Source organism: Artemia sp. Qi Xiang Cuo, chromosome 1, assembly GCF_049724085.1.
Source record: "Artemia sp. Qi Xiang Cuo chromosome 1, ASM4972408v1, whole genome shotgun sequence".
Taxonomy (NCBI): Eukaryota; Metazoa; Arthropoda; class Branchiopoda; order Anostraca; family Artemiidae; genus Artemia; species Artemia sp. Qi Xiang Cuo.
In genome coordinates this window covers 76,775,021-76,919,199 of record NC_142794.1, presented here as the reverse complement: position 1 = coordinate 76,919,199, position 144,179 = coordinate 76,775,021, and the positions used below count along the sequence as shown (strand labels likewise).

General features: G+C 36.0%; 1 protein-coding gene across 2 annotated transcripts; it reads right to left on the bottom strand.

Annotated features, from left to right (window-relative positions):
* Positions 1–57,411: 57,411 nt before the first annotated feature.
* Strip (striatin interacting protein) lies at positions 57,412–141,499 on the bottom strand. 2 transcript variants are annotated; one of them, XM_089087091.1, is made up of 16 exons: positions 141,373–141,499; positions 131,297–131,413; positions 128,108–128,269; positions 124,991–125,112; positions 122,987–123,153; positions 120,775–120,939; positions 117,758–117,909; positions 110,417–110,603; positions 86,141–86,295; positions 83,967–84,083; positions 80,523–80,650; positions 75,319–75,546; positions 71,403–71,574; positions 67,036–67,240; positions 58,446–58,549; positions 57,412–57,666 (listed from the first exon to the last, which is right to left on the bottom strand). In XM_089087091.1, exons 1-16 carry the CDS (start codon positions 141,448–141,450, stop codon positions 57,505–57,507), a joined length of 2,421 nt encoding a protein of 806 aa, XP_088943217.1. In that variant the 5' UTR covers positions 141,451–141,499; the 3' UTR covers positions 57,412–57,504. The 2 variants fall into 2 exon arrangements, with proteins under 2 accessions (XP_088943217.1, XP_088943225.1); XM_089087099.1 differs by having other exon boundaries at positions 110,417–110,588.
* Positions 141,500–144,179: the final 2,680 nt, after the last annotated feature.

Below are 144,179 nucleotides of genomic sequence, written 5' to 3'. Positions count from 1 at the left end.
CAGCCCAAAGAGACACAAACAGCCCAAAGAGACAAACACACGCCAAAAATACTCAAACAGCTCAAAGATACACAACCAGATAAAAAAAAACTCAAACAGCCCAAAGAGACACACAGCCCAAAGAGACACACACACAGCCCAAAGACACACACACAGCCCAAAGAGACACAATCAGCCCAAAGAGACAAACACAGACCAAAAAGACTCAAACAGCCCAAAGAGACACACAAACAGTCCAAAAAGACTCAAACAGCCCAAAGAGACACACAGCCCAAAGAAACAAACACATCCCCAAGAGACACAAACAGCCCAAAAAGACACAGAGAGCCCAAAGAGAAACACAACCCAAAGAGACAAACACAGACCTTAAAGACTCAATCAGCCCAAAGAGACACATACGGACCAAAAAGACTCAGACACCCCAAAAAGACACACAGTCCAACGAGACACACACAGCCTAAAGAGACACACACATCACAAAGAGACACCCACAGCCCAAAGAGACATATACAGCTCAAAGAGACGCACACGGCCCAAAGAGACGCACACATCCCAAAGAGACACAAACAGCCCAAAACGACACAAACAGCCAAAATAGAAACACACAGACCAAAAAGATTCAAACCGTCCAAAAAGAGACACACAGCCTAAACAGACACACACAGCCCAAAGACACACACTCAGGCTAAAGAGACACACACACAGCCCGAAGACACACACAAAGCCCAAAGAGACAAAAAACGTCCATACAGACACAAACAGACCAAAAAAATTCAAACACCCCAAAGAGACACACATAGCCCAAAGAGATACACACGGCCCCTAAGAGACACAATCAACCAAAAGAAACACACACAGACCAAAATGACTCAAACAGCCCAAGAGACACATACAGCTCAAAGAGACGCACACGGCCCAAAGAGACGCACACATAAAACAGAGACACAAAAAGCCCAAAACGAAACAAACATCCCAAATAGACACACACAGACCAAAGAGATTCAAACTTTCCAAAGAGACACACAGACAGAAGAGACACACAAAGCCCAAAGAGACACACACAGCTCAAAGAGACAAAAAACACCCATACAGACACATACAGACCAAAATGATTCAAACATCCAAAAGAGACACAACTATCCCAAAGAGACACACACGGCCCCCTAAGAGACACAAACAGCCAAAAGAAACACACACAGACCAAAATGACTCAAACAGCCCAAAGAGACACACATAGCCCAAAGAAACACAAACAGCCCAAAGAGACACAAACACCCCAAAGAGACAAACACAGATCAAAAAGACTCAAACAGCCCAAAGAGACATAAACAGATCAAAAAGACTCAAACGTCCCAAAAAGACACACAGTCAAACAAGGCACACACAGCCTAAAGAGACACACACATCACAAAGAAACAACCACAGCCCAAAGAGACACATAGAGCTCAAAGAGACCCACACGGCCCAAAGAGACGCACACATCCAACATAGACACAAAAAGCCCAAAACGACACAAACAGCCAAAAGAGACACACACAGACAAAAAAGATTCAAACTGCCAAAAGAGACACACAGCCTAAAGAGACACACACAGCCCAAAGAGACACACACAGCTCAAAGAGACAAAAAACACCCATACAGACACATACAGACCAAAATGATTCAAACATCCAAAAGAGACACAACAATCCCAAAGAGACACACACGGCCCCTAAGAGACACAAACAGCCAAAAGAAACACACACAGACCAAAATGACTCGAACAGCCCAAAGGACACACATAGCCCAAAGAAACACAAACAGCCCAAAGAGACACAAACACCCCAAAGAGACAAACACAGACCAAAAAGACTCAAACAGCCCAAAGAGACATAAACAGATCAAAAAGACTCAAACGTCCCAAAAAGACACACAGTCAAACGAGACACACACGGCCTAAAGAGACACACACATCACAAAGAGACACCCACAGCCAAAAGAGATACATACAGCTCAAAGAGACGCACAGGGCCCAAACAAACGCACACATCCAACAGAGACACACAAAGCCCAAAACGACACACACAGCCAAAAGAGAAACAAACAGACCAAAAAGATTCAAACTGCCCAAAGAGACACACAGCCTAAAGATACACACACATCCCAAAGTGAAACACACAGGCTAAAGAGACACACACAAAGCCCGAAGAGACACACAAAGCCCAAAGAGACACACACAACCCAAATAGACAAAAAACGCCCATACAGACACATGCAGACAAAAAAAAATTCAAACACCCCAAAGAGACACACATAGTCCAAAGAGACACGCATGGCCTCTAAGAGACACAAACAGCCAAAAGAAACACAAACAGACCAAAATGACTCAAACAGCCCAAGAGACACATACAGCTCAAAGAGACGCACTCATCCAACATAGACACACAAAGCCCAAAACGACACAAACAGCCAGAAGAGACACAAACAGACCAAAAAGATTCAAACTGCCCAAAGAGACACACAGCCTAAAGAGACATACACAGCCCAAAGAGACACACACAGGCTAAAGAGACACAGACAGTCCGAAGAGACACACAAAGCCCAAAGAGACACACATAGCCCAAAGAGACACACACAGTCAAAAGAAACACACGCAGACCAAAATGACTCAGACGGCCCAAAGAAACACACATAGCCCAAAGAAACACAAACAGCCCAAAGAGACACAAACAGCCCCAAAGATAAAAACACATACCAAAAATATTCAAACAGCCTAAAGAGACACAAACAGATCAAAAGGACTCAAACAGCCCGAAGAGACACACAGCCCAAAGAGAAACACACAGCCCAAAGAGACACACACAGCCCAAAGAGACACAAACAGCCCGAAGAGACAAACACAGACCAAAAAGACTCAAACAGCCCAAAGAGACACACAATAAGACCAAAAAGACTCAAACAGCCCAAAGAGACACACAGCACAAACAGACACACACAGCTTCTCAGAGACACAAACAGCCCAAAGAGACACAGACAGCCCAAAGAGAAACACAACCCAAAGAGACAAACACAGACCTTAAAGACTCAAACAGCCCAAAGAGACACATAAAGACGAAAAAGGCTCAGACACCCCAAAAAAGACACACAGTCCAACGAGACACACACAGCCTAAAGAGACACACATCACAAAGAGACACCCACAGCCCAAAGAGACAAACACAGGCTAAAGAGACATACACACAGTCTGAAGAGACATACACCCCCCAAATATACATAAACAGCCCAAAGAGAAAAAAACGCCCATACAGACATATACAGACAAAAAAGATACAAAAATCCCAAAGAGACACACAAACCCCAAAGAGACACACACGGCTCCTAAGAGAGAAAAATAGTCAAAATAAACACACACAGACCAAAATGACTCAAACAGCCCAAGAGACACATAAAGCTCAAAGAGACGCACACTGCCAAAAGAGACGTACACATCCAACAGAGACACACAAAGTCCAAAACGACACAAACAGCCAAAAGAGACACACACAGACCAAAGAGATTCAAACTGCCCAAAGAGACACACAGCCTAAAGAGACACACAAAGCCCAAAGAGACACACACAGGCTAAAGAGACATACAAAGCCCTAATATACAAAAAAACCAAAAACAGACAAAAACCCCACAATGAGAAAAAACACGCCAATACAGAAACAAAAACACCAAAAACATTCAAACACCCCAAAGAGACACACATAGCCCAAAGAGACACACACGGCCCCTAAGAGACGCAAACAGCCAAAAGAAACACACACAGACCAAAATGACTCAAACAGCCCGAAGAGCCACACAAAGCCAAATGACACACAAACATCTCAAAGAGGAATAAACACCCCAAAGAGATAAACACAGACCAACAAGAATCAAACATAACAAAGAGACATAAACAGACCAAAAAGACTTAAACAGCCTTAAGACACACACAGCCCAAAGAGACGCACACAGCCCAAAGAAACACAAACATCCCAAAGAGACATAAACAGCCCAATGAGACGAACACAGTGTTCTTGCCATATACATCCCTCTTAGTATCAACTTCTTCCTAAAGCATAACGTTAAACTATTTTAAAATTGACAACATTGTTCAAGCACCATTTGCGTACTATACAGAACCCGTCGGAGAGGTAGAGCTATCCATTATTAAAATTCTTTTCTTGCCATCTACATCTCTCTTAGTATCAACTTTCTAGTATACTATAACGTTAGACTCTATATTAAACTGACAACACTGTTCAAACGCCATTGAGGTTACCTTAACTGCTAATCACTTTAACCCTTTTTCTCCATCGTCAAGTTCATGCTGTGGCAAGGTACCAAGGAACGTAAGGCAATTCAGGAACCAGTGGGGGAATCCCCGCTCGTAATTGCTAATCACTTTAACCCTTTTTCTCCATCGTCAAGTACATGCTCCAAAAATATTTTAGTCAGAAATTTCATGTTAAAAAATTATCCAATCACTAATTACCCCTTTTTTGCAAATGTCAATCAATGAATTCCAATTGTAAAAGCGTGTTTAATTACGTTGCTTGGAAAGGTATCCATAAGTACATGCTCTGAAAAGGTGCCAAGAAACGTAATCTCCCCAAACACGTCAAACTGTTTCCATGTGCAATTGATATCAATAGCAATAACCAGTCTGGTAATCTGTCTTGGAAAAGTGTCAAGGAACGTAATCTCCCCAAATAGCACAGGAAGGAACATAGTCTGCTAGAATCCATAGGTACATGCTCTGGAAATGTTTTCCTGTAGCTTCAAGCAAATAGCATGGTAATTCCTATAGCTTCAAGCAAAGTATAACTTAGCACTCTACTTACGTGGCCTGCTCTATTACGTGGGCTTATATAAAGGGGGCTGCCCTCTCCTCAACACCTTGCTCCTTATGCTAAAGTTGGAATTGTGTCCCAATTCTTTAATAACAACTCCTGAAACACAAGGGCCGTTTAGTTAGAAAAATAAGACAATTTTTTAAAAGTACTAAAAAACTTTAGCGTAAAGAGCGAGGTATTGAGGAAGAGACAACCCCCATCATATACGTAATAATTTTTGTTCGTTAATACCTCACTCTTTGCGCTAAAGTTCAAATTTTGTCCCAATTCTTTAATAATGGCTCCTGAAACACAAGATCCGTTTAATTAGAACAATAAGACGATTTTTTAAAAGTACTAAAAAAATTTAGCGTAAAGAGCGAGGTGTTGAGGAGGAGGTGTTGAGAGGATATGATCCGACAGAGACGTATTCTCCAATCAAGACCGTATCCATAGTTTTTTATGGGGGGGGGGGGGATCACAACTCAAATAATCAAAAAGAATGGGTGTACCTCCCATGGACTTTGTCCAATGGTCTCAAATAATTTTTTTTACCTGCATTTTTCAAGCAATGTACGAGTTGGAGAAATAATTTTTAATTTTGTTGGAGAAAGGTTTGTTTTTATATGTGTTTTTAACACCAGTTTAATAGTCGATTAAATACTTTGGGGAGGGATCAAACTTTAGAAGCATGGGCAGATTCAACATCTTTTCTTCTTCCTGAACAGAAAAGAATAACTGAAAAGACAGCTCGACCTGGAACAAGAATTCGGCCTAAAAAAGAAAAATTTTTCAACCCCTTTTGCCGTTACAAAACCAGAAGAGGCGATAGAAGGAGTAAAAGCCAATGACTTTACTCCAGATCCAGCAACAAAAGAAAACATACCAGACAACTGGGAGGAGCTTCTGGACGAAGAGAAAATAACCATACCGGAATAAAATTATGACAATAACACATCTACATTGCGCTGTGAATTCAAATACAATGGTGTGGCTGAATATCTTTTAGAAAAAGGAGCAGACCTCCACCTGGAAAATTGTAGCAAAGTAACACCTGTAGATACAGCTGCTAAACAAAGCTCACTGCCTATTAATCTACTGCTGAATGCCATCAAAGAATGGTAAAACTAAAAGATCATAATAGTGATTCTATGGAGACTTTGGACTAAGTCAACTATTCTGATTACCAATACCTTGGAAATATAAGCGTCAAACTTCTACTTGATGGTTCTGTGAAACCTGGCTCGTTGGTTCAAATCAAAGTTGGCCGGTTGAGGAGAGAGTAATCGGAAGTTTTTGTGAAGGAAAGTTTCGGTATAATGTCTAAAAATTATTTAGTTTATGTGTGATTCTGTTTGTATGTTTTTTATAGAATAAAAGAAACTGAAAATTATTCTTATTTACTTTAGGATTATTGCTTCAATTTACTTTCTCTCTTTTTTTCTTTTTTTTTTACTGGGATCTAATATCAAAAATAGAATAATGAAATTGGTTTGAATACAAGTTTATTTATGACCTATGATTATTTTCTTATTCAACGCATCTTAAGCACTGTGAAGGTCAGAATTAACAGGAAAACATTCCAGGGAACATTTTTTTTTGCACGAAATCATTATAGCCCTTTAAATTACTCAAATAGCTCAAGTGGATATCTTGTTAAAATTTGGAAAGCAGAGATTTAATTTAAATTTTTGGGATTAGTGACAGGCCTGTGTGTGCTTTCAAAGAGCACACAATTCCAAGTTGTTGTATTTTTCTTGTTTGCTATTAAAACAATAATGAGAACCCACTCACATTTTAATAATTATGAGTAGAGTTTCTTATTCGTTTACAAGACGAAGGTAGTCTGTCAAATTTTGTCGGGGAGCTGGCGTTTCCCCAACCCCAGAAGATTCCCACACCTCGCAGAAATTTCTCCCATAAACAAAATTGAGGAGCCACGAAGATAATGCAAAATAAGGTATTTCAATATGTCGATCAAATGTCCTCTAGGGTAACAAAAGGGCCAGATAGCAAAAACTGTTTTAGGATAGGGGCTGGTTGGTCTCCCATCACTTTCGACTTATAAAAAAAGGATTAGAACTCTCAATTTCCGATGGAATGAGCATCCTCCGAAGTTTCTACGAACATTAGAGGGATGTTGGGGGTGAGCAAGGGGTAGCCCTCTCCTATACGCAATAGTTCTGCTCATTTTGGGGTTTAATATTACTCTTTACTTTCATAATAACAGCGTAGACCTGAAATATTCCCCAAAAGCAATAATGATTAAATATAAATTCCTACATCCTCCCCTCAACCAACTCCTTCCTTAGAACTACTCTGTGCTTGCCTGAAGACTTAAAGAGAGTTAAGATGTTTTGGCATTAAAATGCACCCTTTGAGGCACCTGCCCCCTCCCTAACAGCAAAACAATCAGATGACACTCCTGTCAAGGCTTAAACGTCTCATCTACAAATGTTTAGAATGTAGTATTTTTTACCAAAGAAAGATCACGGATGTGTGATATGTTTTTAGATGAAAAAGTTCGAAGTAAAAGAGCGACTCAGCTCAATAGTAGTTGAAACTCTAAAAAACAGAATTATAATATCAATAGATACATAAAAAGAATTGGCTTACCATGCTGATTCCAAATATGTAAGATTCATTAAGTTTAGTATTACCCATTAAAAGTTGAGACTTTGAGAAAATTTGCCTTATTTTTGAAAAGGGAGGAAACATCCCCTAAAAGTCAAGAAATCTTATTGAAAATCGTACCATCAGATTTAGCGTAACAGTGAGCTCTACTGTAGAGGTCTCAAGCTCCTACCGGCAAATTCAGAATTCTGTATTGTTTTGCCACGAGGAAGATTACGGATGTGTTTATACATTCCCAGGGGTGACCATACCGAACCAATGGTCCTAAAAGATTGGAAGATGAATAATTTGAACGGAAATTTAAAGTTCTAGTGCCCTTTTCAAGTGATAAAAAAATGGAGGACAACTAGCCCCCTCCCATGCCCCTTTTTCCCAAGTCGTCCAATCAAAATTTTGAGATAGTTATTTTGTCAAGTATAGTTGAAAGATCCAATAACAAGACCCTCTACAACCCCTGAGGAAAGGTCTGTAAATTATGAAATTTGCCCATTGTTTACTTATGTTTGTTATCGGGATGTATACATACATTTTTTTTTGGGCGGGGGGGGGGGGAGATGAATTTTGGGCTGGGGGGATTTTTCAAATAGAGAATTTTCCGTGAGTAGGTGAGTGGGGAGGTGAAGTTTCCAGGGGAAATATACACTGGGTGAACTTACCAGAATTCCTATACATTTTTTTCTATTTGCCATACTTTCTCTTTACCGACTCAATTTTACATGAGGAGATGTTAAGGGGAATTATCCAGGGGAAATTTTCGTTCCTTCTGGAATTGTCTAGAGGATCTTTCTATGGGGGGGGGGGTGTTTCACAAAGAAATTGCCAGGTGGAATTTTGCACGGGAGAAATTCTCCATGGAGGAGTTTTCTGCGGAGCAACTTTTCACTTAATTCTCCATGGTGATTACCAGAAAAGAATTTCTCTTAGAGGGGGAGATTTCCGGCATGATCTGAAGAACAATCAGAAATTAATTTTTTGTTTAAATGAAAGTATGCTAAGAAAAGTTTTTCAGGTGGAATCGTCTGCAAAAGTTTTCAGGGGGGGGCGTTTTCAGTGAGAATGGAAATGACTGGGGGGAGGTTACATGGGAGGAACTTTCCATGGAGGTATTTTCCATGGAGGAGGAGCCGGTTTTCTCGGTATTATTTAAAAAATGATCAGAAATTAAATTTAAACATAAGTTTTTTTCCACTGAAAGTGACGAGCAACATTAAAATTCAAAATGATATTCATATGTAAAGGATATTGATATTAATATGAAGGATATTGATATGTATTTAAGGGGGAATGCCTCTTCCTTAATACCTTGCTCTTTACGCCAAAGTTTTACTTTTTGCTCCTAGTCTTTAAGAGCGACTCATGAAACACAAGGGCAGTTTAATCAGAAACTTTTTCAAAAGAACTAAAAGATTATATGGTTCGTTCTTTATTAGTTGTAGCTATCGCTGCAACCATGATTTCATTAGCTAAGAAAAAGCCGAAGGCTTTTCCTTGTATGTGATGTATACACTAAACACCATTTAATAGGGGTCAAAAGTTATTCCAGGTTTCGCTATACAGTTAGAGGTTATAAAATACTAGCTCCAAACACAAAGTATTTTTCGTTGAGTGCGATTGACAATGTGGCATTTAAAAAATTTAGGGGGCATAGCCTACTACTCCTGTTTAGTGATACTAAGAAAAGAGGAGCAAACACAGAATCGAAAGTACGAGCGAAAACAAGACAAGCCATATGTGAATAAGGACGATGCAATACAAGACGGAAGGAGGGAGTCATAGCATTATCTCCAAGACTTTTATTTTATTTTTTTTTTTTGTGGTGATTAATCTTAAGAATATCCATCTCAAGCTTGGCAAAAATCATAATGAAGGAAAGGCTGAGGTAGCTGGGGAACATATTAAGGATGAGAGTTTACCAAAGATTGTTCTTTTTGGTCATTAATTGAAAGAAACCACATATCCAGGTTATCAAAATGGCATATATGTAAAATCTCAAGAATGGTTTGTTGGGATCGAGCTAAGAATATCGGAGGACTGCATGAGATGAGGCAAATTGACTTCAAGTTTTGCATTTAGAAATGGGATATAAGGGCCAACAAATATGTCTCCATCTGGATCCATCTAAAACTTATGGCACTCTTAGCCCTACTGGAACTTTGGATCTATTCAAGTTGAAGCAGAAAGGTAAGTCAAAAGACGGCCTTTCACAACTTGCATGCACATAGTGTGGTAGATTTAGTTCATTCCAACATTCTTTGAAAGTTTCGTTTTGATAAAAGTAGCCTTTGAAGTAATAGTAACAGTAGTTGTAGCAGTAATAGGACGAGTAGCGATAGTAGTAGTAGTAGTATGCATATAATGCCGTTTGGTTAGTTCAACATCCCGCTCAACATGCCCTGAAAGTTTCAGTTTATAACACTACACCGTTCCTAGAATATTTTTGACACGCCTTTTTGACAATATGCATACAAATAGTGTGTATCTCATTAATAAACTTAGCCTCAGTAGTCGTAATAGTAGCATTTTGCTCATAGTGTGCACTTTCATCAGTTTAACATCCCCTGAAAGTCTCAAATTTATACTCCACGCCGATTTCATCTCAACGCCCTCTCCCATAGAGGATCAGTAATATTAGCATGCATATAATGTCCTTTTGTTAGTTCAATACCTCACTCGTAAAGGCCTTGAAGCTTTAAGTTAATACTCTAATCCGTTACTGAGATATTCCTGATGTCTTTTTGACAACATGGATGTGCGTGGTGTATTAAAATTTAGTTCAACACCCCCTTTTGTCTTGACGCACTTAGTCCTTAAATAGTAACAGTGGTAATCGTAGTAGCAGTACAAGTGTAGTGGTATGCACAAAACACTTTTTGGTTAGCCCCTCAACATGCCCTGAAAGTCTTAATTTAATACCCTAAGCAGTTCCAGGGATATTGCTGATACACGCTTCTGACACCCTGCATGTACAGAATATTTTGATAATATTAACAGTTAAACATTCCTTCAACATCCCCTGAGATTTTTACCTTAATACCCTCAGGCTTAGTTGTAATAGAAGTAGCAGGTGGACAGTTTCACTTAACTAGGTAGTTTTAGGTAGTTTCACTTACCTAGGTATTATTGGTAAAGACGGTGGGCGCAGTGAAGATGTTAAAAGTAGAATAATCAAGGCCCAGGGTGTTTTTTCACAGTGAAAACAAAATTTGGAAGAATAGGTAGATAAGTCTGCGAACCAAGATTATAGTACTAGAAGCTACAATTGCGACATTTGTCAACTATGGTTCTGAAGCGTGGGCACTCTGAAAGACGGAGAAGGATTTGTTAGATGTTCTCCATAGAAATTGTCCACGGATTGTTTTGGGTACCTATCTGACTGACCGTATTTAAAAGGTTGGCTGTCCAAATAATGTTGTTCAATCCTGCTTTCTAGGGCTATAATGAGAGAAATTTTGAGATGGCTAGGGCACGTTTTTGGGCATGAAGGATTACAGGTTGCCGAAGTAGTTTCCCGTATAGGCAAAGTAAGTGGAGCTTTCAATAGGATGAAGAGAATCTGGCGATCAAACATCTTCTCATTTTATTCCAAACTTAGACTCTTCAATAGAAATGTTCTGTCGATTCTGACGTGCGCAGACATATTAATGGGAAGCAAAAACATCAGATCTTGGCCTCTGAAAATATATATCTCCATTGAATCTTGAACATACGCTAGAAAAATTAAGTCTCAAATGCTAAGGCCCGAAAAATATTGATATCATTCGCCAACGCCGACGGTAATATCTAAGCCATGCCTTGAGAATGGGATAACTGCCTTGGGAACTCTCAGGACAGCTTTCCAGTGACAATAAACATGATCGAGGAGGAAGCATCATCCCAACAACATCCTATGCCTCACATTCCAGTCATAGCTCCATCTTTGACCTCATAATACGTTTCTGCCACCCAAGTGAAAAGATGTGCCGGCGGCAACAGGATAACATATAACAACTGGAGAGTCCTTAACACTGGCTAAAGTATTTCTGGAGACATATGAGGGGTTAAGGTAATGTCTAACTTAATGCTGAAAATTTGGTGGTAAGGGTCGGTGTTGGGGGGACCACATGACCACTTTGTGCATCTAGTTATACAGGTTAAAATCTTTGACCGATACTGGTTAAAAAAGATGTGCAGAATGCACATATTTCAACAAAAATTTGAAAATGAGTTGAAGGGTAGTCAAGTGTGGGAATCAAACCCATGACCCAATATGGGGACCAGATATTGAGTCTGACGCCTTAACCACTTGGCTAGACTAGTTGGAACTTGGAGGGGTAAGGATGTTAAAAGCTCCACTCGTCACTTTGGTCCTTAATCATACGCACTGAAAACCGTCCCATGATTCCACTTCAAAAGGTGCCATACACCTTTCTTGGTTCTAGAAATCTCTGTAAAGGAGGGGGGGGTTATGGGTTTAATTTGATTCTCCAATTATACAGATTTGTAGTCTTTGCATCATCTCAGTTCAAAAAAGATGCAATTCGTCTAGCTTTCTTTTCAAAACTGGTTGTGGGGTGGGTGTTTGAGAAGTCATTAGTCCAATTTGGTTGCGTGATTCGAGTTCCAACAGGTACAACAAATCCACCTTTTTGATGTCCGTTGATTAAGACGTTAACAGCTTGGTTACGATGCATTTGACAATATAAAATAGTTTCAAGTTGTATTTAAGAAAGCACCAAGAGAATATTTTAGCTTCAGGTCTCTGATTCTCCAGGAGTGACACGTACTGTTGCTTTTTGATTGAATGTTAATCGGTGCTCAGGGCATTTTAAGGGGACTGGAATACCCTAGCATATGCGGCTTTAAAGATTCATGTTTGAAACTGCTTCATCAGTATTTACAAAGAATCTTCCTTCTCGTTTTAATGAAAAATCTACATAAACAACTTACCCAACAGCGTCATCAGCCCAGCCAGACGTATAAAAGGATTTAGCTCCTTTATCTTCAAGAGTTTTCTTCAAATCTTTTGGAAATCCAAGGAATTTTGTATAGTTACTATCCCCTAATCCTGAAATTATAATTTCGTTCCATTAGTTAATAGAAACATTACAAACAATGGTAGTCAAATTACAGACAAACATGCCTATACAATTACCTATATTGGTAAATCTGAGCCAATATCTAATCAACAGCTCTGAAAACAGTCACGTGATGTTACGTAACGGATATTAAAAACCTGAAGACAAACGAGTACTGCACTTTACAGAATCGGTAGTTGTTTTTGTACGGATGGGGGGAGGTGAAAGGGGGAAGGGAACCTAGAACTTTGTGCAGACTGGAAGGGTAACAACAATTTCTAATCCTCACGGAAGAGTATACGCTTCTTTTTTTGGACAAAGTTTCTGGACATGGAGTTCTGTATTGTACCTCGAGTTATCTGCACCGTTGATGAATCGTCCCACACTTCTCGTATTTTTTCACCAGATTTCCTTAGGTACCCTTTGGAGGTTAATCTAAACTGGCTGCGCTTACAGAGTAATACCGCTGACCCTGTCTAAAAAAATACAATCATCGACACCAGAACTCGAACACCTGAGCCAAAGGATATAGAGTTGCTAGTCCACCGTGCCAGAAATTTGGCTAGGATGGCTTGAACAAAAAGCAAAACTTCACCTGAAATAGCTTGAAATTCTAAGCTAGTAAATAGAATGATAATTCCCAATCACGAGATCTTTACAAGTACTTCCTATGGTTCTCTGTTAGTATTTTGGGAATATCTTGACTTAAAGTGTTTAAAAATGTCAGAAAAAAAGTAAATAAACAAGCAGTTATTACTTGAAAGCACAAGACCATACCCAGGGGGGTAGAAGGGTTTGATCCTCCGCCCCAAAATGTTTGTCAGCCTTGTAAAAACGTAACAAAAATGGATATAAAATTTTTTATGCATTTTCTTAGGTTTTTTGTGTACCCCCCCAAAAAAAAATCTTTGAGTATACCCCCCCCCCCCCAAAAAAAAAAATAATCCTGGGTATGGCCTTTTGAAAGGATACAATTAATGGTAAGGTATGTGGGGTTATATTTATTTATTATGGTATGCCTATCTGTTCGAGTAAAAAAGAACAAGAAAAAATTACCTGGTAAAGCAAATCGAATCTGGGATAGGGACGAGACATCCCGCATCTGTTTATAGAATTCAACAGCGTTGTCTGGTGCATCTCCATCTCCAGTTGATGACGTAACGAAAATCACAGTTTTCATTTGATTTAATAAATCCTGGAAAGCAAATTGTCAATAAAAATTATTTGTAAACGTCACAATGCCATAAAAGTTAAGTTCAATTCGTTGAAGACAGCAGAAACTGACGAAACATACGAAGGTATGTTTTTACGGGAAAATAAACGGGTTAAATATACGGGAAATGTACGGGTTTTTACGGGAAACCTTAAAAATAAACAGATTTTAGAGCCCCTTCTATAAGGAGGCAATGAACTGATATATTGAATGACGCACATGATAGAAAAATGGCAGAAATGATAGAATAAATGACAGAATTAAAAATAAACATATTTTAGAGTGCGTTCTATAAGCAGGGAATGAATTGATATAATGAATTACATACATGATAGAAAAAATGGCAGAAATGATAGAATAAATGACAGAATTAAAATTATTGTGCTCTGCTGTGCCACTTGATTTTTTCTGATGAATGCTGATCGCACATATTCAATATTAAAAAAAAACAGCAAGCACATATAATTTTATATTTTTATAATTTAAACACAATTTAGAAAAATAGTCCGCAAAATAAAAGACATTGGAGCAAACATTGCGGAGATCTCAAAATTCCGGGGACCACACGGCTGAGTAAAAAAAACAATTATTAGAGATATTGTGCCTTTTGTTCACACGCAAAACAAAAATGTAAAGATAAGAAATGTAAAAATAGCACGAAATAGAGCTTGAAAAATATTCATTTTTTTTAATTTTCACTTGTGACATTTTATCGACACATAAATGTTTAAGACTTTATCAAATTTTAAAATTAAATATTTTCATCAATATAATATTCTTTATTTTCTTTCATAATTAGGTAATTAACACCAGGTTTATGCTGGGGGAGTTAGAGCTTTAGAAATGTATTTACAAGCACTCTCAAAGTGTTTATAATTCTCTGATGTGTTTCATATATTTTTACTGTTCTGAATTTCCAAATTTGTCACCGTCACCTAAATTAAAAAGTATTGCTTATCTGCTTGTCTGCAGGCTAAGGCTCTCGGGGTTGAAGGACATTTTAAGGTATTTTTAATAAATAGACTAATATCAGTTGGACTGATGATTCCTTTTTTTCAGTAAGGCATTTTTCTTACTCTTTTTCTTTCGTTGAGTTTTGTTTAGATTATCGAGTGGACGTTAACATTATTTTTCGTCTATTATTTCACAGGTTCATTGTTGTGCACAAGCAGTAGAATAACATATATTTAAAATATAAGATTCTTTCCTTCTAAAGATGATTCGGGCAGAAATCAAACGTCCCCTAATTGAGTTCAAATACCGCTTCCAAGAGTCTAAATTCTTAATCAGCAAAAAGAGAAATTGCATTTCTAGCTTCAGTCAGACAATGACGCTAGTCGTTCGAATGTCGCTAACATAATTAGTAGCAAGAAAAATGCTAAGTACGATATTTCTAAGGAAGTTTAAATGGCAAAAAAATCATGTGAACGCCTGAATCATCTGAAAAATCTTAAAGAATTCATTGGACGAAAGATTTACATCCTTGGTCCTCTTGGGCCAATGGTGGACAGTCCTTACAGCGCAGGACAAAAGAACTGCGTTTGGGAGTGGGGTAAATGTGCCTTTTTAATTTTAATCTCAAGTCAGATCTGAAAAGATTAGTACATCAAACCTAGAGAGATTCAGACGAAATTATTGTATTTTGGTCACCGTTATTGTCATTGAAGTGACCCGTTCCTGTGCAACTAAGTATGTAAGTTCAATAAATCTATTGTGTTTTTATCTGTGTTTATTTCATTTATATGTCTGCGTCTAGTCCAATAATAGGTAACTAATTCGTAAGTCTCCAAGGTAAATACTCCCAAAGGAATCTGATCTCCAGATAGCTCAAGAAAGAAGAGGCCACATTTATATGTCTACAAATTCAATTTTCTCTCATTAATTGAGAGCGGCGCTAGCCTAGTTGACACAATCTCCAGCGCTATAAGCGGCGTTATTGGAGAAATCTCTATCGCCACAAATAATAAGTTTTTCCATTACTACAAAAATAATTCTTCTATCGCTACAAATGGCGGGAGTCGTATATTGGAGGAAAACTACGAACTAATTAGGCTATTTAAACTTTGTAACTCAAATTTGATTATTTGAGGGACACAGACGTGTAAATAAATTAATTAGGCGTATAACCGCTAGGCTACGACAGTAAACCCCTTTTATCTCATAGGAGATAATAGCCTACCCCAAAATAGGTTAAGTAAAATTTTAAGTTGATATAAACGCAAAAAAAATATGGACGAACTAAAAGAATTATTAATAGTGCAAAAGTTAGTCGCAAAAAATATAGAGATTGCAAAATCTATCCCGGAATACAATGGTCAGTCAGATATTGACGAATTTAATATCCAATTGACCCAGTTTGTACAATTAACAAAAACAGACGTTGGAGCGTTAAAAGACATGCTGCTTCTACGATTAAGAGGCCAGGCCTTAACCTTTCTAAAACAGGTCGAACATACCATAGGCAATAACGCCAACTTGCCAATAAATACGATTGATGACTTGTTAAAAGCATTCAAAGAGAGATTTAAAGAAACCAGTTGTATAAATAAATTAAAACACGGAGTAGTAAGCTTTGATTTTTCACAAAATATAAGGGAATATCTTGATAATAGACGCATTACCGTAGAAGCAAAATACTGAAGTGGTTCGGGGCAACTGTATAAAAAAGTAATACTAAAGACCTGTTTCCAAGGGGTACCCCCAAAAATATATATAGTAGTAATATCCTAGAATATTCAGACTTTAGATCTTGCAGTCCAGGTATTAGAACGACTAACTGATGTTTATAAATTGTCTGTTAATAATTTTAGGGAGAAAATATATAGCATAAACGCCTCAAACACGAGCCTAATCTTCAAGGGCGATCAAGCAACCCGCAATTTCCTTTAAAGGGATAATTCCCCAGCAGCACAAAGAAACAAAATTCCAGAAACCGCTAGGCAGAAAACAGTACGTTTTCAGCCCATTAACCCTATAATAATAAGGTGCTATAACTGCAGTCGTGTTGGCCACATAGCGAGAGAGTGCCACTATGTCCCCAATCCCATACCAAGAAAGGCTGTCGGTAATACGGAAAATTACGGTAGCCATTTGTTCAGAAGAACAAATTTCAGCACCGGTCGTGCAGTAGGCTAAAGCCAGGGGGATCGTGCCAATCGGTACCTTATAATGCGTACCAACCAAATTTGTATAACCCTCTCCCCAACAGGCAAATTAATTACCGGTTTGAAAACCCAAATATTCGCCAAGGCCAATATGATGCGAGAATGCAATATAGAAATCATGAAAATTTGCCGAAGAGAAACGAAAATTTTGCAAGCCAACGGCACTGGTAGTCAACACCAGCAAACAGCACTGACACGAGACATCCACGTTACCATAATAATAAATGGAGGAGACAGGCAGACGTAAATCAATTAAATATGCCTACGGAACCTAATACGCTTGAATATCTATAACAGACACCGACAAATGAAATAAATTCTCAGGGAAACGTGTCAGGCCCCTCAGAAACATAAGTTGGACCCAGAGGGTGCCAGGAATATTTAATAGGTCCAAAACAATACTAATGCCTTCTTGTAGTGATATTAATAACAATTTATCCATATTTGATGATTTTTATGTAGAAAACGTATACTTTAGGGCCTTAGCTGACAGCGGAGCTACTGTAAATATCATAAATTCATGCGCATTTAATATCTTGCCTCCGCACATAAAACGACAGAGGAACCCCAATAATCCCAATTTAACAAGCATGACAGGTCATGAATTAAATGCAAAAGGGTCAATTTGCCTAAACGTAAAAAGAGACAATAGAACGTTCATGACAAATTTTATTATATGTGATGATCTCCGATATGAAGCTACTATAGGGGCAAATTTTCTAAGGTCTAATAGAATACTATTAGACGTAGCCAACGAGAAGCTTGTATACCCAGCTAAGGTAGGAGAAGAAATTTCTACCTTAAGAAATCGTAACAGAGGTTACGAACATAACATAACAGTAAACAAAATTTCTAATGGTAGAATGGCGAAGTCTTTTGAACCTAATGTCTTACAAAGACAGAGCAAAGCTAAAAATTTACTCAATTACCCAGAGGTATGCTGCAGAAATTAATTCTATTTAAGTACTAACATCTATAAAGATGCGAAAATAAATATAGGAGCTATGCAACACTACTAATCAAAAGAAATTAAGAAAATAGTGTGATTGTGGATAAACAAAATGAAACCCTAAGTGAAACAACAAGTTACCTCGATAGCACATAAACGTGACACCATGACGATAATAAACAAGGATAATAATGAGAAAGATGGCTGATGTGCGATAAGGGAAACACACTTCTCAACCAAAACAAAGCAAAAAATCACAATACTACAGATTATCGAGACAAAAATTAGAAAATCAGAAATATGGTTTGCGACACCGTCTGAAATACCTGAAAATCTGTTATGCGAGGAACAGATTATATCTTATGACAAAGGGGAAGGTTATATTGGGGTAACCAATAACCATGAAAATGATACAATTACAACTAAAAAGGGGACATGTTTAGTCCAAATCCATGTTTTAACGGAAAATGATTTAAATAGATGCGAAAATTCTAAAAGAAGCCTAGTAAACGGCATTAAAACTTCAAATAACTAATATCCTTTGACTAAGTCGCAATTTTTAAACTAATTTAAAATGTATCATATTACGGATATGGAAATTAAGAAAGAATTATGCTAATTATTATGTAAATTAATGTATTTATTTTCTGAATCTTAATATGATATCGGGTTAATTCAATTTTACTAGCTTTAATTTTTAACGACTGGTAATCCCGTAGCAAAACAGCCATATCGTGTGCCATATAAGCACAAAGAGTTGTTAAAAAATAAAGTCAACAGATTGGAAAGAAACGAAATTATTATCTCAAATTTAAGTCCATACAGTGCACCAATGATCCTGGTACCCAAAAAGAATGGAGATCTTAAACTCGTAGTAGATTATAAGGCCCTCAACAAACAAGCAGTTAGTGATAAATTTCCTCTACCAAGAAGAGACGAAATTCTTGACTCAATTTCAAGCAAAATCAAAATTTTTACCTCTTTGGACCTTACCTAAGGCTACCACCAAGTGAAAATAGCCGAAAAGGATGTCCATAAAACTGCATTTTCAGCATCCGAATATGGATCTTATGAATACTTAAGGGTACCATTTGGGCTTAAAACAAGTTCAAGCGCGTTATGTAGACCCCCATTGCACCTGTTAAGAGGATTAAAGAATATAACTCATTTTGTTGATGATATTATATGCGTGGAAGAAAACACTGAGCAACACTTAGCAACTTTAGCTTAGGTGTTTGAGAAGTTCAGGCAAGGAGATTTAAAATGCCGACCCAAGAAAGTGAATTTATTTCAATCTAAAATTAAATTTTTAGGAGTAGTAATAGCACAGGGAGAGATATCCCCAGACCCTGATAAAATAAAATGTGTTGAAAACCTCAGACCCCCCAGAACTATGAAAGAATTAGGGGGAATTTTAGGACTTACTGGCTACTTTAGAAAATTCGTACGCAATTATGCCCAAATTGCGAAACCCCTCACGGAATTAACCAAAGGAAACTCCCATAGTGTTACCTGGTCCCAGGAAGCTCAAACTTCCCTAGACCGTCTCAAAAAGGCACTCACTTCTGAACCAATTTTATCACTCCCTGATTTTAAAAACGGAAAATTCATCGTTACCACTGATGCTAGCTCAAAGGGCATAGGCGCTATCCTTTCGCAAATAATCCCGGTAGAAAACCCTAACCATCTCCAGGGAACACCCCAACAAATTGAAAAAGTTATATGCTATTCAAGTAAAACTTTATCAAAACGCGAAAGTAGTTATTCCACCACAAACTTAGAATTGCCGTCTATTATCTACCACTTGGACAAATTTAGGCATTATTTAATTGGTAGAAAATTTATGCTACGATCAGATCATAAAAGCTTGCAGTACCTGCGCACATTTAAAAACCCCACGGGCATTCTAGCTAGATGGATTATGAAAATCCAAGACCTAGACTATGAATTTGAACATTTAAAAGGAAAACAAAATGTAGCTTGCGACCTTTTGAGTAGATACCCAGAAAATAGTCCGTCGGAAACTGAAGAAAAGGAAGTTAATGCTATTAATGCTAAAAGCAAACATGGATGTAAGAAAAACAAAGTCAAAAACGCAGTAAAAGAAAATAATATTAACTATTGTCCCTTGTCTTTGGAAAATATAAAAAGAAAGCAAAAAAAGGACGAAATGTATGTAGCACTAATTGATTATTTTGTGAATGATGAGGCGTTACCGGATAAATTCAAAACTAATAGAAAAGAGATAGATAATTTTTACTACGACCTTGATGAAGAAATACTCTTTAGAATCGTGACTGCTGAGACAAGTAGAAACCAAACCTCGATAATACCTGTGTTACCACAAAACATGGAAGGGCCAGTGTTTGAATATTTTCATTCGGACACAGGTGGACATTTAGGAGTTATGAAAACGTTCCATAAGTTAAAACAATACTTTTACATACAATCGGCACTGAAAAAACTTAAAGAATTTGTAAGTACATGCGAATCATGTAATTTGAGAACAATTACCCCAGTTTTTCCAAATCCTCCAATGGGAAGGGTCCCGAAAGTAAAATACCCCTTCGATATTATCTCATTTGACCTATACGGGAAAAGTGGGGGCTTACCTGTTTCTAGCAGAGGTAATACTTGTATTCTTTCGGTTATAGATCATTTTTCCTGATTTACTTTTACAAAAGCTTTAAAAATCAAGGTGCTTATGCCACAAGTAAGGCATTAGCAAAATTATTTTTACAATTTTGGATCCCCAATAAAATTTTTAGCAACGACGGGAGCAATTTTGTTGCAAAAGTAACAAAATATTTAATGAGTTTCATTAATATAGATAAAATGGTTACAGCGCCTTACCATCCACAAGCTATTGGCAAAATAGAAAACAGACATAAAATATTTTCGAACTTTCTAAGTATTTATACGAAAGACAATAGGAGCGACTGGGATAAATTCTTACCTTATTTAACTAACGTAATCAACACTGCTTATTCCGAAACAACCAGAGACAATCCATTTTATTTACTTTTTGGTCGAGATTTAGAATCCCGTATGATGAGATTATTGAATCTCGGCAGCGTTATAAAGCTCAGAAGATTACAAACGGGAATCCATAGATATGATGAGAAAAACTTATAAAATAGTTAGGCAAGAGCTGTAAAAAAGTAAAATAATCCAAGAACTTTGACGCCAACCAAAATTTAAAGGAAATATAAATTACAAAGTAGGAGACTTCGTTTACCTAAAGAACGAGGCAAAAACAGAAGGAAAAAATCTTTCCAACAAATATTCTGGGCCGTACAGAATAGTCAAAAAGTATGATAATGAATATACCTTTAAAATGGAAAACTCCGATAGTGGAAGAACTTACAAGGCGCATGTTAGCCGAATAAAAAGAGCCAAATTTCCAGAGAGATGGGTATCCCATCCCTCTTCCACTGATTCGTCAGATTCAGAAAATGAGCCCCCTAGGTCAAGACTGGCAGAGCTAAAACCTTTAAATTTTAAACAAAATTATTTTGAAAATGAAAGTGATGAACAAAACTTTGAAGAATTTTTAGCAATGAAAAATCTAGTTATTCCAAAGAAAAAATCCCTAATACCAGTAAAAATAAGAACGCCAAAAACTCCAAAAATTTATTCGTCAGCGAGCGCAGGAGATTTAGATTATACAATATTTCTAAAAACTCAGTTCTTCCTCGATAGAATTTCGACACCTTGTCCCCCCAAAGATGTCATGACGATATGGTTTCCCTTGCAACCCCGATAGAAATGTCACTGTCGGTATAGGAAGAATTGAACAAAGCTGTAGAAACTCCCGGTATTACCGTAAAGAATACTCCCCCCAAAGATTTAACTAAAACGAACCTGCGAGAAGCTATAGATTTAATAAATTTCCCCATAAAAACGAGTCAGAGTACATTGCCCAGGAATAAAACTCCAACGGATAACCAGCGAGGTCAATATCATGATATAACTGTGTCCAAGGCCAAACCTAAACAGTGGACTTCATGGAGGGAAACCCTAGTGCAAAAAATGCCCCATCCCCCTGAGGACATGGCATTCAAACAATGGAGGAACCCCACAAAAACTATTGATTCCTCCCAAAATTCTCAAGAATCTTTCAAATCTCCTCAGTTGAAAACTCAAAACGAGGACTTAGGGAATAAACCTTCTACTTCCAGGGGAGTAGAAATTTACGAAGGAATGGCAGGTGACACCTCAAAAAGTGCCACCTCTAAAAGTTCTAATCCGGATTCGTCGGAAAGTAGTTCCGAAGAGTCTGATGGTGAATCAGGCCAAATAGTAGCTAAAGAAATAGGGAAATCAAGGCCGACCTCAGCAGCCGCACACGGGAAACAAACTAAATTAAAAGGGCAAGAATTTTTGAAAAAACAATACAAAAAGTTTCACCTTATTTCGCTAGACAAACCTAAAAAAAAAGAAACCGAGGAAAAAATAACGACACAGTCAGGTAGAAGGGTTAAAAAACCTGACAGATGGAAATATCCCTAATTAACGTAACGACAAATTTCAAAGATAATAAATTTAACACCATAGTAAATTTTACAGCATGCAAGTAAAGTTAACCAAGTCAATATTAATGAAAAAAAATAATACAAGTGATCTCAAAACATTGGTGATCAGAGAGAAAGGTGGGAACAGAATATAACCAAAGGTAGGAAGCCCGTGGTCTACTGAGAACGACAAATGGTGTTGGGCCACGTCTTGTGGGAAGCCTGGGGAGGAACTCAAGGCCCATGATTGTTTTTTGTAATTTTTTTTTACGATCGTAGGAAGGGATATTTTTCAGTCATTCAAGTGTAAGAAATTAGTATTTTTATGCCAATCAGGGCCAGTAGAAACAATACTTAAAGGTTGAATAGAAATTTCAGTGAGCTAAGTTTTTGTTTTTTGGATCTGAATGCTTTGAAAGAGAAACAGAGAGATTACTTTCTTATAGCACTGAGGCGAAAAAAAAAGAAAAAAAAAGAAAAGCTTTTTAATTTCATTATATAATATCTATGACGTATGCTGTCCTACAGCTGTGTTAAACATTACTTTCAAAGAGAAACAAAGGCATTAATGTCTTTAGCTCCTTGGCGAAAAATTTAATTTCATTAGTTTATATCTATGACGTATACAATAACAGAGAGATCACTGTTCTATAGTTCTGTGACAAAAATGCTCTTTAATTTCATTGGTTTATCTATTACATATATTGTGCTCTAATTTTTGTGATATATTTTTGCAAGTCATTCACGTTATATCTTACCTATACTGACTCAAGTCCCCTCGAATTTTCTATAAAAAAAAAAAAAATAAATAAATTCGACCCGTGCCCTAACTAAGATAGATAGTATCCAAAACAAGATATTATCAGTACAGAAGCATCTAATTATATGAAATATTTTGTGTTAGTGCAGATTATAATTATTTTAGGCCTACACATAAGAAATAGGATACCAGAGTAATCACGTGCTGCACGCTCGCTTATTCGTGTATTTCTTACTCGAGTAATATATGTACCAATAGCCAACTATTGGTAACTATAACCAAACAACCTATTGGTACGTTTATATGTAGAATTTCACGGCAGATGTGAAATTATATCTCAATAATAATACGTAAAATTTTAAAACCATTTGATCGGTTAAGATACATAGATTGAAACCCTGTGTATGTCCAATGGTGACTAAGTAAAATTCACAAGGAATTCCCTTTTAATGTGAAGGTCTTTCTCGCTTAACGGATTCTAATAAGACTTTAATATAATATTTATTTATTTAGTGCTGAAGGGTTTGCTCAAACAATAGCCTTCTATAAAGATATTGATGCCAGTTCTTCATTACGCTTTTGTTCTTTGCCAAGCATCAACTGGAATCTACGCGGACAAGCTTGGAATCCTGCATCTAATGACCTTATTCGAAAGGCGAATAAGAGGCACCAATGTTGACTTGTAATTACGGAAAATCCAAGGGAAGAACACGGGAAAACAAAGAAGAACACCTCTGCATTTCAGCCTTTAAACCCGGAACCCCAGGAGAACGTCTAAGCCTAGAAATAGGGAAGACATTAGAAGACGAGTGGGTAGAGAGGTCTGATTTCGTCCTTGTTATGTCTCGTTCCCTCATTGTAGTGTCGTTTGCGTAAAACCATGTGGTTTTGACGCTGCACATGCGTTTCTTAAACAGCACGGACATGCGTGAACAATGCAGGCATGAAAAATATTGTAAAAGTAGACCTCAAACTTAATAATGTAGGGTAAATTATGTTTATTTAATATCGATATTTCCGTCCTCAAAACAGATTTGAAGACATTTCTGTTTTAAATTTTCATTGTGAGTACTAATATTAGTGTATTTATTTAATTCTGTCTCATAACTTAGAAAATGATATACCCAATTAATGCGTGAATTATTGTATTTGTATTTACTTCAAAGAACATGTGATTCTGCCACGTTATTTTTATTACAGGAAGTAAACGACAAATTGATTATTGAGCATTACAATGAGGTGCCCAGTACAGATACCTCCCAGTAGCATCTATTTCCATCATATCTCAGCCAACGAAGAGTACTCACCATAACTCCAGGCAACTTTCTTCCCAACTTAGTCTACGAGAATAACAGTTACCCTCGATCATCATTTCTTTGACTATGAACCATACTACGTATCAGGTAACACTATATTTGAACATCAGTATCAAGTACTTTAACGAACTATATAATCACAGAAACCCATCGGTCAGTACAAGATATAAATGCGTAGATATCGCCTTTGATACTCACTGTGGACCCCAGAATAATTTGACATTGTAGTGATGATATTTGAAGCTAAACGATATTTAACGATATTTGAAGTTAAATGAATTTTAAATTTGAAGATATTTGAAGCCGAAATTAAAGACAATTTGAAGTTCAATTCTGAGAACCCCATCGATCAGCACACGATAAACGATATTTGAAGTTAAATGACATTTAAAGACATTTGAAGATTTGAAGCCGATATTAAACACAATTTGAAATTTAATTCTGAGAACACCATCGATAAATACAATATAAACGATATTTAACAACATTTGAAGTTGAATGATATTTGAAGATGTTTGAAGTTGAACTTAAATACAATATATTAAAAGAGTCACCATAGTATGACGACAACCCGTTCCAAAAGGCACAAATGAACAATTTTACGCGAGAATATATTCTCTATGTGTCCCAAAAAATCCTAAAAATGATATGCTGAGAAAAAAAAACACCAGCACCTAAAGTGGGAAGCATCATTTCCCAGTTGACTATTAGAAGGACATTTAAAGGTCATTTCCCAGTTGAGTATTAGGGAAAACATACCATGTAAAGACAACTAGACTCGAACGGTTCCATGAAAAAACCATAACGTAAGTGCTTCGAAATTTTTCCCAGGACAAAAGGAGTGAAGGACAATAATTTACAACAGAAGGGTGTAGTAAACTAAGGACACGAAAGGTGATGAATAGATGTGAAGTTACATGTGTTACTTCCTAATAACTTTGACAATTCAAAAATCCCAATAGTGAAAGTGTTTTAATGTCATCAGTGAATATGATGAACCAAATATTATATGTTATAAATCATTCATTTATGCACCACAAGTAGAATTGGATGTAACATTATCATATTATTCATTTAACGTAATGTAGACATTATGCATTTCGTCATATAGACAGCAAAATAAAAAAAAAACTAATGTAAAATTAGAATACTCCCAACCTTTTGGGAAATGTAAAAGTAATCAGTGTTATATATAGAAAAAAAAATCTTTAGTATAGTAGCTAACCTAGAACCAAAAATAATATTAGTCCGTTAGATGAATTTTAGATTGGGATGTCGAACAAAATAAGAAATATAATTGAAAAAATTTTAAGCACTCCTAATGAGCAGTTACTAATGACGGGACGTCATTACTTGATGGGAAGGGTGATGTGCACCAGCAGTAGAATACCATATATTTAAAATATATGATTCTTTTCTTTCTAAAGATGATTCGGGCAGAAATCAAACGTCCCCTAATTGAGTTCAAATACCGCTTCCAAGAGTCTAAATTCTTAATCAGCAAAAAGAGAAATTGCATTTCTAGCTTCAGGCAGACAATGACGCTAGTCGTTTGAATGTCGCTAACATAATTAGTAGCAAGAAAAATGCTAAGTACGATATTTCTAAGGAAGTTTAAATGGCAAAAAAATCGTGTGAACGCCTGAATCATCCGAAAAATCTTAAAGAATTCATTGGACGAAAGATTTACATCCTTGGTCCTCTTGGGCCAATGGAGGACAGTCCTTACAGTGTAGGACGAAAGAACTGCATTTGGGAGTGGGGTAAATGTTCCTTTTTAATTTTAATCTCAAGTGAGATCTGAAACAATCAATACATCAGATCTAGAGAGATTCAGGCGAAATTATTGTATTTTGGTCACCGTTATGGTCATAGAAGTGACCCGTTCCTGTGCGACTAAGTATGTAAGTTCAATAAATCTATTGTCTTTTTATCTGTGTTTATTTCATTTATATGTCTGCGTCTAGTCCAATAATAGGTAACTAGTTCGTAAGTCTCCAAGGTAAATACTCCCAAAGGAATCTGATCTCCAGATAGCTCAAGAAAGAAGAGGCCACATTTATGTGTCTACATATTCAATTTTCTCTCATTAATTGAGAGCGGCGCCTGCTTAGTTGAAACAATCTCCAGCGCTATAAGCGGCGTTATCGGAGAAATCTCTATCGCCACAAATAATAAGTATTTCCATTACTACAAATAATGCTTCTATCGCTACAGTTAGTTTCGAAAACTATGTTTTATGTGTCTTTTTGCGATAGATTTGTATTTCTCATCTCTCCCTAACCCAAAATTTTTACACAAGAGGCCTTTAATGACGGTGACGCTTAAAAAAACACAACATATCTAAAAAAAAGCAAGAAAAAAGTGTGATTTTCTGGCAGTTGAAAAAAAGCAGAAGCGGAGAGACAAAAGAGATTTTTCGGCAAGGACCTCCGCCAAGCCGTCCTCAGTGCTCAACACAGAGAGACAAAACAAAACGAAAAACACTACACTTTTGTAACGAACATAGAACACAAAGAACACAGAGGAAACACAATAGCCGGCGTTTCTTCTGTTTTTCCATAGTTCACTTCAAAAGGATAGAGTTTTTTCGTGTGTTGAGCACTCAGAACAGTTTGGCAGAGGTCTTTGCCAAAATAACTCATTCGTCTTTCCACTTTTACTTTTTTCAACTACCAGGAAATCACACTCGTTTCTTGCCTTTTAAATCATTTTCAAACTTTTCTTCAAACCTCACGTATAGTCAGTGTGGTCTTAAAACATATTTAATGGGGGGGGAGAGTGATTAATGCTTTGTATATTGTTTTACTCGCATTTTTTTTTTGCACAAGTCTTAAATAGATCTAATTCTTTTTATTTCAACTGTTCTTCATAATTACGAGTAGATTCAAGTTAGGCACGCATTTATATTTTAGAGTTCTAACCAACAACCCTCAAAGATATACCTGGAGTAAGCCTCTGTTCTGCCAAATGCTTCTGATCGCTAGCCTCCCCAACAGCACAAAATAGTGCCAATTACAGCAAAAACGTTTTGACTTTAGCAGGAGAAGGGTCCGAAGATAAACGGGCAGAAATGGTTCATACTGTAAAAACAAGACCTGTAGTTTTTATTTAAGTGGCGTTAAGCAAGTATAAATGACGGAACAAAAACGGCACCGTGTAAACCTTTGGATGAAAAAATACAATTTATTTTTGTGGGAACCTTGTCAACCACATTTTTTTTTTTTACCGATTGCCCTATAAATACTTGATCTGTAAATCGTATTAGTTTAACGAAAATGCGAATAAATAGAATTTTTCCTTTCCGAAGAAGAGCTGTGTTAAAAAGAAAGACTGATTCTTTTTCACGTTACTCTTGTATTAGAGATTTTCCGTTTGTCACGAATGCTTTCTTTGAATAAAATGTAAAAATTGTATTGATCACGAAAATGTAAACCAAATGTAAAAATGTAACCCAAATGTAAACCAAACATAGAAGCAGACTTTGAACTCAAGGTGATTTATGCCTGATCAATATTTATGTTTTATCTTAAACCTTTAAATAGTATCTTGTTTTAAGTTTTTTATTTTGCAATTTGAAAAAATTGCAAACAGTGAACGCGAAAACAGTGAACAACCAGGCTGCACAATCTATTCAAATGTTTCAGCTCAACAGCCGTCATCAGCAAAAAACAATAGAAAACAAATGCAAAGAAAATAAACTTACTCAAAATATCACATCGATAATACACATTTTTTAAATATAACATAAAAATAAGCAATTGAAATAAACGAAACTTAAATAATAATACATCCCAAAATAGAGACTTGGGCGAGTACATATAGGCTACTGACCCTATGTACACAAATTAAATTATGGAAAACAGTTCAATACACGATAGAATAAAATTAGGAGCCAATCAAAATAATCCCAGTCTCAAAAGTAATACAAGATTAGCAGAACAAAGAGCAAATATGAAAAGTTATTGGTTAGGAACTGTAAGCAAGGAGCGACCCGGCTCAATGGTAACCGAAACTTTAAAAAAGAGAATTTGACAACAGTAGACATTTCAAAAGAATTGGCTTATGTTCCTGATTTCAAATATATATGTTTCATTAAGTTTAGTCTTACCGTCAAAGGCTATGACCCTGAGAAAATTTGCCTGATTTTCAATGAAATGGGGTAACACCCCCAAAAAATCATAGAATCTTAATGAAAATGACACCATCAAATTCAGCGTATCAGAGAACCGTACTGTAGAGGTTTCAAGCTCCTATACAAAAACGTGGATTTTTGTTTCAGAAGAAAGACAACGGATGCGTGTTTTTTTTTCAGGTATGATCGTCTCAACCCAGTGGTCCTTAAATATCGGGAAAGGGTCATAAGAACGGAAATTAAGAGTTTTCTAGAACCTTTTTTGAGTGACCAAAAAGACTGGACCCCCTCCCACGTCCCTTTTTCTCAAAATCGTTCGTTCAAAATTGTCATCTAGCCACTTTGTTCGGCATAGTTGTACGGCCGAATAACTATGCCTTTGGAGATATCATGGCCCCCACAGCGCCTGGGGAAAGGTCTTTAAGCTGTAAAATTCGCCCATTGCTTACCTATAGTATTTGTTATTGGGAAGCATGTACACATTTTTCAAGGGGGGGGGGGTGGCAAATTTTCAGCTGAGAGGATTTTCCCCAGGGAGAATTGTCCATGGAGAGAGAAGCTTCCAGGGGGTGAATTTTTAAAGGAAATTTTACGCTGGAAAAATTTTCCAGAATTCTCTTTGCCGACTCAAATTTACGTGTGGAGATCTTTATCTATTTTCACCAAATAAATTTTTGAGTTTCACCTAGGTAAATTGTCATCAGAATTGAATTGTCTAGAGAATATATCGGTGGGGAGGAGGGATATTTCTGTGAAGGTGGAGCCAGATTTCCTGGCGTTATTTAGAAAAACGATCAGAAATTAAATAGCAAAAAGTTTTTTCAACTGGAACTAAGGAGCAACATTAAAACTTAAAAATGAATGGAGGAGTTGCTCCTCCTCAACATCTACACTTTACGCAAAAGATTGAATTTTATCCCAGTTCTTTAAGAACGACTCTTGAAACATAAGATTCGTTTAATTAGAACAATAAGAAGTTTTTTTTTAAAGAACTAAAAAACTTTAGCATAAAGAGCAAGGTGTTGCGGAAGAGCAATCCCCCTCATATATGTTATAATTTCCGTTCGTTTTAAGTTTTAATGCTGATCCTTACTTCCTGTCGAAAAACTTTTTTTTATTTAATTGCAACAAAGAATTGTACCACTTTTGAATCAATCCAGGTAGCTTGAAGGAATAATTCTTCTGTTTTGTTAGTCATGACTGAAGATATGTAAAGTAAGGAGGCCTTAACTTTCTTGAATAATTTTATTTTGTGTTTTTAGTTAAAAAATTGTTTTATTGGTGTTTTTTTGCAAGTTTTTTTGCTTTTTATTTGTTATTCACTGTATTCACAAATTCATCACCTCCTTTTTTGTATGAATTTGAAAAAAATTTTCCCAAATACAGTCATTTCTTTGATTTTCTTGTGAACTTTTCAACTGCACTTTCTTCAATGATCGGAAGCGTAGACAAAGTATTTTCAAGAGTCTTGTTAGAAGACGCGTGTTTATAATTGAAGGTAAATCTAACTCTAATGGCACCTAGTTGACTTTCGAATTTTGATTTCTACCTTTTCTTTAGGTCTTTTGGTGTATTTCCTCTTTTGGCGCGGCTCTTCGGGCTTACTTTTCAAGTCATCCATTCCATGGCAATGTTTTAGCATATTTAGTCTTCTACGTCTACTTAATTCGCTCTTATTCAACCGTTTAATACCTGTTCGATTAAGCCCTCCCCTTCTTCCTTTAATGTATACGTCTTTTCGTTCGTTTTCCAGACTTTCTTTGGCTGTTTCCAGTGATGCAGGTGGTGCTTCTTTGTTCATCCGATTTGGCCAAAAAAGCAGTGACTGAAGTCGACTAGTAAGAAGATACTGAGAATACTCTGGTGTCAGCCTTGGAATTTCATTTTTGACTTGCAGTTCCAAGCTACTCTGGCATGGGTCCTGCTTCTGAGATGCCATTTTTTTTAGGGAATCCATATGATGAATTAGAGACCTTAACAATAGCAAAGTTGGTACATTTGGAGGGTGGTAACATGTCTCTTGTAATTTTTTGCTTAGTTCTTGCACACTATGTTTCACCAGATTTTGATTTTGTATCATAGAATCTTCATTTTGCTCTAAAAGCCTTATATCATTCTCAGTTGGATTATCACTTACAGTCTTTGTAGCTGTTATGTCGGTTTCATCTCTAGTTTGCTCCGCGTGACTGCCGGCTTCCTCAATTCGACATTCTCCTTGTAGAACTGAATTGTTTTGAACTTGGCCCTGATTTTTAATTTTTTCCATTAATCTTCTTTTTTTCAATGATGGTTCTTCATAAGGGTCTCTTTCTTCAAACTCCCCTTCCCTCAATATTTTAACAAGGTGTTCTACCATAGCGTGGGGAACATATGTATCCAGCTTAGGATAATTACAAAAAAAATCATAAACATTACCATCTTTTTTATCGTAAGCTACAAAAAAGTTACGAGAATCCACTCCAAAGAATTTAAGATATCTCGCGAGTAAGACTGCTCCACATCGAGATTCTTTAGAGAACAATGAACAAGACGGGTTTCTATATTCCGATTTAGCCCTTCCAACACGGACAAAATAGGGCTTACAGTACTCCTTTAAACTTGCTCGCAGCGCAGTTCTCTCTTCTGTCTTGACAAGGTAATTAATGCCTTGAAGAATTGTCCTGAAACTTTTAATATTAAAACATCCAACTTGATTTATAACATCATCATTTAGACTGTTATTCTGATTGAACTTCTCCGTTTCTTTATGTTCGGCCTCCCTTTGATAGGCTATGAAACGACATCGACGTCCAATTTGTTCAACTGACTTTTTTGGAAATATAGATTTTAGTCTAGTTTCTGCAGAAACATCATATCTTTCGACTGCTTTAGAAGATCTCTTCAAATTATAAAGAATACGTTTGTCATCTTCAAGACTCCAATCATTATTCTGATATTCATCAACATAACCATCCGATTTGAGTTGTTGGTACCTCCTCTTAGTGGACTCCAAAGTCCTGTTGATACAGGGGGAGGATTCTAGATAAGCTTTATTTTCTTTGTTTGGTTTGTTCTCAAGCTCAGTTTCAAGTGTTTCCATTTCTTGAAAATAAATGATAATAATTGCATCTTCTATTCTGGTGAAAGCTTTTACGTTTTTCGGAATCCTTTCTTGAATTATGCTATGAATTTTTCTAATATGGTGATAGGAATATCCTTTAAAACGCCTATAAAGTTCACTTTCGACATATCTGAACGGCAGGACAGCATTTATATCACTGACTGAATAAATTATGCCCGGTTTTGAAGCTATTTCCATTTCCGCAGTCAATCGCTCTATCTGTTTCTCCAGCCATTTTTTATTCCATCCTTTTTTAGGATATTTGCCACTTAGTTCTTCAACCAGTTGACTAACCTTTGACTCCGAATTTCTCATCAGCTTCTGCAGGATCTCTTCATCAGATTTAGTTATTGAAACATGAAGCAATCTGGGTTGAGCGTGCCTGATCCAAAAGTTTTGCCACCAATCAATGTCATATTCCTGTGATAGTTTGAAATTTATCTCTTTCACGACTTTATGCCAATCAATATCATCTGTAGCAATGGCAGCGAGTTCTTCTGACCTCCTGTCATTAATATTTTTTTTTATCACATACAAATTAGATAATTCAGCCAAAATCCTATCCTTATCCTCCTTAGAAAGATACTTATGTGTCTTTTGAAACTTTGAGCTTAATTCAGAATGTCTTGACAATATATTTTTTTCCATCTGATTGGCTATCTCATTCTCAAGCACAGTCGAATACAAAGCACGATTTCTTCTCGCTAAATCTTCAACACAATTTAATTTTTCTTCTTTAATTCTGCATTGGTTACTTATCTCATTGTCAGGAGATAATGCCGAGCTCCCATAATAAAGAATTGTTTTCTCAAAATATGAACACATTTCTAAGTCTTCTTCTCTTCCGAATTCACTTCTATTATCGTAACTGTAATTTCTGTACTCAAAACTGTTCATCATTGTATTCCCCATTTTATCTAGGTCTTGGTGGTTCAAGTCTTTAACTGATGGTATCTTACACAGGAATATAGGCTCACTGATTTTACTAAATGCAAGAAAAACTTTGGGTTTTTAGTTTTCATACATTATCAGAGCATGACAAAAGATTTGCATTTGATAAAAAATTATTTTTCAACTAAAGTAAATTAAAAATTTGATCAGGGATATACTCGAACTCACTTACAAAAATGACGTATATGCCTTCAATCTTTAAACGAGTAACAATTGAGTATATATGCATTCAATATGCATATTTAATTTTTTTTCGAAAACGACTCAATATTTATTTCTGAAAATTGGTATACTACTATTTTCTGGCCGGAAAAAAAATCTAAACAGATCCAAATTTTGGGATAATTTTTTTTCTCAGGGGTGATCGTTTCGAACTTATGGTCCTCTTAATGACGTCACGGTGTGCCAACTCCACTATTTCGAAATTAATCTATTGATGATTCCACAGATGGATTCGGAACTTAAAATCGTGCTTCCCCTTAGCTTGATGCGATGTAAGCGATCATCAAACATCAATAGTCGTAATATCAAACAGTTCGTGGTAACGAACTGTAAGTAAAGAGCGATTATTATGCTGAGTTCAAACATATAAATTTCGTTATTTAGTTTTACCATCAAAAATTACGAGCCTGAAAAAATTTGTCTGATTTTCGAAAAAGGGGTGAAACACCCCCTACAAGTCGTAAAATCTAAATAAAATTCACATCATCAGGATCAGCGTATCAGAGAACTATACTGTAGAGGTTTGAAGCTACTATCTGCAAAAAATGCTGAATTTTTATTTTGTTTTTATTGCCAGAAGAAAGATGACAGATGCGTGTTTATTTTTTCTTTCCGTGGTGATCGTATCGACCCATTGGACCTAGAACATCGTGAGAGGGATCATTCGAGCGGAAATTAAAGGTTCTAGCTCCCTTTTTAAATGACCATAAAAAGATTGGAGGGCAACTAGGCCCCCTCTCCTACTCTTTTTCTCCCAAAATCGTCCGATCAAAATTTTGAGATAACCATTTTGTTCATTATAGTTGAAAGACCCAATAACTATGCCTTTGGATATAACATGACCTCTTCCTCCCATAGCCCCAGCCCCCAGGGGAAAGGTCTTTAAGTTATTAAATAAAAAAAAACAAGTTTTTTTTTAACTAAAAGTAAGGAGCGACATTAAGACTTAAAACGAACAGAAATCCTTCCGTATATGAAAGGGACTGTCCCCTTCTCAAAGCCTAACTCTTTACGCTAAAGTTTTTTATTGTTTTAAAAGTAAAGTTGTGAGACAGAGTCAAAGTTTTGCGTAAAGAGCGAGGCATTGAGGAGGGGACAGCCCCTTTCATATACGGAATAGTTTCTGTTTGTTTTAAGTTTTAATGCTGCTCCTTACTTTCAGTAAAAAAAACTTGTGTTTTTAATTTAATTTCTACACGTTTTTTAATTAGTGCAGCTTTGATTTTGGCTCACCGTAAATGAATAATTAAAACAAAATTTGAATGTTAATTTTGCTTGGTTTTTGGCTAAATGGCTTCCTCGAAATTTTGTTCCGACGTAACTTACGTAACGAACTTCTATATTCGTATATTTTTATTACGTATATTAGGGGGTTCGCCCCCTAGTCAATACCTCGCTCTTTACGATAAAGTTCAAATTTTGTTCTAATTCTTTAAGAATGACCCCTTAATCACAAAGACCGTTAATTAGAATAAATAGCTACGATTAAAGTACAAAAAAAAACTTAGCGCAAAGAGCGAGGTAGGGGGCGAAGATTAGGGGCGAACCCAGTCATATACACAATAATTTATGTTCGCTTTAAGTTTTGATGTTGCTACTTACTTCCAATCGAAAAAATTGTTCTTTTTTGTTTAATTAATTAAAAAAACTTTTTCCACAAAATAAGTTTTTCAAAGAAAAGTAAAGAACTCCATTAAACGAAAAATGAGCAAAAATAAAATAAAATAATATACCAGGCGTGAAACTACCACAAATCAGCATCGATTAATAAATGAAACCCAAAACGAACAGAAATTACAATAAATAACTGAGTCAAACTCAAAATGAGCAGAAATTAACACAAGTTTGGCGCAAAACCCCTATGCCTTCCCAAGGCCAGAACGAAATTTGCACTTTACTGAAAAAAATATCAATGCTTTTACTTTTATAACTTTAATAAATCAAATAAGATTAACATTTTGATTGCTTAATATCAGTATATGTATATTAAACTGAAAATGCACTTTCATTTGTATTTTTTTCAGTAAAGTGCAAATTTTGTTCTGGCCTTGGGAAGGCAAAGGGGTTTTGCACCCAACTCCTGTTAGTTTCTGTTTGTTTTGAAGTTTACTCGGTTAACTATTTTAATTTCTGTTCGTTTCGGGTTTCATTTATTGATCCACGCTGATTTGTGGTAGTTTCACGCTTGGTAGATTATTTTATTTTATTTTTGCTAATTTTTTGTTTAATGGAATTCTTTACTTTTCTTTGAAACACTAATTTCATAGAGAAAGTTCCTTTTAATTAATTTCTGTTTGTTTTATATTGACATTATTCTTTCAAGAACATAGAAAATAATTGTTTAGGTCTTTTTGTTTTTTAAGACTATAGTTCGTCCTGCTATTTTTATGCCGAAGAAACTTTTCCAGCTATTCTTATCAGTATAAACCGTTTTAAAAATCTGGACACAAATAGTACTATTTAATTTTGTTTCATACTTCCTCTAGTTGACCTGAAATGGAAAACTTGATACCATTCGCAAAAAATCTGTTTACTTTCTTTGATAGCTTGGATAAACTTACACTATTTTGATTTGGTTACATTTTAAGAGCAGAAGTAGCCCCGAAACTTTGAACATAATATCCTCAGTCGTTTTTGGGATACTGCTGAGATGCCTTATTGGGAATTAGCAATATCACAGTGTATTTTGATCTAATCTTAAGGTAACATTTAGTTTTTAAACATAATGGGCGAATGGGAGGGTGGGTATGGGAGGGCGGGAGTGGCAGGGGGATTAGTTGCCCTCCAATTACTTTCGACTATTAAAAAGGGCATCAGCCCTTTCTATTTTCAATCGAATGAGCCCTTTTCGAAGTTCCCACGACAACTCCTTCGATACGAAGTGATACGAATATACTAATCGATACGAAGATACTAATCACTTTCGTCCATTAAAAAGGGTACTAGCCCTTTGAATTTACAATCGATTGAGTCCTTTTTCAAGCTTCCTCTATATATATTTAAATAAAAACTATACATGCCCCCAGGTGATAGCATTAAAACTTTGCCCTGAAGACTGTGGGGGAAGTGTCCTACTCAAAGGTATAATTTCCTAAACTTTAAAAGCCATGGAACAAAATGGCTATCTCAAAATCTTTTTGGATGTGTTTGGGAAAATGGTGGGCGTGAGAGGGGCGTTAGTCGCTCTCCAATCACTTTCAACTATTGAAAACAGGCACTGGCCCTTTCAATTTCCAATTGAATGAGCCCTTTTGAAGTTTCTACGCTTTCAATAAAAACCTTATAAGCCCCCAAGTCATAATTTACAACCCTTGCCCTGAGGGCTGTGTAGGGGTGGGGTTGTCATCCTCAAAGACCTAATTTCCAGATTTTAAAAACTAAGTTGAATAAAATGGCTATCTCAAAGTTTTGATTAGATGTGTTTGGGGAAAAGGTGGGCATGAGAGGCGGGTTAGTTGCCCTTTAATCACTTTCGACTATTAAAAAGGGAACTAGCCCTTTGAATTTTCCAATCGAATGAGAATTTTTTAAAGTTTCTACGACAACGCCTTCTATAAAAACCCTTATATGCCGCAGGGAATAACTTACAACCCTTGCCCTAAGGGCTGTGGGGACTGTCCTCAAGAACCTAATTTCTACCTGGAAATCAACTACGCTGAACAAAATGGCTATCTCAAAATTTTATTTGATGTGTTTCGGGAAAAGGTGGATGCAGATAGGGTGTTAGTCGCCTTCCAATCACTTTCGAATATTAAAAATGGCAAAAGCCACTCCAATTTCCAATTGAATGAGCGCTTTTCAAAGCTTCTGCGACAACTTCTTCGACACGAAGTGCCCTGCTCTAAAAGAAAAAATTAATAAATAATACATTGTGCCAACATAGTTCTTACATGCCCCCAGGGCATAAATTAAAGCCATTGCCCTGAGGGTTGTGGGGAAGTGTCCTCTTCTTTACTTAGTCCCCGTTTCTTGTCTCGTTCTCGAGTGTCCCCGTTCTTTACTTAGGCAGCGCTGTCGCGCTGCCTGTGATTTATGCAACAACTTTCTATATAAACCTTACATGCCCCCAGGGCATAACTTACAACCCTTGCACTGAGGGCTCTGAGGGGGTTATATTCCTAAAAGACCGAATTTCCAGAACTTTCAACTACGCTAAACAAAATGGATATCTCAAAATTTTGATTGGATGTGTTTTGGAAAAAGGTGGGCGTAAGAGGGGCGTTAGTCGCAATCTAATCACTTTCAACTGTTAAAAAAGGCAATAGCCCTTTCAACTTCCAATTGAATGAGTCCTTATGAAGTTTCTACGACAAAACTTTCAATAAAAGCTTTATAGGCCCCAGGGCATAACACAACCCTTGCACTGAGGGCTCTGAGGGGGTTATCATCCTAAAATACAAAATTTCCCGAACTTTCAACTACGTTGAACCAAATGGATATTTCAAAATTTTAATTCGATGTGTTTGGGAAAATGGTGGGCATGACAGGGGCGTTAGTCGCTATCCAATCACTTTCAACTATTAAAAAAGGCAATAGCCCTTTCAATTTCCGATTGAATGAGCCCTTTTGACGTTTCTACGATAACCCTTTCAATAAAAACTTTATATGCCCCCAGGGCATAACTTATAACCCTCGCCGTGAGGGCTGTGGGGGGAAGGGTTGTCATCCATAAAGACCTACTTTCCAAGACCTTCAACTACGTTGAATAAAATGGCTCTATAAAAATTTTGATTGGATGTGGTTGGGGGAATGATGGGCGTGGGGGGGCTAGTTGCCCTTCAATCACTTTCGACTATTAAAAAGGGCACTAGGCCTTTGAATTTCCAATCAAATGAGCCTTTTTGGAAGTTTCTACGACAACACCTTCTATAAAAACTTATATGCCCCCAGGGCATAACTTAAAACCCTTGCCTTGAGGGTTCTGGTGGAGTGTATTCCTCAAAAACATATTTTTTATGTGGAAATCAACTACGCTGAACAAAATGGCTATCTCAAAATTTTGATTGGATGTGTTTAGGGAAATGATGGGCGTGGGCTATTAAAAAATCACTTTTGACTATTAAAAAGTTAAAAAGGGCACTAGCCCTTGGAATTTCCAATCGAATGAGCCTTTTTTGAAATTTCTACGACAACACCTTCTAGAAAAACATTATATGCCCCCAGGTCATAACTTAAAACCCTTGCCCTGAGGGTTGTGGGGGAGTATCCTCCTCGAAAACATATTATCTATGTGGAAATCAACTATGCTGAACAAAATGGCTATCTCAAAATTTTGATTAGATATGTTTGGGGGAATGATGGGCGTGGAGGGGGGGGGGCTAAATGCTCTCCAATCACTTTCGACTATTAAAAAGAGTACTAGCGCTTCAAATTTCAAATCAAATGAGCCTGTTTTGAAGTTTCTGCGACAACCCCTTCTATAAAAACCTTATATGCCCCCAGGGCATAACTTAAAACCCTTGCCCTAAGGGCTGTGTGGGAATGTCCTCGTCAAAAACATATTTTCTAAGCTGAATCAACTACGCTGAACAAAATGGCTATCTCAAAATTTTGATTGGATGTGTTTGGGGGAATGAGGGGCGTGGGGGGCGATTTGCCCTTTAATCACTTTCAACTATTAAAAAGGGCACTAGAGCTCTCAATTTCCAATCGAATGAGCCCCTTTTGAAGTTTCTACGACGACACCTTCCATATGAAGCGCCCTGCTCTAAAGGAAAGAATAATAGATGGTACATTGTGCCAACATCATTCTTATATACCCTCAGGGCATAACTTAAAATCCTTGATCCAAGGGTTGTGGGGGAGTGTCCTCCTCAAAAACATATTTTCTATCTGGAAATCAACTACGCTGAACAAAATGGCTATCTCAAAATTTTTATTGGATGTATTTGGGGGAATGATGTGCGTGGGGGGGGGGGGGCACGGCCCATCATTAAAAAAACACATTGTACCCACATCGTTCTTTACTTAGGCAGCGCTAGCGCGCTGCCTATGATTTCTAATCGTTATTTAAATAATGCTTGGAAATTCGGTGCCCCTTTCATAGCAATATTCTTTCCCCCATGAAAAGATCCTCCCACGTAACCCCGATCCACCCCCCCCCCCAACTACTAGAAAAAATCCCCCCTAAAAACTTCTGTTTACCTCCCAATAACCAATACTATATGTAAACATTGGATAAAGTTCATAAATTGTAGACCTTCTTCCAGAGACTGTGGGGGATTAAGTCATCCTCAAAGACATAGTTATTGTATTTTTCGACTATACTGAACAAAATAGCTATCTCTAAATTTTGATCGGATTACTTTGGGGAAAAAATGAGCGTGGGAGGGGGCCTAGTTGCCCTTTATTTTTTTGCTCACTTAAAAAGAGCACTAGAGCTTTTGTTTTCGATTCGAATGAGCCCTCCCGCGACATTCTAGGACCACTGGATCGATACAATCACCCCTGGGAAAAACAAAAACAAAAAAACTAACAAATAAAAACGCATCCGTGACCTTTCTTCTGGCAAAAAATACAAAATTAGACATTTTTGCAGGTAGGAGCCTGAAACTTCTATGGCAGGGTTCTCTGATACGCTGAATCTGATGGTGTGATTTTCGTTGAATTTCCATGACTTTTAGGAGGTGTTTCCCCCTTTTTTGGAAAATATGGCAAATTTTCTCAGGCGCGTAACTTTTCATAAGTAATACTAAACTTGATGAAACTTATATGTTTGAAATCAGCATAAAAATTTGACTCTTTTGATGCATGTATTGTTATCAAAATTCGGTTACTATTGAGCCGGGTCGCTCCTTACTTACAGTTCATTACCACGAACTGTTTGATAAAGTTTGCCCTTTGTTTACGCATAGTATTTGATATTGGGGAGTATGCATACATTTTCGGGTGGGGGTGGGTGGGGACGAATTTTCTGCAGGGGATTTTTCCACGGGCGAATTTTCCATGGGTAGGGAAGTTTCCAGGGGGTGAACTTGTCAGGGGAGATTATACACCGAGGAAATTTGCCAGAATTCCTATACAAAATTCTTTTTATTTGTCTTGCTTTCTCTTTTCCGTCTCAATTTTATACGTGGAGTTATTAAGAGCAACTGGCCAGTGTAAATTTTCGCCGAGATTGAATCATCTAGAGGATATTTCCGTGGGGACGGGGATTTTTCTGTGGGGATAGGGCTGGATTTTCTTACATTACTTAAAAAAATGATCAGAAATTAAATAAAAAAAAATAAGGTTTTTCGAAACGTTAAAACTTAAAACGAACAGAAATTATTATGTGTATAAAGGGGGTTGCCGTCTAAAACACCTCATTCCTTACGCTAAAGTTTGAATTTTGTCCAAATTCTTTAAGAGTGACTCCTGAAACACAGCGTTGTTTAAGTAGAACAATAAAAAGCTTTCTGAAAGTACTAAAAAAAACTTTAGCGTAAAGAGCGAGGTGTTGAGAAGGGGACAACCCCCTTCATTTACGTAATAACTTTTTTTTGTTTTGAGTTTTAATGTCGCTCCTTACTTTCAGTTGAAAAAACCTGTCCCTCACAATTTTTTTAAAAGGGGACATATGTACCGACACCATCATGTTTGTCCTATTTTACATCATCTGATCAAGCAGCCTCCTTTTCTATGAAAAATGATCATGAATCATGAGGAAATCTTGAGTTGCTGCTCTTTTGAGACAACTCAAAAGCCAAATTCACAATTGACTGGGGCAGCTGATCCACTGACAGAACCTGAGATTAAAACCTTCTCTTCAGCCTTAGATTGTTACGTTTGTATTTTTAAAGGAGGATTCACTGGAGAAATATTATTCCAGGCAAATTCCCGTATCATATAGCACCAGTACTTACTGGGCCAGGACAAAAACTGTAGCTAAATAGGATCTTATTGAAATAAACAGATTTACATAAAAACAGCCTAATAGTACAATAGTAATATAATCTTTTACACGGCTATGAAAATGATTAAAATAGTTTGGGAGTAAAAGTCCATCTTACAGCCTAATCACATGCATAGTCCAAAATTATTAATCCGGCTGAAGAGATACTAGAATCTTGGTTCTCTCTCCACATTGAAGGAAGAACAAGAAGAACAAGAACAAGAGCCTCTCACAAGAACTTGTCCCTAAATTTACACCTTTAAATTTCTGGCACCTCTTCCCCAAAGAAAGGCTGATCCACGGCCTTTTCCAACTTTCCTAATACTTGCGTGCAATAATGGAATAGCAGATAACCGTCCCTCTATTTCGTGTGGACTTTGCAACCATATGTTTAGACGCAAATATGGCATCATGAGGCAATGTGACTTCTAAACTAGGACGATATTCATATAGCTTTTCAGAAGATAAGACTTATTCTTCATTGGATACACATACAACATTATATGTAATTATTCCCCCAAAGGCTCATTGGCCTGTAAAGAAGGGGGAAGACAAATGAGTTGCTTACTCAGAGATGAAAAGCAAAAGAAAATTTAAAATGATCACTTACTCACATTCGAAGGAGAAACAAAGAAAATATAGATAAAATGAAAACTATAGAAAAAATAAAATAAATACACTAAATTAATTAATTAAAATAAATAGACTAAAAAAAATAAAAAAATAAAAATAACTTCTACGAAGCCAAAGAATTTTAATTTTTTTTTTTTTTTTAATGAACCGAATGAGTGGCACCCTCGAGCAGATTCAGGCAACTTATTCCAAACAATATGACACGCCAAGGAGTAAATGGAACTTGAAAATGACTTGTCATATTGCGAAGATTATAATTATTCTGATCAGAGGTAAAAGATGGCGGAACACTTAGGGGCCAGGGGAGGTCACCATGAAGCTGAGAAAAAGTAAAACGTGTACATCAAAGAATGTACATGAAATGGTTTTAACAGTGAAGGAAAGGTTGACATCCACACAATTGGACAGTAAGAAACGTAAGATTGGATCAAGCAGTGAAAAAGGATTTTTAAAATTGATCCAGGAAAAGTATGTCTAATTTTGGAAGTATGTCTAAGTTTCCTTAAAATACCGAGACTCCTGCATATCTTCATTTTAACAAAATCAATGTGACGTTTGTAAGATAGGTTTTCATCAACAAGAATGCCCAAAACACGAACATATAGGTCTTGGCTGTTGAATTTCTGAAAACAGGAGATAAACCTGAGAAACACGCGAAAAAATAAAAACACTGGACTTAGAAAAATTTAGGATAAGATAATTATTATCAAGCCACAAAATCACCCTCTCAAACAAATTTTCCAAATTTATTCCAAGCTCGGATTCGCAGTTTCCCAAAGTGCCAAGTGTGCTGTCATCAGCAAAACAAACAATGACAGGCGAACAGAAGAAGAAGAAGGCGAACTATAGTTGCCACTACGGGCAAGGGAAGGCTTAGGATGGCAAAGTCTACAGCAATTAATAAGTTTTTCCTATTTTACAACATAATAAAGATCATTTACATAAATCAAAAATAGCACAGGCCCTAAAACTTATCCCTGGGGGACACCAAAATTCACTTGCGAGGGTGATCGGAAAACTGGATCAACAGAAATTAACCTATTCTTCAAATAAGACCGAAACCTAAAAAAAATACATTTCCCCTTATGCCATAATGAGACATCTTCGATAGAAGAATTTCATAGGTTAAGGAATCGAAAGTCTTACGAATATCCAGGAATATAGCAGCCGGAATCAATCCTGAATCTAACGCAAATTGAATAAAATTCAAAAGAGTCATACAGGCATGTTCAGTGGTGCTTCATTCGAAAGCCAAATTGAAAATCTTGAAGAAAATTTTCGGATTTTAAGAAAGTAAGGAGACGAGAAAGCATAGCCCTTTGAAATGTTTTACTAAATACTGATAAAATTGAAATTGGTCGATAATTTGCCGGACCATTTCTTGGTCCACCCTTACACAAAACAATAATCCGAGCACGCTTGAGAGCATCCGGGAAAACTCCACATTCAAATGAAAGATTAACAAGTTTTGCTAGAGGCAATACTATTGAAGGAAGAATAGATTTAAAAACCTTAGTAGGGATAGAATCTGGCCCAGATGAGGACGAGTTTTTCAAGCCATTAACAATTTTAGTAATTTCACTTACTGTTACTGTCTCTAGAAACATAGACTTAACACAAGACGGCCCGAGGTAAGATCTAAAGTCCAGGTTAGGCCGAGACAAAGTAACTGTAGAAGTAATATTCTTATCAATATTAGCGAAGAAGGAAGTGAATGCCTCTTGAACATTAAGCTCACCCTCCACAGCTCCATCGCCAATGACCAGACTCATAGGTATAGAGCTAGATTGAGAACTGGGTTTAAGTACAGAATTTATTACCTTCCAAGTTTTACGAATATCATCACCACACGCAGCAAAATTATTTAGATTATACAGAGATTTGGCTTTCCTACACAAGGAATTATATATATTCCGGTAGATCTTGAATTGACAAAGACGAATAGCGTATGCTGAAAGTGTAGCGCATTTCTAAGCTCTCCAGAGATTATTCTTCCTTCTCCAGCTATTGAGAAGTCCGGATGTCATCCAATTAGCTATCCCAAGCCAATTAGCTATCTCCTAATTTCCCCCCAAAACTCGGGTCAAAAATGATATTTACCTTTTTAGAATTAGCTTAACTGAAATATTCTTCTGATAGAATTATTGTCGTCAGAAGTTCATCCCTAAGAGTTTTATTGGAACAAGTAATACGTTTGTAGTATTCTCTTTGCTGCCAGAATTTCAAAATGTTAAATATGTTAAATTTAATAAAACTTGTGAAGAAGGACATTTGTTCAGGGAAAGGGGATTTAAACTCATTGGGATCCTGCTTAAAAACAGTTAACTTGCCTACGCTGTGATCACTTAAGCCTTGTCTTAGTGTTTATCGCATTGTCATTACTACTACTACTACTAGTAACTACTCACCGCAGCACCAAGCCACCTGAGGCCAACACAGCTACGCACGCCCCTCCTCCACCCGAATCTATTCAAAGCCTCCCTTTTTACACCCACCCACGAAGTTCCCATTTCCTTTAAATCTTTCTTTATGAAGTCCTCCCACCCCAGACGGGGACGACCTACTTTCCGTTTAGCCCTAGATGGTTGGCCGAAAAGGACAATCTTCGGCAATCTGTCATCCTTCATCCGCACAACCAGCCCTAGCCACCTCAATCTTTCTTTCATTATTGCCCTAGAGAGCGGTATTAAACCATATTTTTCGTATAGCCTATTGTTTGAAATACGGTCAGTCAGCCGGGTACCCAGAACAATCCTTAAGCAATTTCTCTGGAAAACATCTCGCAAATCTTCATCCGCTTTTCGGAGCGTCCATGCTTCAGAGCCATATTTGATCACTGTCATCACTGTAGGTTCCAAAATTATAATCTTGGTTTGCAGTCTTATCTTCCCATTCTTCCAAACTTTTTTTATCTGTGAAAAAACACCCTGAGCCTTGGCTATTCTATATTTAACATCTTCACTGCTCCCACCATCTTTACTTATAATACTACCAAGGTAAGTGAAGCTGCCCACCTGATCAATCTTTTCATTACCCAACGTCGCCTTTTCATCTTCACTTATTCCTAGACTTAGTGACTTAGTCTTCCTAACATTAACTTTTAAACCAATTCTAGCACCCTGAACTTGCAAAACCTCTAAAACTTCATTCATTTTGGTCACACTTTCATCTAGGATGCTTAAATAATCAGCATAATCCAAGTCCAGGAGACTTTTTCCTCCCCATTTGATTCCGTGGTCTCCCATTGCCTTTCCTGTGCTCCTTAAGACAAAGTACATCAAAATGATCCATATAAAGGGAGATAGAACACAACCCTGCTTAACTTCTGATTTAATACGAAACCAGCCGATAACCTCATTTCTTACCTTAACCACATCAATGTTACTTTTGTATATAACATTAATCGCTTTATTGTATTTGTCTGGTACGCAATACAAGGACAAGACCTTTACTAAAGCTCCTCTGTCAACAGAATCGAGCGCTTGCTCATAATCTATAAAACTGAGGACCAAAGGTGTTTGAAAACTTAGGCACTTCTCAATTATTAGCATAAGAGTGAAAATTTGGTCGACACATCCTCTACCTTTTCTAAAACTGCACTGTTCTTCTCTTATAACTTTGTCTACAGCATCTCTCAGTCTAAAAAGTATTATATTACTGAGTAATGATAATTACCACACTCACTTTTATCACCTTTCTTATAAAGTGGCTTAATTAAGGTTTTCCTAAAATCGTTAGGTACTTCCCCTTTTTCAAAATTCATATTCATAATCTTCAGTAACTTATTTCTAACCTCAGAGCCACTATATTTAAGAAACTCATTTACCACCCTATCAGCACCTGGATCCGTATTATTCTTTAATCCTTTTAGTACTGTTGCTAATTCCTCCTCACAAAACAAATCTTCCTTCACATCTAAGGTATCACATACTTTTTCATTTTCCTCAATATTTTTTCCTGCAACTCTATCTCGGTTAAGCAAATTCTCATAATGTTCGGCCCATCTCTCTTCAGTTTTTTCCTTATCGCTAATTGTGACCCCATTCCTATCTTTAACTGGGCCAAGTCCGGATTGACTACTCCCTCTCAATTTGTTAACATGCCAGTACAATATTTTACTATTATCCCATCTAGCTGTATCTTCCAGATCCTTGGCAATTTTATCCATGGCCTCCACTTCACACCTCCTTAGTTCATATTTTAATACTTTCTCCACTTTCTTTACATTTCTTTTGTTTTCATACGATCTATCATTCAGATAATTCTTGTACAAGTCCTTTCTCCTTTCTATTAAACATAAAGCTTTTTCACTAATATTCTTAGCTGCAGTTCTAGCTTTCTTTCCTAATACGCCTTCAGCAACTTCACAAATTATTTTTCTAAAATCATTCCAACCATCTTCCACACTATCAAATTTTAAACTCTCAAGTTTAGTATTCAACTGTTCCTGGAAAGTTTTTCTCAAATTCTCATCCTGGAGTCTACCAACATCATAAATTCCCGGGAGGTGGTTACCCTTCCAATATTTCAGCTTTAAATCAACCCTTGACACTACTTGATGTTGATCTTTACTTTTAACATCAATAACATCACTCCTATATACCCTAGTATCTTGTATTGATCCTGCCAGTCTTTGGTTTACCATAACATAATCAATAAGGTTAGCTGTCTTACCATCACATTAATATCATGTTAACTTATGAACCATTTTATGACCAAACATCGTGTTGGTTATGACTAGATTGTTCTACCTACAAAATTGCAAAAGTCTGTATCCATTACTGTTTTCTTTTCCTACACCAAATTTACCTACGCTGGGATACCTTCTATCCCTGTTTCTACCAACCTGGGCGTTAAAATCTCCCAGTAATAACATCATATTTCTATCTGGGACCCTGTCTATTTGCTCCTGTAACTGTAAGTAAAATTCATCTGAGTCAAAGTCGATTCTAAAGGGGCGTATGCTGCTATAACTGATACCCTGAGCTTTCTAGTCATAAAATGAGCAATTAGTATTCTATCATTAATACCTTCCCAGCATAAACAAGACTTAGCAGCTTCCTTATTCATCATCAGCCCTACTCCTTGTCTATGTAGCCCATCCTTCCTTCCTGAGTAAGCAAATTCTATATAACCTAATTTCATGCTTCCTTTCCCTGGGATATGAGTTTCTGAAATTCCTAATAAATCCAGTTCGAATCGTCTGAATTCGTCAGTCAAAATGTCGATACGATGGTCATTTTTTAACGTCGTAACATTCCAAGTTCTAATTTTCATGTTCTTTAAATCATTGAAATTATTTTCGCCTCAGGAAAAGCAATGATCCCGGATACCAGTGCAGGACGGGGATCACATATCTTCTCAAGTCTACACCAAAGTGCTTAAGCCGGCTTAGAACCAGACAGCAAGAATACCCTGGTACCTCCAGTATCATTACTGGAGCAGTAATGATAATGAAAACATATATTAGGTATTATAGTCACAGAGTTCCAGCATTAATCTTACAGAATCTTCGGCTGATCTTCATCCAGGGCTAATAAGCCATGGACATAAGTTTAGTAATTTTATTTTGTTGAAAGTGTTATATTTAGAATCTCGCGGCGGTATTATCTTGTTTGCTATCTTTTTTCTTATTTTCACCGCTGTTGCTTTTTATTACCACTACTGTGGATTGCCAGAGCAGTAATGATAGTGAAAACATACATTCGGTATTATAATCACAGAGTTCCAGCATTAATCAGCAGTAGCTCTTGACAGTTTCTGAAAACTACAGCCTACTCTGCTAATCGTAAAAAAAAAAAAAAAAAAAAAAAACTGTTTGCTTTTTATTACCACTACTGTGGATATAATACTCGTTTTAATCGTAAAGCTTGAAGGTCTGAATTAAGATCTTCTATATTTTCTGTAGACTACACAATTTATTATAATATGGTAGAAAATTTGTAGGGATTATGTCTTGCTATTTACCTTCGGTAATTTTTATGTGTTTTAATTACGTATTTCTGTATTTACTTCACTAGAAATCGGCTGTTTTATTAACTCTTTAACTATTATTAACTTTCATAAGGTCTGATTATAAAATCTGGCAGCTAGTTTTCGATGCTCGAAGAAATATAAATTGTACTTGTCTTGAACAACTTTTGGAGAGCTCCGAAATTGAGATATTGGTAATTCTTACTTCTTTTAATTGGAGCTCTGAAATGCTAAAAGGTCGTTTAGCACAATTTTGAGCCATCCTAACCGAGTGGTTAGCACGCTAGACTTGAATTGTTTGCCCATGAGAACAGGGTAATCCCGAGGAAACCCGGTGTAACTAGTTATTTGGTTTGGAACACGTCGGGTCAGTGGCATGATTCTGCATGCTTTGCCACAGTTGACCCAGCTCTAAATGGGTACCTCAAGCAATCTGAGGAAGGTAAACAGGAAGAGTGTGCTAAAGCAAAGGATGGCCTGCCCCTAGCCCCCCATAGCACTTCCTGGCAACAAAGATCAGCACTGCCAATAGGAACTATAAAATATAATGCCGTTTTCTTTACATTTACCTTTAGTTGTCGTTGCAATGCCATTGAAGGAAAAACAATGGTAAAGAGACCATAAACATTTTTTTTTTCTGGAAGTTGTAATAAAGGGAAGAGACCTCATGGACTTGCAAAAAAGATATAGGGTAGTTAAAGTAGTGGAATACATATTGCAAGTCCAGGAAATCCAAACAGATGGAGTAAGACGCACATATCAGATTCCCTTGAGGTTTCCTGTACCAGATATGGCGTAACTAAATCTATTTTAATTTAAGCTTTATATTTTACAGCTGCTACTACTACTACCTACTAACAACTCACCACAACACCAGGCCACCTGAGGACAATACAGCAACGCACGTTCCTCGTCCATCCCAAACTATTTAAAGCCTCCCTCTTTACATCCTCCCAGGATGTTCACATTTCCTTTAGACCTTTCTTTATGACATCCTCCCATCCCAGACGAGGACGACCTGCTTTCCGTTTAGGCCTAGACGGTTGGCCGAAAAGGACGATCTTCGGCAAGCTATCATCCTTTGTCTGCAGTACGTGCCCTAGCCATATCAACCTTTCTTTCTGTTAGGAAATGTATTTTGAGGAAAGTGTATTAGGAAATGTAATAGTAAACAACGCAACTGAATGATCACCTCAACTTTTCAGGACAAACGAGCTAACAGTTGATATGACATCATACTACTGTCAAAACCTGCTGAAACTAATAGAAGAGAAACAAACACAGGATCAAACAAAGGAACAAAAAATGTTTGAAAACTTCGGTACACATAGCGTCTTTGATATATTCAGGCACCTGTGCCATTTCCAGATAATACCCTTGTGAAACTCTAGTAATCTAGGCCTAAAAACGATACTTAGAAGCAGTTTTACTAAAACTAATCACTGAATAAAGACTTATAGAATTTTTCTGCACAATTACAATTATGTTTTCGCAGGGGTGATCGGATCATTTCTGGTATCTATGACGTCATGTAAAATTACGCAAGATGACAAATGAATCTGAACAGCCAAAGCAGCAGGCATTAAAAAAACTGCATGGAGATTTTGCAGGCACGGAAACAACTCCATGAAACAAAGGCATGGAGGTAATGATGAACGAAAATGAAGCAAAACGAAATATACGGTTAGAAGATATGCAACAACGAGCATCACAAGAAATTACAAATTAAATATCAAACGAAGACGATGCACAACGAATTAGCTGTTAAAAGACAAGCAATAGCAAGAATCACCACGAAAATGGTTAACCACAAACTCTGCAGTTGGAAGACATGTGACAATGGGTATCATCAATTGAACGAAAAGGGTATTTTAGGTAAAAACTACAGATTTGAGATTTTGTGTTTTGAGAAGCTATTGGGCTAAGCTTCCAGGAATAAATCTAGGTCTTGGAATGATAGGCCATTTGAAGGTTCTAATGATGGAGGTATGATCTTAGTGTAAGATTTTGGTAAATTTTTTACCAAATTGGTAAAATTCTACGAAACCATATTATTGAGTTAGGACAAAAGTGAATACACCATTCAATGCCTTTTTTTATGCTGATTATGAGTATAATAAGCATTTCTATTGGAAATGAATTTCAGGAATTGCCCTCCAATCACTTTCGACTATTAAAGAGGGCACTAGCTCTTTTGAATTTCCAATCGTATGAGCATTTTTTGAAGTTTCTACAACAACATCTTCTAAAAAAAACCTTATATGCCCCCAGGGCATAACTTAAAACCCTTGCCCTGAGGTTTGTGGGGGAGTGTCCTCCTCAAAATATATTTTATATCTGGAAATCAACTACGCTGAACAAAATTGTTATCTCAAAATTTTATTAGATGTGTTTGGGGGAATGATGGGCGTCGGGGGGGGGGGGGAGGCTAGTTGCCCTCCAATCACTTTCGACTAAAAAGGGCACTAGCCGCTCCAATTTCCAATTGAATGAGCCCTGATCGAAGTTTCTATGACAACTCCTTCGATACGAAGTGCCCAGGTATGGAGAAAAAAAAAACACATTGTGCCCACATCGTTCTTTACTTAGGCAGCGCTAGCGCGCTGCCTATGATATTGATTTGATGTGTTTGGAGAATAGATGCGCACGAGAGGGGTTTTAGTTGCCTTCAATTCACTTTTGACTATTAAAAAGGGCACTAACTCTTTGAATTCCCAATCGAATGAGCCTGTTTTGAAGTTTCTACGACAAAGTCTTCTATAAAAACCTTATATGCCCCCAGGGCATAACTTAAAACCCTTGCCCTGAGGGTTTTGGGGGAGTGTCCTCCTCAAAAACATATTTTCTATTTGGAAATCAACTACGCTGAACAAAATGGCTATCCAAAATATTGATTGGATGTGTTTGGGGAAACGGTGGGCGTGAGAGGTGGGTTAGTTGCCTTCAAATCACTTTTGACTATTAGAAAAAGCACTAGCCCTTTGAATTTCCAATCGAATAAGCCCTTTTTCAATTTTTTACGACAAAGATTTTAACAAGAACCTTATATAACCCCAGGGCATAACTTATAACCCTTGCCCCGAAGACTGTTGGAGTAGTGTCCCCACAGGTATAATTTCCTGAACTTTGAACTGCGTGGAACAAAATGGCACTCTCATAATCTTTATTGGATGTGTTTTTGGAAATGGTGGGCATGGAAGGGGTGTTAGTTGCTTTCCAATCACTTTCGACTATTAAAAAGGACACTAGCCATTTCAATTTCCAATCGAATGAGCCCTTTTTGGAGTTTCTACGACAACGCCTTATATAAAAATCTTATATGCCCCCAGGGCATAACTTACAACCCTTACCCTGAGGGCTCTGGGGGGGGGGGGTTGTCCTCCTTAAAGACCTAATTTCCAGAACTTAAAACTAAATTGAATAAAATGGCTATCTCAAAGTTTTGATCAGATGTGTTTGGGGAAAAGGTGGGCATGAGAGGCGGGTTAGTTGTCCTCTAATCACTTTCGACTATTTAAAAGGGCACTAGCCCTTTCAGTTTCCAGTCGAATAAACCTTTTTGAAAGTTTCTAGGACAAAGCCTTCTATAAGAAACCTTATATGCCCCCAGGGCATAACTTACAATTCTTGCCCTAAGGGCTTGCCCTACGGCGGACTGTCCTCAAAAACATAATTTCTATCTGGAAATCAACTACACTGAACAAAGTGGCTATCTCAAAATTTTGATTGAATGTGTTTTGGGAAATGGCGGGCGTGGAAGGGGTATTAGTCAACTTCCAATCACTTTCGACAATCGAAAAGAGCACAAGCCACTCCAGTTTTCAATTGGATCAGCGCTTTTCGTAGTTTCTACGACAACTTCTTCGATACGAAGTGTCCTGTTCTAAAGGAAGAAATTAATAAATAATACATAGTACCAACATCGTTCTTATATGCCTCCAGGGCATAACTTAAAACCCTTGCCCTGAGGACTGTGGTGGAGTGTCCTCTTCCCTTAGTCTCCGTTTCTTGTCTCGTTCTCGAGTGTCCCCATTCTTTACTTAGGCAGCGCGATCGCGCTGCATATGATTTATGCAACAACTTTCTATATAAACCTTATATGCCCCCAAGGCATAACTTACAACCCTTGCACTGAGGGCTCTGAGGGTGTTATCATCCTAAAAGACCTAATTTCCAGAACTTTTAACTACGTTGAACAAAATGGATATCTCAAAATTTTGATTGGATGTGTTTTGGAAAATGGTGGGCGTGAGAGGGGCGTTAGTCGCTATCCAGTCACTTTCAACTATTAAAAAAAGGAACTAGTCCTTTCAATTTCCAATTGAATGATCTCTTTTGAACTTTCTCGACAACGTTTTCAATAAAACTTTATATGCTCCAGGGCATAACTAACAACCCTTGCACTGAGGACTCTGAGAGGGTTATTATCCTAAAATACCGAATTTCCAGAACTTTTAACGACGTTGAACAAAATTGATATTTTATAATTTTTATTGGATGTGTTTGGAAAAACTATGGGAATAAGAGGGCTGTTGGTCGCTATCCAATCATTTTCAACTATTAAAAAAGGCACTATCCCTTTCAATTTCCAATTGAATGAGACCTTTTGAAGTTTCTACGACGAGGCTTTCAATAAAAACTTTAAATGCCTTCAGGGCATGACTTACAACCCTTGCCCTGAGGGCTGTGGGGGGAGGGGTTTTCATCCTTACAGACCTAATTTCCCAAACGGGTGGGGAAAAGGTCGGCGTGAGAGGGGGGTTAGTTGCCCTCAAATCACTTTCAACTATTAAAAATGGTACTAGCCCTTTGAAATTCAAATTGAATGAGCCTTTTTTCAAGTTTCTACGACAAAGATTTCAATAAAAACCTTATATGCCCCCAGGGCATAACTTATAATCGTTGCCCTGAGGGTTGTGGGGGAGTGTCCTCCTCAAAAACCTATTTTCTATCTGGAAATCAACTATGCTAAACAAAATGGCTATCTCAAAATTTTTATTGGATGTGTTTGGAAAAATGATGGGTGTAGGAGGGGGGGGGCTAGGTGCCCTCCAATCACTTTCGACTATTAAAAAGGGCAATAGCCCTTTGAATTTCCAATCGAATGAGTTTTTTTTTAAGTTTCTACGACAACTTCTTCTTTAAAAAACTTATATGCCCCCAGGGCATATCTTAAAACCCTTGCCCTGAGGGCTGTGGGGGAGTGTCCTCCTCAAAAAATATATTTTCTATCTGGAAATTAACTACGCTGAACAAAATTGCTGTCTCAAAATTTTGATTGGATGTGTTTGGAGGAATGATGGGCGTTGGGGTGGGCTAGTTGCCCTCCAATGACTTTCGACTATTAAAAAGAGTACTAGCCCTTTGAATTTCTAATCGAATGAGCCTCTTTTGAAGTTTCTACGACAACACATTCTATAAAAACCTTATATGCCCCCAGGGCATAACTTAAATCCTTGCCCTGATGGTTGCGGGGGAGTGTCCTCCTCAAAAACATATTTTCGATTTGGAAATCAGCTACGCTAAACAAAATGGCTATCTCAAAATTTTGATTCGATGTGTTTGGGGGAATGATGGGCGTGGGGGTGGGGGCTAGTTGCCCTCCAATGACTTTCGACTGTTAAAAAGGGCACTAGCCACCCCAATTTCCACTCTGATGAGCCCTTTTTGGAGTTTCTTCGACAACTCCTTCGATACGAAGTGCCCGGGTATGGAGAACAAAAAAAAACCACATTGAGCCCACATCGCTCTTTACTTAGGCAGCGCTAGCGCGCTGCCTATGATTCACATCTCTTTGCTAAGAAAACCGGAACACGTTTCGTAATCCAGGGCTTCTTCGGCGTATCATAATAACTCTTTCTCTTCGTAATTTGACTGCACTCGACTATTCATATCATTATGATCTAAAAAGTCAAAATTTGGTATCTCCTAGCTTATTATTTAACTTCGATATATTAATATGCCTCAGAACCTCCTTTAAAACTTCAGAACGGTCAAAACAAGGCTTAGTCAGAATTGGTAACTTATTCAGTTGGTCATCTAAAAGTAGGCCAAACTCATCGATATTACAACATGGGGGCCTATAAACAACAACTATAAAACTTTTGAAATTTTGATATTGTGATTCTAACACCATACTTTCTAATATCATTTCATAGTTTACTTTCATATCATTCCTTATCTTAGCTTGAAAATGAATGCGTACATAAATAGCTAAATTTCCATGCTGACGTTTTGGTTATGTTTTTGCTCAACTTTTTATTTGTTATCATTTCTCAGCTTTTGGAGTGTCACGTAAATCCCAGAAATCCATACAAGTGCCTTATAAATCAGCTAAATTTCTGTTTAAAGTTGTTTTCACAAGGAATTTACAATGGGTTCCATTGTAACTGAACCACCGTGTAACTGAACCCCTGTAACTGAACCACCGTGCAATTGAACCACCGTGCAACTGAACTTCGTGCAACTGAACCCTCAATTTTTTAGATATTGCTTATTATTAGTAATTTCTAACAACGAAGAATTGTGATACTGCAACCAAGTCTCTGTTAAAGCTAGTACATGAGGTGTTGTCTGGAGACATAATTCATTTAAAAAATTATAAGAACTTTCATGTCCCTGGCAATTTAAATTGAAAATAGAAAATTCGCTTTCACATCTATTAGAACTCAAATCACACAAAAATTTATACTGCGAATCAGTGTAACCTTCATGCAATTCACCAACATCCAAATCTCTATTTAGTACCTCATACTGTGTGACCCATTTTTTTAGTACTCCTTGAAATGTATGCTGGCTATCTTGTCATGACAATCGATGAAATTATTATAGGTAATCTTTATCTTTCAACGAATTACAGAGACGAAGCTTCTGAAAGAAAGTTTGCTATTGCTTGCGAAAAAGTAGCCAAACTATTAAAGAATATTGCAAAGATAAACAGAAAATGTAAGCTTATCGGTGACTTTATTTGTGACTTACTCCAGAAATCAAGTGCGACAACAGAAACTTTTCTTTATGTTTTGCCACCTGGCTACCCGGGCATTCCGAAAAATAAAATTACCGTTTATTTCCATTTCTGGAAGTAAGTCTAATCTGTTCTATGTAGTATTTCTCCATTTTCTTGATTCTAACCTAATGGTTAAAGTTTGTCTGGTAGGTCTGGTAAAGCTGGTCAGTTCCTTCAGTGGCAACCTGGGATGAACCAGTCCGCTATACGAATTGAAATTAATCTCTACTATGCACAGATTATTCACGCTCTAAAAATCACCGAGATATACGCTGTCCCTATAAGAAAGGATAGATTGGGCACCGAGAAGTTTGGATGGTCTAAAAACGAAAGCCTTAAATCCAAATGTCAATCACCAAAATTCTGGCTTCGTTTGTGGAATGAGTGAGAAAAACCACAAAATGGAATTGTTAATACTTGGTGGTTACTTACAAATCGGCATTTTAAGAAGATGCTTAGATGTCACCGAGTTGCTCAAAGTTCTGTAGTTGCTGAAATGATGTCGAGCGATCCCAATAAATTACGGAAGACTCGTTCGCCAAATAATCAAACCAGTGAAAATAAAGCTAATATCAGTGAGTTGGAGTGAGTGATATTCATATTTTACGAGGCAGTTTTATGCACCTGACCCCAAGCGATGTGACAAATTTGAAAGCGAGTTAAATGATCAACTGCTCACTCCTGGGCCAGGTACTTTGGTAGTTAGTACTACAGACGTAAGTGACGTAATACGAAAACTTGGAAAGAAAAAATCAATGGGCTATGAGGGTGTATGTGCCCTTCATTTTCTCAATGCGTCTTATAAGCTAATTTGTCATCTTTCATTATTTTACTAAATGGTTTTTTGACGTGGTTTACTTCCAGATTCTTTTTGTTTAGGTCTTATTTCCCCAATCTTTAAAAAAGGCAAGGATCCATCTGAGTGTTTGTCGTAGACCTATTGCTGTTTCATGTGTATTTGCTAAGGTTTTTGAATTGCTTATAATTGATAGTCTACGTCTCTACCAGTTTGGATTCCAACGCAAGCTTGGATGTTCCCATGCTCTAAAGTGCTTATATAATTTATTAATTGATGCTGATGAGTGCATCGGACCCTAGCCCTTGAAACATATGATGTTAGTAAAGCGTTTCACTCAGTATTGCATCCCCAAGGAATGAATGGGCTTTTGAACGGTGGAGTACCGCCACATTTAGTTAGGCGTATTCTTTACATGTACCGCCATATGAAGGCTTTATTAAGGATTCCTGGAAATGATATTGTGACTAATGAAATACCAATTATTATTGGAGTAAAAAAGAGCTCGACTATTTCATCTACAAAATATAATAACGCAACGCTGCCGGCTCTTTGTTCGATACTTTGTTATGCAGATGATGTTTTCAATTTTAACAGGACGACTGGCGGGTTCGGAAACTGTTTTCGTTAAATTTCCAGAAATTACCGTGAAATTGGGTTGTCCCTAAATGCAACAAAACGTTAAATTTTGATTTGCAATGAGTTAGGTGAAACTAGAACAGATAATGTAACCATAAATTTGAATGGTACTGAAGTTAACGCCTTGGGATAAGTTGACATATCTTTGTCTCCCAATTGGTAAAACTCTTCAGAAAACTAAATTACTTAATGTTAGAAAATATGGAGAGTAAAATCCGTCGTTCTTATGGCAGGATAATTAGTTCAAAATTCCACTTAAATAGAGGCCTTCTCGCGGAGGCTTATGATTGTGTAGTAATGCCAAATATTTTGTATTTAGAGCCATTTTACCGAATATTTAGTTAATATGATCGTCTTAAAATGAAGCGTGTATTTTCTAGATATGCGAAGTTTCTACTGCGAGCTCCCTCATGAACCCTTAACACCTAACTCATGAGGAAATGTAATTTATCTGATCCATGTGTTAACCTATGTGAGCTTTGCGCTCACATAGCAACCTGGCCAGTAAGCAGTGTCCAGTAAGCAACCTGGCCATGAATGGCAAAATATCATTTTTTGTGTCTAGGACTAATATTTGTTATTTTTTCTGAGCGTTGATTCTCTTTTCTTTTCTTTGTTCTAATTGTCCTCCATCATTTTCAATTTTGTACGATGGGTTATAAATAAATACATACATACATACAATAGCAGTAGCAGTAGAAGGATGCAAATGTTACAGTTTGGTTAGTTCGTTACCCCCCCCCCCCCCTCCACACAAAAAGGTCTGTAATTTTCAACTTTATATATCAAGTCGTTCCTAAGATATTACTGATACACCCTTTTGACAACCTGCATGCAGACGGAGTGCTGTCATTCACTTCAACTTACCCCTTCAATATTCCCTGAAAATTTCAACTTCATGCCCTTAGCCATAGTTTTAATACTAGTCACAGTAGTTGTAGCACGAGTACTAGCAGGAGGACTAGTAGCAGTATTAACAGTAAAAACACTAGTACTAATAGCAGCAGTAGTACTAACATACTGCATTTTTGTCAGTTGAAGATCCGCCTTATCTATCCGCCTAGATCTGCCGTTTTTTTTTTAGTATATTTTGATATCTTTCGATAAATATTTTCATCAGCCATAGTCTTTTAAAAACTACTGAGCTTGAACTTATAACTTATGTTCACTGTTTTAGCCTAAAAGAGTGTCTCAGAATAAACGCCTGATTTCAAAGCCCGTTACTTATACTTTTTGTTGCTGGCAACATTGTTCTTTCATAATTTAAAAAGGTTGCCATCTGCGATATTCTTGTAAAAACAATTGAGCTTGAACTTATAATTTATACTCACTCTTTTAGTCAAAAAGGAACACCTGATTTCAAAACCTGTTATTTTTACTTCTTGTGGTTGGAAATATTGTTTTTGCATATTTTATTGTCACTAATTTTTGACGTTATATTTTAATACTGTACTTTTGTTTTCCGAGTTAATGTTTGCAGTTCGTACTCTTCAATTTCCACCAGAGCTCCGCGGTGAATTAATATTTATCAATAAAAGATTCTATAATCACTAAATCTCCTTGAAAACTATGAGTCATCCATAGTTCATTGAGCCAAAGCCATATTAAAATAATCAAAAACAAATGGGAAAACCATTTGAACAGATAAACATGTATTATCATTTTGTATACAAAAACATGATTTTTAGATTCTTGAATCCATTTTAAGCCAAAACTACTACCAAACAAATACAATTACAAAAGACTAGTTGATAGAAGTTGATCCCAGTCTACCTCACGGTGATACACCTCTTGATTGAGCCATAGTTCATAATGTCGCTTGAAGCTTTCTGTCAATTCCATTGGTCGATTGAGAACACTTGGAAGCCAATTGTCAACCGGTTCAAAATCCGGATCCTGTAAGAGTCCAAATAGTCAGAAACAGATACATCTTACGAAATAAGTAAAATTGAATGCTACTAGAGATCCTAACTAGTTTCCAAAAACCCAGCATCAGGAATCCACATACAACAGGCTTTGAAAAATCAACGTTTTAAGTTATTAAATAAAAAAAACAAGTTTTTAAACTGAAAGTAAGGAGCGACATTAAAACTTAAAACGAACAGAAATTATTCCGTATATGAAAGGGGCTGTCCCCTCCTCAACGCCTTGCTCTTTACGCTAAAGTTTGACTTTCTCACAACTCTATCTTTTTTAAACAGTAAAAAATTTTAGCGTAAAGAGCAAGGCGTTAAGGAGGGGACAGCCTTCATTTACGGAATAATTTTATCTATTTTATCACTCCTTTAAAAATCTCTTAATTCATTACTGACACTCACCAGCTTTGCATAAGAACAGCTCTGGGTTTAAAGTATTTTGTAAAATTCTGTGTCCAATTCAACTATGTATCTATACTACAACTCAACCTGACAAATATACCTAGCAACAGATATAGTAGATCTTTCTCGACCCTTTTAAAATCAAGTTAAACCACTTTCCTTTAGTTGCGTCCACGGTCTTCTAGCAATCCCATTTACACTTATCGTATGCTTATTAAGTTTTACTTTTATGTACCTATTAAATTCGATTTTTAAGCTTACCCCCTCACCTTTATTATGAATTTATTTATTAAAACTTATTTATTACTAAGGATCATACTTTGACTAGGTCATAATAGGCTATAAGAAAGAGCTTACCTTTCCAACCCCTGATTTATCATATCTCCTAGCATTAAATCTTTCAACAGCTAATCTCAAATTGCATTCTTCTACTTGGAAATCCCATGGTCGAGCATCCAAATCTTAAAAACAAAAGGGATAAATAATAATATTACTCAATAAATAATGTCTCTTTGTTGTTAAGCTTGCAGCGATAGATATGGACCTATGTACAAATAAAAGAAAAAGATTTAAATTGTGGACAAGATTTCTACTTCTGCAATATGTCAGAAGTCATTGAAAATTGAGATATCAAGGAGGCACACTTGTGCCTCTATAAAGAGGCGACCCACCACAATGTTAAGCGATTTCCGGTCTTAGAGGTCGCAGAGAGACAGCGGCAATCGCATTTTGTAGCTCAAACTAAGAAACGTGCAAAATTTCACCCCCCTCCGACTTTATCTTCATGGGTAAAAGTGGGCCGGAAATTTCGACCCTCCGACCACAGCCCCCCTTTAACGTTGTTTAAAAAAAAAAGTTTTTTAAACTGAAAGTAAGGAGCGACATTAGATCTTAAAACGAACAGAAATTATTCCGTATATGAAAGGGGCTGTTCCCTCCTCAACGCCTCGCTCTTTACGCTTAAGTTTGACTTTCTCACAACTCTTTTTTAAACAATAAAAACTTTAGCGTAAAGAGCGAGGCGTTGAGGAGGGCACAGCCCCTTTCATATACGGAATAATTTCTGTTCGTTTTAATTTTTAATGTCGCTCCTTACTTTCAGTTTAAAAAACTTTTTTTTTTACTTAAAGGCTGCGAAAGCGGGGGGTTTGGGGGGCGCCAGCCCCCCAACTGTGCCTCCTAATCCCTGTACGTTTTAAGGTTCGACCTTGTAACTCAGCCTCTTTAACTCTTTAGAAAACGTAGTTTTTTTCAAATAATTTGACATATGAATGATAACTCAATCTCTGTGGTATTTTTATAGATCAGAAAATAGTATATCATTTTCCTAGCAGAATTATTGAAAGAAAACTATTTCTAGCACTTATGCTGCTAAGTCATTTTTAATTGTGCAATTTTGCCTGCAAGGGTTATGACTGTTGAAGAAAACTGCAGTTAAATTCGGAAAAATTATTAAAAACTGAATTATCGTTAATGGTCATTAATTATTTGTTATCACCTCCTGCCTAATATGCCAGATAACATAAAACTTAGCGCCTAAAATGCTTTAATATATAAGAGGAGTTAACATTGTAATCTGTTCTTAACTTATAGTAATACAAATTACATGTAATTAAGTGTTAGTGCTGTCTTAGAATGAAAATTATAACAAATAATAAATTATCATTAATGACGCCTGAGTTGTCAAAAACAGACTAAGCTCAGAAATGAGGATGCTAAGACCACTATATTTTAACAAGGAATTAATTTTAAAGAAGAGTTCAAAAAGTCTAAAACTGATTCATTCCAACAACGATTGACAACATAACTGTGCCTCAAGTGGAATACCAAGCTCATTTTTTAACAATTCAATGATCTCTTTCCTCCAGCATATCTGAAGCTTACTATTCAGCATATATCGAAGGAAGCTAGCGAACGACCCATTTACAACAACTGTGGAACAAATCCTCCAGCTTTCTTTTGAATTATTTCCAGCCTTTGCCACAATTTTACAACAATAATATGAATAGAGCAAGCGGATTGCACAACTGTTTATCCGTACGCATACACCATGTTTCCATAAGTATTTAGTTACATCCTCAGTTACAGCCTGAGTAGTACAGCTCATACGTAGGTATCAGCCAATCAGATTGATCTAACAAACCAATCCATCCAGTCAGGATAAAAATGTGCTTTTCAAGGCGGGAAATTTTTAATTCAACATAATTGAAGCCAAAAGTTATGAATTAGATGTTAATTACTAAAACTGTTCCAACCCCTACCAATCCTTTTTTTTGGGGAGAGGGATCTACCGAATCCCGTATCCAATCCCCAATAAACGAAAAAAGTAATAATAAGCAGTAGTGTCGTTGAAAGGGGAACAAAGGGGGGGGGGCCGTTGGCCCCCCCCCCCAATCATTTGGAAACAAAACTATAATTTATTAAATAGCTTAAAACTGTTGCTCGTTTTAAGTGTCAAATCTGCTCTTTATTTTGAACAGATAATCTTTTTTTGATTAATCCATGCTCATTTTTAACATAAGGAAAACACAAAAAATAGGGGTACATTATATTTTAAAACATGTTCCACATTAATATTTTTCCAAATATACTGCCTTTGAAACCTTATCATCAAGTAAAAATGTGAGCCTAGTTAATAGCAAAATTGAAAAATGTTCTATGTTTCCTGTTTCCCTAAATTTGTCGAGGTCAATTTTTTCCCTGATATTTAAGGTGCTTTTACTTCCTAAAATCTTCCAGTTCAAGATGATTCTCTCGTTTTAAAACTTTCAAAAGTGGAAATGAATACACCCTCTACATCTGAAAATAGGAAAGAAATGGAATCATTGAAGAGAAAGAAGGTAGATTTACCACGAATATAATTCCCTGTATGAAAAAGAATCATTGAAAAAGAAAATAAGACATAGTGCTTTATATAATGATATGATTGCACTATCATGGTTGCAGCGGCAGCTGCAGCCTAGTAAAGAGCGAACCACAGCCCATAGTAACCAAAACTTAAAAAACGCGTTTCGGAAAAAACTGCCTAGTGAAAAAATTGCCATCTGGCACTGAACCAGGAATGTTGACTATTATTTCGTTTCGTCTTAAAAGCAAGAGTCTATTGCGAACAGAAATTTACGCTAATTTCGAACAAAAAGCCTAAAACCCCTCGAAAATGGCGTCAGATCAAAATGAAAAGTGCACCACTAGAATCAGCAAGGTCAAAAACCATTTACAGGGAAATTACAGTTCCCCTCCTTGAACAACAAGGAATATCACTTTTTTGGATCGGTAGCACTGATCTGTCTCTCTTTTTTTTTCAACAGGCCAAGCGGGCTACCAGAACATCATAGAGAGATGCTTAATGGCTCATTCAAGATCTATTTCTCATATCTATATGCTTTTTATAAATTCCTCCATTTAAAAATGCCATTAGGTCCCAAAGTGGCATTTTTTGTGTCACTTCTCAAGGGGTGGCAATATCAGGCAATTAGAACATTGTAGACAGATCCTTTATAGCTCATATCAAATATATTACTCATATCTACGTCCTCCATATAAATTCCACTATCAGCAAGTTCCAAATGGCACTAAAACGACACTTTCGGTGCCGTGTCTCAAGTAGAAAAGCTGGGGCTATTGGGCTAGCAGAACTTATAAGAGTGATGTTTAATAGCTCATTTCAAAGCTATTACTCATATATACGTGCTTTTTTTTATCCATTTTACCATTCTTAAGTGCGATATAGCACTGAAAACAACAATTTTGGTGCCACTTCTTATGTGAAGAACAAAACAGGTACTATTGTAATAGTTATGTTCCAGAACCCTGAACTGAAGGTTTACAAGAACCCCTCCCGTATACTCCCCCTTTCAACTCTCTTAATAAGTTTCATAATTCTTCTGTTCACCAGAAAGCTACTAAAATATTAACAGTCTACTACACCATCGTGGATAGATATTTAATTGCTCAAGTAAAGGCAATTGCTTATATCTAGTAGGTTTTTTCAAATTTTTCTATCTATTAGATTTTACAGATATTAATGTTAATTATTTTCTGGGGAGAATTTGCAATGAACTCTTAGTCATGGTTGAAGCATTATCTGCAACCTAGTAAAGAGCGAACCACAGCCCATAGTGACTAAAAGCTAAAAAACTTTAAAACGGTCTTTTTCTTCTTCTTTTTTTTCCCAGACCTAGCGGGTTACTAAAACATCATAGAGAGATGCTTAAGAGCTCATTCAAACTATTTCTCATATGTACGTGGTTTACATAAATTCCACCGTCTGCAAGTGCCATATGGAACGAAAACTTTTTATGCCGTTTCTCGAGGGTTGGGGCTAGCGGGCTACCTGAACATCTTAGATAGATTTTTAATGGCTCACATAAAAAATATTGCTCATATCTACTTTTTCCCTATAAATTCTACCATCTGCAAGTTTCAAATGGCACTTAAAATGGTACTTTTGGGCCCATGTCTCAAGTGGAAAAGCTGGGGCTAGTGGGCTACCAGAACTTTTTAGAGTGATGTTTAATGGTTCATTTGAAAAATTTTGCTCATATCTACGTGCTTTTTATCAATTCTACCATTCATAAAAGATATAATGCCCTGAAAACAACACTTTTGTGTTCCTCCAGGCCCCCTTAATAAGCTACGAAATTAAGTCCTACAAACAACAATATATCAAATTACATAATTAGAGGCATGGTTCTGTCAATAATATGCTGGACTTCAAATTAGATTACCAAGCGTCCGATTCCACTTGAATGTTTTTTTCAATCATGGTTTGTCCCTTTTTATGATTACTTTTCGGATAATCCACTATTTTTGAAAATGTGATGCACTCATTTTTTAAAGCATATCTCAGGAAAGCTCATTTTAAACCTATTACCCATATCTACGTGCTTTTTATCGATTTTACCATCCAAAAGTGCCATATAGCACTAAAAACGGCACTTTTAGTTCCACTTATTAAGTGGAATAGTTTGGAAGCATAAAACGATACCATTGCAATAATTATGGTCCAAAGCCCTTAAATGGAGGTTTATAAGATCCCCTCACATATACTTAGTAAAAGTAAAAGTAAAAGATTATTGCGAAACAAAATTAACTAAAACTAAAATTTTTTCAACTGAAAATCTGCCAAAAATTAAGCTTGAATGATCAACAGTTTTGAATTGAACCTTCAAACTTCCCTCTGCGATGAAGCCTGTGTGATAGTTCTAACGGCGAAGGCGACTGTGCGTCCCTTCCCCTTGTCTTATCTCTCCTAGAACGGTGATAATTAGAAATTATATTAGAAATAAGTTTTCAGCTGAAAATAAAGAGTGACATTAAAATTTAAAACGAACACATATTACTCCGTAGAAATAAAAAAAGATCTTGGCAGCGGTGTTTCTACATCAAACTTGAATCAATCACAAACAAAGATTAATTTAAAAACAAAGTTTTTCGTAGGGAAGTAAAGAGCGAAGTTGAAACTCAAAACGGGCAAAAATTATTGCAAAAAACCAGTACAAATAAACCAACTAATTATGTTTCTCTATGCTTTTAGGATTAAAAAAAAACTAGCGCTTTACTGAAAAAACAAAACAATATAGTTTTGGTACAGTAAAAGCATACCATTTAAGGACACTTTTTACAGAATAAAAATATTGTCAATCTCTTTTAAGGTCAATCTCTTTTAAGATAAAGCAACAATCCATTACAGGATTGTTGCTTTTTTTACGTTTAATTTGGTATCACTTCTGCACAATGGCTCAGTTCAATGACTGGCTCTCGTTTTGCTTCTGAAAAGGACATGTCATGATTAGTTTGTACACAAGTTTGAAGTAAAGCCATCTTGATAGTATTAGGACTGTATAATAGCCTTAGAATATGTATCATAGCTTGAAATTCACTCTTTTATAGAGAGAAATAATCGGATGTCCAGAGCTCATATTATGTCTTATTTGATCTTCATTTCAAGTAATACTAAAGCATATTTATTACAATTTAAGACTGTATATTACTCACTATTGGTATTATAGCTGGCGAGACTAAAATGCTAACTGATAAATCAATCCAATATTTCTGTATGCTGTTCAATTACTTCGTGGTTATTAAAAAAAATTTAGTTTTACACTTTTGTTTTTAAGATAATTTTAATTGTATACTGAAAGTTACAGATATCACAACTGGTATAAGACTATGAAAAGCTTAGTAGATTCGTTTATTGTTGTCAGGCTACATACTCACTTTTGACTCCCAAATCAATATTCCTGTTTTTTATGCTTGACTTTGTGTTTTCAGGAAAGCACTTTTTTTTATCATCCTAAGACCATGGGGAAACTACATAATTAGTTGGTTTATTCGTACTAGTTTTATTGATGCATATTAGATAGCCTATGAAGTAATACTTTTTGTCCGTTTTAAGTTTCAACTTCGCTCTTTGCTTCCCTCGGAAAACTTTGTTTTTTAAAATTAATAGCTAGATAGGCCAAATCGGTTTTAGTTCGGTCATAGAATTTGGTAGAGGGGGATCCGCTCCAGGAATCATTTATTTGTATTACTTTTTATTTCCAGTATTTAATTGTAACTCGGATTTTCTTATTTGTCATTGAAATGCCTAATAAGCGCCGATAACGTCCTACTCCTTGCGTTTTGGATTCACATACTAATGTATAAATATTAAACTGCCTCTATGTATAATACCATGCTGACTTCTCGCTATTTTCACTTTTCTAAGTATATCATTTAACCAGCTCCAAAAAAAGAACTGACATAAATGTGCTAAGAATTATGACAGAAATTAGTCGCATTTCACACAACGCCAGCGCTACTTGTGGGACATTTATCTCTGCATCAGCATGCTGTTCGAAGTGTCAGCTGAGAATAGAATACATTGAATTAAAACAAAATATGTATATTTTTCTCACAATTTAGAACTGTTGTGTGCACGTATAAGCGGTATCAACCCATTCTCTTTTTCTATTGTTATCAGTTTTATCATGCAGCACTAGGAGACCGAGCTTTGCTTGTGAAGGGAAGTATACACAGAAAAATGATATTCAGAGTAACCCCCTCCGGAAATTTATGCTCCCATACCCTAATTTACATAAGAAAAACTTTTGTATAGTTTTTATAGAATTCGTTTTTTTTAACAAAGATACTAAGGGGAAGGTTATTTCAAACTCTAGGAGTCAATTTTCCCTTCCAATTGCCATCCTTGACAATTTTTAATTAATTTGAGGTTTCTGCCGCAATGATGCCAAGATTGTCCAGATTTTCTAGATATTCTTTGTCAAACAATGCCCAACGAATAAGATAATAATTCAACTTTATTTTTCAAACACATTCAAATTTATAATACGATCGCTATTTAAATGTGGGGAATATCTCACAATATAATGTTTCACAATCTGTGGTAATACTTTGATTTATCCCGTATCTTTACTTAAGACAGCACTACTGCGCTGCCTATGATTTTTGCTTTGACTTCGGCGCGCTGATATCAATGCTATTTGTTAATACAAATCGGCGAACCTACAAACAAATGAATTTAATAAAAAATTATAAATAATATTTCAATAAATCATGTATATTAAAAGTTTAGTGCAACAAATTAAATCTTGCATAGTCAAAATCCATTCAAAACTACGTGGAAATGAATAGCGCAATACCCTGGGCTATTAGAATAGAGCTTGGTTCAATCATGAGATTGAGCATCCTGTGCAGGGCGTGGGAGTTGGGGGAAGTGGATGGTGGGTACTGCAGCATTAGTGATGAATCTGGCTGAAAAAGCTAAGTCTATGCGTTATTCACCTTTGCCCACCCGAAAGCTTGTTTATGCTATACCTCTGTCGTCTGCAGCAGCTCATTGCTGACAATTCTAGTAAAAGCCAAGCACCAGCACTAATATTTATGATTGTTTAATGTGTATTTATTGTTTATAATGTATTGCTCAATGTTTTTAAGTTCACCAAGTAGCATGTTTGTTAAATAGTTGCTTCTCTTCACTACCGCTTGAATAGCACCTACTTCAATAGCAACCCCTCTTGCCCCCCCCCCCATAAAAGTACTGTAGCTACGCCCCTGACAATAAGAAAACAAAAACAGACGCCACATAGAAAGAGAGGAAGGCAGAAGGTAGCAAGTAGCAAAAAAGAAATAGGCAAGAGAGATAAAGCTCCTACAAAACAACAGAGGGAAGGTACAGGTTTAACTAGGTTAAAAAATAGATTTTAGGAGAATAAGTTATTATTGCTGCAAAATGTGGGATAAGATGAAAAAGTAACATTTTAAAGAAGATTAACTAATGTATTCCCTTCAGCAGAGAAATGACACCATTAAAATTCAAAATTTAAGAACATTTAATTCTTCAAACGTTTTATTCCTTTAGTTGTTATCAAATATTTTCTAAATAAGTAATATAAGTAATATTTTTTGTTTCTCTTCTCTTTGTAATGGGGATTCTAACTTAAGCTTTGTCAGTTTTTTTTCCTCTTCATTATCTTTGGAACTATGGCCCTTGTGGCATCTGCATTGGCATATATACATGAGTTTAATAGGAATTATAAACTATATGCGTCACTGTCAACACGGACTTGCTCATAAAGGAAATATAATAAAACATTACCAGTTTAATATATTAAAATTGGAAATTGAATTCAAGGTCTAAGTTTCTTTAGATTCATCAGAAAATTTCTAATATTGAGCACAATATTATGTTAGCTTCTTCTGGATTATAAAGTACCTAAGCACATGGTGATCTTCAGAGCACAGGCTGCTTAAACAATTGGTAACAAAAGGTAAAAAAGAAGAAAGCGAAAAATGTCTTTGCCTAGGTATTTCACAATCATTTTCACGATTTTTCTGAATAATCCAGGATGACATTGCTCTTTCTTTTTCTTTCTTTTTTTATTTTCAGACACGGAGCTGATCAGTCCTATGATCTTTAATCTATATACAACCATTTCCGACGTACCATTTCCATATGCCCAATCATCATTGAGACGATGTCGTACTTTTTGATAGATGGCACTCAGTGTCTTCATGTTTGATTTCCTCCATTGTCGACCCAAATACTTTGTCTGCATTTTAAGGATTTTCAAGACATAGAGTTGCATAAATGGATGCTTCACTTTTAACGCCCTCTTCAGAATGGGAGCTGATTTAAAAACAACCAGCATCTAAAAAAAACATTTCTTTACTCTGAGTTAATTATTTTCATCTAGTGGCAATATAATAAGTAGCATGAATACACAACTAAATAAGAACTGAATTTAAAATCATCTCATCATCAGATTTACCTTTCTACAATCAAAATCATTATGATTGTTATTACTAAGCTCACGTATCTGACCAGGGCCCATACAGAGGGTGAGAATGTAGATATAATAACTTTTAGTAATATAGAACTTTCATAGGAAAAGAGATCAGAACCCTGCCTTTAACAATCTTTTGTACAGTACCTATACGTAACAGCCTTCCTTTAAGACGGCTTTCGTATTTATATGCACATTATATCACAAAAATGGCAAGAAATTAATTAAGATTTCTCTTGGTGTATATTTGATTTTTTTTTTTTTTTTTTTTTTTTCGCAAAGAGCAGCAAATTACATAAAAAAGAAAGGAAATTACAGAGAGAAACATTACAGTTCAAGGGAAGGTGCCTCGTGAAGGTGGAGAGAGAGGGGTAATGAACGTGAGAGGGAAGAATTCTCTTTTTTAAACATAAAGGGAAGTAGCACTATTACTCTTTTTATTGTAATTTTTACGCTCTTTTAGTATTTAAGCATACAAATAGAAGGGTCAATCCTTTATTTCATACTGAAAGGAAAACTGATTTAACAAGCAGTAAATTATTATTTGCCCCATGTAGATTGTACTTTGTAGAACGGAAAATGGCTTAAAAACAGAGAGCATCCCGAACGTTGAAAACTGGTTCGCTAACCTGAGACACAAATCCAAATCAGACGCCAGGCCATCTACTCTAGTTTAGGATACTTGTTTTGAACTATAATTACCAATTAATTTTACGGCCTAGATGGACTATTAACAAGAAGAATAAAAGGAGGAGAATATAATTATTAATGGGGCAGTAAATTTACCCGATTGGTCCGTTTCAGAGATTAAGCAGCCGACGATTTTTATTAGAGGATACTTCTCTTTCTATTAGAAGACACTTCTCAAGAGGTGCTAAGAAGTTTAACCCTTAAGATGGGAGAGCATGCCTACTCACTCCCCACTTGCTTCCAAGCATAAGATTTTATTTACAATAGCTTCAAATCTATCTAAAAAAAATATTCACAGTCATTGTGGGCTGATTTTTTATACCACTTGCCTTAAACAATGGTCGGCAACCTGGCACTCGCCAGCCAAATGGAGAGAAACTCGTCGGCATTCCTATTAAGTACGTCTTACAATGAAAATTAGACACATATCTACTCCTCACAATTCATAATCACGTTTTCACCACAGCATGTTTTGAAGTTTTATTATCGGTTATTTCCGATAAAGTTTGGTATACAGTCCATGAGTAATAATGCTGTTTAACTCTTGCTTGCCTCAAACATAAATTATTGGTTTGATTAGATATCAGGCATTTTTTTATTAAATTTTTTAATTGAAATTTGTGATTACAAAGTGAACAATATACATATTTTTATGAATAATATTTTATACCCTAACTGCTGCACTTCATTGGATTTTTTTAAGTTTATAAAGGTTTATCACCATTTGACCTCATAAGCGAGGGGCCGGCCAATTTCTGCCATCAAGTTTACATCTTAGAGCACCACGTGAGCCACACAATTCAATAACACGTGGCATAGTTCCACTAAGTAGGGCATAATTGCCACAATGCTTGGCACATGTCATCTACTGTATATGTTTTCAGTAAGTCAGCATCCCCTTGCTTAAAAGCTTGCCAAGAAAAATGTTTTTGGTTCATGTCTCTGAGTGTCCTTCTTTTTCTTTTTTTTTTCTTCTTTTTTTTTTGTCGATATTCCACCATCAGGAAAGCAAAATTGAACGATTTAGACCGAGAACAGATCGTTTCAGAGGATGAACAGATAAGATCAGACCGAGAAGAGATCAAATCATATTCTTGTTTCCATTGGCTAAATAATTCCAGCTTGTACACAACCCATAAAAACCAAATTGTTTCAGACTTCATACTTTATTATTTCTTAAAATATGCCGAACTTTGGAAATCATCACTATCAATGAACAACATTCATAAAAACAAAAAAACATCATCCCCTGCAATAAAGAAAAGGATGCACAAACTGAGTACAAACTAAACTGCTTAAGACTCTTCTGACAGAAGACACTTGTTGATTTTAAACTTAAATTGACGGAAATGAAACAGATTCTTTAATTTTTTCTGGTATTTTATTCCAAATCTGAATACCCTTGTCTTTTAAAGAAAATGAACCCCTTGTTGCATGGTGATGTTGCCCCTAAAATGAAGAAGAAGTCAAATAGAGGTGATAATCCGTAGAGCCACGGAATAGATGCAAATTCAATAATCCCATTGGTGCAAGATCATTCACAATCTTAAAAACAAAAGAGGAAACTCTCAGCTCATGTAGGGATTTCATATTAAGAAATTTTCCTCTCTTATACGATTCCTCTACGAAATTTATATATATATAAAAAAAGCTTTTGCTTCTCTATTTTAAATTAACTATTGAATTAACTACCTGGTCTATTTGATTAGCCCCGTAGAGAAAGAGCGAAGAAAACATAAAGCAATATAAATTAATGTTTCGATTTTAATGCGCAAAATATCTGCGGAGATGATTTCCAAAATTGTGAGACGTTGCACTCGTAAAACTCTCCAAACAATTTCCCACAAAACTTTCCAGATAGATTCCAGAATTGTTGGAGAGGTGATGGTGGAAAATGTATAAGTAGGCTTAAGGACGAATGATAATAAAAACTTTTTATTGCTCGATGCTGAAAACTGGTTTTAATACTTTGGGCGTTTAGTTTTAATTTTTAAGTTATTTTCTAACAAACACAAGCGTATCAGAGAAAATCAGATACTTCGATGGATGGTCTCAAGAAATTGCAAAATATAGTCAATCGGGTTTGGCATAAAGGGATATATTGGCCGTCCAAAATAAAACAAATCTCGTAAAAAATTGGAACTTATCCCAAATGGTAATAAAGAAAACTACTGTCCTAAAATTCTAATTAGGTGTTTAAAACTAGCTCAAAGCACAGTGAATTAGATAATAATAGGATCAAACAACAAGAGCTATGTTAAACTCTCAAATGAAAAAACCTTCGAAAGATTTTAAGCTGAGACAAAAGTATTAAAAAGCTTAGTTAATGTATTCCTGCGATTTTTCATCCAATACCCCTACCAGTAATAGCTCACTGCAGCAAAACAAAAATAAATAAATAAATAATTAAAACCAGATCCAAGCCTTTGTTGTTTAGTGCAGCTTATTGAGATGAGCTGCACCCTATAATGTTATATAGGCACTAAATCACTGCCAAATAACGCATGATACACTTCTCTGGCAAAATAATCTCTACGTCCTTAATGAGGAGCTCTTTTACTTTTAAAATAAAACAATCAAACTAAAATGTCGACATTATTTATAAGAAGCGGTTTTGTTTAAAAAAGAACAGAGTCATAACTCGAACAGGATAGGTTTAATACTTCTTCAGGTCTATATCTTTAAGGCCTGTATTCACTTTGACAAAAGATTGAAATAATGACAAAATTACCTTTATCAATTATGTGGTTTTTGTTGAATTTCTACATAATTTCATACTTTTCAATGCATTTATCATCTTTCGTTGAATTATGAATCCCAGGGAATGCAGCTTAAGTTTGCAAAACAAAATTTTGCGACTTTTCTAATAGCTTCTTCTGTTTCCACAGCACGCCTATTTTTGGCAATTTCTTAAAGTCATAATCTTATTATGAATTGAGGAGGCGTCTAAAGGTGGATTGATTTTGTGATCTATATTACTCCATGATTCATTTCAAGCTCCGTATTTTATCCTAGTTTGGTACTTCAGATATATCGGGCCCTGGCCAACTTGACGGTTTTAAGGCTCCTTCATCTTTGTCTATGGACTCAAAATCATTAATCTCTTTAGAATACAAAAAAAATAATAAAAATTTAACATAATCCGTGAGTTTTACTATTTGGTGAGGTACCTAACCTTTATTATATAAGCGATAATAAATTCCTAAACTAAACAAGATTGTCAAGTCAGTTTAACTGAGGCCTTAAGTTTCTTTGGATCCAAACATAACTTTTGTGCCTATGAGGCATATGATGTAATCTATTTGAAAAAAGAAGAAAGTTTAAAAAACAATGTTACCATAATCCGAGAATTTTTCCATTTGGTCAATTTGTTTAAAATTCTCAGTAAATTTATACAGGCAAACAAATTGCTCCAGCAGTATGGTTGACTAACACCAATCTCCAGAGTCTCCGTTGTCAAATCTGGCTGATCTCCAATAACACATGAAGGGAAATCCAAAATTGCAATCCTTGAAACAAAAAGTTTTAATTTTAAAGTAATGCAAACCCTTCAGTTATAGGATTTAAATAATGGTATTGTTATTAATACTATTCAAACCTGACAATTAGAAATCTGTTGAATATCCCTCTTAAGGGTATAGGAATTCTCAAGTTTTCAATAGGACAGCAAAGTGGTATTAATAAGAATATAGATTTAGTAGCCAATTGTTTAAAGTTCTCAAATTAAGGAAAACGTTCAACAGCTTCTATTGTCTCAAAATTTAAAAATTTTGAGCAAAAATTTTTAATTAATAAATAGATTTATAGCATCAGCTCAATAAAACACAAGAACACAATAATAATAGCCCTCACGAAGGGCAGAGCTTGGAATTGTTGGTGGTAACAGACATTACGATTGAGAACATCAAAATGATAAAAATAAATGAATGAATAAAAATAGACCACTAAACTAGAAAATGAAATGTTAGAAGAAAAAACGAAAAGAAAGAAGCAATATCGTTTAAGAAGGCGCACAGGAGATAACCCCAACATGGTCAAATTAACAAAAACCATAAAAAGACTACAGAAAGTGTTTATGCCCTATCATCAAAGCTCATAAGACAACGTTCGATACTTTCGTTTCCAAATCATACGGGGAATCTTCATATGACTCGGTTGAGATTTAAGCCATATTGCAGTATTTACGTCTCTTATACGTTTCAAGTCTAACATATTCAAGAAAAAAAAAAAAAACAATGTTTCTGTTTACGATTGATTTTTAAGTTTCAACGGACGGTGTAAGATATTTTTAAGTGTTCTTATTGCTTTATTTTTGAAGTATCTGATGTGGTTTTATGAGTATCCAAAAAGTACTAGATACATTATTGTACAGCAATTTAAAAAAAATGCAAGCAATGAGCGATAAATCATTTTTTAAATAGAAAATTGAAAATGTGTTTCAATACATAGAACGAATGTTTTTGGCAAGTTTTACACTTAAATGATCAATTTTAATCTGAAATGACAGAAATTTGCGAAGAAAAACTCCCAATTAGCTGTATTAAACAGTCACAGACAAAACACTGGTTAACAGGGCTTGTTGAAATCAAATTTCAAACCAGCGTAAACAAGTCCCTTGCTTTAAACAACGTAGCTTCCTCTTCTTTAAACAGAATCGCAACATTATTTTGCTCCAAATCACGACATTATTAATACACATAAAGAATAGAAAGGACCTAGTAAATGGCCCTGTGGGAAAGCAATATCATCAAGGTCATCAATTCTTTGAAAAATGACAACCAACTTCTACCACTCTGTGACGACCAGAAACATAGGATTTCATTTTTTTCAGTACCCTACCGCGTATAACTGCATTTTCCGTTTTATCAAAGAGAATATCATGATTTAGGGTGCTGAATGCTTTTTTAATGTTAAAGAATACGGTTGAAAAATGCTAATTATTATTTAGGCAACCATTTGCCTCTAATAAAAGAGCTCCAATGGCTTGTTCTGTTGAATGGCCTGCACGAAATTCAAACTGATATTTGCTATCACGCGCAATTTTCCATCTACTGGAAAATCTACCGGAACAAATATATGGATTAGTTATTTGAAAAAGTGGTTCAAAAATTAATCTTGCGATATTTTTTTTAGTAGATATTCTGTCATATCCTAATGAGTTACCATTTTTAAGATTCTTAATAACCTTTAGAATTTCCTAAAAAGTAATTGGTGGTAGAAATATGCTTGTATATTTAGAAGGCCGGAGATGTTACTTGTGGGGCCTAGAGAAGGACAGTGGATTTTTCACTACAGATGGTAGCAACAGCTTCACACCCTCTAACTTCAATACAATCATACTAACTTCTAACTCCTATGCATCTGGTATGTCAATTAGTAATTCAGGATGAGATTTGTTTTAGCTTTTCCAATTCTGGCATTGAATAAACTCTAAGTTCTCCAGGGAGAAACTGAATTTCGAAAACATTTCTCAGAAAAAACAAAAATATTGGTACTTGTGCATTATATGGGCTTCTCTAAAAAGTCAAGTTTGGTTAACGCTGATGAATAAAATAAAATAGGTTGAATATATAATAGTTTAGAAACAAATTTGGGCTATATACTTGCACATTAGGGGTGAGGGTGGGGGGGGGGAAGCATTGCATATACTAAATACATAACCTAACCTAACCTAGGCATCTTTTTCCCCATCTAAACTCCAAAAAATCATAGTTTAATATCGTACACACAATTAAAACCACGCTAGACAAAGTATTTCTCTCAGCGGTGTCTAGAATCATCTTGTAAAAACGGGTTTTTCAAAGCGTCTCTCTGCCGTTCGACCGTAGCATCTCTTATTGGACTTCTTTAGAGAGGCCCATATAATGCGAAAGAACCAAAAGATTTATAGCGTGTAATAAGCAGGGAATTTGAAACAGAAAATAGTATAAACTAAACTTATAGACAAGGCTGAATAGTCTAATGGTAACAGCTCTGCCTCGTGGTCGTGGTAACACAAGTTTGAGCCTTATACAACATGTTTTTTTTTCAAATACGTATTCTCTTTCAACGACCAATTCGTTTTCTTTTTTAATGAAAACGAAACAAGCGAGAATAAGGAAAACACAGACTTCCGTAAAAAATAGAAAACACACCTTAAATTCTTTTAATGATTTCATAGATAATTGATTTTCTAAATTTATCATTCATTAAAGATGACATTGAAAATGTAGCCCATAGTCTCTTTACGTGACAAAATCTCTTTTTTTTTAAGTAAAGTTTTTTTTTTCTTTCAATATGAAAAGCGCGCAAAAATTAATTTAAAAAACAAATTTTTTCAGATGAAAGTAAAGAGCGAAGTTGAAACTCAAAACGAACAAAAATGACTACAATGTGGTTTATGCCAAAATTGCTGGAAGATCTTTTATTTTCAAATACCTGGCGCGTGCCTATATTTGTAGAATTCTGAAAACCTAGCCCTTTACTGAAAACTAAGCTGTCTTGAGCTTTTTTTTTAGAGTTAAAATCATGTCATAGATTTTATTGATTTCATAGCCTGTGAAAGACCTTTATTAGTTATTCTTTATTTTCAGCTGGGCACTTGTTTGAAAAATTCCTTCAAAAATGTCCCATAAACCAAAAAGTAATAATTTTTGTTCGCTTTGAGTTCCAACTACGCTCTTTATGTTCATCAAAAAAAGGTTTTTTTAAATTCATTTCTAATCAAGCACCAAACACTTATACATTTTGAGCCAAAAACACCTTTGAGTCTTAATGACACTCGATTTAAGAGGATGTTAATAATATATCTTCCACGTAATAGAGATCCTCCCCACCGTCCATTTTTGTTATTTACTCCAGTAGAACCCTGGATTTCCTACAGTTTCAAACAGGGCTCAAAAGCACACCTAGTAAATTAGTTTTTTACTGTTTTTGATGCTATGAACCAGCATAAATTCGAACAAACAAATAGTTACGACAATGTATCTATGTATAGTTTTATTTCTAAAGCCGCAGAGAGAATTTGTTAAATAATTTATTTTTTTCGACAAAGATAAAATTAAACAAGACAAAGACTAAGTTTCTAGCAGAAAATTAGCCCACCATGTGAATTCTAAAAAAGCTTGCAAAACCCTCTTTTCGTCCTAGAAAGTCAGATTTTTTCACAACTACAAAAACTGAAAATTCTTTCTCTTTTCTAAGTGAATTGTATATTTTAATAACCGGTAAATTTACACAACCAACTTAAAAAAAAAATAGAAAACCAAACTCACGTATTTTTTGCAGTGACGTAGGACAGAACGTTTTGATTGAAGAATTTGAGGACAAGAGGAATACAGTTAGCAAATACCAGATGCTGACTCATGAATTCAAACTGATAGATATGATTCAACTTGAAATGTTTCAACAGAAGCAACAAAATAGCTGAAACTGCTTTCACAATTATCTCTTTGTGACGATTTACATCAACACCAAGACGCATGGACTGTACAACGGTTATCCTGAAACAAATTTATGAACAGTTATCAAATCCTTACTCCAGTGAAACAAGCAACATCCAAAGTAAATATAGTTTACACTAAAATACACAAAGCTATACAAAACAAAACTCAATATTTTAAAAGAAAATTGCAATTCTGATATTTTAATTCCATTTGCTCCATTGGTCGGATCGGATTTCAATCCTTTTAGTGACTTCATGCTGCCTCAACAACACTGCTCGAATTAGCTAAAAAGTTTCATTCATTTGCTTCAAAAGAATTCCAAATTTTTTTTTTTTCTTTTTTTATCTTTTATTGACACCATGCGTTGGATGTAGTGTTGGGCGATATTTGATATCGATATATCGGCCCAAAAATCGATATCAAATATCGAAACGTATTATCTCTAACCCCCTATATTCCCTGCGGAAAATCTACCACAGGAAAATTCTGCAAATTCTAAGCATATATCTTCGAGATTCTTTGCAGGTTTGAATTCTTTCATCTATAATTGATTTTATTTATCCTTATCTTACATCTTACCCCTGGCATCTTTTTCGCAAGAATTCACTTCCGACTCCTGAGTCGTGAATTATTACCAACTGAGAATGGAAAGTTCACCACAAATGATGTTATAATAAAAAGTTCGGATTTTGAATGTTACCAAAGCTAAACTAGCCGATCAGACAGGGTGAATTTTCTCAGTCTGAAAAATTCTATCACGGAAAATCTGTCACAGATAAATTAACACAAGATAATCTAGCTTAATTGTAACTATACATGTATAATATATATATATATATATATTTGTCCGCAATACATTTTCCAGCTGAAGGGGGATTTTTAGCAAAGAAGGAATTGTCCGGGGGACTTCCCGGGGGATGATTTGACGAAGGAGGACGTGCCCATGGAGGAATCAAACATGGGGGGGGGGAGAGTTTCCCAAGAAGAGGGAGGTAGATTTCCTAGCATTATCTTAAAAATGAACAGATGTTAAATGAAAAAAGTTTTTCAGTTGAAAGTAAGGAGCAACAGTAAAACTTAAAACGAACAGAAATTATTCCGTATGTGAGGGGGGGGGGGTTCCCCTTCCTCAAAACCCCGCAAAAGTTTGAACTTTTGTCCCAATTCTTTAGGAAAGACTCTTGAAACGCAAGGACTTGTTTTTTTTGTATTTTTACTCAATAGCACTACAAAGACCTGTGGCCAAAAAAAAATTTGACTTGAGTGAACATATTATTACAAATAAGATGCAAAAAATACCTAAGTATAGCAGTCATGCTTACTATGACTCGAAAGTACCTCTAAGATCTAATACAAAGCATGGCTCAGTAATAAATGAGAATAATCTCCATTTGATCTTCTCTATTTCTAATGTCGTGTACTTTACTCATATGAAAAAACACTTTTTCTCGTTTAACAAGAGCATCCTAGAGCGTCCTCCTGGGAGCTCGTAGACAGACAAGTGCACTACAATTTCCGAATAGATCGTGTTCCATAACCAGGTACTCTTTAAGCTCCCTCTTTTGAAAATTATCACATTACCCGTAGCTGTTACCTTTGGTGACCCTGCTTTTTGTCTTTCATCTTGTACGGGCGGTCGGTGACCACCTTCTTTAGCTCCTTCTGGCCACTCTGTTAGCATCCATTTTTGCTTTTTCCCTTTTGTGTGTGTTTAGAGGGTGCTAGTACCACCTATAGTGATACCAGTACCCATAGTTGTGGATTTTATTTGCCACTGAATGCTTAATACATTGCATGTCTAGGTCTCTACCAGTTTTTGAAAAATGCCAAGCCCTGTGTGAGTATTTTGTAAAAGTATCGACAAAGTCTACACTGTGCAAAGTATGCAAAAAAATTGTGGCCACTTCTGGGAATACAATCAACCTTTAATACTTATCTGAAGACATACCACAAACAACAATTTGAAAGCATAAAAGGCAGTACATCAGCAAGGGGTGCCATTGTTACTCCTGAATCTGATTCGTTTCAATCAGATGATAAACAGGTTTCTAGTCCGATTGTCACTTCAAATAGTCAAAATTCAACCAGACCATTGAGCCAGGATAGTAACCCTACCCAAGTTCTACTCGGAAGAACCAAGTGCAAAACAACCAAGAATTGATTCGATTTTAAAGACAAAATATAGTGCAAAGCACCCTAAAACAGTGAAACTAAACAGGCTGGTTATGAAATTTATTGCGAGAGATATGCAACCACTCTCTGTCGTATCCGATCCTGGGTTTCTTGACCCCAATTATACTCTGCCATCCCGAGTTAAATTGAGAAGAGATCTTCTACCAGAAATGTATACTGTGGAGAAAATAAAACTGGAAGAGGCTCTAAAAAAAAGTACGACGTGTTTCCCTTACCACAGATATATGGACCTCCCGGGCAACTGAGGGTTTCATAGCTGTCACTGCCCATTTCATGGATGAGAAAGGCTGCCTCTGTAGCAACGTGCTTACTGCTACGAAAATTGAAGAGAGGCATACTACTGATACTATTAAGGCTCACCTTATGAAAATTGCCACTGAGTGGGGGATCAAGGAAAAGGTTGTTGCTGCAGTAACTGATAATGGAGCAAATGCAGTTCAGGCCGTAAAGGATGCTAAATCCCAAGTAGGTACAGGATGGAAACATGTTTCGGACTTCACACACACTCTAAATTTGATTGTGGGGGGTGCTATTAATGATACTGTTGAATTGTTGCCTCTCGTCCAAAAGGCTAGAAATATTGTCAGTTTTTTTAGATGTACTGTTGTAGCTACCAACAAGCTATACCAGGTTTAAATCTCTATTGACAATGTTTGCATCAAAAAACTAAAACCTGATGTGACCACTAGATGGAATTCGCTTCTCATTATGTTGCGTAGTCTACAAGATTTGAAAGAGTCGGTAACCACTTTGCTTGTGTTTTTTGGTAAAGTGGACCTCATGCTCACTGATAGTAAGTGGGGTGTTATTTCAAACGAGATTGCGGTGCTTACAACGTTTGAAGAGGCAATTATTGAGCTCTCTTCTGAAAGCTATCCTTCCATCTCGAAACTCCTGCCTTTATCTAAGATTTTGAGACGCCACCTTGTTCAGGTAGATTTTGGTGGATTCTCAAATGCGGCTGATGAGCTTCGAAAGGTTTTGCTGAATAAAATGCATTGCAGGTTTATAAGCCTCGGTCAAGTCATACCCGTTGCAATGGCTACATATCTTGACCGCGTTCAAGAAAACGTATATTTCACCTGACGATCTTTTACAAGTTGAGAGCAAAATTGCAAACGAGATAGATTTGGCCTTGCTGGCTGCTGAATCTCGACCAGAAGATACAAGTACCATGGAAGTCTCTACGATGGAGTCATATCAGAATCAAGCCAGTTTGTGGGGTCCACACGATGAAGTCCTTAAAGTTAAGGCAGGACATGCTTTGACTGCAGCCGAATATACCATGGCTCTGCAAACTTTCAATAGGGAGCCAATAGTTTCAATGGAAACTTGCCCACTCTAGTGGTGGAAGTCTCGTGCTATGAGCTATGGGGTCCCAAAAACACATGTACGAAGTTGCAATGAAACTAATGTCTGTGCCCGCAAGCCGTGTTCCTTCTAAAAGAGAGTTTTCCAAGGCTGGTCAGATAATCACTGAACGGCGGAACCAACTCTCAGGGAAAAACATTGACATGCTGGTGTTATTGAATGGCCATTAGTTTATTTTTCTCTTTTCCTAGGACCGAATAATTCCAAATCCGGGTTTTTATTATAATCATTTATGTAATCGAAGTTTATTCTTATTGTTTGATTTTATATTATTTGAATTTTTAAAAAAAAATTTATACAAAATACCCTTTATTTACCAGTTGCGTTACTGAACTTTGGTAAATCCATGATATAACAAAAAAAAACAGCTCCGAAATATCGATATATCGAAATTAAAAATATCGATTAATCAAGTTATCGCCCAACACCAGTTGGATGTTTCTGTGCAAAGTTGTTATTGTGTTTTTCATATTATTTTCCATGGTATGGTTTTCGGCCGCTTATTATTAGTGGATGACACTTGTTTTTCTTCTTTTTTTTTGTAGGGTATACGTTTGTTGATATTTTTTTCGTTCGTTTCTTTCCTAAATTTTGGGCATAGAGGCTTGAAGGGAGCATAAGATGATGCGCTTGCTTTGATTTTAGAGTATACCCGTACCCTTGCCAAATCTATTTAAATATTTCAAAAGTTTGTGTAGTGTACGTAAACACAAGATGACAACACAGCTATTCTCTTCTTGGAAAATTTCCCTACCAAAAAAGTTTCATTTTTCCATTTTAGAATGATTTTATATTCGAGTTTATACATTTTTGAACCCCAGAAGTAGGTCTACATATAAAAATCGAATATACAAAAAGACTTAACAGCAATGGTACATCGTGTCAAGAACATTCAGAAATTGCAGGGGGAAAATGTTACAAAAGTGAGTCCCTGATATAGTCCTCGATAACAACCCTTAGAAAATACTAGTATTTAGCGTGCCTTCCACAAGGATGCGACCAGATCCGCTTAAGATTCATATTCAGATAACTAGAACAATCAAAGGTCTTGCCAGTCAATAACTTGAATACTTTCTAATATACTACAGATATTTCTAGATTTACATGGTTATTCGTAGGTCTTTGCCTCACACAGAGCTTTGAAAGGGGCCCGTGACCATTGTCAATGACTTTGGCTGTTGTGAGTTTTAATACATAAATCGTCAATAGTTTATTCGACAGATTATCATTTTAAGTAGCTTTTAGGAGAAGGTAAACTGTAGAATACAAAATCGAATTTTTCGATGAAACTTATAAAAGATTACTTGGTTTTGTTGAATATTAGCATATTCTTTAATATAAATTATTCCTTATTTATATCAAAATCTAAAATCGCCTCCTGAATTCCTGCTTCTATTTGTAAGTAGCCGATTTCAAACTATTTGTAAGTGCGATTTCAAACTCAAATTTGATAAAAGGTCGACACTTACGGCATTCCATCTGGAAGGACATCCGTCATTATATTAATAGAATCTGTTTTGGCTTTAGAAGTAGGGGCAGTTGCAAGTAAAATCTTCAGAAGCGCTATCATATGCTGAGGTAAACTTGGAAGCATTGCCTATATGAAAACAAAAGGCATAAATAGCTTTGAAGCCCGCCACTCAAATACTGTCAAATATTAGCCCTTCTACAACAAAAGTTAGATAAACTTCGTAACTGGTTATTATCTAGCACGAGTTAGTCTGGTAAGGTCAAAATTTATATAAATATCTATGTTTTACTTCAGATAAAATTATGTTTCTAAGTAATTTTCTCAATCTAAACAAATCCCATGTGACCACAACTGTTCACATGCTCTGGTTGCAGGGCTTTGCTTTTTTGTGTATCGTTTCGGAAAATTTCGAGAAAGATTGTTCCCAAGTTCTCTTAAGGATTTTACTATTTTAAAATTTTCAATTATCTAAGTCATGTTGTTTTTTTCGTCTTTAAATGAAGTTTTCTAAAATAAAACACGGCTAAGCAATAGTTTCCAGGCAATTGAAGCACCAAGGCCTTTAAAATGAAAACGTCTGTTGCCCCCCGGCTCCATCTTAGCTCTATTCATACCTGGAAACTGGGATTTTCTGTAATTTTCTTTTGGTCGTTACAAGGGTATTTGGCTTAAAAGGTTTGTGCTGAGTTTTTGTGCACAGTGTTGCCGTGCTGAACAGTGAAAAAGAAAAAATAAGCCGACACTAATTCCTTAAGTTTGACAATACTTTTCGCTTGAACACCAGTATATCTACCTCCCATTTACTTGTTTTTCTTATCGAGAATTCTCGTAAAGCCTCATTGTTGGCTAAATTTAATTCCCAATGGCCTTCAAAAGCATTTGAGCTTGTTAACCACAATACTAGTTGAGAAACTTGTGACTAAAGTCAATATTAATTCTTTCCTCGTAATATTGGTTGCCTCCCAAAGAGATCGCAGGCAAACAGATATCAGAACCATTATTTCAGTACCCTCCTTGTCCGCAATGGAGTACCCCATGGTACTCTCCTAGGTCCCCACTTTTGGATACTTACGGTTAACAGCTTCACTAAGAAATTTCCTGGCAGATGAAAACTTGTGGATGACATAAGGGTTGTTGAACATACTATAGAAATTTAAAAGGCAACCATATGAGCATCCTCAATGACATTGCAGCCGATGCCTCGGTCTTAGACAAGAGCATAAGCCCCTATAAACACAGGATAGTGCCAATATGCTTCTTTAAAAATTCGCTCCGTTTTCATAACCCTGTCCCCTATCCCCCAGAAAGTTCTGTCTCCATCTTTAAATTGTTGACGTCGCAGCTTCTCCTAGTTTAAAATGGGAAATCCGTGTTAAAAATATTATCCATAGTGCTAATGCGTTTGTTTCCCTCCTTAAGCTCCTAAATAAACTTAGCACCCCCCCTTTCCATTCTTTAAGAGTTTATACTTCCTTTGTATGCCCGCATCTTGAATATGCTTATCCAGTTTGGCAACCTGATATCTCCCGCGAGATATAAAACGATAATTATTTTCAAATAATTAATATTCCAATAATTTTATAAGAAGCTTTCTTCTTCTTATAAAGAACCAGGTTGGAAACACCTGAGCCCAGGAGAGCTATGTTGTGCCTCCCTTTTGCAAATAATGCATTAACAAATCTTCGCAAGAAACACATTTTCCCCAAAAGACACTACCAACTTAGATTCCAGCCGCCCTGGACTGCTTCTCTGAACCCATTCTTAACTTGTCCTCAATTCGTTTGCTGGTTTTGTCCCCCACTCCCCACTTTTTACATGTCCCTTTATAAACTTTTTTAATGTTTATAATACTTAATTCTTTGTGGATTTTACCAGTTTTTATCTTTTTACCGTACTCTGAAATTTTGCCGTTTATTTACTTTGACTAACGAATGATTTTTCATTCCAATATTGTCGTTTTGGCATTGTTTGTCAGTTTCTTAGTTTTCGTGATTTTATGACTTTTTTTGCTTGTACTCTTTTTTATTCGTATTCTTTTAATCAAATAGCTTTCGCAGCAAACAAAACTGAACGCTAAATTATGCTATGTTTACAGGCATTTAAGAAAAAAAAATATCACTTATTTAATGCACTAACAAAATATGGTAGGAAGGAATTTGCAAATCTGTTCGTTCGGCACTTGACGGGTTGTAGTCTGTTCTGATGCCTGTTGAGTTTGAGGTTCTTTACGGTTGGAGGAAAAATTGAGCAGTGTTTCACTTTTGAGATGATTGATTTCCCAAATATCATTATCAAATCGGGCCTTCGGGCGAACAAAGTGGGCAAGCTCATAACCACAAGGGCATGCTCGTAACTCTCATGCCTGGGTTCAAGAATTATTTTAGTAGCACGTTTTTGAACGTCTTCTAGTTCCTCTGACATGTAGGCAGTGTTTTGTGCTTGGGGACCCCAGACAGGACAACAATATTCAAGGATTGGCTATAGGATATTCAAGAATTCAAGGATATTCAAGGATTTTATAAATCTGAAATTCGAATTCGATCCTCAGGGCTTGGGATAAAAAATTTTCAAAACAAATATCTTATGTTATACTGACTTTGGCCAACATCATGCTAAATACCTGTATTTAGCATGATGAAGAACAATGTCAAACTATTCGCGGAAGTAAAATGTGATACTATATCACATTTAAGAGAACTTCAAATGTCATTAAGAAAATATATTCCAGAGGGAAATAATGAAGAGAACTGGATTTCAAATATCTTTGATCAAAGATTTGACAAATCAACTTGTCAATTTCATATAAATAGGCATTATTTGAAATTTCATAAGATTCTTCTCTGCCTCCCGAGAGAAGAATACTCTGCGCTCCGTCATTTTTATTAAGATGAAGAAGAAAATAAAATACTTATAAAATATAATACTTAAAAGTATTATAGGTGGTTAACACTAATACGTGCAAAAGGGTACCCCAACATTAAAACCATCTTTAAATCATTTGAAAAACTTTGGGGACTACTGATCTAAAGAATGTCACCTAAAAGAATATCGGATGGAAAAAAGTCTGAAAATAATAATTCTACCAAATAATGCTTAACTAAACATTATACAGTGTCTTTATGGCAATGCTCCCTCACAACCAAAACACACGTCTCCAGTTTCGTTGCATTAGTAAATAACTCCTGACGTATGCAAAAGAGATGCCAAAATGTAAATGATCCTGAATAATTGATGATTGAATACTTTATATTATAGCCTGTATAAAACTTTGTAACTACGGAGAGTTTATGAGTATCAATGCAGATTTTATCTACGAATTACTTACAAAATACATTATTAAAGGTAAACAAAAGCGTTTAGTTTTAGCATATTTGAAATTAAAAACATAAAAATATTTTTGAATAGGGTAATCTTAAATTTCGAATAAATCAAGTTCTAATACCTGATAAAGAAGTTCAGCATGAGTTTGTGGTACTTCTTCATTCCCTTTCGATAGAGGGTGTTGTAAAATTTCGTCTTCTCTTTTGATCTGGATTTCAGCCAAAGACGTATAAACATGCTGAAAAGACAATAATAAATTATGATACATAATAAAGCTAGTAATTCTTCATTCTATACAAGTAAATCTGTTATCCTAACACAACTGTTGATTTGCCTGAAATACCCTGTTTAAAAATAACCCAAAATGCTTTTTCAAATTGGGTTACGATTTTAGTAATGTGGACCAGAAAGTGTTTCCTGGATGCACATACCGCGATCCTCACACGTAAACTTTGTATGTCACATTTTGGGCAAATCTGCCTAATTTCCCTTCTCTATGTAATTTTCATGTTGGTTTGAATGGTACAATTTCAAATAATTCATCGTATTCAATTAAAAAAAAAATATTGCCCAAACCAAGACCCATATTTTGTTTAAACTTAAGAAGTACTTGTCCACAAAGCTAATTACAAAACTGTTTATTTCTTTTTACTAATAAAGTGTTTTTAAAACAAATTCCAATTTATTCCCAATTTTATTGCCCCATAAATTCCTAAATTTTATTTTTGTCTTCTCCTGAAAAATTTAAATTTTTTTATATATGAGGTGCTCACACGAGAACCACGACATAAACCATAGTAAATATCACATGTTCTATACAAAATACGTCTAGTCAATATCTTCCAAAAATGGGCAAGCGAGCAGGAAGAGTTCTCTCTTCTTATTGTCTAATGTTACACAATGCAAATCAACAAGGAAAAAAAAGGTTTTGTGTGGGTTTTCTCTTTTAGGCAGAGAGGGCTACCAAAACTTTAATAAGCATTAAAGGGTGAAAAGCCCCCGAACTTAAACCTGCATCAAACAGATTTAGCGTGCAAATATACCCAAAGAAGACAAAAGTTGTACACACCACAAAAGACCCAAACCCATCCCCCATTCATGCCGGAGTACGTGGCAAAGAGGTCAACTCCGTAACCAATTTCGTGTATGTAGGGAGGGTCAATAATTACACAACAACTGTTCCGATGACATAAAACGAACACTTGTCCTTGGAAGCGCAACCCCGACGAGGATGCTCCCATCTTTAAAACAAGCACCTATAACAAGCATTTGAAACACTTTATGGAAGACACCCATGGAGCAATTTAAACACTTTAAAGTTAATACTTCAAATAAAGTGCTATATGGAGGACTAATATACGCATCTATTATCCGACAATGCTGGATCACACGTTCATTAGTTCACCAGCCAACAGAATGAGTAATTGAATAGGGGCTAGATTTTTCAAAATATTATTTTCTTTAAAAAGACTAGATTTGTCTTTAAATCTATCTTTTTACCCCCCCCCCCCTCCCCCAGGATTTGGCAAGATTAGTCAATAATTTCTCAAATTAGCCAAGTCCTTCTGTTATTACGCCACTTCTATCAGTTTCCTCAATTTTTTTTTGTATATTCGTCAAAACAAAACACACAAACAACCCCCCTCCCCAACCCCTCCACTTTCATGAATTCGCACCACTCCGTGTTTTTTAGACTCACATCAATACAGAAACCATCAAGTCGTCTCTTAATTATTGAACTTAGATTTAAGTACAACCAGCTACTTAACATTTTAGGCAGTTCCTTTCATATAGGATTTGCTTGTACTTTACATCCTTACCATAAAAATAACCATAATAAGTAAAAGAAATTAAAAGAAGTAAAAGAGATTAAAACCCACAGTGACAATTTGCGCACATGCCAAACTGTTTATGATAATGTACATTTTCAATGGAGAGAAAATCTAAAAACAAGATTTTGGCAACAGAATATAAATTAAAAATTTTAGTTTTTCTGCTGATTCCAAATATGTAAATTTACTCGCCCAAAGTAAAAAAAAAACAATAGCCTCACAAATTAAAAAAAGGGGGAAATTCCAAAAAAGGAATAATTTCTTGACAAAATTTGCACCACGAAACTCAGCATGACTACAAACCCAAGAACAGAGGTTTCAAATTCCTTTCTACAAAACACAAAAAAATATTGTGTTTCTTTTAGCGTTTCACACTTTACGTTACACCTGGCAATTTGGATACAAAAATGTATCATAGGTTTTCCACAAAGAGAGAGTGGACAAACAATACCAAGCAAATTACCTGTTTCAGAACGGATATGCCTTCATGAATAGGCTGAGGCAAACCTGCCAATGACTCTCGGTCATTTGACAAATGATATCCAACAAATTTCATTCTTGTGTTGTTCAGAAAATTATCAATGTCCTTTTCGCGAACTTTAGTTGACCATGGTAAAGCTGAAATAAAAAAAAAAAACTTGATATAATTGGCAGAGCTTTTGCGTAAAGTTCATGCAGGGTATACCAAGACTATGCTTATGTTCCACGTTTAATGAATTCAAGTCACAATTCCGAATCATACGTAGCCCTTCTCTCTGCATTGTTACATCCATCCATAATATAACTCTATGTACAAACATTTAGTCCAGTTAAAGTATTCTATTTCATATTTATTTCATAATCACTAAGCGTAAGGTACCCTATAATGAAAAAAAAAAATGAAGAAGGAAGATGGAATCATGACGTTACATTTCCAGTTTATGTTTTTCTTTTAGTTTATTATATTCAAAATTTCGCAACCTATGCCCATTATGACTAATCCAAGTTATTCTGCATAATTGTGTCATGGAAGAAATACTTTAGTTTAGCGCTGTTTTTCTTATACTACTGATTTCATTTTGTTGGCAAGGAAGCCGTAATGGTAAGGATAGACCTCTATGCCCTCTAAAGTTTACTATAAAGACTATAGAGGTCTACGTCTATAGTCTGTCATAGTAATCTAACCTCTATAGTTTTTATAGAAAGTTTTCTCAGGCCGGATTGATGAATATGACCTGCATTTAATTTCTTCTAGGGCCAAAAAATGATGGTTGCTGCTTGTCCTTGAGTCAGAACTGTGTCAGCTGAAGCAAACCTTCGTGATATATGTCACAGAGAAATTAAAAAAGTATTGAAACAAGCACCGCAATTTTTATTGAATACAGTGTGGCTGCCGGGCTGACGCACCCCGTTGAGATTGGGGGCGTGTCTGCTTCTTGGCGGATTTTTAACTGTAAAAAATTTGTGAAAATCATCGCGTTAGTTTGAATTTTGTCTCAAACTCAGAAATACTTTGAAGAATATCAGCTTTTGGAGATAAAAGTCTAAGCTGGTAAAACTTAACCACCCGTCGGCTGGGACTTCCATAGCAGAACTGACTAAAAAAGTATCAACGTTGCCAAATTAGAGTACCCGAGCCGCAGACTTCCAATCAGGAAGATGGCTGAATAGCTGGATTTAAGTTTCTATGCGCTTCAATAAATCTTATTTAATGATTTGAACGTGCGCAGAGAGTGCAAAAAAATTTATTCAAAAATCATTGTCGGACAAGCAGAAACAACACTAATTCAAACTTTTGGTCAAAACGATTAAAGAACAGAAAACTATTAAAAAACATTAATACAAACAAGCAAGGTCATCACATAACAACCTCACGATGGGTTATACCCACACCAATAAATTATACCATATTCTTAATACTAAAAAAACACTCATTTTCCAACGGTTTTTCTACCCAAGGCACATCCCCCTCATCCACTCCAAATTTCCTTTCTCAAGACCCTTAATCGTTTGAACTTCCCTAAAAAATACAATAGCTTTTCCTCCCACTCTCCACACATCGGGCAACTGTAAGGCACACTCTTCATTCTAACCCTTCCCAAATATCTTCTTCTTCACCCGCCTAAAATTACCACTACAAAGAGTTATCCACTTAATATCCTCTCTAGATAGCCCAGCTCTAAAATATACCTCCTCTTCCCATGCCTCTTTTACCCTAGAATACAAACCAAGACTCAGACGTTCTGATCTGTCGCCCCCATTTCTGAATTTAATGAGACTAAAATAGAATATACTTGTTTGGACACCTTTCCCACTTGCCTACTTCTACCATACTCTCTATTCCATTCACCCAAAATTCCACACGAATCCATAATTGACTCCATACTTATCCCTCTGCATTATTTGACTTTATTTTACTTGATTTAATGTTATTTGACTTTACTTCTGCTTGTCTTCGGTTTAATGTAGCTCTACTTTTCTTTAAAGAACTTGTCTTGTGGTAAGTTTTTTAACAATTAATTTCAGTTCGTTTTTATTGGCACAGCCTAGTCTTTTTTCATTGATCGGTTATTCAGTAAGGGACTAATTTATAACAGATTCATCGTAATAGCTCGTAAGTACTGCAATTTTTTAATTACAAGCCCAGTCTTAAAACTTTCTAATCACCCCTCGTAAGAAGTTGTTCCGCCAAGATTTCGTTTTTTCTATCCAAGCTTCTTCTTTCAAGAAGAAATCTCTATTCTAGCAGGAGAGACGGTTCCATGCGGGGAACAGAGGGGGCACCTGCCCTGGGCGCAGAAATTTCAGGGGTGTGAAATTTCAAATACATTATCTAACGGTTATGATCGTTTTGTAATTTTTGATTTTTTGTTTAAATAAAGTAGAGGGTGCAGTTAATAAATAAAAAGAATTAATAAATTATTAATCAATTAATAAATAAAAAGAAATTAGAAAATATAAAATTATGCAATTAAATTAATTAATTAATTATTTTAAATAATAAAATACAAAATAACCTTTTTTTAATTAATTGATAAATTGAAAATAATTTTGTTTATAAATCATTTTTTTTTAAGTTGGCCTGTATATTTTGTGGGAGAGGGGAGGGAGGTGGGCCCGGGTGCACGAGAGGCCAGAACAGCCACTGTCTAGAAGGGACCAGTTTCAAATTGAAGTTATAGCTGGCAGACAGCAAGAAAACCAAGTTTAGAACGAAGCAATACACTTTTTTTTTAAGCTGATCAGAAACCTCTGATGAGTCAATCAAAGGGTATGACATCAGTTTCTCTGAACAAAAATCTGCTCATGATATACACGATTCTGAAACCTTCGAAATTTTTGAAAACTTTGCTGAGCTGATAACTTCACTACTTTGTTACACATCAAAAAAAAAAAAAAAAAAAATTAAAAAAATGACTACACAAAAACGATCCAGGTTTTGATTTGGTGCAACCATCTTTTTATCAGAAAGGTATGCAGGTTAAACTTTGTTTGAATAAGAATCATCAAGTGTTTTCAATCTGTATGATTTGATGACACAAGTGAAACTATGGCCTTTCTAGACCCCCCCCCCCCGCTAAATCAGATTTTAAAAATACACAAGCGGCTCTTTGTTTGAACCTATACCAGGCAAGGATTTTCATTTAGTGGGAAGGCATAAAGTGGGCCCTTTAACTTCACCGCCCCTCCCACCACCAAATTTTCTGGCAGAAAGGCAGTCATATTGCGGCTTATTTGGACCGCAATCACAAAAATGTTTTCAATCGGTTAGGTTGGAGAATCCAAGTCAACCAGAGCTCCAAACCCTTATAAATTTTATTAAAAAGATAGGTATGCTGCGCCTATTTTAAAAGGAAATCACGCAAGGATTTATAATTTACATAATTAAAAACATACAGCAAACCCAGGGCCCCTGCAGCCTCCTCACCCCTCAGACACCCAGCTTCTGCAGTAAGTTAGGCATGTTGCGACTAAAATGATCTTTAAGCTTTAGCCTCTATGACTTGAGGCTTGTTGGAAGCGGAATCATGCAGGCATTTTCAATCCGTATTTAAGAGGCAAAAATTAACTTGTTCACTTGAACATCCCCCCTGCCCCTCCCAAGGCTCAATATTTTATCGTTGGGTAGGCATTCCTCATAATAAGTATAAATATTTTTACTTTTATAACTTTAATAAATCAAATAATATTAACATTTTGATTGCTAAATATCAGTATCTGTATATTAAACTGACATTTCACATTCATTTGCATTTTTTTCAGTAAAGTGTAAATTATGTTCTGGCCCCGGGAAGGCATAAGGGTTTTGAGCCCTACTCATGTTAATTTCTGCTCGTTTTGAGTTTGAATCGGTTATTTATTGTAATTTCGGTTTGTTTTGGGTTTCATTTATTTATCGATGCTGATTTGTGGTACTTTCAGGCTTGGTAGATTATTTGATTTTATTTTTGCTCATTTTTGGTTTAATGGAGTTCTTTACTGTTCTTTGCAAAACTTATTTTGGGGAAAGTTTTTTTTAATTAATTTCTGTTCGTTTTATATTGACAGTCTTTTCAGGGAAAAGAAAATAATACTTTATATCTTTTCGTTTATTTTAAGTATTTATAGTTTGGCCTACTATTTGTACACTGGAGAAAAATGTTCAGAAATTTTTAGCAACAAACACCCTTTTGAAAATCTGGACGCAAACAGTAGTGTTTAATTTAGTTTCATACCTCCACTAGTTGACCTGAAATAGAAAACTTGATACCATTCGCAAAAAAATGTGTTTACTTTCTTTGATAGCTTGGATACAGTTACGCCATTTTAATTTGGTTAAATTTTAAGAGCAGAAGTAGCCCCGAAAGATTGAACATAATACCCTTAGTCGTTCTTAGGATACTGCTGAGATGCCTTATTAGGAATTAACATTAACACAGTGCATTTTGATTTAATCTTAAGCCAACATTTAGTTTTTAAATATAATGGGCAAATGGGAGGGTAGGCGTGAGAAGGGGATTAGTTACCCTCCAATCACTTTCCACTATTAAAAAGGGCATTAGCCCTTTCTGTTTTGAATCGAATGAGCCCTTTTCGAAGTTTTTACGACAACTCCTTCGATACGAAGTGCCCTGGTGTAAAAAAAAAATACATTGTACCCACATCGATCTTAACTATAAGGATGTCTAGCCTTCCAATCACTTTTGACTATTAAAAAGGGCACTAGCTCTTTCAATTTCCAATCGAATGAGCCCTTTTTGAGTTTCTACGACAAAGGTTTCTATAAATACCTTATATGCCCCAAGGGCATAAATTTCAACCCTTGCCCTGAGGGCTGTGAGGGGGTTGTCACAGCCCTCAGGGCCCACAGCCATACATTGTATCGACACGATCTTTAATATAAAAATGTCAAGCCTTCCAATCACTTTCGAGTATTAAAAAGGGCACTAGCCCTTTCAATTTCCAATCGAATGAGCCCTTTTTGAGTTTCTACGACAACGCTTTCTATAAATACTTTATATGCCCCCAGGGTATAAATTACAACCCTTGTCCTGAGGACTGTGTCATCCTAAAAGACCAAATTTCCAGAACTTTCAACAACGTTAAACAAAATGGCTTGCTCAAAATTTTGATGGGATCACTTTCAACTATTAAAAAAGGCACCAGCCCTTTCAACTTCCAATCGAATGAGCCTTTTGTAGTTTCTACGACATTGCTTTCAATAAACACTTTATATCACCCCAGGGCATAACTTAAAACCCTTTCCCTGAGGGCTGGGGGGGGGGGTTGTCATCCTCTAAGACAGAATTTCCAGACCTTTCAAATACGTTGAACAAAATGGCTATCTGAACATTTTGATTGGATCTGTTTGGAGAAATGGTGGGCGTGAGAGGGGGGTTAGTTGCCATCCAATCACATTCGACTATTAAAAAGGGCCCTAGCCGTTTCAATATCCAATCGAATGACTCGTTTTTGAAGTTTCTACAACAATACTTTCTATAAAAAGAAAAGCTTGTATGTCCCCAGGGCATAACTTATAATTCTTGCCCCGAGGCTTTTGAGGGGATTTTCAAACTAAAAAACATACTTTCTACACTTTTTATCAATGTTAAACAATATGGTTATCTCAAAATTTAGAATGTGAGTGTTTGGGGAAATGGTGGGTGTGAGAGGGGTGTTATTTATCCTCCTATCAGTTTCGACTATTAAAAAGGGCACAAGCCCTTCTAATTTCCAATCGAATGAGCCCTTTTTGAAGTTTCCACAATATCACTATCTATAAAAACCTTATATGCCCCCAGGGCATAAATTACAACCCTTACCTCGAGGGCTCTGAGGGGGTTATCATCAGGGTTGCCACCACAACCAAATAAAAATCACCAGTTTTACACCAAGAAAGTCACCAGAAATCACCAGTATTTCACAAAAATCACCAGAAATTGGTGGTCAATAATGACAAGCTTTACGCAAAAAAGACACACTGGGATCCCTGAGCTAGGACACTATGTTTTTCAAAGGCCGTCAACTGCTCAAGAATGAAGAGAATTTATACCTAAAACCGGAATTCCAGGCAAAGACTGAAATTGTTACCTAATATAAGGGGGTAGCTAGGTAAAGAAATAAAAAATACACACTTGCCATGAGTATTTCTAGTTGTAGACTTTTTTTTGTTTCTTGTTTCTATTTTGGGCGAGTAGATGTTTTGGAACTGCCACGAAGCGGCAGAATTTAGAAAATATAAAAAAAAGAAGTGCACTGTTCCTTATATTTGCCTATGGGACCCTTGTTTCAGAGAACCAAATAAATAAAAAATAATATTATATTAAAGACAATTCCCCAGAATTTGGTTTCGGAGGGGCTGGGGGCCTCAAGCTAACTATTATAGCAGCCATGAAAGCAAGAAATGTATTGATATTAACATTGTTTACAGAGGATGAAGCACAATTAAAGTTTAAAAAACAGAATCAACTGCACTTAAAGAAACGAGCAACGAAAGACGACCTAACCTCTCACAGTAACAGCCGCCTATCTTTTTTGGCTGCAAGTCCATCAAAAACTTGGTCAGCATCGATCTGGATATCGTGGTTCAGGGTCATGTGAGCTAGTCCGTTCAGACGCTCCTCGCCAGTGGAGCTCCGCAGATAGGTTTTTAATCGCTTAAGACAGTTAAAGCTCCTCTAAGCAGAAGCGGTAGTCACTGGTAATGTCTGAAAAATCGTCAAAAGCCTTCGAATACATGGGAAAAATCGTGCATCACATGACGCAAGAGTCAAAGCAACAGTTGATGGTTTCTCAGACATTCCGAGCCACTTCTGTTTCCAAAGGACTAACTCACATTCGAGCGCACGTCTACCCCCGTGAAATCCCTCGTAAACAGCAACAGCGTTCACAAATTCATTAATTTTTAATGACTCACTCTTAGCTGGCAAAAGCCTTCCAATTTTGAAAGATGCCTCCTGATGGCGCAAAAATCTTTGATCAAGTTCTTCAATAAGTGAAGCAAAGTAAGGTTCGAGCAATGACTCGCAATAAAAAAACCTTGATGGACTCATTATCGTTGATGGACTTTCAGCGGATAGACCTTGGAACAGCCGGAGCCACATTTACCTCTTGTGCAAGCTCGTAGGCTTTCTGAAAAATTGTTTCAAAATCATTTTCTTTTGACTGCAGTAAAGTATCAGAACACAGCTTAATATGCCGACAGCACTCAACTAAGTCTAAATCTTCGGCTTGCAGCGCCTTAGAGACAGAGCATTATGGCACTGACAAACTCTAGCATAGCCATCGTGAACATAAAACTAAAATCGGTTGCTGCTTAAACCAACGCATTGGCTTTTGAAATAACTTCCGTATCGCACCGTATGCTACCAACTATTGCCTCAAGTACGGAAATAATCGCACAATACAAAGACATAAAAACTAAAATGCAATCGTGACGCTCCACCTATCTCGTTTCGCACAACTTCACAAGCTTTCTCACAGGAAAAACGACAGCGACCGCTTCTACAAACATATTCGTTCTTTTTGGTGAGGATGATAAAAATGATATAATCTGCTGTATAGTAGCAAAGGTTGACCTAACAAGTCCTACCCTACTAGTTTTACATAGAGCCAAATTTAAGCTGTGCGATGCACAGTGGGTGTAGATCACATGCAGATATTTTTTTCTAATTTCTGTCTGTGCGCCAGAATAGCAGCCTGACATGTTGCTGGCCCCATCAAAACCAACCCCCACAAATTTATCCATTTTTAAGCCGAATGCAATGCATTGGCCGATGATTTGTTCCGCTACTGCAGAGTCGGTGAGATTTCCGCAAACAGAAAACCCGAGAAACCGCTCTTCAAGTAAAGCACGAGTTTCATTGTAGTATCTGACTACAAGAACTAATTGTTTCTTATTGGAAATGTCTGTAGTCTCGTCGGCAAGGATTGAAAATGCTACTGAACCATTTACATCACTCACAATGTTGGCACAATAATGGACGCGACACAATCGATCAGTTTGTTTTGAATGACGGGAGATATAAACTGTGCATGTTTTGCGTCATTTTCGAAGTGTTCTTTTAGACATCGCTGTCCACTTTCTACCATTGAACGCAAAACACCACGAAAAATACCTTTATTTACGTTTATTTAGTCACATAGTTCACTCTCCTCTCTGTGTCCTCGCAGAGGTAACTCATGCCGCCTGCAAAAAAGGACTGCGCGCAGAATTGGTGTTAGAATTTTGCGATTTTTCTTTTTTATTTCAGCCTCTTCACTCGATATAGCAGACACAATGCTCATAGTTCGTTTTTCTTAAACAGAGACAAAGCTTTCTGCGCTAATCATTGAATCAAGATGGTAACGAGAGTTCTGACGCGCCTGCATGTCTGAAAGGAAATCCTTGAGTCCTGTGTATGGTTTCGAGACTAGAGAGCCTTGAACCTGATGGCTACCCTTCCCAGCAGCTTGACAAGCGAATAAAACGTATTTTGCATAAAAGACACCCATGCACGATGGACTGAAGACCAACCATTCTGGGAAAGTTTGTAACCAAGAGTACTGAAAGGATCGAACTTCCCTTTTCGATAAATGCTTTAGAATGAAATGGAAAGTTCTGGTTCTGCTTGAAGTGACTAGTTAACAGATTGTATTTTCCTTCGTCTGAAAGCTTTTTGAGCTGGTTTTCCGGCATACAAGCCGATATCGAACTTTGAAAGAACACGGGACGAGTCTACAGAATCCTGTTCAGTTGGCTGGTGAAATTCGGTCATATCTGAGCCCTTCGAGCAAGAAGCATCCACACCGCTCATGATATAGTCAATACTACTAGAAGCAGAGGTACTACTGTCATCGCCAAAATCCAAGTCTAAAATAAAAAAGACGAAATGAAGTGACGAAAAGAGATAAGCAAAAAGTAAAAAACCAGAATAAAAGATAGTGTGAATTACAAATTATTAGATCAATCGTAATTAATCATAGTTCTATTAAATATCTTAGTCTTTAATGGATGGGAAATAAAAAACACAGAGATATAAATTCAGCTTTAGATTCACAGCTTCTTGAAAAAACATACAAAAAAGGGTGCAAAGATTAGTTGCTTATTTTTGGCAAACCCTATATTTTCTTAGAGCAGAACTGAAGATATTATCTATATTCTAAAGTTAGATTTCCATTTTCTACATTATTATATTCTTCAAAACCGAAACTCGTGAACTATTGTGCTAGTCCGAGTTTCTGAGTTTTGGGTTAAAAATTTTTTACGCGTGACACAAGACCCGGATCAACAAGCACGCCGAATTTCGATCCTTCAGAACATGGGATCTAGAGAAAAAATCTAGTAATGTGGAAATGCTGCATTCTCTACACAATTGTCTATTCAGCAAAAGATCTTAATATGTCCAGTCATTCTGCAAGATGTCTATTTTATATGATCTACATGCTTTTCAAATTGTAATACTCTGAATATTGTTGAATTCGCATGAAAAAAATGTGTGATCACTTCCACACGGAAGCGCTAGTTGGAGCACCATGTAGTGTGACCTTAGCAGTAAAGTGCCAAGAAAGTGCCCTCTACCCGACTGTTCCAAGGTTTCAAAGATTGCCCTTGAATCGTTAAAAGACTCATTTTATCACTTATCTCGCTTTTACTGGGCACAAATCAATTTTGGCAATTAAATCATAATCAGAACATTTTTTCTCCCGATTTTACTAATGAACGCAAAAACTCGTTTTCCTCGTAAAACTCGTTTAACTCGTAAAAAGAAAACAATTAACTTTTTTTAATTAAATGATTTGCGTACATGACTTGTTTGGTAGGTCAAAGTTTGCCCACCCCTCCTCAAAAGTATTGAATTTTAGATACATGGCTAAAAATTCTTGAACGGCTCTAAATGATAAATTAACACGGTAAAATTACCGTTTTTGCGGGATTCTACTTTTTGCTTCTAGAAATACGGGAATATGAAGGTATTCCAACATTAACCATGGTCATAGTTACACAAGAAATAGAATATAAATTGAATGAACTAGCAATAAATCCTATGTTGGGCTCTAGAAAAAAATAAAGCTTCAAAAAAGTTTGATCCCGCCCAAATAATGATCATTTTTACTGTTTCCTTTAATTGATCATAGATAAGAAAAATTCTTACGAGAAGATTTCCAAATTTAGTTTTAGCTTTGGTCCCAATCTAAATTGGGAATTGTATTTTAATTACAAGTGACACATGCGTGCTTCAAAACCCACTAAATACAAACTGTCGTCAGAATAGTAGTAAACTCCTTACCGTCATTGCTGGTTTTTGCAAGCTTTAAGAAATGCTTAATGTTGGGCTGGTGTCGCTTCATTTTCTTTATTTCCTCTCACGTGGCTTTTCCGTTTCAATGCTTAGCTTACACTGAAATTATAGCAGCGTTTGAATGAACTATCGCCTCTTAGTTCAATTCCTTATCGCAATTCATTCATTGCAGAGAAGCTAGTGCTTATAGCGAGGGGCTAATAACTGACCGTCGCAGGTGTCCCTTCCTTCGTGCCTCCGGCTGTGCCTCCGGCACACCTGAAACAGCGTGTTCCTGGAAGTGAAGGAACACAGTTTTACCTTCGGCTTATGGAAAGCGTACGGCGCGTTTTTTACGACGGCAAACGTTCTCCTCTTGAGAGGTTATCTTTACTTGGTCGTCTTGTTTACTGCGTTCGACATTAGAGATCCTGGGTCCTAAAAAGTGGACATTATGCTTTGAACGAGAATTTTATTACCACAAACCTTTACCCGAGCTTTTACCATTGCCTAGAGATAAATATGCATTCCCTAGTGCTTCTCATTCGTCGATTCAAACGGCTTGGGCTCGAACGTCTTTTCAAACTCTCCGACATGAATAGCCAACCGTGTGAAGATTTTTTTTGGAAGATGCGGTCTCAAACCAGCACTTACAGTACTGTAATAAACTTTTCGTTCCTCCAACTTTTACATCGAATTCGTCGATATGAAAATATAACGGATTTTGAAGCTCAATATTCTAATGAACAGTTGTCCTTGCCCAAGGCCAAGCGAGTAAGATCCATTGGTGTTGTGCTGTCAGTTCCGATTTTTCTTTGCCCGGGGACGATGAAATCAAGCTCGAGCTAGGGCGAGCTCGTATTGAAAGCCAGCGAATAATGAAAGCCTTGATACCCGACGACGTACTTTTGCTTTTGGTCACCAAGTACCGAATGTTCGTCTTTCTGTACTTCACGACAGTGACTCAGAGGAAAATACTCTGTCCGATAAGCAGGAAAAGGCTACCGTGACTGACACTGCATCGAGCTCGGAAAGTGACGGCATCTTTGAAGATTTACAAGTGATTGCTCACTGTGTGAAACACCCAGTTGAGTTAGTGATCCTGTGACAAACATGAAGAATTCTAGATTTTGTCTTGTCAAGACTTCTGACGGCTCCATAACACCAATAAAAATCCACGCTGTTGTGGCTTCTGAGGGAAAGCTCTGAGAAGCTGAGTAGTGACCGATTAAAACGGGTGATGGTCCAGGGCCGACGAGTAGGACTACGTGAGTCGCCACAAACCAATGCTGAGGTCGGTGTGAAATCGGAATTGCGTATCGGTGAATGGTGCGTTTACAGACCGGTTGGCACGGGAAAGAGAGTATTAGTTGGGCGGGTCATACAGTTTGGCTACTTGTCTGGACGAAGATGCCACTCTGTTGACACGCAGAATATGGCAATACCGTTCCCTGACGACATAGGAAATCTGTGCCGGTGGTTCCGGCTGAATGCTGATCTCAAATTAACTGCCGCATTGGTAGACCAGGGTTACTGTGACTCCAGCCTGTATATCATGCATTCAGCAGAACTCGCTTCTGTGGAAATCGACACCAACATTGTCTTTGGCTTTGGCTCTAACATCTTCAAAAAGCTGAATTTATTTATGCAGAAGAAAGGGTTCCATTTTTTTTATGTCTCGTCAGCATCGCAATCATCATGTTAAAAATGGCACCTAAACCCAAAACTGACCTCAAGACCATAACCACCACCATCGTCATGTTCTGTGTGTCAACAAAAGGAATTTTGTTTAACATTTTTCAGAGGTAGTTGTTATTTTTTTCCCTCCCCTCCTCCTCTCCACTCGGTGATATTTTAATACAAAAACATATAAATCTTACAACTTTATACATTATCATATCACCTAAACTTCAAAAAAAAATAAAAAAAAATATTATATACAAGTCAATGTATTAGTGGACATGAAGGCACACTACCATTTAACTTTTTTCTTGCCAAATATCTATCGCTCCCCCCGTTCCAGGGTGTCCTTCCCCTCTTCCGGAGGAGACGCTTTTCCGGTGGCATTTTTACTTCAATTTCCTAAAATTCATATCCTTAAATTTTCACTAATACGAACTCGAATTTTAAAGGTCGTCTTCCAAAAGGCTTACTCTTACAACTTTAAAAATTTTTAAAACAAAAAAAAATATATGCTCTCCCGTAGACTGGGCTTCCTCCGTCCAAAAGAAACCCATTCTTGCGGTGGCAATTTTTTCCTTATTTTTTTTTCTTTTTTTTTAAGCCCTTTTTACCACCAACCTTAATCAAAAAAAAAAAAAAAAAATACAACTAACCCATCAACAAAAAACCAAAAATAACCTTAATACCGACGTGCATGAGGGCCCAGAACTGAACAGAATCTTGAACCATGTCTCCTACGGACGAGGAGGCCACCCACGGCGGGGCTAGTCCTTCCAGCTCAAGTGCGTGTGCCCCTCGTCCCCCATTCGCTTGAGTTCTTGATATAATTTTATGAGTCTCGAATGCATTCCGAGATCTAGGGCAGAGGAAGCAATGAATACCATCGGAAAACTTGTTATGCTCAGTAGAAGACTTAGTAGTCGAAGACTTAGGGTTTATACTTGTGCTAACCGAGCTTAGTTTGATTTACTGAAGCTCATTTGTCCAGTTTCTTAGGGTTGTCGATGTGATTATCGATATGATTACTGAAACGTACCAATAAATATCTGAGAAACTAGTTATTTTTTTTAGTTGGTTGCTTTACTTAGCGCTTTTTACTAATAACTCGGTAGTAACAGTTTTTCTGACTGTTGCTTTACAGTTTTCTCTTCAAAAAACCCAAAGGCCAGGGTTTAATACCAAGAAAGTTGGATTCTAAGTACATTCGGGAAAAAGGAATCTGTTCGTCTTCCAGATTCCTTCGTCTCAAAGCGCCAGATACCTTTTTTTTTTAGTACAATTAAGAATCCGAGATCCAAGGGTGCGTCTTGGCACAGCCACTAAACAGAAAATTAGGTAGGATAAAAAGGAGAGGGATGTGCAAAGACGAGATAAAAAGCAACTTTTACCGCTGGCCAAGCCATATTGAATAGGGCTGCGAAGCGTGACGTCAATTCTTGGGCGGGAAATTCAAATAACGATGAAACGCGGATGCGTAGACACGTTTTTCGGAACTTTGGCGAATTGTTTTGGCCTAAAATATTGGTCGTAGATCCTACTAATCCCCCAGAACGTTTTCACGTCGAAATAATACTAGGAATATTGACAATCAGTTGTTAGTTACAACTAGAAACCACGTTTCACGGTACTTTGAATTTCGCACCTTGATTTTTATGTCATCACCGCGCAGCCCTATGTTGTATAACTTAAAAACCGTGTTCCAGGATTTTTTTTTGAAATTTTGGGATTTTTTTTTTGAAGAAAAATCGGAATTTTATTTTTGAGCTGGTGGCAACGCTGCATGTGTAATAGGAAAAAGTGACACCATCAGTGCCATCGTAGGGTTACCTAGTTTTTGCATGGATATCAACAACTTGCAGTCCTCCGTTCTTCTTCTTTAGGTACAAATCAATTGTTTTCAGTCTTGGGGGTTCTTTTCCTTGCCAAATAAACCCGTAAACGATTTTTTCCAAGTTTTAAAAGATCGCTTTTGAAGGTGCTGAAATATTCGACAGATACCGAATAACAGGCAAGCTGTATATATTTACATATTGCGCCCTTTGGAATATGCCTCCGGAGGCTTGCATCCGGCGTGCCTCATGCCCCCAGATATCCCTCAAAATGCCCAGTTGGTAACCCCTCGGCTTATAGCTGCGGGGGTTAAATAGTGAGAAAAATTTCTTGACATCTTGTTTGATTACAGGAGGCGATTGCACGTTTGATGATAAAATAATGATATAAGCTTGCCGGAGAATTGGATAGCCATTTAACCGGAAATGAAAAAAGGAACTGGTGTTGCAAATAACTTAAAAGCGCGAATATTTTGGAACTTACTATATATAGTAAGGCAATCGGAGAAGCCGATTGCCAAGCTAAAAGGATACACAGAGGCCCAAAATAACGCCACAATTTTGAAATAACGAATAAAAATAAGACATAAAATATGAAAGTCACTGATTATTTCACCTCAGTAAGACAGCGAAACCAATCATGCATGGAATGTCAACCAATTTTGTAAGAAAAATCACCAAATTAAATGAAAATCACCCGAAATCACCAAATTAAAAAAGAAAATCATCAGAAATCACCAGATAAAAAAAAATTACCAGAAAAATCACCAGGAAGATGAAAAATTCTCAAAATTTTGATTGGATGTGTTTGGATAAATGGTGGGCGTGGAAGGGGTGTTAGTTGCCTTCCAATCACTTTTGACGAATAAAAAGGACATTAGCAATTCCAATTTTCAATCGAATGAGCCCTTTTCCAAGTTTCTACGACAACTTTTGATGCGAAGTGCCCTGGTCTAAAGAAAATAAAAAAAATAATACATTGTACCGACATCGTTCTTTACTTGAGCAGCGCGACCTATGATAATAAACTAGACTGGGTTTTATTCTTTCGAACAAAGTATAAATCTTAGTAAATAGATAATAAACGTAGTTTAAGCGAAAAAGCGTATTTTGTAGCGATCTTTTAGGAACGTGTTATAATTTTTTTTTTTAAGAAACAATTCTTCTCGGAACATATCCTTTTAAAAGCTGTAAGGGGCTGACAGCTACAGAGTTTAGTCAATGGCGGAGAAACAAATCCGAAATGTTACTCCTGCAACACTTTTGTCAGAAAAGTCGACCAAAGGCTCGGGCACCAGTTCACGTTTCTTGTAAATAGTGATCTTAGTAAAGAATTGCACTAAGTAAACTTAGTTTTGCCACATTTCTAATTTCATTAGTTTAGCTTGTTTACTATTGTGTTGCACACAACCTAAGGAACACAAAAAAAACGCACATAACTACAACCACACACTATATTTTTTATAAGCATAAATGCACAAGAATATCTATATTTTATTAATATGTTACAGAGCAATCGCAGGTGAAATTTTTACTTATTCAAGACACCTCTCAGCCTCTGCAGTTTCTGTTCCACAACTGAAAAACAGAAATTCAATTTCTCTCGAATTTCTGATTTCTACTGTGAATGGTGATGAAATTATCAAAAGATACTACAGGAATGCAAGCTACTGCAATTGAAAAAAAAAAAAAAAAAAAAAAAAAAAAAAAAAAAATAGAAACCCAATGCCAGGAAAAAATTAACCCGTTGAAAGGCACCAAAGAAAGATATGATATGCGTCAAAAAATCTATTCAACTCAAACAGGATTTAATTTAAAAAAAAAAAAAAAAAAAAAAAAAAAAAAATTCAGTGACTATATACGAGATTGGAACGGAAATTAAAATTTCTAGTGCCCTTTTTAAGTGACCAAAAAAATGGAGGGCAACTAGGCCCTCTCCCACGCTCATTTTTTTCCCAAAGTCACCTGATCAAAATTTTAAGATAGCCATTTTGTTCAGCATGGTCGAAAATATGATAACTATGTCTTTTAGGATGACTTAATCCCCCGAAGTCTCCTGGGGGAGGGCTGAAAGTTATAAACTTTACCCAATGTTAACATACAGTATTAGTTATTGGGAAGTATACAGACGTTTTCGGGGGGGGGGGGAATTTTTCTGGTAAGTGAAGTGGGGTGGGGGGTCGGGGGTTATATGGGAGGATCTTTCCATGAAGGAAGTTTTTATGGGGGAAGTGACATTGCTATCAAGGGGCGCCGGATTTCCCAGCATTATTAAAGAAATCGACTAGAAATTAAATATAAAAAAAAAACAAGTTTTTCAACTGAAAGTAAGGAGCAACATCAAAACTTAAAATGAACAGAAAATATTACGTATATGATTGGGTTTATCCTCTAGTCAATGCCTCGCTTTTTAAGCCAAAGATTTTTTAGTACTTTGGTAAGAGCTATTTATTCTAATTAACGGACTTTGTGATTAAGGGGTCATTTTTAAAGAATTGGAACAAAATTCGAACTTTAGCTTATAGAGCAAGGTATTGACTAGTGGGCGAACCCCTAATATACTTATTAAAAATCTATGAATATAGAAGTTCGTTACGTAAGTTAATTCGTAAGTTACGTATAAAAAAGTTCGTAAATAAAAAAACAAGTTTCGAGAAAGCCATTTAACCAAATAAAAGTAAAATTAATATGCAAATTTTGTTTTAATTATTCATGTACGGTGAGCTAAAATCAAAACCTGCATTAATTCAAAAACGTTCAAAAATTAAAAAAAGAAAAGTTTTTTCAACTGAAAGTAAGGAACGTCGTTAAAACTTAAAACGAACAGAAATTATTCCGTATATGAAAGGGGCTGTCCCCTCCTCAACGCCTCGCTCTTTACGCTAAAGTTTGACTTTCTCACAACTCTATTTTTTTTAAACATTAAAAAACTTTAGCGTAAAGAGCGAGGCGTTGAGGAGGGGACAGCCCCTTTCATATACGGAAAAATTTCTGTTCGTTTTAAGTTTTAACGTAGTTCCTTACTTTCAGTAAAAAAAACTTGTTTTTTTTTATTTAATTATCAAACAATGCCCACCGGGTAAGTACGTAATTCTAACCTTATTTTTCGAACTTTTAAATAAGACAATGCGATCGTTGTTTTAAATGTGGGTAAAATTTCCAGGGGGGAATTTTCGTCGCGGAAGAATTTTCGGAGGGCCGGGGAATTTTCTAGGAGAAATTTGATAGCAGAGTCTTTTCATTAGATAAGACACTTTTTATTATTTTCGTTAGAAATAACTGGCGAAACAACCCAAGGTGCACTTTTTTGGGTGCCATGCGGTAGTTTTTTGGAGGCCTTATCAATTTGAATTTATAAAGAGCGATTAAACAACAAAATTAGTCTTTAAATGACTCCATAATACAGCTGTCTATGTGATCACAGTGCTCGACCCAGTCTTTTCACTTCAGAAATGTCGCCCTTTAATGGCACTTTAAGACGGATTTATCCAGTCAAATTTAATATTAAAAATAAATTATTTACAGAAATTGGCCTTTAAATTTTAATTTTATGTTTGTTTAATGTGTGTCTATGGTTTATTGCAAATTGTGTAATGCTTTCAAATTAACCGAGATGCGTCTTTGCTGAATAGTACTTTTTCTTCGTTACTAGCTTGAAGAAAAAGGGGCTTGAAGACTTAGGGCAAGCATATATCACTTTTTTTTCTCCATTGGGTGCTCAGTATCCATTGTAAACTAATTTCCCAAAATACGTTTTGAGACAACTTCAAAATATGTTTAGGCCTGTATTTTTTACAAATTTTCCAACCCCCCTTTCCACTGAAGGGTATTCAATGCCCCCTGACTCCTCATATGTGGAGCCCCTCAAGTTCCCCCAATCAAGATACTAAAGTTACGCACACGCAAGGCTGTCGCATAACATAGCCTCATATCAAACGAGTTGTACCATTCAATTTCTCATTCGACACTATTTCCAATTTAGGTTGCAACCATGACAGCTATTTTCTAACCCTTTCCACTCAGATGGGACCAGATAAACGTAGCCCCAATCAAATTGTTCTTCAAAATATGAAAAAGTTCAGATGACCTGTTTGGTATCAACCAGCGATGTATCTCCGTGTGTGATTGAATTTATAATTTTCCAAAATATTATTTTAAATGATTTCAAAAAGGTAAAATAAAGGAAAGAAACCTAACAATGTGATTAATAAAAAAACTTTGCATATTTTAAAATAAGAATTTCATTGTTTTAGTGTTTCATTTTTGTTTATATGTATTCCCTTTGGCTGTATATAGGGCATCATAGGAGGGGGTTGCTTTTGCAAGTGAATTGGTTATCATATTTGGAATGAGCATAAAAAGGTACTGAGTAGTGTGTCCACCTTGTTCCAATGTCAATTGTGCTATCTAATTTATATTTAACGTATTCTGTTTATGACCACATTTTTATTTCTTACGTGGAGAGGAGATATATATTTCAATTACAGAATCTCGTATACATTTACCGTAGTTTTTTGCTAACTTTATTGTTTGACTTCCGTTTTTGCTGACCCTCCCCCCCCCTAAAAATAGCCAAAGCAGCAATTATGATTTTTCTATGAAAAGTTTTTGAAGAGCTTCATAGAGAAATCATATTCTCGATCACCTTCGAATGGCGACACGGCTAAGGCTGAGATCACTTATTCAGAGGTCTCCGGATTCTAACGTATGAGTCGGAAATAAAACTGATATTTCCATAAGTTCTTTTAATAACGAATGGTTTGTTCTTGTAAGAACAAATTATTTTCTCTCATCTGTTTTTATCTGCACCATTAATTTTTTTTAATTAATTTTCTTTACATTTGGCTGATGATGCAAGACTTAAAACTTTGACCTAAAAGGCACGAAGAAAACGTGAAGTTTTTGTCAATTTGGAGAGGAAATTTATTTTAGAAGTTCGGGAAATTGTTGCATTAGGTGAAACAAAAGTCTTCTTTTCTGATTTTAAACATTATAAGGTTAAATGACAGAAGGGCGTATATCTATGGTGACCAGGATAAATCTGACAGTTCGATTCATTTGTTTAGAAAAAAAGTAACATTCTTATGTTATTCCAAAAAGTGCTGCATTTTACTTACCCATCCCCCCCTCTATAATGTAATAATACATAGCCCAATTTATATATTTTCCATGTATTTTCCGTTTCTTCATTTTGAAAAAGTAGCTTCTTTGACGCTGAATCAATTTGAAGAAAGGCATGTCACATGGCAAAATATATGGAACATTTATTTTTCGCATTATATTTGTACATTAAAGGCAAGGGCTGGGCGTGAAGTAAAGTGAAGGGCTTTTAGGAACGATATAAGTGATTATTGTAAAAAAAAAAATTTTATTTGTTTTTAAAATTATCTATTTTTGTGAAAACAAGTATAATTTGCAATCATTACATTATGTGAGAACAGTATAAACCTAACAATGTCTAGGATAAATTTACGGCATAATCTATTAGTTGTTTAACATAAAAGGCTGCCTACGTGCTTGGCGTCGTAACTTTTCAATTTTTAGGGCCATAAATGCTGCTATAAGGGGCTAAAAATTATTTCGTGAAGTTTTCAATGTAGGGAGGGGGGAAGATTAAGCATTTAACCTTTGACGCACAACCAAGGCACTTGCTAGGGGCCGTGGTTTCAGCGACCTCGTGTAGCATTCAGGACAAGCATCCAAGTAGGGCCAAGTAGCATCCAAGTAAGACCAAGTAGGGCCACAAAGTAATTCGAGATAAAGCCCTCATTTAGTTTATTAGACAAAATATCTTTTTCCAAAAATGAAGTTCTTCAAAGAATAGTAAAAAGCTATATTAAACCAAAGGCGAGAAGAAATAAAGCGTTAATAATTCAAAAGTGTAATAATTCAAACTTAAATTGAACAAAAATTACTATTAACGAGTAAACGAGAACCAAAAAGATAGAAATTAAAATGAATAATCAAGTAAAACTTAAAAAGAGTAGAAATTACCACAGATAGAAGAAGGGCTAAGATAAGATTCCAACAGAAACATCAGAAATATCAAAACATCAAAGATCCTCCATTCACCGCGCAAGTCACTCTGTAGCCGGGAATGCCGGGCGAAAGAAAAAAAACTAAAGAAAAAAAAACAAAGCAAAAAAAAGAACAAAAAAAGGGACAAAAGCAAAAAATGAGAAAAAAGAAACCCACATACACACACTAAAAATGAAAATACTAATCAGCAGACGAAAACAATAAGAATTCCAAATAGGGATAGGTTCTTTTATTAGACAGTGAAACGAAAATATTTCTAAATATTTCGATGACATATTTCTAAAATATTTCTAAATATTTCGATGACACAGTCGGTCATCATCATCAGTAGAGTTACTGATGATGACCAACTGTGTCATCGAAATATTTAGAGTCTTTGTTTTATATTTTCGTTTCACTGTCTAATAAAAGGACCTATCCCTATTTGGAATTCTTATTGTTTTCGTCATAGAAAAGGCAGTGTGGTCATGGAGAATAATAGTAACTAATCAGCAGCTAACTGATTATTGACTGTAAATCAAGCCAGAGCAAAGTGCTTTGCACAACGCCCTTTAAGTCTTCTAAAGGTCAGATCTTAATTTACCTTTGCTGAAAAAAAGTTTAAGTTTCAACAAATGAATACTATTTAATTATAAATATGGTTTTCAATGAAATGTAAACTACATTGAAGCCGTTTTGATGTTTTGGGATTGGTGAATGGGGACAGATGCCGACACTTTTTTGAAAGCCTTGATTAGTTAGAAGTGTATTTTTTTGCTGTGTGTTTGTTGATATTATGAGGAATAAAAACATACTGCTCGAGATGAAAATTCTTTTCGAGCAAATGACTCTGTGTGTACCAGAACGCTTAGAGGGGGTTAGCCTTACTTCTGTTTACGGTAATTTCTGTTCATTTAAGTTTGACTTAATTACTCATTGTAATTTCTGTTTGTTTTGGATCTCATTTATTCACTCTTCATGAATCATTATTGTTGAGTTGTTGTTTTATTTTGTTTCTGCTCGTCTTTAGTTTAATATAGGTTTATACTTCCTTAAACTTTTTTTTGGAATTTATAGAAAAAACTAATTTCCCTGTATTTTTAATCTATATTGGTTTTAGTACTTACTAATGAAAAGAGTAAATTTTTTTTAGGCAATTTGCTTTAGAATGAAGATGTTGTCTTACTACTTAAATTTTGTTCCGAGTTTTACAAACAATTTTATTAAAAGTCTTATTATGGAGTTTTGGGTCGATAGCCAGCCTGTAATTTTGCAGATTTGGTATTTAGATAAGCCTGGATGCATATACTGTCTTTTATTTAGCTCTATCATTTCCCCAAGGCCACAATTCAGCGTTCAATTGCCCCTCGCCCATCAGAATATTCGATATAAGTTTAACTTAGTACCGCAAATTCTTCCTGAGATATTGCATGCATAGATATTCTACAATGACAACCTGGTAATACACACTACCTTTTGATCTGTTTAGCTACTCAACTACCCATAAATTACAAGTCTCATAGGAGTTTATGGTGCAAAAAAGGTATATACGAACGGGTCGAAGACAAAAATTGATTAGCCATCTCCCCTTCCCCTTGAATTTGAGTTTATTGGGAAATGTTATTAATTTGGGAAAGTTGGTTAATTTGGGAAATTGATAGGACAGCCCCTTTTATATACGGAATAAATTATGTTCATTTAAAGTTTTAATGTCGCTCCTTGCTTTCAGTTAAAAAAAACTTGTTTTTGAGAGGCATGTGATATCGATTATAGCCCAGTAGTGGTGAACATAGACATTAGAAGATAAAAGCGTAAAGTCTTAAAAGGTGAAATTGACCTGCGAAAACTGCCTTGTAAGGTGTGAAATAGCCTACACAGGGGATTATACCATCCCAAAGTTTTTCAGCCAAGTTTTCACTTTGCAAACATTTGAATGTATTGCAGGAAATATAGTTCCCAAGCCCACTAATATAAGGCTTATTATATCAATAATACATAATGTGAATCGACCATGAAAATGACGGATGTATTTTTTTTTCAATGTGTGGTCTTACCAAACTAGTCGTGCTATCAACATTAAGAGGGGGCTCATATAAACCGACATTGAAGTTTATATTTCTTTTTTACCCATAGAAAGAGATAGTGAAACAGAATAGTGGCCTTTGTGCCATTTTGTGACGTACTTTGATGATTTTGGCCTGATAACGACCAAAGTTCCATCGAAGAAAAGTGCTGAGATAGCCAGTCAGTTTAGAATTATCTAAAAGTTTCATAGATGGCCTCCCAGTGTGAGAGGTTGTAATACCAATCTCGTTTCTAAAGATGGTTGTAGTCAGAATGAAATAAATCGTTAATGTAGACGATTATTTTTTGGCTACATTTGACAGAGTGGATCAATTTGTGGCTTCACGTGTTTATGTGCTGAGATGGATAACGGCACAACAGCCATTGGGGAGGATGTCGAGTGAACCATTATGTTGGTGGAGGGAGGGAGGATACCTGAAGCCGTGAAAAGTATATTTTCAACCCTAAATTTGCCGGCTTTCAGTGATAAATCTTTCAAACAAACGAATTTGATTTGATTTGCTTTGATTTGAAGGATATTTTTGGCGATAAGGGTAGCGTGGGAAAAGAGCTACCCTCTGTGGCAGAAATATTAAATGTGAATATAATGATCATATTCTTATGTTTACTTGTACATATGATGGAGGTACGGGGTTTCCCTTTGAGAATATGTAATCAATGAACCCTCAAAATTTGATCGGGTGAGTTTGGGGAAAAAAATTAGCGTGGGAGGGGGCCTAGTTGCCCTCTATTTTTGTTGGTCATTTAAAAAGGGCACTATAACTTTTAATTTCTGTTCGAATGAGCCCTCCCGCGATATTCTAAGACCTTATTCTTGGAAACAGAGAAGGCGATATTCTAGGAAATTGGATTCTTTTGATGTATCTATTGGTATCAAAATTCCGTTTTTTAGAGTTTCGGAAACTATTGAGCAGGTTAGCTCCTTACTTACAGTTCGTTACCTAAAGAACCCAATCATATACGTAATAATTTCTGTTCATCTTAAGTTTTAATGTTGTTCCTTACTTTCAGTTGAAAAAACTAGTTGTTTTTTTTATTTAATATTTAACAAGATTACCACGAACTGTTTGATTGCTTCAAAAATCAAATTCCTTTGAAAAGACTTCAGTATGAAAAGACATCAAAAATGCAGTTTTTTGTAAAAAGTGATTCTATTTTTAATTTTTTTTTTGTTTTTGATTAAAAAAGGCCCTAGAACTTTTAGTTTCCGTTCGAATGAGACATTTCGTGACATTCTAGGACCACTGGGTCGATACGATCACCCCTGGAACAAAAAAAAAAAAAAAAAAAAAAAAAAAAAAACACGCATTCGTGATCTTTCTTCTGGCAAAAATACCAAATTCCACATTTTTGCAGGTCGGAGCTTGAAACCTATACAGTATGGTTTTCTGATACGCTGAATCTGAGAGTGTGAATTTTGTTAAGATTATGGGACTTTTAAGGGTTGTTTTCCCCTTTTTTCAATTATAAGGCAAATTTTCTCAGGCTCGTAGATTTTGACGAGTAATATTAAACTTGATGAGACTTACATATTTAAAATCAGCGTAAAAATCTGATTCTTTTGATGTATCTATTGGTATAAAAATTCCGTTTTTTCAAGTTTCGGTTACTATTGAGACGAGTCGCTCTTGCTAGTTCGTTACCACGAACTGTTTGATCTAACAGTTGTTACCCCCTGCCCTCCCCCTTCCAAACACAGAGTGTGTCTGCTCACATAATTTGAACAGAGCCCTAGCTTTATTACCCCCCAAACGAGGTAATGAAGCTAAGACCTGTTCAAACTGTTTACTTTTTGTTCCTCGTTATTTATTCGAAGACCTTTTCAGTGAGTTAGATTCTTATATGTTTCATTGCTTTAGTGCTTACATTATATTTTGATTTAGACGGTTATTAGTCACATATTCGAAATATTCGCTTTGACTGTGTTTTGTTGATTGTCATCAGAGAATTTTTTATTAACTTCTTGTCTTTTAACATCTTACTGAGTTTGCTTATAGACAACTCTTTTTCAGTAAATTTGCACACTAACTTTAAATTTATGGACTGGTCCTGGTCGAGATACTTGAACAATTCCTAAGGGCTGCAGCAAAAATACATTATTTTTTGTCATAGCAACAGAGAACCATCCCCCCTCCTTCATCAGATTTAACTGGAAAATTATTAAACTCACCATAGCAAACTAATCTGACAATGTTTTACGGTCCTTCACAACTATAATTGAGAGCAATAGATTCAATTTCAGGAGTATTTTATTTTAGAAAAAGATTTTATTTAGTCTTTAACTTCGTAAGCCTACATATGTAAAGTTTTTTTTTATTAATTTACTTTTTTTTTACTTGATTTGCTTTAATACTGAAACTTCGAAATCCCATTACAAAACAAACTAGAGAAAATAGAAAGACTCACCCTTCTTCGGCATGGGAGTTGTAGGTCTTGGACTAGGTGGTTGAGGTATTTCCCCAGCTTCTTCTAGAGCACGTCTTTCTTCTATTTCTGCCATTTCATCATCTAATGATGCTTCCGTGCCATCCATGTCAATGCCACCGAGTGCGTTGACCAATGACTCATCAAGTGAACTCTGCTTCACAAGTCCCTATAAATATTAATACAACTCTGTCTACATAAAGCGACGTATGTCACAGCAAAACGTGCAAACATGCTGTAACCTATATTCATCCACTTCATTAGTCTTTTTAGAATAATTTCTTAGAGAGCCTGGTTTTTTATGCTTCAGACATGCCTAGAGCAATATAAATTCATATTTTATCATTTTCGAAAAGATAATAATGCTTGGTTTCTTGAATACAACAAACGGCGTCCCAAAACCTTTTGCCTTTGGGATTTCATAATTCAAACAGGTGATCACAACTTAGAACATGATATTCGTGAAAGCTGGTGGCAAATATCTATAAGAAGGTATTACAATTTTGAAGTGATTGGACATGTTACCACTTGGAGTCATATGCTGGGATGTCACACTTGACATCCCGTCTTGACCTGGAAACGAAACCCGGGCGGTCAGAAAAAAAATCTCAGGCAGACAGTCTAGTATTACCTAGATCCTTAAATGGCTTCCACCGACAAAGAAATCGTTGTTATAAGGATTAGCTGAAGGTTTTAGAAGAGGCTACTGCTGACAGGTTGTGTTGGACGAAGTCACCCTGTTGTCCATTGATGCTTTTCATATGGATTTTTCTATTGTCCCCGCATATAGTAAAGTTAGCAAGTATTTGAACCACATGGCTTCAAGGGGAATGGGGGTCCGAACCACCCTATCAAGGTGCCTGGTCCTCCCAATCCTTTATGAACGTTAAGGGTACCTTCTTCACCCAAGTTTTTTCCTCGTCCACCCTTATTTTGCAGATTTGATGGTTATTAGCTTGTTGTTAATTTTCATATTTTATCTGCTTTTTGAACATACAAGCACTTCATTCCATACATTTTTGTATACACGCTGATCTAGTCTTTTTCTCGTCTTTTATTAATCAGTTTTACTGTTGTAACATTTAGATAATATTACCAGACAAAAAAAACACATGAATAATGGTACTTTATTATAGCTTTAGACCCTTAAATGACTATTCGCAGTGCAAGCAGGCGATGCATCGGACCGCTTACCACTATTTGTATCTTTACATTTAATTATTATACTTTGTCCAGCCACTTAGTTTAAAATTTGATCATCTTGAGACTGATCAATATAATCAGTTTGTATAGCCAACAGACATAGAATCAATACATTAGATAAAATATTTTAATTTCATACTTTTGAGAAACAAATTTCCTTTTTGGATATAAGTAGCCGTTGAGCCTCGTGTGTCAATTCTCACATAATTTAATTAAGGGTTATCCATGTACATTTTTCAAGTAGCGTCTGACTATTCAGCCCCCCCCCCCAATAAAATATCTGGAAGCTTCTGAAAAAAAACATCTCAAAAGAGGTATTATCACTTTTTTCAAAGTTTATGTTAATTACCAGAAACTTATTTTCCAGGAACAGTTGAATACTAAACTGGGGAGTTTAAAATTTGACAATGTGGAAGATGGATGGAATAATTTTAGGAAAAAATTGCTGATAGTGTCTTAGGGAAGAAATTTAGGACCGCAGCTAGGAATATTAGGGAAAAAATCTTAGGTTTAATCAAGAGAAGGGGCTTGTATGAGAGTTATCTGAGTGATGGATCATATAAAACAAAAGGAATGTAAGGAAAGAGGAGAAAGCATTAAAATATGAACTAGGAAGGTGTGAAGTGGAGGCAATGAATAAAAGCCGAGGATCTGGAAGATGCAACTAGACGGCATAATAGTAAAATATTGTACTTACATATTAATAAATCGAGAGGGAGTAGTCAATCCGGGCTTGTCCCAGTTAAAGATAGGAACGGGGTCACAATTAGTGATAAGGAAAAAATTAAAGAGAGATGGGCAGAACATTTTGAGAATCCGCTAAACCGATAAAGAGTTGTAAGAAAAGATATATAAAAAAATTAAAAGTTTGTGATACCTTGGAAGTGAAGGAAGATTTGTTTAGTGAGGAAGAATTAGCAACAGTATTAAAAAGATTAAAAAATAATAAGGCCCCAGGTGCTGATAGTGTGGTAAATGAGTTTCTTATACATGGCGGCTCTGAGGTTAGAAATAAGTTACTGAATATTATGAATATGATTTTGAAAAATGGGAAGTACCTAGCGATTTTAGAAAAACCTCAATTAAACCACTTTATAAGCCAGGTAATAAGAGTGAGTTGGGTAATTATCGAGGCATTAGTCTGGTCTCTGTAGGTAGCAAATTACTTAGTAATATGACACTTATTAGACTGAGAGATGCTGTAGACAAAGTTTTAAGAGAAGAACAGTGCGGATTTAGAAAAGGAAGAGGATGTGTCAACCAAATTTTCAATCTTAGGTTAATCATTGAAAAGTGCCTGAGTTACCAAACACCTTTGGTCCTCAGTTTTATAAATTATGAGCAAGCGTTCAATTCTGTTGGTAGAAGAGCTTTAGCAAAGGTTTTATCTTTGTATGGTATACCAGACAAAAACACTAAAATGATTAGTGTTATGTACGAGAATAATACTGCTGCGGTTAAGGTAGGAAATGAGGTTAGCAGCTGGTTTCGTATTAAATCAGGAGTTAAGCTGGTTGTGTTCTATCCTCTTTTATATGGATCACTTTGATGGATTTTGTCTTAAAAAGCACAGAAAATGCAATGGGAAACCATGGAATCAAATGGGGTGGAAAAGTCTCCTGGACTTAGATTATGGTGATGATTTAAGATCCTAGATGAAAGTGTGAGCAAAATGAATGAAATTTTGGAGGTTTTGCGAGTTCAGGGAGCTAGAATAGGTTTAAAAATTAATGTTAAGAAGACGAAGTCACTATGGCTAGGAATAAGTGAAGATGAAAAGTTGACGTTGGGTAACAAAAAATTTGATCAGGTGGACAGATTCACTTACGTCGGTAGTATTATTAGTAAAGACGTTGGGAGCCGTGAAGATGTTAAAAGTAGAATAGCCAGGACTCAGGGTGTTTTTTTACAGTTAAAAAAAGTTTGGAAGAATAGGAAGATTCTGCAAACTAAGATTAGAATACTAGAAGCTACAGTGATGACAGTGGTTAAATATGGCTCTGAAGCATGGGCACTCCGAAAAGCGGATGAAGATTTGCTAGATATTTTTCCAAAGAAACTGCCTAAAGACTGTTCTGGGTACCCGGCTTACTGACCGTATTTCAAACAGTAGGCTCTACGAATAGTGTGGTTCAATCCCACTTTTTAGGGCTATAATGATAAAAAGGATGAGATGGCTAGGGCACGCTCTGCGGATGAGGCATGAGATATTGCCAAAGATTGCCCTTTTTGGCCAACCGTCTAGGGCTAAACGGAAAGCAGGTCGTCCGCGGTTGGGGTAGGAAGTCACTTCCTGGGAGGGTGTAAAGAAGGAAGTATTGAATAGATTGGGATGGAGGAGAAGCGTGCGTAGCTGTGTTGGCCTCAGGCAGCTTGGTGCTGCGGTGAGTCGTTAGTAGTTATACTACTACTACTACTAACAATCCACCGAAGCACAATGTCACATAAAGCAAATACAGCTACTCATAATCATCCTCCATCGAAATCTATTCGAAGCCTTGCTTTTAACGCACGTCCACGAGGTTCCCATCTCCTTTAGATCTTTCTTGATGACATCCTCCCCCCCCCCAGACGAGAATGACATGCTTTCTGTTTAGCCCTAGACGGTTGGCCGATAAGAACAATCTTCGGCAATCTGTCATCCTTCATACACACAAAGTACCCTAGCCACCTCAACCTTTCTTTCATTATAGCCCTAAAGAGCGGTATTGAGCCCCATTTATCATATAGCCCATTGTTTTAAATACGGTCAATCAACCATGTACCCAAAACAATCCGTAAGAAGTTTCTCTGGAAAACATCTAGCAAATCTTCATCCACTTTTCTGAGCGCCCATGCTTCAGAGCCATATTTGACCACTGTCATCACTGTGGCTTCTAATATTCTAATCTTGGTTTGCAGACTTATCTTTCACTCCACTTATCTTCATCTTCACTTATTCCTAGCCTTAGTGACTTAGTCTTCTTAAAATTAATTTTTAAACCTATTATAGGACCCTAAACTCACAGAACCTCTAAAACTTAATTCATTTTTCTTACATTTTTATTTAGGATACTAAAATCATTAGCATAATCTAAGTCAAGGAGACTTTTTCCTCTCAATTTGATTCCGTCGTCTCCCATTGCCTTTCCTGTGCTTCTTAAGACAAAATGCATCAAAATGATCCATACTAAGGGGGATAGAACACAACCCTGCATAACTCCTGATCTAATGCAAAACCAGCTGCTAACCTCATTTCCTAACTTAACGGCAGCAGTGTTATTCTCGTACATAGCACTAATCACTTTAATGTATTTGTCTGGTATACCATACAAGGATAAAACCTTTACTGAAGCTCTTCTATCAACAGAATCGAACGCTTGCTCTTAATCTATAAAACTGAGGACCAAAGGTATTTGACAACTTAGGCACTTCTTAATTATTAACCTAAGAGTGAAAATTTGGTCGATTTTTCGACCTTTTCTAAAACCGCACTGTTCTTCTTTTAAAGCATTGTCTACGGCATCTCTCAGTCTAAAAAGTATCGTATTATTAAGTAATGTACTACCTACAGAGACCAGACTAATGCCTCGATAATTACCACACTCACTTTTATCACAAGTAATTAAATAAGTATTAGTTGGGCACAAAAGCCCCAAGCCAGGGCAAAAGAACGGATCAATGTGTATTTTATGATAAGTACAGGTTCTGGAAAGCATAAGTACTAGGTTTAAAATATAATAGATATTGCGCAACATCCACCGTCTAAAGTCAACACGTACTATATTCATTTCTAACAGTTGGTATTAGATAATAACACATACTATTCATCAAGCCATATCGATCACTTAAGTCTGAGGCGTGCCATTTAGACTCTGGAACATGCATACAAGTCTTGGGACTTCTCACTTCAAAAGTTAAATTTCTTATCTGTTTTTTCCATTATTTCCATATTTATGTTTCTTTTTTTACTCTGACTATTTCAATTCTCATTCTCCCCCCCCCCCACCCAATAAATACTACATAGTTACCAGACATGCGTCTTACTTTCAATGTTTTCTCACTGAAAACTTATTTTGAACATTCAAAAACAAATTATTTTAAGTACACAGGAATTTATCTTTTTCTAGTGAGGATGGTGATAATTTTGTCCAAAACAGCTAATCAAATTAAGATGTGTGGGCACTTTAATTGGCAAACAACACGAGTTATATTGGTATGTACAAATATATTTTTAAATGCATCGACTGGATATCGTAAGTTACTTGATAACAGTGAAATAAAACCATCATTTGAAATGTCATTTTATCCCCCGAAAAAAACAATCTCCGGTTCTATCAGTAAACTCACTTTGCGATGATAACTATTTATCTATTTTTTCTTTTTAGAGAGAGAGAGAGAGAAATCTTATAAAACAACAATTTTGCTTTTATTGTTGTACAGTTTTACAATTTTACTTTTTATTACCAGTTTGATAAAACAACAATTATTAACTAGAATATTACTACTATCATAACTATAGAAACAGTTATATGAAATTTATTGGTTATTGCATTATTTAGTTTCCCATCATGAAGACTTTCTCCAGAAGAGCCTAAAAGCTCCATTTCTCCAGAAAAGGATCATTTTATAGTTTGTATTACGTCCCATACAGCATAGCATTCATATTATGTTGAAATACCAATATAAACATTTTCTTTTCATAACTTTGTTTCCAACAGCAACTAACAAAACAATTGGACATGGTTGTGCAAAAAGAATCTAACCCGCAGACTTGAGAAAAGTTTGTGTAGCCTATTACAATTTCCAATCTTTCCGAGTGGGGGTCTTTCAAACCTACGTTAGGAAGGTGGGGTGTCGCCATTTTTTCCAGTAGACATATACGGTTAGTGCTTGCTTAACGAGTCAATCTGTTAAAGAAAAACAAAACAACATTCTACCAAAAAAAAGATAGAAATTTTGCCAAAAAAAGAACTTATGAGATGAGACAAAATCATTTACAGCTAGTGGTTTGACGTCCCTATAAAGAAATAAGCTCAATAGAGCGGATAAAGTTTGTATGTTTCCTGCTGAGCTAAACATTGGTCCTGAGCATGGGCGCCCGTATGGAGAGAGGGGGAGGACAAAGGGGTCTCCATCCCCCCCTCCCCCTGGCTGAATGATTCCGGCTTATATTTTTGCTTTGAGATTTCTATTAGGCCTATAAAGCATTGGAAGTGCCGATTAGACCAGGTAAAGCCCCCCACCCCTAAACTTCAGCTTATGGGCGCCCATGGTCCTGAGGCCTACCTACATTACGATTTTCATTAATTTTTTTTTTTATTTGGGTCGGTTAGATCTCTCTTACTGAACGTATATGCCATAACTTTTCTACCATGGTAAGATGAGACTAGCTTTAACTTTTTGGCAATTGTCAAATAATCAGTCAGCCTTGTCCTTGAAAAAAAAACAAAAAAAAACAATAGCTCAGTTTGAAATGACCAACCATATGCAACATGTAGATCATGTGGCTGCGGTATATGGTTCCATTGGTATGCTCATTATTGAACTTCATTTTTTATTGAAAAAATTAAGTTATCCAAATTTAATTCACGGTAACTTAATGAAATAATACAAGTCTTCACTTATGCATTTCCTGCCCAAACTAGGTTTATTAAGTCATACACCTTATGATGTTAATCATGGCACAACACTATGGGAAAAGGAGTAAAATAAGTTACTCCATGCTTCTGAGAATCCAAGACGGTTCCAAAACAAAATTAGCTCACAAAAAAAAAACAATAAGAATTTAATTATGAAATTCTTTGAAATGTTAGCCGAAATTAGTATGAAAAATATAACTAACAAGTTTAAGTAAATAGTACAGTTTTTTTTTCTTAAAAAATATGACTTTAACGTACATTTTTTTCAGTTGTCCGTCAGACTCCTCTAAAGAACAAGAAGAGATCAAAAATAGTGTGTTAACACACTCTAACGCACTAACTGTGTGAGAAGAGTGTGTTGGTACAAAAATAGGTGCTAAAACACTAACATTGGTAAAAATTTAAACCTAACTGCACAAGAACAAGAGTAGCAAACCATCTATAAAGCATAATCGTCAAATAACAAAACTGCAACTGAAAAAAAATGCTTCGTACATACCCTGCGAAAAGGGCGAGAGATACCTTTCGCCTGATTTTGGACTTCAATCAAATCAGCAGCATTTGCAGGCGGAGAAGAGGCCCGCATCGTTTTCGCCACTTCAACTGTATCTTCCATGCAAGGGGGCAGTCCATGATATTTTCGTTTTTCATCTAAAATTTAACTTTTGTTGGGTAAGATTACACTTAACAGATGTTACACATTTGGAACCATGACAAATGAAAATTATTTTGGAATGTTTCTTGTTTCCAAACTTCGCATTTTGTTTTAATTTCAGCTACTGTCGGCAGTGATCATCCCCTATTTACGGTTTATTGCAGCGAGCTGTTTGGTGATCGAACACTGATTATAAGAAATCCCAAAGAAGGATAATATTCAATAGTCGTGTTTAAATATGCTATATTCAATAAATGTATAAAAAATGTAAGTAGGAAGGGTGATTAAACATATATCTTTCAAGCATATATTACTCTTAGAGCGTAGTGTGAAAGATTAAAGAATTAGAAGATTCAAAAGCCGAGCTATATATATTTTATGAGTTTCTTGTTTTATCAATTAGACAAAAAATAAGACATTTTTTATACTGTTTCATGTCAAATATAAACAACCTAAAAACAACTGTTTTTGCTATTCAGAAAAACTGAAATTTTTTAAGACCAAAAATTAAAACGTAGGGCGATCATGATACTTTCATAGCTTTTCAAGGAAAACACTTTCTGGTACAAAAAAAAAGAAAAAAAAAATTTTTTTAATATATTTACAGATAAAAGACTTTCTTTTTAATTTTGTAAGTTTTTTTTAATTATATCTAACAAAAAAAAAATCACTTAAACGTCATATTTTAAAACTAGCCACGTGAAAAATTGTCCACATAAAATTTCCGCAATTTTGAATATGTTTTTCCTGAAAACACGCCAAAAATGGTACTTTTAATACTGTTTGCACTAATATATTGAATAACACTTCGGATTTCAAGATGCAAGATTCATTAAATAAAAGTAGCTATCGTAGTTATGGGCTAACGCCGCAAATAATTTATTTTAACTTTTACGAAACATAGTTAAACTAAATCCAATTTATCACGCTAGTACAAAAGGAATGACAGGATTACTGAAACGATCTGTCATGCAGCACTTCACCGGTCTGCACTGGCGTGTGTTTATATTGACTGCAGCGCAAGTCATAACTGACTGTAGTTAGGACTCGTAGAGCAGAGGGGCAAATTTGTAATTGAAATACTTCGTTCCAAGGATGATTTTTAAGGCCCGTTTTTGCAGTATTTCCAGCTCATCTAGAAACAGTTCTAGGTCATTTAACGCACTAAAACCAAAGTAGAGATGTACGATATCAACATAAACTTACAATCAACCCGAAAAATAGTATCCCACATCCTTATCAAAGGAAATGCACACTAATATAAGACTATTAAATGCATAGTAATAAGCTTGTCAAAACCTGAATTTAAATTTCCTAACACCCGAGCACCAAGACGTTTACTCCTCTTTTCTACATTAAGTTAGATCCGTGATTACCAACATGGGCCACAGGTCCACCCAGTGGGCCATGGCAATATTTCGATAGGTCAGGTGCAGGACTTGCACCCTTCGGCTTACCATACTCCAGAATCTTAATTTTGAAAATAAAAAAATTAAATCTTATTTTGACTCTTAATTTTGAAAGATCTCAAAATCATATGCATTTAAAAAGCAAAAAAGACACACGGTAGTGTTGTAATGACGTCACACATTGTATAAAAGGTGTTGTATACAGACACAAATTTAGTATAATTAGTACATTATACTAAAAAGACTGAGCATAAAATATGCTTTGAGGAAGACTCGACAAAACATAGTTAATGGTGATTTAAACTTCCTCCAGGTGAATACGCGTAAAGTTTTGAATAGTAAAATTTAAATTTCGCAGAAGGGGGCATCAAGATTTTAGAAATTCATAGGTGGGCCATGGCCCAAAATTGGTTGGGAACCACTGGGTTAGATCATCGTATAACAAGTAGCTACAACCGGTTAACTTGGCCTTGACCTTGACGGTTGACCCTGTGGCTTTAAAAAAAGAGACCTAACATATTTGCAATAAGACTGTATGAGAGGAAAACAGGTTCAAGATTCATTTATTTAAAAGAGCTTTCGTAGTATCGGCAAAACCCTCAACTAAATTACGCTATAATATCACTATTATAAAATGGACTAAAATAAACGCTGAAGCGATTTGTTCTACATTTTATTGGCTCGAACTTGTTCGTGTGTCGGGTATTCCCTTCGGGGTAATAAGAGGAGGCAAGAAAATACTGTGTTTTTAACTAGCGATGAGCGACTGTTTACATTTGCACATGAGATGGAATCTCCGTTCTCTTAGCGTTGGTATTTTCAACGTTGCAGTTGTATACGTGTCAGATTTTGGGCCCAGTATGATTTTTGTCACGCATTCTTGAACAGCCTCGAGATCGTCACTTAAGTAGTCAATGTTGTGCACCCAGTGTTGCCAAACAGGGTACGCGTATTCTAGCAAGGGACGTATATAGTGATATATACTAGTCGTAACTGATTCACTGGGAAACTAGTCTTCGGAGTGTAGTCAGTGATCGCAAAGCATAGTTGCCCATTTTCGCAAGGTGAGAAACATAGTAGCTGAAAGAAGAGTCAATACTGAAAGTCCCACGAAGAGTAATTGCAGTTGACGTGGTATGGAACCAGTGTTCAGAACAAGCTACGACCCTTTTAAGAAGATTAAAACATATTACTTTTGTTTAATTAACGTTAATTTGAAGTCCATTATTCCTGCACTGATCAGTGAAACTGTCTTTCAATTCACCTTGGAACTGGGGTATTGTTCGGGATTTATCCACGAGAAATTTGAGCAAGATGGACAGAACATCGACGCAGTTAAAGCGTTAATCAAACAGATAAGGGAGATAGGAAAAACTAAAAAGTCCAAATAAGTACCATAAGCATACACAAAAAAAAACTTTGCACATAAGAACAGATTTCATTCTAACTTACTTTTCAAATCTTTGAGTTCTACAGTGCCACCTAGTGAAAAAAGTAATATTTTCCAAATAAGCAGAAGAACTTTCTTCATCGGGTAATAAGGACAGGTTCCACTACAGAATCTAGTGACAAGACCAAGAAGGGATACAGCCAGTAGTTCGTCGCCAATAGGTTGACCTAAAAGAGAAAATAAATCCTAAATTAATAATATATAGTTAGAGTAGTTACTTCAAGGGAATTTCTTGAGCCACTTGGAAGAAATTACAACACCTCTTGGCTTGCTCCAAAATACATATGTAGCATAACACTATATATGCACAGCATGTCAAAACCACAAGAATTTGTCAAGGGGGCTTTCCCAAGGACACTCCCCTTTTATACATTCATCTCTTAAGTTTCCTTTCAAACTTTTCTTTACCAATCGCTTCACTACTACTAACAACTCCCCGCATCACCAAGCCAACTGAGGCCAACACAACTGCACATGCTCTTCCTCCATTCCAATTTATTCAAATCCTCCCTTGTTATTAAGGCCCAATCGATATGGAAATTGGGGTCCGGTACCGATACCGATATATTGGTAGCATACAGATATAATTTGCCAATAAATTCCCATCCGGAAACATAAAACCTTACCTAAAGTTTAAACTCCCCATTCTCTGCCCGTATTCATACTCAGATGCTTCTACCTGGTCTATTACACACCAAAGAACAGCCTCAATAACTCACTGTGGATTCCAAAAATTAGGCCATTTACAAGAATTGTTTAATTTTCTTTACCTTTCCTTATCAGCAGCTTTTGAGCACACAAACGACATGGCAAATATTGGCGGAAGTTACAAATAAGAAAAAAATTTAATCGAAGAAGCCGGTATAAATACAAATACGAGAAAATCTGATTGAAAGAAGAATAAGATATTAGTTGAAATTGATTATTCAGAACCTAAATTTCAATAGCGGGACTTTAAATTTTAATCATTTACATATTAATGCGAAAACTTTACTTTATATTCATATGATATGGTCTCTTAATAATGAATCCATGCTAGACATACCAGATACAGGGGTGGTGCAGCTAGAGTTACAAGTTTGGAGAAAGGATTTAAAGAATGAATCGACAAAATCGTCCAGTATGACCGCAAATCCGGGCACACAAGCTAAATTTCCAAGGTGTTGATACGCAGCGGCGACACCCTGGAACTCCCCCCCCCCCCCTCCCACCTTACAACACCCACTCTCCCCCTTAGCCGCACACCTGACTGGATATCATAGTCTTAACCGATTGAATCTTGGATGTTTAACCTACAAGTGAACATTCATCAAACAGAAATGTATGGTTTACTGTATTCTTTTTAGTTGTTTTAGTAGAGAATGTACGTTCTTGAAGACCCATGCATTTAGAACACTGCTGCACCGGGTGTGTATTGACAAGTGTTGACAACAAATACACTTTGACTTCATTTGGCTCACCTTTGATGCTCGCTCCACCATGGTAAGACTTAGCTGGTGGCACCGCCACCCCCAAGGACTGGACAAGCAAAAATTACCTGCGAAAATCTAGTACCGTCTTCCGGACACGTTAGGCATAAAAAAAAACATATATCGGCCTATAATTGATCTTTTTTTCCGATGTCTGATAATGATACTGAACCTCATATCGGCCCGAAAATATCGGGCGGCTAACATAACGGTCAAGCCTACTCTTTACAACCTCTCAGGAAGTTCCAATTTCCCTTAAATCTTTCCTTATGGCATCCTCCCATCCGAGCCGAGGACGACCTGCTTTTAGTTTAGGCCTAGACGGTTGGCTGAAAAGTGTAATATTTGGCAATCTGTCATCCTTCATCCGCAGAACGAGCACTAGCCATTCCAACCTTTCTCTCATTGTAGCCCTAGAAAGCGAGATTGAACGACACTTTTTGCACAGCCTACTGTTTGAAATACGGTCAGTTAGTTGGGTACTTATAAAAATCCGTAGGCAATTTCATCACCGTAGCTTCCAACATTTTAATCTAATGTTTTAAGCATCCTATATGAAAGTGTTCGCAAAATGAATAACTTTTAGAGGTTTTCCGTGTTCAGAGTGCAAGAATAAAATCGTTAGTGTTTATACCACGCAACACTGACACAAGGGTGAAATTTCTTATGAAGGTATTACCTTTTACGCATCATTTCTCGAATTCTAAAGGCATGGAATTAATTCAAATGAAACAAATCAACTAACCAAGTTCAGCTTTGAATTCCTCCCGTAGGCTTTTCTCTTCATCTGATTCATCAGGAAATACTATACGAATGGATTCAACGACTGTATACAAAACGCTTAGAATTACTCGAAGCTCTGTCGAATCAGACAAACAAATTGCCAGCCTTCGAAGCTCCCAGCGAGCTCGCCTAAGAGAAAAAAATTAATTAAATAATGTCTTAAGAATCCGCTTTTCTAATGACAAAAGTTGGGGCCACTCCTAGTAGTTCAATTTGGTGTAATTTTTTGGCAGTAAGGCTCAATCCAAAATACGAATTTATATTGTTAGTTATTTATAAATACCTTCCTCGGCTAATGGAAAAGTGTAATTTTTGGATAAACAGAACTGCGAATACAATTACTGAATAACTTCCCGTTTTAAAGCCTTTTTTTAACACTAAAAGTCGTGCTGAGAGTATCTCAATCAATTTTTACCCGTTATTATATACTTTACTAGCATATTTTCATGTGACCAGTGTATAGAGACAAGCATAAGAACATAGCCACCAATTTTACGTTCCTACCTGTTCTTAAAAAAAGGGAAACAAAATGGCTATCTCAAAATTGTATTTGCTATGTTTGGAGAATTAATCAAAACACATGAAATTTTATTTAATATGTTGGAAGGCTGTTGCCTTCTAATAAACTCAAATGAATTAAGAGAAACTGTGGGGCCAACACAGTGAGATCCGCAGCCTTGGCAGTCGAAACATTAGACTACAAAAATATAGTCTAAGTAAAAACTGCACAACATTAAATTGTAGGCCTACCTAGTCAATGGGAGAGGGGGCGATGATTCAGCCCCATTTAGTTGGTTTTATTTCACTATTTGTAGGATAGAGGTAGTGTACTGTTAGCCATTATCTAAACTTTGATTCATTTCAACCAACCACGTATGCAAAGGGTCTCAACGTAGGTTCATCTTCAAAAAACAATTGATTGAACCCTAAAAAGTATTTCGTAGTTGTATGCAAATTGAGTTTGAGCTGCAAGTCTGAGATTCACATGCCCCTAGTTAAAGAAATACATGCGTTAATAAAATTCATAAGGTGACATATATAACTTTTTTAAAGTTCATAGCATATGAGCTACCTTTATGTACGTGTTGAACGTTTGCTATATCTATCTGTATGACCTTGTTGAGGTACAGTAAAGGTATCCTTATAAATATATCCTAAATCTAATACATTTATCTGCCAAGTTGATATAAAACCCCGGGAGGTCCTTTCGTACTATCCTAGGTGAATTTATCTTGGGGGTAGAAACTAACCTGGCTTACTTTATGCTTCTTTTCAGTTTAAATATTTGTCGCAATTTTCACAAGCAAGACGTTGATATATGGTTTCATTTCATTATTTAGAACAGATATTCCGCACAGAAGTCTCCAAATGTAATTAATTTGTTAAGTTGAATTCATCAATAAAAAAAAATAATGAAAATTAAAAAAGTTGTAAGTTCTTTCGGAACATAAGGGCAACTGTTCTCACCTGTGTTTAACTTAGAGTGTGTTTATTTTAGACAGCTTCTTTTCAACACAGGTGATTTAAATATTTTGATTTATCCCATTCCATTTTGGAATTTCGAATTTTATTATGTAGTATGTAACCCCTCATGTAACTGACCAAAGATTCTTACAAGGGAATACAGATCTTCGTTTCAAGTGAATATTAGGTTAAATATTATACATAGTTAAACAAAATTAAATACAAGACTTACACTACATAATTAGCGAGAAATGTCAATGGTTAAGGGAAACCTCATGAAAGTCTCAGGTTATATTAACTCAAAATTATGATTGTTGATCGCGTACAATTCGTTCACCTTTTCCATTTTTTTTTTTTTTTTGCAAGCTGGCCGGGGAAAAAAACATTTTTTTTTCCTTTTTTTTCGTCCAGAATATCGAGATCTTGAGCAGCAAAGAAGCATTCCCAGATAAATCTAAGCAGTGTATTAATTATGTTAAACGAAACAAAAATCAAAGCTTACTCCGCCTCTAAGTTAAGGAGATCAATAAAAATGTGAAAGATGCCACTTCGGTAGAGAAGAATGCAATTTTTTCTAGCAATCTCTTGCTGCTCCGCGTCACTTTGCACTTCACCCCAGCACCCCTAAAAAACAATAAACACAACATTAGTTTGAACAATTCTTTCAGGTGAGTAGTTGTACCTACAAAATCAAATAAATGTGACTACAGCGACACAATTTTTTATGTCCAAGATTCATTTAACCTAGAAGATTGCGCCCATGGACTTTACCTATCCCATCACAGAAGACTTGGGCTGGAATCCATCAATTCATGCCGACTGCAAAACCCCAAATGTTCTTGAGTGCTCACATTTTTGATGTGAGCAGTCTTTCTAGGACCATAGTTTACATTAAGGATAAATATCAGTCTAATGTGTTAATACAAAGAAATGTTAAAATATCCTCCCACCGATTCATTCATCCCCTATCTCTTCACTGGGTCATGCATCTCCAGGCAAAGATCGATCCACGGTTCTTTCATAGAAAAACCTCCCTCTATATAACAATACTAAATAACTAAACTTTTATGTCATTGATAAGAATTAACTAGTGTTGTTAGTACCTACTTTGGGACACATGGCTACTGAATGAATTAAATTTCACAGCTTGTATAGATATGAAGCTAGAAGGTGGAAGATAACTGCCAAACACCTGTTTGTTAAAAAATTAATATTTATTTGAAGAAAATGCTCGAAAGGTCCGTGGAGGGCCTTTCGTGGATATATCTTAGCAAAGGGCCTTTCGTGGAAGCCGTGGAAGCCGAAAAGGACAATCTTCGGCAACCTGTCATCCTTCATCCACAGAACGTGCCCATCTCAACCTTCCTCTCATTATAGCCCTAGAAAGCGGGATTAACCCATATTTTCAGTATAGCCTACTGTTTGAGATACTGTCAGTCAGTCGGGTACGCAAAAGAATAACTAAATGAAACTTTAATGCGTAATAATTTACGTTGGTCACAGCTTTTATTTTTCCATTTTTGTTGATGATAGCAGTTACCAGAGGCACCCAAATCACCACATTTTAACAACATTCTGATTTTAGAAATCCAAAGATTCTCTTTTCCCATGGTTCGATTATACATATCTAAATCATACATGTTGTAATAAAACCTCCCGAAAAACCACCGTTAAATTTCACCTGATATGCAAAACATGAGGGTTATTTACGAGAAACCTTTACTAAGATCTTAAAACCTTAAAAAGTCATTTTGACCACAAATTTACAATCCTAGATTTTACCAGCTTTTGAAATATTTCACTACCTGGGACCAAAATGGGTTGGTAATAATTTCCAGGTCGGTATTATATGAATAAAATAAACTAACCTATGGATTGATGCATTTATGGGTCTAGAGCTCCTTATGTAAAATCTAATTTTAAGTAAAAGTCCCTTGTTCACATTAAACACACGTAAAAAACAGCTGGTAATCTTCTAGACTTTACACCTTATTCAGCCTAAAAATAAAAAAAAAATAACGAGGTTTCTTAACATTGCATGCTAAATTCAATTGATTTAGTATTCACTTCATACACGGCTCAACTCAAACAAATTTCCATCCAGCAAAACTGAACCTACATAGAAATCAGTCCACACAAAATTCATTAATTAGAAGACTAATCACTGAATGACTGGCAGTGACAACAAGAAATAACAGAGCCCTCTTGTTAAGGAACTGCTCGCAATAAATACATGTAGGAAGTGCAGGGAGGAAGGGGGATGCAAGTGACTATATATGTCCTCATTTTTCGCGTGATTGCAATATAAATTTGCAATCATTTAAAACATTGCAAAAGGCTCCTCCGAAGTGTTGCCAGCCAATAGCTCTTTCGCCTGATTTTCGGTTTTTAGCTTGTTAACAAAATACTAACGCCATAAATGTACATTTTAGTGTACATTCGTAGTGTACGGTATGATGTGGGTTGGAAGGCAGCCAGGGTCTCATTGGATAAAACCATAATTCATTCTTTACTTAAGTACAGAGGAAAGAAATACATCTCAGCTGTTTATTTCAAATTAAAACTGTAATTCCTGATCCGTTTTTAATCTTTTGTATTTCACCTAGAGGGCCCACTATACACTATACAATGCAACACTACCTCTTTTAAATTGCGAATTTTTACCTCGTCTTAAGTTTCAATCACTCTTGACTTACAAGAAAACAAAATAAAAACTATGTTGTAATATCAACAGAGCAAAAGGTGTATTTAGAAAAGAGCAAAAGCCTGAACAGAAATAAATGGTATCTGTATTGAAAATAAAACTGCATGGAGTGTTCTGTACAAAAATGATAATAATTTCCACCAGGCACCCAAGAGTAACACTACTCAAAGAACTGTATCAGCCAAATGGCTCAGAAATTATCCGTAGAAATGATCCAAGCTGTATTGTCTAAAAACCTACTTCTGATTTCACAGCCAGTCCAGAAGTGTGCCCGTTAAATTGAGCGGTAATGCAACTTTTTACAGAATTTCAGTTCAGTTCCTAAAAATTTAGTAGAACAAAAACCCTTCTTTATACAATTCCCATAGGCTAATGCATGGAAAATATCCAAGAGTCTAAACTTTAAAACAACAGTTAATAAATAAATGCCTTAAACTTGGTGATGGATTAAGATTTTTATTCGCCCCTCCTTCCTTACATTTAAGCGTGTCTTTTTGAGCCCCTCCCCCCCCCCCAAAAAAAAAAACCTAAATTAAATTCTAGCCTACGAATTATACACCTGCTTATCCAGCAAAAAGAAAAGAAAAATACAACACCCAAAATCATAGTCTACAAGCCCCAAAAACGTCATAAAAATTTTATGGTCATCTCCTTTCCTGAATCTTGGACCTGCCTGACACTAATAGGGGCACGTATGCCAATTTTCAACAAATGGGGAAGATGGTTCAAATATACAAAAAACTGTCTAGGACACAATTTTTTAAGTGTGTATGGGGGAAAGGGTACTTCGGGTCAGTCTCAGAGAAAAATTCTATCAGCTAAGCCTGTCTTAAGGTAAATTAATAATAAAAGCTAAAAATCAAACATAGCTACTAAAGAAAGGAAAGATTCTAACAAGAAAAAAATATTTCGGACCTGTGCAATATAGAGAACAGCCCTTGCTGCTTTCATTCTCAGCAATTTGCTTGTAAGTTCCAGCCTATCAGACAACTTCATGAGAATTGTTTTTCTAGTGTTAGGTGATGTTGTCATCCATTGTAAGGTCATTCCAAATTCTGTCATTGTTTCTTCAAACGCCTAAAAAAAGGAAAGAGAAGCATGCATATATACATGATATTATTTGGGAGGGTGGAGAGGACAGAAATGTTTAAAATGCTCACAAATTATATGAATAATGGAATTAATTATTAAAATTCTCAAGACCTCACAAAGGGAGGAGGAGGCAGTCTTGTGTACAAGACTGAATTAAGGAAGTCGATCTTTCAGATGCAATAGAACTGTCAACAAGGAGGATTAAACTCATTTTTTTATAACACCAATTTTCGTTTGAGAGGCCAGAATTTAATTATACATGTATTTTCTACTTAATATTAACTTAACTTGGAACTTAGTTCCTCCTGAGCCATTGGTGGCGCATAGGGCGTCGACGAAGCCTCTCCACTCGTCCCGAAGCAATGCTGCAGCGGTGATATCTTCACACGCATGTTTTAGCGAGGTCTCAGCCGTCCTCAGATATTGATAAAAAGTTTACCTCAAAGTGTTCTTTGGATGACCTCGTCTTCTTCTGCCGCCTGGTTTCCAGTCTTACGCTGTCCGAGGAAGGCGGCCTTATTTCATGAGGAGTACATGGCCTAAATATGACCACCTCTTCTTCCTCAGAACAGCAGTAATGAGAGGCTGTCCTGTTCTATTCTGGATTTCAAAGTTCTCTGATTCTCTGTTGCCAACTTATGTTTAAATTTCACCTCAGGCACATATTTTCAAATGTAAAAATTCTCTTTTCGAGATGCTGGTTCATTTGCCAGCACTCACTAGCGTAGCGGAGTATGGAGAGTACTTCACTTCTGAAGAGACGTAGCTTAAGTCGCAAGGAATATTTGCTACTTCTCAAAATGGGCTCAAGTCTATTGAAAGCTCCAGTTGAATGACCTATTTTGAGTTTAATCTCGGTCATAATTTCACCGTCACATCCAATCTAGCTACCTATGTATTTAAAGTCCTTCACCTTTTCTAGACTTGTATTCTTGTGGTGCAGAACAAGCGGCGAGCTTGTGATGGACATGCTCTTTAATTTGTCAACGTCTATGCTTAGCCCGACATTTTCTGTAATTGCGTCAAGTAGCTGCTGCAACCTCTGTTTAGAATCTTCTAGCAAAACTATGTCATCCGCGAAATCTAAATCACAGAGTTGCTTGCTGCTTACTTTTAAGCCATATCCAGAGTTTCGTCTTAATATGTAATCCATTATAATTACAAAAAGAAATGGGGAAAGTACGCATCCCTGACGCACACCAGACATTATCTTGAAAAATCTGGTTGTGCCATTCTCGGTCTTAGCGCAGCAGCCCGTCTCTTCGTATAGGGATACTATCATACCCACTTGGTCTTCTGGCATTCCATAATACTTAAGGAATCTCCACAAGTATTCTCGGACAACTGAGTCTAACGCCTTTTCGAAATCGATAATAGTTGATATAGCTTGTTGCTCCACTCGTTTGATTCCTCGACAAGCGCTCTCAGTACAAATATTAAGTCGGAGCACAATCTGCCGCTTCTAAAACCATGCTGCTTTTCTTGGAGATGTGTAATTTAGTGCCTAACTAGTTGACTTTTCAATTGCACATTTGACATTTTTTCACCTTTCACAATTTTTTAGTGTCACAATGGTTTTTCTGATATATCATTGCAAGTATTCTAAAAACACTTCAATAAATTTAGACATTAGTGTAGTATTCATCATCATTCATCATATTTGCAACGTCATCATTGACGTTGCAAATATTAAGTCTTAATACATATTTCAGAGGTATTAATTGAGGTTACATGCCAAAATTGCCAAAACTAGACTTCCTGGAGGCCTCTCATGCCGCATAGGACATATCACTGGCATACCTCATCTAGATATGTTTTGTTTACCATTTTCATAAAGTTTATGCTTATGAATATACTATGTGTGGGGACAGGGGTCTTATTTCCTGCAAAATGGGATCATCAATGGCATTTATTTTGCTGTGTTCTATCAAGCATGACCAAAATAACAAACCCCTGTTTCACATAAAAGCAGAATAATTTTAATGGGAAACGGAAATACCTAAAGCTTTAAATCACATGAATTTAAAGTTTACTTTTCAGTTTAAAGTGTTGAGTTATAGTGGGTTTTTAAATAAGAGTTCTTGTTTCAATCCAAAAGATTTAATTGAGTCTTGAATAAATTCAGTCTTAGAAATTTCATAATGATGTAAGACTCTTGTACCCCATGCTACTGTTTCTGAATGAACCATCTGCACATATTTAAGATATACAATTGATGACTCTAATTGTGCAATTTAGAAAATTCTTTCAGTTATGACAGGCAATATCCTCTCTTGTTGTTGTCTGTGAAATAGATATATGTTGAAATAGCACCCAGGTAAAAGAGTGTGTTAAGAACAAAAAATATTCTTTCCTAAGTCTTTCGTCATGGGCACCCATATGGGGGGGGGCAGGGGGAGAATGATGGGCGGGGGCAGGGGGGCTCGCTGAATGATACTGCCTTATTTTTATATTTTGTTCTGATATTTCTATTATATACCATTAAAAATGCCAATTAGATGAGGTTTGCCCCCCCCCCCCTGAAATTCAGCTTATGGGCGCCCATGTCTTTCGTCACTACCAAACGTGAATTCAAAACGAAATCCTTCTGTCCTTAGCAACCGTATCAATGATTTAAACAATAATTGAAAAATTAAACCCCCCAAAAATTTCGTGATTTTTTAGTGGGGCTAGAACTATTCTAACCTTTTCTTTTTGCACAGAAAATTCCTTCAGGAGGCCTAAAATTTAGAATTCTGACTTACAGCTTTTTATTATGTATTTGTGTAATTACTGTTGTAGCTTCAACTTTTTTGCTCAACAGTATTGTATAAATGTAAGTACAGGAAAGTGAACAGCACTTAAAACCAAATAGGGTTATTAACCCCACTCACACACATATACTGGGCCTTGATATACCCCTTTTAGGGTGCACTAAGAATTTACAGGACAAGAGTTTTCCTTATCAAAGAAATAAAAACAGCACATATAATGTGCATAAACTATAGATAATGACGTATAATTTTTACATACCTTCAGATTCAGCTGAAACTCAGGGACTTCTGTATATGTATAAAGTTCTGCAATTTCATTTGCATATGAATCTGAGTCATCATATATAAAATCAATATCTGGACAATCAGATCCACACTAAAAAATAAAAACCAATGCTTGAAAACGAGTATCAGTAATTGCACTGAGGGAAATACCAAAAAGTTCAAAATTCTTTTGTACATTCAAAATCTATTAAAGTAAATAAATGAAAAAATAGATAATTTTTTCAAGGCAAGGAAGGAATTTCCTTTCCCCTGTTTGGCTGAATATCCTGAGATCCTCTCCCTCCCCTTGGCTAATTGTTTGAATAAAAGCCAAAGAGTTAGTGGCCATATAAACAGTTTTCAACAACCTTACACTTTCATACATTACCTTACAAAATATTAGCAAGATCATACCATGTTTATATTATGTAAGCAAGAGTCGTAAGATTCACTTGTTCCCTTTAATTAAATTAAAACAACTATGTTTTTAAAATGTTGGCAAGCTCATACCATGTTTTTATTATGTAAGCAAGAGTTCTAATATTCCATTTACCTTTAATTAAATCAGAAAAAAAACAATGTTTCTAAAATCAAATTAAAGAACAAGATTTGAGCTGAAAACAAAGAGGTTTTCCATATATGAGGGGGGATACCCCCTTCTCAACCCCCCACTGTTTGAGCTAGTGTCATGGTATTTAACTGAAAGCATTAACGAGTACAACAAACGTAATTAATGGGCAGCTACAAGTGTTTCACTTATCAATTGCCTCTGAAATACTTGAACTGTAATTTTTTTTAAGCAAATGCATATAGATAAGCTCCTATATTCCTGTGCCATTCTGAAATATACTTTTTATTCCAATACAATTACCTTTGTGTTTTGGCAGTCATATTTAAGCATCAGGGGAGGGAAGCCAAGCTTTGGCGCAAAGACGTCAGAGTTGAGGAGGGGTATTGCCTAAACTATGCAAATTCACACTGGCTCACAACTTTTGGTGGGTAGTTTTAAACTTAACAAAAGTTACATATTTAGAGTCAAAATAGGAAATCGATTTCTTTTATCCATAAATTAGCATTAAAACTCTTTTTTTGGAGCTGGTTACTATTAGCTTGAGCTCCTCCTTACATACTATTTTTTTGTTTTCTACTTAAGTTAAAACTTCAATAAAAGCAAGAAAAATGTTGTCAATTCAGTTTTACTTTTATTACTGACTTTTTATGAGTTCATAATTTTTCTTATCACCTCCTATGGTTTGATATTGCTTTAACCTAAAAGAACAATTTATTTGGGATGAGTGCTGAATAAGGAATCAAATTGTCTCCTCAATTGATTTCTGTCTCCTTACCTTATTTCACTCCCCCCTCCCTATTTCTTTTCTCCTAACCTGATTTCTTTCCTATAAGTGACCTTAACCCAAAATTTTTTCAGGGCATAACTAGGTTTTCAAACCAACAAAACATGAAAGTTTCATTGTATGGCTAAATATTAACTTTTTAAAATTTGTTGGCTATAAAAGATAAACACATCACTCAATACACATTCTAATGCTGTATAAATATACTAATTGTTCAACTTGTAGATGCACCACCCCTCCCCTCTAACTGGGCCCTAGGCTACACACAGAACTTGGGCTTTTGTATTTTCAGTGAATGTTAAGACAAGGGGACCACATTGAATAGATACCATAAAAGATTAATAACCTTAAATATCCATAAAAGCTAACTTATTTCATCCATATGGGAAAATTCCTTCACTTTAACTGCTTGCCCTGACAAGAAATACTTGCTTTGCATAGAGTATGTTCATGGTGGAAATTATAATTTAATTTGTATTTACTTCAAATATAATGCAAAATAATTGAAAAACTAAAGTAGTTTATTAACATTACCTTGACATGCATTACACTTATTATTAAAACACAAATAATTTTAATGAGCAATACTAAAATATGAAGAATATATGTGTTAATGCCTTAACACTCATAATTCTCATTGGTCATTTGCATCCATTTTTCTCAAGCTTATGATGATTGCGCAGAAATTACTATAGTAAAACTGCTAGTAAACCATAAACCATGTTCACAAAAATTAACACTGTTAATATTTGATTGGTCTGGTTGATAATTTGTTCTCACCTGGAACAGAAAATTCAATTTTTATTAAATTTTGTTAACTTTTTATTAGATCTGGAACACATTCATATTCTCATTTTATTTCATAATAGCAAATACAAAGATTTAACAATGGCAAATACTTCTCAAGCAGTAAAGAACATGATACAGCATCTTTTGGACAAGAAATGAGTTAAAAAAGCAGCCTAGTTAAAAACATACCAAGCAATATTAAATCAATTCTTCCCAAGCTATATATCCAACAGGCACTGATAAAAAAAAATCAAATTAATTAAAACTAAACAATAAATAAATCTATTAGCGCTGTCTTTTATATGATAAACAAAAATTATAATGGAGTGAAAAATTAAATAAATGAAGAAACCAAATACTAAAAAATGTTACCAATTCAGTGTTACTTTTATTACTGACTTCTCATGAATTCAGTAACTTGACCACTGTTTGATTGGATTTGTATACCTAATGTTTGAAGACAGGCATTTTGATGCCAATTAGTAATAAACAGTAGAAACTTTGCATATCTGAAATAGCCTTTCTTGATTGTCATGGTGTCCCTCTCTGATAGTGCTTTGTCTTTGTTCTGAATAGGTCCCTTAGTCCATTTAAACCATTAGACCTTTATCCAATGATAAAAGCTTCAGGTCTGCTGGACATTAAAACATCCTGCATGTTATAAATTAAGACATTTGTCATTTAAGTAGCCTAGTTTTTTTTTTTTCTTCTCCAAACCAATGTCCTAGGGTTATATATAGGACCATAAAGGAATGTTCATTTAAAAAGCATACAATTGGCCTACTGTATTTGAAAATAGTAGGCTATAAAAAGACATCAAGCAGTGTCTTTATCATCTCCCTACCTCAGTTATGGAATTTCAAATATATTCACCATTGGCCTTATAGCATAATTCTTTAATAATTGAGTGTTGTTGCAAATCATTAGTTTTTTGTAGAAACAGGTTTTCTATAGTTTTGATTCAATGGAATCTAGTTGTGTTGCAATATTTGGTAAAATTCTAGTTTAGCTACTTTTTCTATCTTGGGAAGGGGTTAGGTTAGGAAAATGAAACTTTAAGTAATGAATCCACGGCCAAAAATATACTGGGAGAATGCATTGTCAAGCGTCCATGTTAACCCCCTTCTGATTTCTAAGTCTTAGAAACTTACCTACTTGACAAATTATACCTTTTCAAATTTTGAAAATATCATTTATCTTAATTTTCAATTATCAATTTGTTTTTCTCTGGTTTTAGTTCTGAAAAGTGCACTTCCTGTTACTTGAGTAGAATTTTAAGCCATATGAATGGATTTTTTTTTAATTTGGAAAATATATTTGCATATATTTGAAACCTCAAACTGGGATTGAGCAAAGTTGTGAAGCTTAAAACAGTTTTCTTGTACTTCATTTAAGCAGAAGATCTTTTTTACAAGGTTTCACTTTCACAACGGAAAATCTTGAAAGGTTATCAAAGGTCACTGTCCTCTACAGTTGGAAGGAGTGGAGGTAGGAACTTCCAAAATACCTTCCTGGGACATATATCAGTCTGTAGGCCCATCCCGGAAAGCTTCATTTTCCTAACCTAACCTCTTTCTGAGATAGCAGAAAGTAGCTAAACTAGAATTTTGCCCAAAATGAAGAGGAGCAGAGAAAAGCAACTAACAAATTTGGAAAGAGCATAAAATAAGATTATAATGGTACTACTTTTATTTTGTTAGTATGCTTCCTTCAGTACAGCCCTGACTCTCATCTGTTACCAAGGCCAGTGTCCATTGGAGGGGGAAAGGTGGAAGTAGGTACTTTAAAATACCTTTCCAGGAGATCCTTAGGGTTCCTTCCTCAGTTTAACCTTTCCAGGAGATCCAGGAGATTCCTTCCTAAGTTTTATTCACTTTCCTAAACTATTTCTAAGATTAACAATGGCTCTGAACTGGGAGGGTATAAAAAGGGAAGGTTTGAACAGACTAGGATAAAGGAGGGTATAAAGAGGGAAGGTTTGAACAGACTAGGATAAAGGAGGAGCATTTATGACTATGTTGGCATCTGGCAGCTTGGTACCATACTCAGTTACTAGTAGTAGTGGAACTTTACCCCCCCCCCCTCACAGTGAAATCCTAGATAACTCATCCCCTTCCCACCAACTAAAAAAAAAAAAAAAAAAAATAGCAGTGAATTTACCTGATCTCCATCCTTTCCCAATTTAAGGGGAATGTGAATCTAGCAGTATTATTCTTACTCTATTTTCTGAACTAATTACTATAGGCCTAGGCTTAAAAGCTACTTTTTTTACTTCATCATTATTAGATATTTCATATTCACTAGATCTTCAGAGTTGCTTCTAGTAGGTAACACCCCCTTCCTATTTCATGGACAACTTGACCTGATCAAACAAAATTAATAGGCTACTTACCCTTTTGTAACCATAACTCATGTAAGTATAATTTTTCAAAATAGCAAAAAGCCCATTATCAATCATTTTTCTTACATGCAACAATTAATGTTTATTATTTACAAAATTGGAGCAAGTGAATTGATCATTATATTTGGGAAGTGCATACAAAAAGGAATTGAGTAGTATGTCCACCATGCCAGCTATAGAGTCTAGCATACATTGGCCAATGATTTAATCTTTAATGTTCTTTGATGAATAGAAAATGATTGAACCATTAAGCAAAAAGGCTGGTAAAATTCTAAAAGTAAAATTAAAATTCTAAAGTAAAATTCTAGTTTAGCTCCTTTTTTCTATTTTGGAAAGATGTTAGGTTAGAAAATGAAACTTTCAGGGATGGATTAATAGACTTAAGTACAGGTAAAGGCCTAGGTAGTTCACTGGACATAAGCAAACATGTTAGGAAAACAATTCTTAATTCATAATATACAGAATAATCATAGTTAACACATTTCGCATGAAGGTCACCTTTATATTCAGTTATTTCATTGTTTTACATATTTTCAATCTAATTTCAGAATTTTTGGGGTTTATTTTCTAAGTCTGTCTTTTTAAAAACATGCTCAAACAAATGGCAAAATAAATAACCTAACTTCTCAGTATTTTTCTTTTAATATGTGATGTCAGAAATAATTTTGATGATTACCTTAATTCGCACTTTGGAGCGAAATTAAGGTCCATACTGGATCTGCTGTGTTTCAGGTCAATGATGGCAAAATTTTGTCACTGTGTTTAGGGTCCAGTGACATGCAGTAAGAGAGGTCTGCTGGAGAGATGCCCAAAGGGGCATCAGCCTCCTAGCAAGACAGTCATTATGATGAAGTTGCCATCAGTTGGTAGTTGAGTGGGACAGACAGTACCACTCATATTTCCATGGCTTGTCATTCCATTCCTTGTCCAGTCTGGACTTGAAGGACGCAGCCGTGGGTGCAGTTGCTGTTTCAGCTTGAAGGCTATTCCAATCATTGACAACATGCTCAGAGAAGAAGTGGTTGACAGAACGTTTTGACAGCTTTTGTGAGTGTCCTCTTGTATGGTGCTGACTTGAATGTTTGGTAAAAAGGGGGTTATTTGGTTGTGCATTATACTTGTATGTCAGCATCATATCACCACGGTGGCGTCTGAAGATGAGTGTTGGCAGCTGCATGCGTTCCAGTCTCTTGTTGTATGGGAGATCTCGTAGGCCAGCTATGCACTTTGTGGCACGCCTTTGAACTCCCTCAATTAGACTGGTATCATTCTTATAGAGAGGGGAGGTGAGACCTGTACCAAAATCTAAAACAGGCTGATGATTTTCAATCTGTTTTGACACCACTGTGTTTTGTGTATAGTAGTATCTATAAACAAATTTTGTAGATCCCATTTGTTCAGCACAAATTTGAAAACTGAGAAAATGCTTACCAAATTGAGGTGATGATTGTGATGAGCCATTTGCCTAGAGGCTATAATTTAACAATACAAAATCACTGTTTTTTAGTGTGACCAAGTGCTCAATACGCATCTTGAGTTATATCATTAGATACAGGATTATCCCAGCTATTCTGCTAATTGGTGTTTGCAATTTTTCAAGTTTGCTCCAGCAATTATTCTTGGGTTTTTTGTTAGCATATAATAGGCTACTGTTGAGTGTGTTGCTGTTGTGGTGTATAAACAATGATAAATGTGGTGACAAAATAGTGCACTAATATCATGGTATTTCCTGTTTAACTATCTGGCCTCCACCTATGGAGTTGATATTGCCCCCTTCCCCCCCCAGTAAACATAAAACAAAACTTCCAAGTAGCCAACATCCCTCAGGTAGCCATCCCCTTCCTCTCCTTTTCTCTGTGTCACCAACTGAATTGAACAAACAAATAATACAGAAATCTTTTGAAACAAAAGGCACAATTTGTTTCTATTGTGACAGTCCTAAGGGAGATCAAAGAAAGCTCTAGCTGAGGAGTTGAAATGCCCAAAAGCCAATGGAGCAGTTGACTTGATAATTTGTAAAGGTGCCACTGTAAAAAAAAAAACCTGCCATCTGGAGCAATCCCCCAACTGCTCCAATGTTCCATTGATGACTCTCCTTCTACCTTCTACCCCTGTAAATTATTTAAGTGATTAAAATCTTACACCATCAAATCCTGTCTCTCAACTGCCTAGTAGTGTTCACAATAATGTTTCTTTGTCTGATGCTGACCTTTCTTTAGCTTCTATTTCAAGTGTTTCTTCTGCATTAACTTGCTTGCCTACTGTTTCTTCCTTGTCATTCACAGCCTGGTATCCAACTATATTCCTAGTTCTTTGGTTCCTGCTTATACTAATCCTGCATCCTCCTGGATTCCTACCTCTCAAGGAATGAAGTTTCTTAGTTTCAATGTTGATAGCCTCCCTAATAAACTTTCAGAATTTTCATTTCATATGTTAATGGCAGAGGTTTATGTTACAGCAATTACAGAAGTTGCACCTAAAAAGACTTTGCCAGCCTAATCACCCAATGAAATCCAAATCAGTGGTTGCCAACTCTTTTCATACCTGCATTCCCCACTTTGTCACAGAGGAGTGTGTTTATATGTAAGAGATGTACCAAAGGTTAGGCTCATTCATTTTAATTCTCTTACTACTAATGGAATTGAGCCTGTTTGGATAAAAATAAACAATCAAACAATCTCAATTGTAGCGGGTGTTGTTTATAGAAGCCTCAGTGATCCCTGTGTTTTGTACTCTGAATCTAATTTGGCAGCTATGTTATCACATGTCATGTCCAATTTTGCAAGTTATGATCTTGTCCTCCTGGGGGACTTAAACCTTCCTGAAATACAATTGATTGATGGATCTGATTTTTGAACTAGAGATTCTCCTTTTTGTCTGCCCTCTCTGATAATTCCCTCTGTCAAACATTTTCACAACCATCTTGTTTCAGGGAAGGGCAAGTTTTCAACACTCAACCCGGCTATTCTCAGTAATTTTGACCTTCTTATTAAGAATGAAGTAAAAACACCCTTTGGTAACAGCAACCATGTTGTAATTATTTCAGATATATTTTTGTTTACTAAACAGCCCTCTTCCAAGCAGCAAAATTATGTCAATTACAAATTAGTCTCCAAAAGACTTTCTAATGTCAACTGGGAACAGCTAATCACCAAAGATATTGAGGAGAAATGGTCAAACATGAAAACTGTAATTTTGCATGCTGATAAGTCATGTAACAGTATTTTTTGGGCTAAACAGGCCAAAAGTCTACCTTTTTAACAACTGAAACAAGTAAGCTAATTAATGGAAAACATTGAGCATGGAATCATTACAGAAAAAAGAAAACCTCAGAAAATTATCAACCCTTCATAACCAGACAACCAACCATACCAAGCAGTTGAAGAGAAGGTTTAAGGAACAATTGGCTGAGGATGTTAGGGAGAATCCTAAATCTTTCTTGCAATATGCCTTTCAAAAATGTTGCAGCAGATGCATTGTCCCTGACATCCTGTACAACAGTCAACCAGTTGCTGATCCTGAGCTGAAAGTTGAAATTTTCAACCAACAACTTGCTTCTGTTTTTTTCCCTCCAATTCCAGTATTGTTTTCCCCCATATCCTATATATGATGTATCATACACAATGGAACCTATTCTGATTAAGAACTCAATAGTTCTAAAGGAACTTATGTCACTCAAATTGAATAAATCAGCATTCATCCTTGTATCATCCATGAATGTTGAGCAGTCTTGTTTCAACCTCTTTCCTAGCCTTAGAAAACAGCCTGTATCATTTCAATATTTAAAAAAGGTAGAAAGGACCTTGCTGAAAACTACCAACATATCAGTAGTTGTTAAGGTTGTTGAAAGAATAATCAATTCTGCAGTTACTAGACATCTTTTTAATATCTTCATTAATTATGCTCTTTCCACTATCAGTAGTAACTAATGCTCTTTGCTGATGACCTGAGGCTCATTTGACCAGCCTTGTCCTGTGAAAATCACACCCTTCTAAAAGATAATTCCTTCTTTTTTCCAACTTAAAAGAAAAAAAATACAATTTTTGCTATGCTCTCAACACAATGCATAAATCTTTTGAAATTGATGCTATAAATTGTTAGTGTTCATCTTGTATAGATAGTGTGACCGATACTGTTCATCCCAGTCATTGTTAATTCTGTTTTTTTATAATGATAGATAAAGCAGTGGTAAAAATACAAAATATTGCTATAAATACACATATACATATACAGTATATACCCCACCCCCCTAATGTGCAAATATATAACAAAAATTGCATTCTGAACCTAAAAATAACTAAATGAACTGTACCCCAACCCCTAAATAAATCCAAATCAGGGTATATATTTGCACATCAGGGGGGTGGGGCAAAATTTATTTGTGATGTAAATGAAGGTTATATTTAGATTCAAATGCAATTTTGATTGTATATTTGCACATTAGGGGGGGGGTTGGGGTATATACTCTGAATGTATGTGTACATTTATAGCAATATTTTGTATTTTCACCAATGCTTTATATATCATTAAAAAAAAAAAAAAAATTAACAATGACCAGGATGAATGCTATCTATATGGGATGAATGCTAACAATTTATAGCAGCAATTTCAAAAGATTTACACATTGGTTTCACAGAATGGAAAAAATGAAAATTTTCTTTCTTTTAAGTTGGAAAAAGAGGAAAGATTTGAGGATAAAGGTTCTCCCCTGGGATAATAGGGTAAGACACCCAGTAGTCGGACACTTTAATCACTTTGAAAACTTTTTGACATTTAAACTACTCTAATTACTGTATTATACCACCTAGAAACTTAATTTTTGTATCAAAAATTTCTGAAGAATTTCTGAACAAGTAGGTTACTAATTCAAATAGTTTCACTTGTACAGCGCCACCTATTTTTGAATTTACTAGCAAGCGACAATTCTGCCTAAACTTGGACATACAAAAGGCTCATTGTAAATAGTGATTAAAATAGTATAAAGGATTCTGTCCGAGAATAGGCAGGTGGCCAACTACTGGGTGTCTTACCCTATGTTAACTAGGATCATTATACATATTTTAAAGTAAGAATTGTTTTCTTAACATGTCTCCTTACCAGGGGTGACAATTCTAAGTTTATACCAAAAAGGCATCAAATGGTATGTTTACTTTATTTGTAAATCAATAATATCAATCACAAAATATTTACCCATGTTAGGCCTATAGCCTGTAGACCCATCCCTGAAAGTTTATTTTCCTAACCTAACCCCAACCCCTTTCCAAGATAGCCAAAAGTAGCTAAAGTAGAATTTTACCAGTGCTTCGAAACACCTTCTCAGGACATACTTTTAAGCCTGTGGACCCATCCCTGAAAGTTTCATTTTCCTACCTAACCCTTTTCCAATATAGCCAAAAGTAGCTAAAGTAAAATTTTAACACTGAAAGTTTCATTTTCTTAACCTAATCCTTTTCCAAGATAGCCTAGCAAAAAGTAGCTAAATTAGAATTTCACCCTGGAGTGAATCTAGGCCTACCCAAGTCTCACCTCAGAATCTTGCCTTTGTCTTCTAAGAATTTCTCTCAGTTTAGGTGGGCCCCTTCTTCCAGAATTGACTTCGTCCATTCTTACAAATCAAACTAATGCACTTCCAGCTTATTCCATTGAATATTTCTTTCTTCTTCTTCTGTATAACAGCATATTTCTTCTTCTTCTTCTTCTTCTAATTCACAGCAGGCGGGCTATTCAGTTGGTACTATTTAGCCCTCTTCTTTTTGCTTCACTCTGTGGGCTACAGAGCTACTATCTTGGTTGTCTCTTGTTTATTAGATATTCTCAGATATCTTTCAGTAGATCTTTTGACTCAAGGAGTTCAAATATAAGATGATAGATATCGATTTCTGTGCTCTGTGTGCAGGTATAGTTGGCTAGGCTCTTGGCTGATAGTGAGATTTTGCGGTGTTTGAAGTATTTTAACAGTTTACACAGCAAGGTATGTTGTGCAGACGTCAGCATATTACATTCAAATAGGCAATGGTCAATTGTTTCATTATTCATATTACAATGCCTGCAAAGAGGGGACAGGGGAATTGAACCACTTGAATTAGAAAACTTATATGAGAATGCAAGGAAATTTAGTCCATTTGTTCCAGAACGAATTCTATGATAAATTTTAGAAAGATACTTATTGGGAAAGGGGGAAAGGGTAGGATTAATCTTATTAAAATTAATATCTGATAGCCGCCATCGGTAAATATCTCTGATTGGGATTGGTCTCCCACTTGGCTGGTCAATATTTCTAGCATTTTTTGCAATTTCATCAACCTGATGATTACCACTTATGCCAGAGTGGCTAGGAATGTACTGAAAATAAGTTTTTATGCCACTTGAAGCAAGATTATCAATTATACTGAGACAATGATAAGTGTCAATGTCCAACTTACATTGAGGAGCTGAGGCCAGCAACTCAAGGCTTGATAAAGAGTCGGAATAGATGATAATATTATTAAAATTTGCAATCAAAGGTCGGTTTTGCTTAAGGTGTTCTAATGCCATGATTATGGCATTTAACTCAGCAGACATTATAGATAAATTATTAAATAATCTCTCGCCCATTGCAATTTTCAGGTGAGGAAGGAAAAAACCACTTGCAACCTTCTCATTCATTTTTGACCCATCAACAAATATTTGGAAGTGATTTTTATAGGTAATTGTATTAAGTTCTGTAATTTTTTTCTGGACAAAAGCAATGGGGGTTAAATCTTTATTCCATTTTGAAAATTCAGTATTTATTATGGGAAATGACCAATTCCATGGAGGGGATTGGGGGAAAGTAGGTGCAATAGACTTTGCTGGTACAGGGAACTTCTTTTGAATATTGCCATACTCATCTGCAATACCTCTATACATGACTGGATTTCTTAACCAATTATGTAATGTGTGTGAGCTATTTGATTCAATTTTCGTAAGATTTTTTATCAAGAGAAAGGTACGTCTCTCCCTTATTGTTGTTAATACACTATATAAGAAGGAACTTGGTGCTTGTGGGTTTACTAAGAATAAAAATCAGACGCATCATATCATTGTTTTTTTTTTCAATTTTTTTCATCTGTGTCTGTGCAAATGCAGCATAGACAATTAGCCCATAGTCAATATGGGGTCTTATATGTGATTTATAAAACTGGAGTAAGATTTTTTCCTTACAGCCCCCAGGGTGTGGAAAGAAGTCTTTTTAGTATATTTGATTTTCTATAGCATTTTTTTATTGTGTTTGAAATGTGGAGGTGGAAATTAAGTTTTTGGTCAAGCATGAGACCTAGGTCATTAATATGATTATCTTCTGGAATAGTTGTTTTATTTAGAGTTAGTTTTGCATTAACATGGTTTCGCTTCCGGTGAAATTGGATTATTTTTGACTTGGTGGGTGCAATGGGTAAATTTGAATGTTGAGAGAATTTTTCAAACTGTAAAAGTGACTTTTTCAGATTTGACTGTGCTATCTGAAATGTATTACCAGATGACCATTGTACCAGATCATCAGCATATTGTAGATTCGTGTTGGGAAGGTTCATGTCCCAAAGATATAGGGCAAATAGGAGGCAACTGAGGACTGCTCCCTGAGGTAGGCCTTTGGTTATTGTCTTTTGGGGTGAAGAGGCTGAACCAACACAAACGATGAAACTACCCACTTCTATGAAGGATTTAATAAAGGACACTAGCATAGGGGGTACTCAAAGGTTTGCAAGTTTATTTAAATGAATTTGGTGGTTCACATTGTCATATGCCCTTTCAAAATCTAGGAAACCTGCCACTAGGACATTATATTTTGAAAAAGATTCATTTATTGCATTTGTTAGCAAAATGAAAGCATCTGTTGATGAGTGGTGTTTCCTGAATCCAGTTTGAGTGTGTGGGATCATATTATTTTTTTCAACAAACCAGAGGAGTCTGTGATAGATCATTTTCTCCATTATTTTCCCCATCACAAGTGTAATCATTATGGGCCTATCAGACTCAGGGTTATCTTTTGGTTTATTTTTCTTTAGGATTGGTAGGAGGGACGAATATTTCCATATATTAAGGAACATAGAAGATGCCCTAGCGTGATTATAGCAATTTTGCAATTCTTGTTTGTATGAAGGTGAGAGATTCTTTATCCATGTAGGGTGTATATTGTCATAGCTGCTGCTAGATTTGGTCCTAATATGATGTATTGCATTATTAAATTCCTGGATTGAAAATGGATTGGTTATGTACTCGGATCCTGGGCGTGGTTGGTAACTTGGTTTCATGGGAATTGTGGACAGTTTGCTTTGATTATTTGATGTTAGCTTATTAACAAAAAGAGTTGCAAA

Excerpts from the sequence above, each read along its gene's own strand:
- Strip (XM_089087091.1), bottom strand. The coding sequence starts at position 141,450 with ATGGACGAAGTCAATTCTGGAAGAAGGGGCCCACCTAAACTGAGAGAA. Across the intron at positions 125,113-128,107 it reads CTGTTCTCTATATTGCACAG|GGGTGCTGGGGTGAAGTGCA; the intron begins GTCCGAAATATT and ends ATTGTTTTTTAG. Across the intron at positions 67,241-71,402 it reads GGAAAAATTCTCGGATTATG|ATGCTGGTTGTTTTTAAATC; the intron begins GTAACATTGTTT and ends TGTTTTTTTTAG.